General features: G+C 43.3%; 3 protein-coding genes and 1 long non-coding RNA gene across 8 annotated transcripts; 2 read left to right on the top strand and 2 right to left on the bottom strand.

Annotated features, from left to right (window-relative positions):
* The first annotated feature begins 6,870 nt into the window (after positions 1-6,870).
* Positions 6,871-19,738, top strand: SDE2 (SDE2 telomere maintenance homolog). Its single transcript, XM_039532133.1, has 7 exons — positions 6,871-7,115; positions 8,695-8,812; positions 11,259-11,370; positions 11,972-12,141; positions 13,138-13,249; positions 14,834-15,200; positions 18,851-19,738. The coding sequence occupies exons 1-7, from the start codon at positions 7,008-7,010 to the stop codon at positions 19,064-19,066; spliced, it is 1,203 nt and encodes a 400-aa protein (XP_039388067.1). The 5' UTR covers positions 6,871-7,007; the 3' UTR covers positions 19,067-19,738.
* Positions 17,528-41,365, bottom strand: LOC120401900. Of its 2 annotated transcripts, none has more exons than XR_005596822.1 (3): positions 40,887-41,365; positions 39,686-39,757; positions 17,528-19,046 (listed from the first exon to the last, which is right to left on the bottom strand). It is a non-coding gene; the product is annotated as an uncharacterized LOC120401900 (long non-coding RNA). The 2 variants fall into 2 exon arrangements; XR_005596821.1 differs by lacking the exon at positions 17,528-19,046 and adding an exon at positions 34,462-34,685.
* A 23,197-nt stretch (positions 41,366-64,562) lies between these two features.
* Positions 64,563-69,712, bottom strand: LOC120401799 (left-right determination factor 2-like). The gene is made up of 4 exons (XM_039532038.1): positions 69,283-69,712; positions 68,005-68,251; positions 66,713-66,952; positions 64,563-65,755 (listed from the first exon to the last, which is right to left on the bottom strand). The coding sequence occupies exons 1-4, from the start codon at positions 69,545-69,547 to the stop codon at positions 65,416-65,418; spliced, it is 1,092 nt and encodes a 363-aa protein (XP_039387972.1). The 5' UTR covers positions 69,548-69,712; the 3' UTR covers positions 64,563-65,415.
* An 18,465-nt stretch (positions 69,713-88,177) lies between these two features.
* Positions 88,178-132,283, top strand: TMEM63A (transmembrane protein 63A). 4 transcript variants are annotated; one of them, XM_039529278.1, is made up of 25 exons: positions 88,205-88,303; positions 90,099-90,356; positions 92,062-92,341; positions 93,549-93,743; positions 99,317-99,396; positions 100,762-100,822; positions 102,371-102,408; positions 103,748-103,890; positions 105,644-105,695; positions 107,058-107,166; positions 107,598-107,668; positions 108,932-109,012; positions 110,005-110,128; positions 110,492-110,625; positions 114,693-114,830; positions 120,225-120,378; positions 121,228-121,334; positions 123,919-124,005; positions 124,704-124,766; positions 125,708-125,870; positions 126,917-127,022; positions 128,128-128,295; positions 129,886-130,001; positions 130,419-130,481; positions 131,169-132,283. In XM_039529278.1, the coding sequence occupies exons 4-25, from the start codon at positions 93,561-93,563 to the stop codon at positions 131,319-131,321; spliced, it is 2,394 nt and encodes a 797-aa protein (XP_039385212.1). In that variant the 5' UTR covers positions 88,205-88,303; positions 90,099-90,356; positions 92,062-92,341; positions 93,549-93,560; the 3' UTR covers positions 131,322-132,283. The 4 variants fall into 4 exon arrangements, with proteins under 4 accessions (XP_039385211.1, XP_039385214.1, XP_039385212.1 ...); XM_039529277.1 differs by lacking the exon at positions 90,099-90,356 and having other exon boundaries at positions 88,178-88,303; XM_039529279.1 differs by lacking the exon at positions 90,099-90,356 and having other exon boundaries at positions 88,222-88,388.
* The last annotated feature ends 8,842 nt before the right edge of the window (positions 132,284-141,125 follow it).

Below are 141,125 nucleotides of genomic sequence, written 5' to 3'. Positions count from 1 at the left end.
CTATAAATTTTATAAAGGTAGTATAAGGCCTCTCTTTGACTAGGTTGGGTTCTTTTCTTCATTCTATATTCTGTCAAAAAAACACAAGGAAAGTCCGGAGAGTTGTTTCATCACTTGCTTTTTGCATAACTCCAGAAATGTTATCCTTTCCAGCCGCTTCTCCATTTTTGAGTTTACCGATGGCTTTTCTTTCTTCCATTGTAACATCTCCAAAATTAATATCATGCTCTAATTGTAGATCTTCATCACATATTTCTAGTAGTTTGCTTGGGCTTATCTATTTAAAACAGCCTGTAAATGTTTCTGCCCATCTTTTCCTTTGTTCTTTTTCTGCACTAAGAGTCTATCCATTGCATCTTTAATAGGGCCTCCACTACTGCTTAAGTTTCCTCTTTAGCTGTTTGATTGTTTTATACAAGGCCGTTTGGCTAGCATCTTCGGCCTCTTGACATTTTCTATCAATCTATGCCTTTTTATCTCTTCTAGCACTCTTTTTATCTCTATCTCTATATTTTTCTTGTCACTTCCTTGCCTCTTCACGTGTCAGCATTCATGAGTTTTTGCTTTCTTCCTTTTTCCACTGCTGTACAAGTAGCATCACTAATCCATTCTTTCCTTTCCGATTTCGTTGTTATTAGAACTGTCTTTGCATTTTTTTAGATAGCACTCTCTGATGTTTCCCCACAGAGTATCAGTGTCCTGATTTTCTTCAGTTAAGTCCATTAGAACACTGAACCTGGTCTTCAGTTCAAGCGGAAAAGCATTTTTTGTATTTGGGTCTTTTAATTGTGTGCTGTTGATGCACAGTCTTCTTTGAACCGCCTTCATCCTCTTTAACTTCATCATCATTTTAGCAGTACAAAAGTTATGGTCACCGCTTACATCTGCTTCCCTGTACACATGTACATCTGCCAATAAGCTGTGAAATCTTCTTGAAATGCAGAAGTATTCTATCTGGTTCTTTGTAGTACTATCTGGGGAGTTCCATGTTACTTTATGGATTTCTTTATGAGGAAATATTGTTCTACCTATCAGTAGGTACTTCACACTGCAAATTTCTACCAATTGTTCGCCATTCTGGTTCATGTTCAAACACCTGCCACACTTTGCCCATAATTTTATCCAATCCATCATTGTTACTTTCAACCTTTGCATTAAAATTGCCCATGGTCACTTTGATATTATGTTTTGGGATCTTGGTTAACATGTCCTGTAACAAATACTAAAAAGCATGTTTTTCCTCATCTGACTATTTTTTTTTTTTGGTTGGTGTATAGAATTGTATAACTCTTAATGTGAAGAATCTAGTCTGAAAGCGAGCTCTAATAATTCATTCATTGACTAATTCACACTCAGTCAGTGCCTAAATATTGCAAGTTACATTTAAACAATATTCTGGTTATGATTAAAAATACTCAGAAAAAAACAGAATTCCGAATTAAAAGTGACATTCCAAAGGTGAGTCACATGGTTGAGAAAATGTTAGCCTGAACTTTGGACCTGCTCCAACGCAAACAAACCACAGCTTACCAGGTTATGAAGACCTCAGAAGGTTTTGGATGTTAGCTCTGTAGCAGGATGGCCTATGCTTGAGCTGTATCAGCTTGCTTTTGGAAGCTAAGATGCTAAGGGCTTGTCTAGGCTCGGATAAAAAATGTATGCTTTTTTTTAACTGTGTTAGCTAACATGTTTTAAACCTCTAATGTACAATAGACAGGGAAGGTTGTATTTTAATATGTGTTAGCTGGTGGAGGTGAACCCTGGAAGGAACCTGTTGCCTTCAGTTATCATTAATTTGTATTACATTTAGAGCCTTTAAGCACTACTGTAAGTCATTTCACTTCTCTATGCCTCTGTTTCCCCTCTCATTTTTTGTCTATCTTGTCTGTTTAGATGATAAACTCTTTGGGGCAGGGTCTGTCTCTACTATGTATTCATACAGTGCTTAGCACAATCGGGCCTTGGTTTTGGTTGGGGTCTCCAGATGCTACTGTAATACAAATACTAATATTTTGCAAGCACTGTACATACAAGGTAAAACTAAGTCCCATTTTCAAAAGCAATTTAAGCTTGTAGTAGTCTAAGTCCTACTGACTCGCAGTGAGACATAGGTTACTACATGCCTGCGGGTATGTGTACAAAGCAAAAGTTGTGCATGGGCTAGCCTGCCTGAGCTAGCGCAGATAATGATAGCAGTGAAGACAGCGCAGCACAGGTGGTACAAACCCAACACAGAACCTGGATATATATGTGACTCGTTAGCCCACGCTGAAGCCTGTGCTGCCCTGTCTTCTCTGCTATTGCTACCCATGCTAGCTGGATTCAAGCTTGCTCATGTAGGCTAGCCAGGCACAGCTTTTGCTATATAGACTCCTAAGTGACTTAGGTGCACCTGACAGTTTTACCCACACCTGGTAAGAAACTGTCCCTTCCCTGAAGAGCTTATAATCTAAAATGACAAAAAGTGGAAGAAAAGTAGTAGTAGTATCCCTACTTTACAAATAGGGAAATGAGGTACAGAGATACTAAGTGACTTGTCCAAGCTACATAGGATGTCTGTGGCAGAACTAGGAAATGAATCCAGATGTCCTGAGTTTCAGCCCAGTGTGTTAATAACAAGACCGTTATTCCTCTCCCAGTGGGACAGGCATGAATAAGGGTTTTGCAGGGCTGTGTCCTAGAGCAGAGGTTCTCAAAGTGTGGTCCCCATTCAGGTGGTCCGCGGATAGTTCCCTCTAAGGTACGTGCCTGGGCGGCCGCACACAAAAGAATGAAGGGCCACCCAGCTAATTAGTGGAGCCGTGCAGGTGTGGCTGCACTAATTAGGTGCCTGGACCCTGGAGAAGATGCACATGTAAGGTGAGCTGGTGGCCTTGTGGGGAATAGGGGGTAGGTGGGAGGCAGCAGTGGGGTAAGAAGAGGGGTGGGGGAATTTGAGACATGCAGGGCTACAGTGGCCAGAGAAAGAAGCAACTTTCCCCAGCTCCAGGGTTGGGGCTGCTGGGGAGAGACCCCCCTCCTTCCCAGCCCCAGCTTGGGGGCTGCCACAGCGGGGGAGAGATCCCTCTCCTTCCCAGCCCCAGCTCAGGGGCTTCTGTGGCAGGGGAGAGCAGGCACATTCATCACATTAGAAAGGTAAGACTACTGATATTAAAATATGAATTGTGTGCTTTTATTTGTAGAACAAAAAAACCTTTATTATTAAGGAGCTTTTTATACAGCGCTTTCATCCAAAGTGCTTTACAACAGTTAGCTACAGTACAACATTTGGAAAGATCATTAAGTGCTCTGCCGAGACCCTCAGCAATTTTCAAGTGGTCAGCGGAAAAAAAAAGTTTGAGGCTCACTGCCCTAGAGGCTCTCTGCTCCTGCATTCCCTGGTATTTGGGGCCATCTGTCTCATACACTCACAAGAGTTATTGGTAGTAAAGGGTGGGTTAGGAACAAAAATAAAATAATTACTGAATGAGGGCAGTGGCATTGGAACAATTTGTATAGTGGGGTGCTGAAAGCCAGTGAACAAAACTGTAAACCCTATATATGATGGAAACCACTTCAAGCCGGGAGGGCTGCTGTGCCACACCCCCAGCACCTCTTGTTCAGGAACCCCTGATTGAAGGCTTCCCCGACTCCCTGGTAACTAGAAATCTATGATTAGGGGTCTCCCACCTCCAGTCACCAACAACTGCCTGTGCAGAGGAGCCTCCCTCCTCCCACTTGTCAAGGATTGTGAGACTGGGTGCCTGCGTCTGAGCTCTCTGTGACCACGTCTCTTCAGGCTGCAGGGGCCCTTGTTGCCTCCCCTTGAATGACCTCTGGAAAGAAGCTGCCAGAGGCTCCTGTAACCATCTCTCTGGCTGTCAATCAGCCAGTGGAAAATCTGCCTCCCCTCCATTAAAGCATAGTGAGACTGTGACGTCACTCCTAAGGCCCATTGCCATGCCATATATGGCTCTCTGGCTGGGTGGAGTCTTGTACAAATGGCTGACTAAGCTGGTGTTTGGCAGCTGCTGCAGTACTACCAAGGGCTGCAACTGTAGCTCTCAGATGGGCCAACAGCCGCTGAGGAAAATTTTGCATGGATTTGATCCTTTGGGTTTCCTGGTTTATAGGTTTGTGTCATAAATTCAACATTTGATTTCCTTTAAAAAAGAGGGGAACTGGATGTCTGAAGGGACTGACACTGGGCTGCAGATATTTTCATTTCTACAGTGGCAGTTCATTCAGATCCGTTCAAATCAGCTGTTGTGACTGCATCTGAAATCTATGCAGTAGCCTTCATAAAATGAGTTGGAGGGTCTTAGTGCCATTCCTGGTGAACACATCACAAAAGCCACCGTCTAATTTGGCACTAACTGGTCCCCTTCTTGGGCGCTGCTGCAGCAACAAAGCCAAGAATTGAAAAGGTTATGGAGACTGCACTGCACTCTGAACAATACCTCAGGTGGAAAAGAAGCCCATGGGCAGAGCAATGTGTACTGCTGTTTCCTATCCTACATCTACTTAGACTTAGAGGCCAATCCCCAGAAATATTAATTTGGAACCTTTTACTACCATTGAATTTACTTTACAAGTACTGTAAATACAGCTGTCATTACCATAATTTAGATGGGCGAGGGCTAAATGAAGATTACAAAGCAAGGCACATATCTCAGGTAAACGTTATAGAATCGTAGACTTTAAGGTCAGAAGGGACCGTTATGATCATCCAGTCTGTTATGATCTGAATGGTGTTATTGCCACGCAGTCAGTTGAGGCCTCTTCTAATGTATACATATTTAATGTGAATATTACTTATCCAGTTGGCTAAAAGAATCATTCCAGTCCACCTCAGGTAAAGACGTCATTTACAATTGTTTTTAAATGCATATCAGTTATTGAAAAGAATAAAGTATCTCCTTGAAGCCCGCCAGCCATTAATCTGGAGTGTTGTGTCAAATTAATAAAGCAAATGTGTAAACTTTAAATCACAAAAACAGTGATAGAAGCCTGACTTCTGGCTCACTCATGAATTCCTGGAGCACCCACTGAAGTTACAATCAGAATGAAGTGTGAGACTGGCCCTTTAAACATCACGGTTGGGACATTCAGAGAATGCTGGAAATGTGGTTTGATACTTTGCCAAGTTATGCTTACAAGGGAACTTCCATTAATCTTTGACTACAGTGAGCTTCCTTGCTAAATTTCCCCCTATTCTGTTCCATATAGGTTCTTATTGCTCCCATCACTACAGTATCTGAGTGCCTTTCAATATTGCGGTTAAACCACTGCACTACCGCCAGTGCAGACCCCCCATCAGTGACACAACAACAGTGGGACTACTAGTGTGGACTGGCCACCATTGCATCATGGACTAGCCAGTGGCATTTTAACTACCTTATGATCTACACCTGCTTTGAGCAGGATTAGATGACAGAGGTAAAAATGTCAGCAGCTAGCCCTTAGTAGCTCTACTACCATTGCTACCTCCAAAGGAACTGAACTGGTGCTTAAGGAAACCATGTTAAAACCATTTTTAATATTGTTTGTGCAAGAAAGGTGTTACCTTCTTTTAACACCTTAAGTGGTTTCTGAAGCCAGCATATTCCAAACCATTCTACAAATTATGCTCTGGCACCTTGTCTGATGGGGTTAGGCTTACTACCCCAGGAAGCTACATTTAACATGTTTTCATGGCTAACATGGTTTCACACCTAGTATAAATTCCTGGACTACACAAAGAATATTGGGATCTGCAATTCTTCACCAATCCAGGGGGTGGACATTTTTGCCACTCCCAACATGGTGGTTAAAAATGCCTTAGTATTGCCAATTTCAAGTGTTCAAAAATTGTGACTCAAGTGCAAAAAAAACCATGAGATTTTACAAAGTAATGATTTGGAGGTTTCTTTTTATTTGCTTTTTGATTGTTGACCCTTTAGGGTTCGTGTTTTTAAACTGTTTCTTCAACCATAAGGTGTAGCAGAAACTTACTTTTTTAGTGAAAGCTGAGAATCTTACACAATCACAATTCTAGAATCTGAGACTTCAAGTAAAATACTCAATATTGCAAGACTCATGAGGAAGATGAGTTGGCAGCAGAGTCCTCTCTTCACTCCAGCCTTCACCATGACTACAACTAATGGAGTTACACTGGTGGAGAATTACGTGGCCTAATTTTCCTAATGTAGAAGCAGTTAAAAGAGGGCCTCTGTGCTAGGTGTTCATTTTTTGATTGTGAACTCTTTAGAGCTCTTTGTTTTGGCCTAAATACTCAGGCCAAAATTTCCAACTGTGTGCCTACACTCAAGTAATTAAGGGGGACATTTTCAAAAACACCTCAGGGACCTAGGAGCACAAATCCCATTGGCATTTTTGCTCCTTAACCCCTATAGGGTCTTTTGAAAGTCTCCTCCTAAATCCATATTTAGGTGCCTACATTAGTCACTTGGGAGTTTTAAGCATGTATTTATGTTGCAAATTTCTGGTTTCAATGCCTAATTTTAGGATTCAAAGCCTGAAAAAGTTGGCCTAAGTACCTAGATAGTAAAGCAAGGACACAGTGGAGATTACAGATAGTTGCACTGAAATCCTGCTGGTGTATCGATCACTTTGTAGGTAAATATACCGTGGAGCTTCAAACCTACATCAGCCGCAAGAAGAAAAAGCTCCCAGTTCACATGATGGCCTGGGGGTGAGATTTCAGTACGACACAAGCGGCTGCTTTGTAGTTACGGGACCGCAAAGGCTACTGCAGCCTCCTCTGCAGGCCGGGCCCAGGAGGAAGCGACCCACGGGCAGCCTCTTCTGGCTGCCCCACAGCTCCGCCCCGGCAGCCCCCGCCCTTCTTTATCGGTCTTCTCCAGACCTGCCTCTCCCGCTGCCACCCACGAGCAGCGCCCTTCCAGCCACGTGACGGGTGCCCAGCTTCCGGGTTGGCTTCCCTACGTCATCAGTATGCGCCGTGCCCGCTGCCTGCCCGGCGCGCTTCCCGTCTCGCCTGGGCCGGGGCTGCTGAGCGGGGGAAGATGGTGCTGCTGGTGCGGGAGCCGGACGCTTCTCGAGCGCAGCTAGTGCCGCTGACCCCCGGGGGCGGATCGGTGCGGGACTGGCTCCGCATTCGCTGTCGGGCACAGGTAGGCGCGGGAGGGCAGCTGGGGGCGGCCCTGCTCTGGGGGCCAGTGTCACCCGGGGCATTGGGGTGGGGCGGCAGCTGGGGAACCCCCCCTCCCGGCGCTCTGGGGGGCCGGCAGGGGAGCCCCCGCGGGAGGGGGCGAGGAGGAAGGTGATGTTGATTTGGTCTCTAAGATTCCACCGTTGTCCTGCCCGGTGTCTTGGGCCTGCTCATGGATCATTCTCTTCGCTACAAGCCCTGCCCGTGTGTGTCAGTGTGGGCTAGGTTCGAGTGTCCCGCTACTGGAGCGTTTGCTTTTGTTTGACAAACTAGAAAAATCTCTTTACCAGCAAAGACGTGAGCTTGAAGACCTGTCCCTCCCCCTCTAAATCTTCAGTCGTTGCCGTGATCACTGAAATATCAGCAGTCCCCATCCTTGCAGCTTCTTGGGCTGTTGAAGCATCAGTGACATCCTGAAACTATAATAGAAGAGACTCTGGTTTGGGGTCTTGGCAAATAAATGAGGAGTTTTTAAAGAATCAGTTCTAGTAGGGTCCTGTTGATTATTATGTTTTTCTTAATATGTACAAAACAATATCTTAGTGCAGTAGCATTTAGTGGCCCCAGCAGAGATTGGTGTCCCTTTGTGCCAAATATTGTACAAATGCATAATAAGAGCAATCTTCTTTCTCTTAAGAGTGTACAGTCTAAATAGCAAGAGAGATGAGGGAAAGATGAGGAACTGAGACACAAGATATTATGTGATGTGCCTAAAGTTGCACGGGAAATCTGTGGCAGAGTAAGGAACTGAGCCCAGATCTCTTGAGTCCACATCTGGTGCCATAAATATAAGAACATTATTTCTCTCAATTTACAAATGATGGCTTGCCATAGCCAAAGACTACCTTCTTAAAAAAAAAATCCAGTTTTGTATCCTCTTCCACCTTCACAGCCTTAGGGAGAACAGCAAGGTTTGCACTCCCAACATCTGCAGGTGACAGCAGTGAAATCTTTCACTCTTTCTGGCCAGCTACATCAGACATGCTCTGCCCACTTGCCATGCAGGGAGCCAGGAATCTCTGATCTCTTCTTCCTACAATTACTGGAGGAGCTGACAATGCACTAGAAAAAATTTGACATCCTGGGGTTGTGGGTATCTTCTTTCTTTCCTCTGATTGCCCTAGATGAGTGCAAGAAGAGGAAGTGCTTATTTTATTTTTTGGCTAATACAAAGTTTAAGCACCTCTAGTAAGTGATATAAAGTGCATTTTAACAGTGGAATTCATTTGTAGGTGAATGTAAACTACTCTGTAAGCACCTTTAACCTTCATTAATAACTTGAATTGAAAATATACCCTACACTTTGTACTTTAATTTCAGTTCATCAAGTGAGTTACTCATAACTTTATTTAAAAATGTATTTGTAATTTTTAAGGTTATACATATTCAGTGAATGATTGGGGGTCTTAGAAAGCTTCTTCTTTGTTTTTAATTTCTTATATAAAAGGAGATAAAAAGCCTATTCTCCTTTTATTGTTTTAAAATGGATTACGCAGACTGATCAAAATCCGTTTTTATAGACGGAATGTTTTTGTTTCTAGGGCATTCCTGAGGACAGTTTCTATGTGAAATGTAATGGACGACTGGTTGATACTGAAGACTTACTACAGGATGGAGTTGTTTATAGTCTGGAGCCAAGACTTTGTGGTGGAAAAGGAGGTTAGTTGCTGATGCTGCATGGGGGACTGTCAGATTTTTTATGTATTAGAGTCTAGGGGTAAAATTTCAGAAGCTCCCAAGGGATTTGAGAAACTAAATTTCAATGAAAATCAACAGGCGTTAGGCTCCTCAGTCACTTGGATGTTTTTGAAAAGTTCACCCTAAACCATGACCTTTGGAGGTTCTTAGCTTATTTTATTCCACAATAAACTTGTGAGTCAGAAAAATCCTTGATAGCCAGAACCCCCTCATTCTAAGATTTCATGGCCATAAAGCTCATCACAGAATCTACCACTTGCCATCCAGTCCTGCTCCAGAATTCAGGCTTTCATTTAAAAAAAAACAACCTTTATGATCATAAACATGTGAAGTGAGTGTAACTGATGCAGTGTTGGTTTCCTGAGTCTGCAGTGCAGACAATCTGAAATTGTCAAGTTTAGGTTTCACAGGTACCATTTAAATGTCAAAATAAACTGTTTCTGCTAAAAAGTAATTATCAGTGAAAGATTCAACTATAATGTTTATCGCACAAACTCAAATTGCCTCCCAGACGGTTAAGTTTCAAAAGACCCAGCTGCCTACTGCTCAGCTGCCAGAACAACCCATTTCCCTTTCAATAACTGCATTAAATATATTGTTTATCATCAATACAAAGATATGCACTGCTCTGAAACACTGAAATGTAGGCACATTATAAAACTGAATTTAATAACAAAATTAAGCAGGTTACTGGACTAATTATATTTTCATATTTGATAGATCAATGCAGTCATAGTAAAATGTTCAGTAAAGTTCCCCAGCGTTTCCTATCTGCAGGGCACAGAAATCAAGGGGGCTTCCTTTAGAATTCTGGTCCAGCTTGCTACACCATGTTTATAGAATCAGGCAGAATGAAAGTAAATACTGCTTCTGTGACCTTTTTAATCCCCCCCGAAGACAACTGGCTGCTGACATCTGTTTATAACTTCCAAACACCTACTGTCATGCCTACCAGCTTCTACTCTACTGTGACAATCTAGCATGCGTCATTCTGTGATGTCACAGTTGCCATTGGAGCCCTGCGGGGCCTAGTCAACTAAATAGTATTTTGTCAAAATCATACTGTTGGCCTTGTCAAGTACATCTGTTTGAGTTTTAAAATGAAAATGTGGGGTAAAACAAGGCACTCAGTCTCTGAAGGCCTGCTTAATGGTCCCTTTGGGCTCAAAATCAGTCACAGAGAAACCGAAAAGTTTATGTTAGGGCTTGGGAGCATTGCCCTTGACTTCAATAGGAGCAGAATTGGGCCTAGGTTTAGAAAATAGCTCTCGCTCTCCTTTTTTTTTTTTTTTTTTTAAGAATATAAAATCCAATGAAACCTGTATATAAGCAACTTCCTCACAAGTGTCTGTTTGGAATAAAGCTTTGCAAAATTCTATTCACCTTTGGCAATAGTTTGTTTTAATAGGAGAGTGAATAGGTGACTCTCTTATTGTATGGGCCTGGTAAATTTCCGTGGCATTTTTTTCAAGGCTGCTTTAAAGGATCTTCAAGGATTCTAGTACAGTTTTGTTCAACTTGTAGTTAAAGAATAGTGTAATAAATGGCACTTACATAGTATTTTAAAGCTCTGTGCTGACATTAATCCTCACTGTGTTTCTTCACAGTAGTTAGGTAAGTATTATCCGTAACTGGTGAGCGGGTGGGATTGAGACAGAAGTTAAGTGACATGACAAGAGCAAGATGTGGCAGAGGTGTAAGTAGAACTCTAACATTACTGGGTTTCCACCAGATCACATTGCTTTATGTGACTACCTCTCTTGGGCAATTATTTTTTGTTGGCACTCTGCAAAATCCAGGCTATAGCCTACAAAAATCATTTCCCCAGCCCCTGTGCAGGTGTCATCAATATATGGGGGTCATGATAATGGTCCCAGTGGGTAGATTGGGTCTCCCCTGGATAGATGGGAGAGGAGGCTCAAGTGTTCGTGTTATGGAAAAGATTGAGAACCACTGTGCTAGAGGACTCCAGTAGCCTGTAGTATCAGGAATACATCTTATAGGGATATCAGTAGCTCAGGAATCCAGCTGGCATGACTTCAGGAGAGCTAAAATTAAAAGATAGTTTAAACTTAGTTATACCTTGAATGCCTCTCTTTGACTTGATGTTTGAGACATTCAGCTCAATAATATATTTATCGCATTGTATCTGTTAAATATTTACAGCTCATCTTTGGCCTCAGTTATTCTGAGAGAAAGCAAGTCGCTACACTTTCAGTATCTCTTTCTTCACTAATGGTGGGACTAACAAGATTTTTTTTCTCTAGTATATGATGTCTCATTACCTTGATCTCTGTTACTGGGATGTGGGGAGGAAGGGGAAGAGCTATTTTTAAAAACTGTAATGGTCCTGATCCTGTAGATCTCCCTATTACAACTTTGTAGCTGACTTCTGGTAACTTTTCAGGTTTTGGATCTATGCTCCGAGCACTTGGTGCTCAAATTGAAAAGACGACGAATCGAGAGGCTTGCCGAGATCTTAGTGGAAGGAGACTACGAGACGTTAACCACGAAAAAGCGTGAGGCATTTACTTTCTCAGAAATATCATTATAAAATACAGTAACCTATTTTTCATTGTTAGAAGAGGTCAAACGAGAGGCTGTTATAGTCAGAATAATGAAACTTTATGGATATTAGAAGGAGCTTTTAGCTCTTTGAAACCCTTAGCACAATATGGATAGAAGCCAGGAGGAGTCAACTGTCTGCTTGAAGAGTATATAGCTAGTGCAAATTAAAGGTGACCATACTGCAACTTGTTTGTGACATGCTTGTCTGCACCTCTTGTAAGTGTTTCTCAGGGGGTAGAAGAATGTTCTCAAACAAAAGAAAAATTATAGGATCCTCAAAGCACACTACCCTGTAGCTGCAGGCCAGAGAGCTGTGGAGCCCATCATAAGTCTATCTTGCATAAATAAACACTTCTCCCTCCTGTAGTGAAATTTCCATGAGTTTCTGCAGGGTGCAGCTTTTTTTATGACTAACTCACTTATTTCCTGTCCTCTTCCTTTTTCTGTCCCCATCAGTGAGTGAAAGTGTTCTGTAACTGCAGAGCAATAATCATTGTTAGATTAAAATGACTGACTGGTTCCTATTTCCTGGACCTTTTTTTTCCTCTGTAGAATGGCTGAGTGGGTGAAGCAGCAAGCAGAGCGAGAAGCAGAAAAAGAACAGAGACGCCTGGAAAGGCTGCAGCGTAAACTTGCAGAACCAAAGCACTTTTTCACTAATCCAGACTACCAGCAACAGTGTCACGAGATGGCTGAGCGCCTAGAGGATTCAGTCCTTAAAGGTACTACTGAGCACTTGGAATGACACCTTAAAATAACCATTATCAGTCAACATAGGACTGTTTTCTATCATATTTTATTAAAATATGGCCGTTTGAATTAACACTATTTGAGAAATTGTTACTGATCTTAAATATTGTGGGCTTTGTATTCTGTATTGTAATTGAAATTGATATATTTGAAAATGTAGAAAAACATCCAAAAGTATTTAATAAATGTCAATTGGTATTCTATAGTTTAATAGTGCCATTTAATCACAATTCATTTTTTTTAATCACGATGAATTTTGAGTTAATCGCGTGAGTTAAGTGTGATTGATCAACAGCCCTACTTCTGATGAAAACCATAGAACTAGGTTTTCCTCCTTTGAATAAAATTAATTGGAATATTATACAAAAGTTGCAACACAGATACAAATGATGTATCATTTTACACCAAGGTAATCTACAGGTAGGCTACATGAGTCCCAGGTTAGCAGCAGTGCCATCAAGAACTCTTTGAAGATGCTGATAGGAGCTTAGTAAGAATCATATGTAAACTTTTTTGTAGTAAAAAGATCATAGGTTAACACATTTTATGGAGAGTTTAGAAACTGAATATAATCTAATAAAATATCTGGATTACACAAGTGTCCTTTGCAGTTACTTTGTTTATCCACTGATTGTTACCCTGTTGGGAGGTTCAGCAGGGGCACAAGAAGGGCTCTCTCCAGTACAGGATTGACGCTCTACTCATGCGGGGAAGCTTTTGCTGCCCACACTATGCCTGTTCTGAGTTTATGTGGAAGACTTCACACTCCAAGGCTCTCAGTGCAGCACCTTCCATGAATACTAAGAAAGACATCTCACATATTTATGGAAAGTAACTGGAACCATAGAGTTCTCCTTGAGCAGCTATTAGGAGCTTTAAAATCTTCTTCCATGGACTTGGTAATCGCATAACAACCTAACAGTAGAATAAATCTGCAAAGGTACTAAACTTTTAACTTTGCTTTGAAGGAATGCAGGCCTCTTCCAGTAAGATGGTATCTCCAGAAACCAGTGATTGTCGGAAGCGCCCAATTGAGTCTGAAAAGAGTGAAGGAAAATTTAGGAAAAGACAGTGTTTTTGGTAAGTGTTATGGCTTAAACAAGCTTTGTAAAGAATAAGAAAAGCAATAGATAATTACCAAGGGGAAATGATCACTTTTTGTACCACTGGTACAGATTTAAAAATGAAATTAAATACTATTTTAACTAATCACCAGTAAAAGTCAGACAGCTGAGCACTCCCAGGAACAGTGCTACCGCCATTGTACAGGCACCAAGGAAATTTAATCTGAAGGGGCTTTGACCCCTCTCATCTTTCCCTCATACAGTTGCACCTCACTTAACATCATCCCGGTTAATGTTGTTTTGTCAATGATCTATTAGAGAACATACTCATTTAAAGTTGCGCTACGTTTGCTTATAGCCATTTGGCCGTGTTGGCTTGGAACCAGAGTGGGCTGGCAGCCCCCCTATCAGCTCCCCTCCAGCACCATCCAGCACCTCCCACCTGCTGTTGGCCCTGCAGATCAGCAACTCCTCCCTCCCCACGCCTCCTGCCTGCAGCAATCAGCTGTTTCCTGGCATTCAGGAGCCTCTGGGAGAGAGCGGGAAGGAGCGAGGATGCGGCACGCAGACTCCCCCCTCCCGCCTGCAGCAATCAACTGTTTCACGGCATTCAGGAGACTGGGGGGACCGGGGAAGAGCGAGGACACGGCATGCTCGGAGTAGGGAGGGGGTGGAGCAGGGGCAGGAAGAGGCGGGGCAGGGGCCTTGGGGCAAGGGATGGAGTGGGGGCAGGCCTAGAGTTACGTACCCCCAGCTCTTTGGAAAGAACAGCAAAAGGAGCAGCCAAATGATTCACCCTCTGACTCCACCACCTCAACCAAGCTTCACAATCATCATTGCTGAGTATGGTATTACATTGTTTGTTTAAAATTGTTTAAAACTTATACTATATATGTATATAATGTCTTTTGTCGGGCGAAAAAAAATTCCCTGGAACCTAGGCCACCACACCCCCCCCTTTACATTAATTCTTATGGGGAAATTGGATTTGTTTAACTTAGTTTCGCTTAACGTTTTATTTTTCAAAAACATAACTACAGTGTTAAGTGAGGAGTTACTGTACTAGTTCACGCCCTGCTGCCTCCTGTGCCCTTCCCTCATCAGTATACATCTGGATAATTAAACTGGGCTCAATCTTTTCCTACCTTATGTAACTAGAAGACTTTTTTGACCCCTTTAATCTTCTCACACTCCAGTTTATTCATCTTTCATAGAGAAAACAGTGGGAGAATCCTAAATTGTTCTGTTCTTTTAACAAAATGAGTTTTTGAATTCTATTATTTAAAATGATGATGAACTAGAATGATTAGACATAGTAAAGATGCTCATGTGGCTAAAGGTCTGCCACGTGGCAGTAGTAGATTGGGCTCATTCTTTACTAGGAGTGCTTCAGAAAGTGTATCTGGCTCCTGAGGGAGTGCTTGGAGTTATATATAGTAACAGTGACTTCTACCCTTTTGAGTGCATGAATTAAATTGGTTTGGAGACAATCCAGTCTAGTCCTCCTTTGCTAGGCTAGTACAGTGACCCCTTTTGGGCACGTGAAGGGGAAAGTAACTCTGGTTAAAAAATTGTAATTAAAAAGTGTTGTTTGTGACAGGATGGGTGTGGAGGGACTGTCAGATCCCGAGAGCTCTGGTGATGGTGATAGTGAAGATGATTCTCCTAGCATGGCAGAAGGTAGTTGGCAATCAACTGGCAGCCATGTTGAAAAGACTGAACTCACGAGTGAGTGGCCCAGTAGCTCAGAGGATTCCATCGGATGCAGTTCAACCTCCAATGCTACTGAGAAATCGCAGGAACAACTAGAAGATCTTGGAAAAGATCTACCAGAGAAGGTGCCTGCAGGTGGTCAGACTGAAACTCCAGCAGCTGATGAAAAAAATGAAGCAGCAAAGACCCTGAAGGATGGGGAGCAAGAGACTGTTTCAGCTACTCAGCAGGAAACAAGCCAGTTGCAGAGCACAGTAAGCAGTACTAAATTTGAATGTCAAGAGATGGACCTATTGCTGCTTTTTCCTCACTGCCCATCATCTATCTTTGGACCACTTTTTCTATCATCCAGTTAGTGAATCACCTACCGAACTGACATAAAGGGACCCGGCCAAAGTAGTTGAGTCTAAAAATTAACTTGCCTTGATGGTTCTCATGATAATTTGCATTTCTAAAGAATGCTCACTCTGGGCTCTAAATAGCTCCTTATAGCAGCTCAAAACAATTCCCAAGTCACTGCATGTACTCCTTGAAAACAAATTGGCTTAGATATGCTAGATCAGGGGTCTCCAACACGCGTCCGGCCCACGGAGTTATTTGCTGCGGCCTGCCAAGCTCCCTGTGTGCCCCCCCCCAAAGTTATTTCCTGCGGCCGCCATCCCCCCCTTCCGCTCCAGCGTGCGGCATCTCTGCTCCTCTGCCTACTTCCAGGCACTTCTCGCCGCCAAACAGCTGTTTGGTGGCACTTAGCACTTTCCAGGGGGGAGGAGCGGGGAGCTGCACGCTTAGGGAAGGAGGCAGGGCAGGGGTGGGGCCTCATGGAAGGGGTGTGTGTGTGGCTTTTGTACCTTTTATATGATGTGGCCCTTGAGCCAATGTGCTAGTCTTCATGTGGCCCTCGTGGTGATTTGAGTTTGAGATCCCTGTGCTAGACCCTCTTATGATCTGTATGCAAGAGTCCTGTTCTGCAGTTAGAGGCAAGGATCAAAGAGACCAGAATTCTTGAGGCAAGAATTCCAGTATGATAAATTATCAAATCAGTTTTTTGGCTTACTGCAATGTGTTCCTTAGCTCTTGGGAAATGTAGGATATTTAGAAAAGAAACTTTCCTTCTCTAAACTACTCCACATCTAAGTAAACTGCGCTCTTTTAATTGAGGAGTAAGTACACTTGACTGTCATCAGGGAAGCACAATAAACGCAAACTGAACAATGCATCTCTGTTGCTATTGTAAATTGATCTAGAAGAGATCCAAAATATATCAAACATAAAAATCCTGTTAACTTCTATCATGTTTGTTTAGAATACACTTATCTGTCAGAAGGGGTTTGTCTCTAAACATCTGATGAGTATGGAAGTGTATAGTGGGCTTTGGTTTGCCTTTTGTATGGCTATTCATTCAGTAGAAGTATTCATAAAAAACCTACTAGTGTGCCTGGGCTCCTGCAGGGGATGGTAACTAGAATACTCCCTAAGTGTCTATATTGCCTCAGTATCATGTGGTCCATATATCTATTGGTGAGGTGACATTAAGTGATCATTATACTAGTGTCTTGAGACCACTTAATTATCTTGAATACAATATTACCCTGAAGCCATCACCTTCACTCAACTGAAAAATCCCACTGGTTAGGACAGGAGGAAGGTCAATGAAAGATGCATCCTGCACTATGGACTAAATGTAGCCATGTACTAGTTCTAATGGAAACTAATACCAGAGAGGGTCCTCCACTGACATGCATCGCAAAACCCCAGTGAGTTCAGCACTGGAACCAAAGCAGTAATGCCTCAGATTGTAACTGGAGTGATAGGTCATGGGGGAATGTTAATCTCTGAGATAGCCCTAAACATGCTAGGACCTGGCTATCCATGTCTAACTGCTCTCAACTATCTGTTCTCTCTCTGTCCTGAAGGAGTTAGGCACTTCTTGTGAGTGTCTTCTCTTCTCTCCCACAAGTGTAGCCAGAGATCATCACCTTTGAGTGAAAAGTTCTTCCTCTGGGAAAATATAGTCTACTTTGTAGGATGAAAGATTTTCCGGCTCACTGTATCAGGTTTGGTCACATCATCTGTAAGTGTAGGTTGACCTTAATATTCATCCTTGAAGGTAACCTAAGTTAGAAGTTAGTCACTTGGAGCTTTTATTTAGAGCAGACAAGCCAATTGACTAGTTTATCTATCTTGGTTTTCTCTTATATAAACACTTCAGTGTGGTGCTTGGACAAACCACCTTAGATGTGGCTGCGTTTACAAATCTTGGTGGAAGAGCAGATTTAAAGGAAACAATGAATCCATTATCTCAACAGTGGAGTAACCTGCTTACTCATATTTCCTTAATAGATGGGAAGTTCAGAGTCTTATGAAAGCTCATTCAGTCACATCACTGACATGGTATATTACTTGGTTGAATTTTTGTCGGCTACGTGAGAGGCCTGGATTAGCTTTCTAGCCAATGAAAACTTGATTTTCAGCCTTAAACTCTGCAGAGTCTTTATTAGTCACAGTAATATGTTTGGATGCATTCATTCCAAAGAGTTGAATCTTGACAATTGGCAAGTAAGTGAACAAACACAATTGAATGAGGGGAAAACCCATCACAAAATGTACTTCAGTTTTTAACAGGTGTAGTTCAGTTAACTGAAACTTTGTAGTATACATTTGAGTGCACAGTAGGAACCATCTTAAACGGGATATTTGCAGCACTGCAGTGTTTTATCTTTCCCTCATTATTTGCAGCGTTCCCTCCTCTTAGAACGGGGAACTTCACCAATGGCATAGTAAATTCTTCTTGCAGTTGGCAAATATTATGATGGTGCCCACTGCATTTTGTAAAAGTAGTGACTATAGTAATAAGACCTCATAACAGCTCCACTCGATGCTAAGACACAGCCAGATGACTTTTTTTTTTTGTATGCATAGCTTGGCAGTGTGCAATACTGTACAGAATCAGACCCTGTTCTTAAGTAAACACTTAGTGCTGGGTATTGCGCCGACAAATGAGTGGTCTCATTTCAGTCACTGGGACTGTTTATTATTAAGTCCCTTTTGTTAACTCCAGCGTGATACTTCATAGACAGCACTATGCTTGTTAATAAGGGGTGTAAGAGTTGTCCCAAATTCCATATTCAGTTCAGTGGATACTAATAAATTGCATTGATTTGAATCTTCCTAGAAGTTGAAGATGCCGATTTTCTTCAGCTAAGGCATGGTTTGTGTCAGCTATGCTATGTGTCAAAATAAGATGCACTCCTAGAACTTTACTCTTCCCTAAACACCTTATAAAAAGAGAATATTTTGTCTGCAGTTCTTGTAACTTCAGGGTGGTTGCAACAGAAATGTAGGCTGTCCCACCCTCTTTCCTGCTATTCATGGTGACTATTTCATCTGGGCTGTATTCTGAATGAAGAAGGCTTATAGCTTTATGTCCTGGATAGTGGATGGCCTGTGCAACTGAAGGATAAGGCTGTTGAACTGCTAAGTGTTTAAGAATTCTCTGTTCGTGCGATTATTTATCTTTCTTCCAAAGAACAAGAAGATAAGAACAGGTCACTTGTTTTTATTTCAAGTTTGTTCAGCCCTCTCTTACAGACAGACTGTTCAAATTAGTGGTCAGAGTTTGTCTATGGTATTTTGGCAGGATAACTTAGAAATATAGTTGTCTGTAGATCACAAAAAGGAGCCTTAGATTACTGGAATTCAAGTTTAATCGTGAAAATATCCCACTTACTTACAGATGTTTAATTATATTGTCACACTTTGAAAGTGTTTGGGTGACTTCCAAATAAGCCTGGAGTAGTAGTCTTCTGTAAAATGAATTCTTGTTGGAGACCAAATGAGCATAAGCCAAGAAGAGCATATTGTTAATCTGTTAAAACAATGAATTAATTGCATCTTCTCTCTGCAGGAGCCTACACGAATAGATTTGCTGGCATTCAACTCCGCTGCTGAGATGGAAGAGCTAGGATTAGAGACACTGAAGTTCGAACTGATGGCTCTGGGTCTGAAATGTGGAGGCACTTTACAGGAAAGAGCTGCGAGGCTTTTCTCAGTGAGAGGTCTCTCTAAAGACCAGATAGATCCGGCCTTGTTTGCAAAGCCCTCTAAAGGGAAAAAAAAATAAATTATATGCTATTGTTAATCTGTTTATATCTGCACACTTTAGAAAAACAGCTTCTGTTCGGTTGTCACTCTAACTTGCCACTTGCACTTGGTGTGTAGATACTCTGATTTCCATTTTTAATGGTCTTAATAAAAGTATCAGTTGTTACCGTAACACAGAGTAAATTGCATAGTAGTAAGTGCTAAGTATTAAAGAGAGCTAAAACTATAAACGGCTACATTAAATCATATAATTAACAGCACACACAGTGTCCTGGGAGGGTAGGAGAAACTGATGCTCAGAAGAGAGTGTGCTTTCCAGAAATGGATGTTCAACACTGTCAGTACCCAATTAAATAAAAGTCAAACTAACTGAGTTAATATAGGATTACTAATCAGCTTTAATCTCCAGTTAGCCCAGCTATACCCTTCAGATAGTGAAAATTTAGTTAAAACATGATTCAGCCTTGACAACTGAAATCTGTCTTGAGGGAAGGGGAAAACTGTTGTATGGATGACTTTAGATATGGATAAATACACTCTTTGTGAATTGGCTTGGTGGTGCTGTCAAGCGTTAGTATAACAGGCTAATACAAGTGAAAACATTGCCATTTTGTATGTGATATGACTTATTGGTGTAAATATGTTTTCTTCATATGAAAAGCAGTTTAATAAAGGAATCTTTATATATGAAGGTGTAGAAGAGACTCTGAATGGGGGGAAAAGGAGAATACATCACTTATAAATACTTTTGAAGTAATATGCATGAAGGAGGCAAATTAATTGGAAGACAATGTGGAGCAATGGCTTGAAGCTTAATGAGACGTCTTCCTAATAAAAGCAGAGTATGTTCTCCAGGGAGCTGGATGAAGCACTACTGTAGGTATTCTAAAGCATGTTTTATACCACAATAGTGGAGATTGCAGGACCACTCGTGACAGCCAAGTTACAGGGGCCACGTGTGAAAATCCAAGGGCCATATGCTGCCATGGATTCATGGGTGCAACTTCCATTGTCTTCAGTAGAGGTTTGTATAAAAAGATAGCAGGATAGATCCCACAAGTGGTCTTTCTGCCTGTTGCTGCCTATGAAATATGTTCTTTACCATTTTTATTTCACTTCGGCTTAAAGAGCCAGTAGAAGCAAAGAAAAGATCCTTTATGTAATGGATTGTCAACGTGTGGAATCACTGCATGAAATCACTAAAACAGCATGCAGGTATCTAATACAGAACTGGATAATCTTGACCTCTAGCACTTACACTTTGATCACAGCTGCTGGTGATCCTGCAAGAAATCCACTTACAGCCTGAATAGGACAGTTTCTGTCCTCTGCAGGAATACACTTCTTGCATAACTACTTGCCAAGGCTGCTGTAACCTCTTTCCCAGAAAACATAACATTAGGGATCTATTATCGACCACCTGACCACGACAGTAATAGCATTTCATCATCACTAAGGGAAATTAGAGAGGCTATCAAAATTAAGAACCCAATAATAGTGGGAGATTTCAATTATCCCCATATTGACTGGGAACATTTCACTTCAGGACGAAATGCAGAGAGAAAATTTCTCGATACTTTAAATGACTGCTTCATGGAGCAGCTGGTATGGGAACCCACAAGGGAAGAGGCAACTCTAGATTTAATCCTGAGTGGAGCGCAGGAGCTGGTCCAAGAGGTAACTATAGCAGGACCACTTGGAAATAGTGACCATAATACAATAACATTCAACATCCCTGTGGTGGGAAGAACATCTCAACAGCCCAACACTGGCATTTAATTTCAAAAGGGGAACTATGCAAAAATGAGGGGGTTAGTTAAACAAAAGTTAAAAGGTACAGTGACTAAAGTGAAATCCCTGCAAGCTGCATGGGTGCTTTTTAAAGACACCATAAAAGAGGCCAAACTTCAATGTATACCCCAAATTAAGAAACACAGTAAAAGAACTAAAAAAGAGCCACGGTGGCTTAACAACCATGTAAAAGAAGCAGTGAGAGATAAAAAGACTTCCTTTAAAAAGTGAAAGTCAAATCCTAGTGAGACAAATAGAAAGGAGCATAAACACTGCCAAATTAAGTGCAAGAGTATAATAAGAAAAGCCAAAGAGGAGTTTGAAGAACGACTAGCCAAAAACTCCAAAGGTAATAACAAAATGTTTTTAAGTACATCAGAAGCAAGAAGCCTGCTAAACAACCAGTGGGGCCCCTTGATGATCAAGATACAAAAAGGAGCGCTTAAAGATGATAAAGTCATTGCGGAGAAACTAAATGGATTCTTTGCTTCAGTCTTCACAGCTGAGGATGTTAGGGAGATTCCCAAACTTGAACTGGCTTTTGTAGGTGATAAATCTGAGGAACTGTCATAGATTAAAGTGTCAATAGAGGAGGTTTGGGAATTAATTGAGAAACTCAACATTAACAAGTCACCGGGACCAGATGGCATTCACCCAAGAGTTCTGAAAGAACTCAAATGTGAAGCTGCGGAACTATTAACTAAGATTTGTAACCTGTCCTTTAAATCGGCTTTGGTACCCAATGACTGGAAGTTAGCTAATGTAACGCCAATATTTAAAAAGGGCTCTAGAGGTGATCCCGGCAATTACAGACTGGTAAGTCTAACGTCGGTACCGGGCAAATTAGTCGAAACAATAGTTAAGAATAAAATTGTTAGACACATAGAAAAACAAACTTAAGTAATAGTCAACATGGTTTCTGTAAAGGGAAATCGTGTCTTACCAATCTATTAGAGTTCTTTGAAGGGGTCAACAAACATGTGGACAAGGGGGATCCAGTGGACATAGTATACTTAGATTTCCAGAAAGCCTTTGACAAGGTCCCTCACCAAAGGCTGTTACGTAAATTAAGCTGTCATGGGATAAAAGGGAAGGTCCTTTCATGGATTGAGAACTGGTTAAAAGACAGGGAACAAAGGGTAGGAATTAATGGTAAATTCTCAGAATGGAGAGGGGTAACTAGTGGTGTTCCCCAAGGGTCAGTCCTGGGACCAATCCTATTCAATTTATTCATAAATGATCTGGAGAAAGGGGTAAACAGTGAGGTGGCAAAGTTTGCAGATGATACTAAACTACTCAAGATAGTTAAGACCAAAGCAGATTGTGAAGAACTTCAAAAAGATCTCACAAAACTAAGTGATTGGGCAACAAAATGGCAAATGAAATTTAATGTGGATAAATGTAAAGTACCGGTAATGCACATTGGAAAAAATAACCCCAACTATACATACAACATGATGGGGGCTAATTTAGCTACAACGAGTCAGGAAAAAGATCTTGGAGTTATCGTGGATAGTTCTCTGAAGAGGTCCACGCAGTGTGCAGAGGCGGTCAAAAAAGCAAACAGGATGTTAGGAATCATTAAAAAGGGGATAGAGAATAAGACTGAGAATATATTATTGCCCTTATATAAATCCATGGTACGCCCACACCTCGAATACTGTGTACAGATGTGGTCTCCTCACCTCAAAAAAGATATTCTAGCACTAGAAAAGGTTCAAAAAAGGGCAACTAAAATGATTAGGGGTTTGGAGAGGGTCCCATATGAGGAAAGATTAAAGAGGCTAGGACTCTTCAGCTTGGAAAAGAGGAGGCTAAGGGGGGATATGATAGAGGTATATAAAATCATGAGTGGTGTGGAGAAAGTGCATAAGGAAAAGTTATTTACTTATTCCCATAATAAAAGAACTAGGGGTCATCAAATGAAACTAATAGGCAGCAGGTTTAAAACAAATAAAAGGAAGTTCTTCTTCACGCAGCGCACAGTCAACTTGTGGAACTCCTTACCTGAGCATTTAAAAGAGAACTGGATAAATTCATGGTGGTTAAGTCCATAAATAGCTATTAGCCAGGATGGGTAAGGAATGATGTCCTTAGCTTCTGTTTGTCAGAGGATGGAGATGGATGGCAGGAGAGTGATCACTTGATCATCGCCTGTTAGGTTCACTCCCTCTGGGGCACCTGGCATTGGCCACTGTCGGTAGACAGATACTGGGCTAGATGGACCTTTGGTCTGACCCGGTACGGCCGTTCTTATGTTCTTAGAGTAATATGTAGGTTACAATCCAGCTTGGGAGCTCTGTTGCATTCGCTGCCACTTCCTTAATCCAAAATATAGTTGTATTGGCTAGAGGCAATACTATAGAAAATAAAATATAGAGCTGATTGTAAAGTATCAGCAAGAAACCCTGTACATGATGGACATTTGAGTGATGGGCAGACCATACAGATAGAAACGGCTCTTTGAAGATCTTCAAAAGCTCAGCATGGGAGAGGTCTCCAAGCTGAGTATGGTCCTGCTATGAAGGGCATTTCCCAGTTGATGATTGTCTTAGATATGCTATGAACACTTTCCCAGAAAGGTGAATCTTTCTAGCCCAGTAGGCAATCTCATTAAGTGCTTCCTGCTCACCTATTCTTTGCAGAACAGTGGCTTTTAATTATAAAAACATGGGGAAACTGGGTGAATAGTCCAAGATAAGTGTCACTTATAAAACAAGGGAATACTGAATGTAGAGTGAGAGCAGTTATCCTACTATGTTTTGAAGCTAGGTACTGCAACTTGGAGGGTGAAAACCTGACCATTTAGGTATATACACTGTGTATGTGTGATTGTTTTTGTTTGTTTTTCAAACACCACTTGAGTTCATCACCTAGGCCGGCTCCTGTGTGGCTGTGGCTCTGAGGTGGTATGTGCTAAGCTGGTGTTGGAGGTTTTCACTAGCATCCTGTCCCATCTTTATCCAGTGCAAATGGTTTAGATCAGGGGTCGGCAACCTCTGGCATGTGGCTTGCCAGGGTAAGCCCCCTGGCAGGCTGGGCCAGTTTGTTTACCTGCCGCATTGGCAGGTTCGTCCGATCACTGCTCCCACTGGCCGCAGTTCGCTGCTCCAGGCCAATGGAGGCTGCGGGAAGCTGTGACCAATACATCCCTCGGCCCATGCCACTTCCTGCAGCTCCCATTGGCCTGGGACGGCAAACCGCGGCCAGTGGGAGCCACGATCGGCTGAACCTGCCGAAGCGGCAGGTAAACAAACTGGCCCGGCCCACCAGGGTACTCACCCTGGCGAGCCATGTGCCAGAGATTGCTGACCCTGGGTTTGGGTTTATCTTCAAATTAAGCAAAGAAGTTGGTTTGCTTAATTTGACACACCCTGCCCTGAGACTATGGGCAGTTTATTTGTACTAGGGTTTGCTTCAGAAGAAGGTGTAGTCAGGGATTGCAGAAACTAATATGAAATAGGTATCAGGCAACTAGTTCACCTTCATTGCTTTTAACATAAACAGTTTGTGTATCAATATTCCATTTCCAGCTCCTGCCCCCTTCGCAATATTCAGTCATCAGCAACTGAATTTTCTAGTCTAGGAATAACCTTACCTCTTTCCCAGTTAGCCACAGAGCTGTACAATGTTCATGCAGCTGCTTTGGAACTAGTTGTAAGCGTGTGGCCTTACGCTCCCCGCAGTAGCATACCCTATATTGTATTTTTTGCATTTCCCAAAGAAATAGGAAAGTCAGAGTGCTCTTCCCCAGTGATTATTGGGCAGGCACTGTTGTTTCTTGTAAGGAGTAATAGTGCTCTAGTAAGTTTAATTATTTCTGTAGCAGTTAGAGCATAAGCCTAAGAATTAACTTGGGGGCTTTTCCACTGCTTCTGTGTGTGGTTTTAGCCAAGATGTATAAGCTTGCTGCGTCTTAGTTATCCATCTATCGAATGCAGGGGCGGCTCTAGGCATTTTGCTGCCCCAAGCACAGCAGGCAGGCTGCCTTCGGCGGCCTGCCTGCAGAGGGATCGCTGGTCCTGCAGCTTTGGCGGATCTCCCGCAGGTGTGCCTGCCTGCTGCCCTCGCGGCGACCGACAGAGGGTCCCCAGTGGCTTGCCGCCCCAAGCACACGCTTGGCGTATTGGTGCCTGGAGCCACCCCTGATCGAATGTGGGTAGGAGATATCTTAAGGCTGTTGTGATGCTTAGTTAATATTTGAAAAGCACTTTGAGATCAAATTCTTTGACATTTACAGAATAAATCATTTTAATTTATTTGAAATAACTTTTGGAGTTACCTTCAGTTTTGTTTGTGTTCTTTTAAGCTAAATGATCAATCTAAACAGAATGTTTAATTTGACTGGAAACAAATTTTTCTACTTTTCGGTTGGCTTGAAAAATTGTATTTTAAAGTTAACACAAACAATTGTTTGTTTGTTTTTTCAGAACTGAAAAACCAGTTATTCACACAGTTCTAGTGCTGGCAGTCTTCCAGTGCTTTCCCACACTTTTCCTTGTGTGCCCAGACAGACAAGTTCTCCCATGACTCATTGGGAAAGAATTAAAGCAGCACAGCTTACGGCATATCCCACAGTTCTGCAGTGAGAAGTCCTAGAACCTACACAAGGTAGTACAGCAGCAGTGTGGATGCACGCAAGATAGGCCAGTGCAGGTGCTCACAGCTGGATGCTGACCACCTGAGTTAATTCTACAGAAAATCTATATGCTGTGTGCTTGTTTCATGGAAAAAAATCTGCCCTAGAATAATTTATGGTGGAAACTGACCTTTTACTAGTTCCTTTCCACCTCACCTACCATGACTACAAACTTCTCCATCATTCACCAGTGCTTTGTCTGAAGATATGTTTGTAGTACGAGTTGTATCATTCAGTAGTCTCGTTTTGCTAATACCACTATATTAATGGACACATGGCCCTGCTCCCATAGTAGGAGAGCAGAGAAAAATCATTCTTCCACTAGATGTCACTGTGCACTGATAACACAAGGAAGGCTATTGCATTGCACAGCAGCTTGAAGAGGGGAAATAGGTCTGAGTTACATTTTCACATACAGAAGAGATTGTTTTTCTGGCTGGCTAATTTTTTTTTTTAATGAAAACTTGGTTAAACCCCATATTGAGTTAATAAATATTAACCTGACCCATAAACTTAGAGTTTCTGATCTCTTGCTGTAAATCCAGAGTAACTCCACTCTGAGGAGTAATTCAGTGGAACTATCTGGATTTACCTTAGTGTACCTAGAATCAAAATCTGGCCATTAGGATTCACAAGTGGCTTGTGGGCAAATATGCTCTACAACAGTGGTGCCCAACCTTATTACACAGGAGGGCCACGTAAACCTAAGCACAACCTTGTGCGGGCCAAACAGATTCTAGCTATTTTAATAAGATTTAAACTCGCCTGTACTGATTTATATTTTAAGTTCAGCTTGTTTTGTAGGCATTGAGATAGACAATACTATACCTAGAAACAACCTATTTACATGATGATTAAAATGCTAATGAATCAGCTGTTAGTATATAGTGTTGAAGCAGGCTGCAGGCCTTATGATGTGCTCTGGCGGGCTGTAGGTGGGGGCACCCGTGTTCTGTAGAAAGGAAACTATTCTTAACAGACTAGAGCTGGACTATTAGAGGTGTGACATGTACTTTTCATTAGAACTCCTGAGCTAATATTCCTAGAGTCAGTTTGGGTGTATTACAGTTCCCATGGAGTTAAAACAGGGCCCTGGGAGTCAGAAGATCAACTCCGCAACTAACTTGAGTGGTATGAGGCACGTAATTACATTTCTCTATGCCTTGGTTTCACCATCTTTATAATACATCTGAAAAACACAGAAGGCCATTGAAAAAAATGCTCTATAGAAGTGTGAAGTATTCTATAATAACACTTGGCACTCACAGGGGGCCTTTCATCTGAGGATCTTGGAGTGCTTTACAAGCATTCACTAATTAAGCTTCATGACACCCTGAGGTACAAAAGGATATACATACATTTTCACTAATGTTAATTATGCCTGCCAGATCAATGGCCTTAAAGTCTATGAGTCTATCATCACAGCTACTGCTGGGTTATAGGAAGTTGACTTGCGCATACGGTTTTCTGAAAATGTAGGGTGTAATATTTAAGTGCCCATCTATTAACACATGGAAATCTGGGTTTTTTTTTACATATGTATGTAATCTAAAGATAATGGGTGTGCCCTTGAATAGATTAGCACTAGTATAATCCCATCTGCTTTAAAGTGTAATGACTGCTCCTCATGGCAAAAACAGTACTTAGATTGAGCAGATAACTACAAAGGAAAATGGATATTTAGTGGCAAAAGAGGACAGACTTGAAATTACGCTCGAAGAGCCATTTAGTCACTCTCAAGTCTGGGGGCAGGGGAGCCCATTTGAAAACTGCATCCTGTAGGGACCATGACAGCCACTGGAGACAAGGAAGCTTGTCTTGTTTTCCAAGCATGTGTTTTACTAGTGGCCTGAAACCAATGGTGAAATCCTGGCACCATTGAGCTCAGAGACAAGGGTGTATCAGAGTTCCCCTTTTCCCCAGAAACAAACAAGTGTTTCCATTGCTGGAAGGACTGGTCTATACATGGAGTTGTTTATGATTAGCTCCATGTGTGGACACTTACTCTGGAATAAAAGTGCCTTGTCCCTATTCAGTTTAACCCATTGAGTATTCTCTGCTGTGAGACCAGAATGTTATATGCCCAGCTGACAGCCTTCAGAAGATTGTGTGATATAAAGACAAAACATAAAATGTTACATAAACATAAAAGTGACCCTTCAGTGACAAGGGGAAATGCTCTGGGCTCTCCTGAAAGTCATCCAAGGCACAGAGAATCCAGATTCAAGCAGTCACAGGAGACTATTTAACTGCCACCAGCAAAAAGAACATATTGTAAGGGGAAGTTACGCTAACATCCTCTGAATGGTTCCCTAATCTCCCAGTGTCTAGTAATGTCTGAAGTCTACTTCAGTGCCTACTGGATATAGGGCACCCTCATGGATACTTTCAGCAGAAATGAGTGTGGTCACCAAGGCCTGGTCTACATTTAACATTTAGATTGACATTGCTCAGGGGTGTGAAAATTTCACATGTGCTGTAGCTATGCAGACCTATCCCTTAGTGCAGATACATTTAGATCAATGGAAGAATGCTTCCTTCGACCTAGCTACCCTTGCTCAGGGAAGCAGATGTTTTTCCATCACTGTAGGAATCTATGGTGCTACAACAGCATAGCTACAATGCCATAGCCTTGCTGCTATAGCACCTGGATTGTAGACAAGCCCTGAACCACCCTCTCAGCAAATAGAGGTGTTCCCTTTGGTAGGGTTGAGGCACAATTTGTGAAGTAAACCTTACACTGCCATTGTTCATACTGGATCTATTCTAGGATTTTCCACAACCTTCATGAGATGATCTCTTCCCTCCATATAGCTGAACAAGAGGTATAATTATAGGCACTGATCCTGAAAATTAATATTGCAAGGTTGGGACATTAGGCCTCATCTACCCCCAAAACTTGCACTGATTTTAACTAAAAACCTGCTTTCAAATTGATTTGGTTAAACTGCTGCAAAGCCCTGTGTGAACAATTAGTTAACAATTGGCTTGTAATATTTACCTTAAGTAATAAGCCACTTGTAAACCAATTTAAGGGCCTAGCTACATAAGCAAATGGTATCAATTTGACTAAATTTGTTTAGAAACTGATTTAATTACATTGTCCATGCAATAGCTATACCACTACAACCCCTAGTGTGGATAGTTAAACCAATATAACGATGCCTATATATGGGATAAACCACCTGTATACTGATATAACTGCAGACATGCTGGAGGGCTTGTACCATTTAAAACTATATTGGTATAGTTCAAGTGGTACAACTTCTGTGTTTAAGTAACTAAAACTGATTAAGTTAAACTGATACAATGTTCATGTAGACAAGGCCTAAGTGGGTTTACACAAGGTTAACAGAACTAGTTTACAAAGCTATTGTAGTCAAACCAGTGCAAACTGTGCATGTAGACCATCTCTTCTTACATCTGTTTTTATGTATATTCATAAGGCAGCTTGCACTTTGTTGGTGCTTTACACATAATAAATCATAGCAATTAATCATTCAGGAATAAAGTTAAATGTAAAAATCTAGTAAATAGAAGCTAGAAGAAAGTTTTAGATATGAAATTAGTTAACTTATTCTGAGCAGGGCTACAGCCCATGACACTAACAAATCTTCTATCATAGAGCAGAACTCTGAAATTGCCTGCAATTTCTCCTTTTAAATTGAGTTGATTGGAAAAAAATTGATAGAACCGTTTACTGTTGGAAAATGCAGTTCCATTGAAATCAAACCACTTTGCAAAATCATGTTGATGTTGCCAAAATTTCACCATGGAGGGGGAAAAGGAGGAAAAAAGTTCCAACAATATTAAAATGCCACATTTTAACATTTCAGAAATTAAATATTTCCATTTTCCCTTTCAAAACAACTACTTCAATTTTTTATTTTCTATTATGTATAATAAAATGTTAAGTCAAAATCAAAACCAACCATTCAAAGCAAACTTTTTTCAGAGTTCTTTCATCAGGCATTTTGAAGTATTTAGATTTTGTTCCTAATCAGAATGAAAACAAAATTTTGAAATCTCAAAATCCTTTGCAAAAGGGAAATTCCATTCTTCATACAGCTCTACTTTTAAATAGAAAAGTTTCCTCTAAAGTTTTTAGCAGCTCCGGTTGTTAGAAAGAGTGCTCTGGTTAATACAGCTATGCTACAGTTCTGGTTTCAATTCTAGCTGATTAACATAGTAAATGCAGCCTGAAGATAAGGAGGCGTCAACTATTTTAAATTGCTCTGACTATTGGAGGGGTTACACCTGCAGCTTTACTTTTGCAGATCATTACAGCTTTAAGCAGGATACATACACACTGTCTAAAATGGTTGGTCTGAAATTAGACAGAGCAGCTGTGATTTCTTTTGGAGGTGCCCAAGTGGCATGAATGTCTGTGGACATTTAGTGCCCTCCCTCTGCTCTGCCTGGCACTAGGGCTTGAAACATACAAGAAGCCTGATCTTACTACAGAGGGCAATGTGCTATTTAAGCACCTTCTTGTAATGTGTGGAAAGAAACATTGTGTAATCATGAGGAACAGTCACTCTGAGACATGCTGAAAGGCTCCTGCCGCTAGTAGTAAAGCATCATGGGAGTTTCAAAAAAAAAAAAATAGAGATTTCTAACACAAAAGGTATTCTACCCAATGTGAGACCTCATTATGATGGAAAAACATTAATTGATCAAGTATCAGAGGGGTAGCATCCGACAAAGTGGGTATTCTCCCACGAAAGCTGATGCTCCAAAACATCTGTTAGTCTATAAGGTGCCACAAGACTTTGCTTTTATTAATTGATCAGTGGACTGGAAGTTGGCAGTTGCCTAGGGCGCAGTGAGCATGGCCTGATTACATTCATTACTGGCAAACAGAGGACAACCAGTAATATGGCTCCAAAAGAGTTAATTTCCAAAAGCCCAGGAAAATTATGAGCAAAATTGATAGAGGGGAAAAACAGACTGTAAAATGAAAATTAGGCTCTCTTAAACAGTTTTAGGCAGCCAAAAAGTCCCAATCCCAAAAGATGACAACCTTGGTTAAAAGCTCATCCTGGCTACAAGGGGATGTGAAGGCAGCAATTAGAAATAAATATATAATAAAAAGGAAAAAGTTAAATAGCTAACAATCGATATAAATTAGAAACAGTGTTGAAACTTGAGAAACTAAAGACATCATGGAAAAAACCAGCACAAGCAGTTTTTTTTAAGTAGCTCATGAACAAAATAAATCCTCACAATGGTAGATGACTAGATCATTCGCCCTCTGCAATGTGACTGGATGTGCAGGGACTAGAAATGGGTTATGGAATCTTTGTTCAAATACAGCCCAGGTTGGTGGTGACAAAAAAAATTTAAAATCAGTTGGCTGCTCGGTGTTTGATATTAATGAGCTGATGGGTCTCGGTCCAGTATCTAAAACATTTCCATAGGAGCCATCATCATATAAATCTATGCACTGACTGCCTAGTGGGCTGATGTCTGGGCTACAAAAAGCTTGAACAACTGATGCCCATCATTGAGGCATCAGCAATAAGTGAAGATGCTGACACCGTATGCTGACGGTAAACTGATTTTCCATTGGAGTTGGCATAAAAATACCCACCTTCACAAACAGAAGCTCTGTCAATGGGGGAAGCTCTCCCACCAACATAGCGCTGTTCATATGAGTGCTTATGTTGGTCTAACGTGTCGCTCAGAAAGGTGGTTTATTCATACCCCTGAGTGACATAAGTTATGCCAACATAGGCTGTAGTCCACACATAGCCTTGGGCCCCATCTACACTGGCAACTTTCTGCGCACTAAAGCGGCTTTGAGCACTGTAACTCCTGAGGTGTACACACTGCCAAGCCACTTAGTGCACAGAAACTGTGCAGTTACAGCACTATATAAAAAACACCCCAACAAGAGTTGCACAGCTCTCTGCGCTGGGGCTAAAGCGCTGCGATGCCAGTGTAGACACCGTGGCGATTACAGTGCTGTGATTGGCCTCCGGGAGGTGTCCCATAATGCCTGTTCTCACCTCTCTGGTCATCGGTTTGAACTCTACTGCCCTGCTCTCAGGTCACCAACTGTCAGCCCCACCCCGTACATTCCTTTGCAGATTTAAAAGTCCCCTTCCTGTTTGCTTGGTGATGTGTGCAGTGGTCTCAGTGCATCTTTCCAGGTGGCCATGCCTGCTCGACGTGCCAGGCAATCCCCGGCTTGGAGCAATGCTGAGCTGCTGGACCTCATTGGCATTTGGGGAGAGGAAGCTGTGCAGTCCCAGCTGCACTCCAGCTGTAGGAAATTATACCTACACACAAATTTCACAATGCATGATAAAAAGGGACCATGACCAGGACACATTGCTGTGTAGGGTAAAAGTGAAGAAGCTGCGGAACACCTACCACAAGGCGCAGGAGACAAACCACCGCTCCGGTGCTGCGCCCACAAGCTGCCAGTTCTACAAAGAGCTGCACGCAATACTCAGTGGCGACCCCACCTCCACTGCGAAGGCCCCTGCGGATACTTTGTTGGCTCATGTGCCAGCTGAGAGTGGACAGAACCAGGAGGAGGAAATCTTGGACAAAGAGGGGGAAGGAGACCCAGAGGCAGAGGACGACTTGGAGGCCAGGGATGCATGGTCAGGAGCTCTTTTCTATCCCAGAGGAGCCTAGCCAGAGTCAGCAGTTGGAGCTTGTCAAATCGCAAACAGGAGAGGAGGCCCCTGGTAAATTGATCTGATTTGGGTAATTGCTGAAGTGAGTTGTTGTGAGCAGGAGGATTGCAGGAAACAGGCTTGTCTTTTGCCACATGCCTAGTCTGAGCAGTGGAACAGGCTGTTGATAGACTCCCTCACTTACGGCAGCTCCTGACAAATCATTCCATCACATAAAAAAAAAAAACAATCTGCTATGTGGAAGAATCTTTTAATCTACTTAAGAGCCATTTGATGTTATCCATCATCTATGACTTTAGGTCTTCCTGTGGGAAAGCCAACCACAAGTGAATAAAAAACCACCACTAATACATTCCCACTTAAGCTCTCCCTTATCATTCCACTAACAGGCAGGAAGAAATAGTTTTCCCAGCTTTCGTCATAGAAATAGATGACCTGATGGCTTCTGCACAGAACACAAAGTCTTTCCACACAATGCACCTAAGTGTCTGCATTACTTCTCGGGCTTTGTCAGACCTCCCTTCCAGTCCCTATCAGCGTGATTCCATTACAGCCACCCTGCCCAGGCTCGAACAATGGGTGCTGGGGGTATAAAGCTTCAAGTAATAAGAGCGACCAAAAACATGGTCTCATTCACCTACTGGGTTTGCAGTTTTTTCCTTTGCTTTCAGTACCTCGCAACATCTTCCACTGGGATTTCACCCTGGTGTGGAATACAGATGCCCAACATCCCTGGAAAGTAATGGGAGAATGGGGAGAATAGCTCATGACAATCTGGGCATAGTCACCAACTTCTAATGGTGCCAGAAGGTGCTTGACCCCTTTTGCCCTGGCCCCACCCTAACTCCACCCCTTCCCTGCCACCTCCCATCCCCAACTCCACCCCATTCAACTCCTTCTCCAAATCCCCACCTCAGCCCCACCTCCTTCCCTGAGCCTGCCACATTCTCATTCCTCCCCCCTCCCTCCCAGACCTTGCTACAGCTGTTTGGCAGCGGCAAGCACTGGGAGGGAGGAGCTGGGACGCAGCATGCTCAGGGGAGGAGGCGGAGGTGAGGTGCGGGGTGGGGAGCTTGGCTGCTGGTGGGTGCAAAGCACCCACTAATTTTTCCTCATGGGTACTCCAGCCCCAGAGCATCCACAAAGTCGGTACCTATGACTCTGGGGGCTCTGGTAAGTCTGCTTTCTCTGCTTTGCAGAGTGTCTTTCAAAAATTTTAAGCTAAAAAAAAAATCACAAATCTCTTATAAAAGTGCAGGAAACCTTGGGAGACTAAAAAAATTAATATGCACAAGAAAAATTCATGGTTTCTTCATGTGATTAATTTAAGTGAAAACTCACTTTCTTGTTGAATTAAAACATTTCCCTGCCATGATGAAAACTCCAGCACAATAGTCTGTTCTAGGGTTTGAGATCCAGAAAATTAAACAAACCAGAAGAATGTCCTTGCCCAAGCCAAGAGGAAGGCCAATGTTAAAAAGAGAATGAACCAGCAAAAATGGTGAACATTGATTTTCATTTAAAAAAAATCAAATTGAATTCTTTTATCCCAGGGACACACTTGGTAAAAAAAAAAAAAATACACGTGACTTCTCTGCATAGCCTCCTTCTGACCACATTGTAAAATCATAGTCATCCATGGAGGTACCTCTCTAGAATATGTTACTATACTAATTGCTCATCCTATTTTATGAATTAGTCTCAATTTTTCACTATTGTCAGCTACTTGGAGTGGTCAACAGGCCATGATATTCACACCTTTCAACTGCATCTATTACACAGCTCCAGCATGTATATTAAGACCTGGAAATAACAATGAGTTAAGGTTTCATTTTCTCAGAACACTCTCTCATGGTTTCACAGAAAGAAGATACCGATGGTTTGTGCTGTCTAGATTTTAAATGTGCCTTCTAAGTTGGAGGAAATGGTTAAAGTTGAGATTTGCCAATATTTTTTGGGAGGCCTAACGCTTTCTTCCTGCATTTACTTCCTCCATGCCTAGCAAACTTTAAATATTCCTAAACTATTTCTGTCTCTCAAATGAAGGAGGCTATGAATGGGAAGTATACTGTGAGGAATTGGAGGTCTTTTAATACCACTTTGGAATTGTGGAGGACCTTAAATTATAGAAATTAATGTATGATAAAACTCCTGTAGGTATGTGGATGCAACATGAGTTAACAGGGTTGTGTATCGTCATGGGTGGTCACTTTCACAAACAAAAAAACCACCACACAAACATGTGTTAAAAGAACTAGAAAATAGCGAGAAAAAAACCTATGAAGCCTCCAAGGAGGAAAATCTTGTAAATAGAAAATGATCAAAGAAACATTCTCCAACCAAACAATTTCAGAGACAAAAGGAAAGACAGTCTAAATGAGACTCAAACTCCAGTGTCGAGATTCCACACAAAGAAAAGGATTGTATAGACATCATCATGACCACCAGATGTTTGCTGCATGTTTGCTTCGTACTGCTTTTCTCCACTGTAATCTCATCTCAGCTCTGTACCATGCTTCACTTCCAGCAGAACACAACAAACAGAGGGCTTGGAGCTTCTGAGGGGGAAAAAGAGCAGAAATTTCCCCTCACAATGCATAAATGAAAGGGCAGCTTTCAAGCCCACCCAGGATGTTGCTCAACTCCCAGTGTCCCAGAAGGAGAATGCCAAGGTGGCAACCCAAAAGATCCTTCAAAGTTCTTAAACATCTTTAGCAAAAACCTCACCCAGAGTGCCTGGGATTGGAACCTGACTATGGCAGTCCTAAGTGGACTTTAACCAGCAAATTCAGCAGCTGGAGGCACGTTTAAGAACCACACAGCCTGTGTGCCTGGGAGATCATTTGCATGGAAATACCCAGCTGTTTTGTACTGATTGACAAACTCACTAGAAGCCTTAGTAACTAAGGTACAGTACAAATCTTTTCCTTAGAGTTCTGTCTTAGGGCAGTGCTGTATCAGCCAATCAAATCATAACTTGGGGGCCTTCTGACCAATCAGCTGCTGCTTCATGTTACACCCCAATGCAAGGAGGGAGGTGTCGGTAAAGTTCTTTAAAGGGTCATCCAGGTGGCAGGGGCTGGGAAGGGGAGAGTTTGGATAGACCAATGGGGTGGCACCTTTCCCCTCCCACCCCTACTGATGTGAGTTGGAACCCAGGCTCCTGGGTGAGTAAAATTAAAAAGGCGCCACTTGTGCTTGGTGGGAGAATTGGCTGTTCCCTGCCCTAGCTATGCTACTGGCTGAAGTGACTATATGAACTCTGTCCCCCTGACCTGATGATGTGGTTCATGGACAAGAGGCTGAAGGACCTGAGGCATGCAGGGCTGCTGGCTGACGAGTTTATAGACAGCCGGTTGGGATATGGAATGGAATCCCAGTGGGACAGGCCCACATCAGTGTGTGGAGGGGTGGGGGGGGGTCACCCAGGGGCTTCCCTGAGGGGAGTCTCAGATAAATCCCTCCTGAAAGGCACAGCCAATACCAGAGCTGACCAACCAGCCCCAAGGGACCCACGGGACCTGAGGTGTAATTACCATGGGCAGAGCAGGGCCAACAAGGGTGGCGGGGGAAGCCGGTACAAATTACCAGGGCCTGGGGCCCAGCTTCATCGGCCCTATTTAGCCAGTCCACCCTTGCTGGGGGGCCTGAAAAAATTCTCACCAGGGCCTGAACCCACTCTCGGTGGCTCTGGGCAGAGGGGCCACAGATGGGCCCAGTGCCGAAAACTCAGGGACAGGATGAGCAAACTGAGCCCTTAAAGGGTTATCTGGGTGGGAGCCCAGCCAGGGGAGGTGCTGGGTCCCCAGGCAGGAGGGGCTGGCAGTTTAGCAATGGCTCAAGTGGGAAGAGTTTCCCAGGCCAGCTCTTTGGGGAGGCTTGATGCTCTGGATTCAAAGTTCTCAGTCTACAGGGTGGGTGTGGGGTGGCCCTGAGGAGTGAGTCCCTCATTCCCCTGGGAGGTGAATGGGAAGCAGGTCACTGGGTACTGGGACACAGACGCTGAAGTGACGCTAGCCTGGCCTGAGGTGGTGGCCCCAAACCGAGTGGTGCCCAACACCTACCTAACCCTGATGGGCATGTGTGGGCCCCAATTTAAGGTACCCATTGTAAGGGTACATCTGAAATGGGGGGCCAAAGAAGGGCCCAAAGATGCAGGGGGTGCACCATCAGTTGCCAGCCAAGGTGCTCATAGGTGGTGAGCTGGTGGAGTGGCTGGGCAGCCCCTGGAGCACCCTAGTCATCACCTGTAGCCAGAGCCAATGAAGGGCACTCTGCCCTGATACCAGGGGTGATGCCTTGCTGGGAGTGCAGGTCCCTAACCTGGTGGGAAAGGAGTCACTGGGGAAAGGATTTGGCAGGGCTGCAGCCTTGGATCCAGCCACTGAGAGCACGCGCAGGTCCCCATCCCTTCCCCAGCTGCTCAATTCCAGGCCGAGAGAAGCTAAGGGAACTTGCTGGCCAGAGCATGGCAAAACCCCTGGGGGAAGGCTGCAGGGAAAGATTCCTGTGGGAGAAGGGATTCTTGTACCAGAAATGGGCTCTCCAAGGGGAAGTGGAACCATGGGGAAAATCAGGAGACAGCTACTGGTCCCCCAGAAGTACTGCCTCAGACTATTGTACCTGGCCCATGATGTTCCTCTCTCAGGACACCAGGGGATCCAGTGCACCAGGCAGAGGCTGCTACAGAACTTTTACTGGCCCAGGATCTTTGATGCCATCCAGCAGTACTGCAGGTCCTCTGACCCCTGCCAAATGGTGGGCAAGGCCCAGGACAAGGGGAAAGCAGCTTTGAGGCCCCTGCCCATCATAGAGAAGCCTTTCCAGAAGGTGGCCATGGACATAGTGGGACCCCTCAACAAGTCAACTCAGACGGGGTAGGGTAGATTTCGCTACTTGCTAGCCTGAGGCAGCAGCCTTAGCCTGTAAGGAGGCAGAGTGGGTTTTTTCCAGCAGAGTGGGGTTCCCCAAGGAGGTCCTTACAGACCAGGGCTCCAATTTTGTGTCAACTCTGCTCCAGTGCTTGTGGGAGAAGTGTCAAGTCCGACACACTTGGGCCTCAGTGTATCACCCTCAGTCCAACGGGCTGAGAAAGAGGTTCAATAGGACCATAAAGGTGATGCTGAAAACCTTTATAAACCGGCACCCACAGGACAGGGACACATGTTTACCACCTGGGAGGTACCCCAGGAATCAACCATGTTCTCACCTTTCAAGTTGCTGTATGAGAGGATAGTGAGGGGACCCCTGGACTTGTTGAGGAATGAATGGGAGGGGAAGGCCTCCCCCAGTGGGAGGGGGGAAAAAAAAAAATCAGGAGATGGAGTATGAACTGACTTTCCAGGAAAAGCTCACTGAGCTCATGGACTTGGCCTGGGAGAATTTAGCCAGTGCCCAAGGGAAGCAAAAGGTCTGGTATAACTGCTCAGAACATGGCTGCTCTTGTGTTATCAGGGACCAGGTGATGGTTCTCATTCCTGTGAGAAAAAACAAGCTACACATGGCCTGGGATGGGCCCTTTAAGGTCATCAAGCAGCTGAATAAGGCAAACTATAATGAAACCCTTGTGGCCAGAGTTGGGCACCAGCACAATGAGAATCCATGAAAATGTTAGTTCTTCTGCAATGAAGAGATCCTCAATAGCTGTGCACATCTTTATGAAACTTATTCAACATAAGAATGGCCATACTAGGTCAGACCAAAGGTCTACCTAGCCCAGACAGTACCAGGGTCTTCCAACAGTGGACAATGCCAGGTGCTTCAGAGGGAATGAAGAGAACAGGTAACCATCACATGATCCACCTCATCGTCCATTCCCAGCTTCAGGCAAACAGAGGCTAGGGACCATCCCTCTTTCCAACAGATTTTGCAATTTCAAGCACATTCACCTAGTCCCTTAACTATCATCATATGCACATATGTTGGATATGGACATTAGGTAGAAATGTAAAAGTTTGCTTCTCTTTCTTAAACATTTGGCCCTGAGAGTCGTACAACAGACCTCCTTAAAGGCTTCCTCAGCATTTGTAGGTAGATTTATTTGCATGACAAGTTGGTCAGTTACATGTAGCTTCTGGATTTGCATAAGACTTTGTGCAAATGCCAAGGTTTGTTAGCTAGCACTCAAATGGGAAACAAACCTAATTCTAAAGCAGTTCGGTAATTTATTTACTGGCTTTGAAATATTGGCTCCGCCTCTTCAGTATCTACTGCCTGTCCATTAGTCTTCCCAGAAGGTCAGTAACAATAATATCCATTTTTATAAAGAAAATATTTGCATGCCAAGAAGGGACCTCAAAGTGAGTTGTCTTAACTCCCTACAAGAAGTTATCATGTGTATGTTAAATTGAGGGGAAAAACAATCGGTAAAGAAACAGATTTGTGTTTTATACTTCTAGGTATGCACAACAGAAGCAGGAAACAACCCCCCTGCCCATCCCAGATGAAGCCCTGGCTGCAGCAATACTTGTTTACCTTCCACTCTACTTCCTCAATCAGCCCAATCTAGATGAAGCTTCAACTGGTCCAGCATGCTGGAACAACTGACAGCATCATCTTGGCAACAGCTTATTAGGCCATGTTCAATGCACTGCAGTATCTCCCCAGTGCAGGATTTGCTTTGAGATCCTAGCCCCAATCTATAATGCCACAATAATGTGAGTTTGGTCAGGGGCTCTGTGCAATCCATCAAGAATACACTAACCACACAAGAAATATGACAGAGCTTGGAGGGGATGGATAAATAAATTTAAAAAACCCCACTCATTGCTCAAGGTACACTTCCCTCTGGAGCTGAAAGCCCTCACCTGTGGAGCATTCCTGTGCTGGCAATCAGGAAGAGCACATATATTTTATAAAATAAAATGCTGGAACATTCTTGAAGGCCTGCCCCCAATAGAGGACAATGGGGCAAACTTCAAAATGTGTCCCATTCCATAAATGCAGAATGCATCCTAAAGGGCTCATTTTCTATACAGCATTTTAATAATGGGGTTAGCCACTTATATAGAGTACTATGGTGATGGTTGTTATACTCATGGCTAGGGTGGATACTCGGCAGCAGTTGGATATGCCACAAGCTGCACAGTTACCTAGTGCTTCTATTTTGTGAATTAGACTGGGGGGGGGAGAGAAGAAGAAAGAGAAATGTGATCCTTTATTTGTGTTTATTTTCTTGTTTGGGGAAATCACAGCTTGCTATGCCAGTGAGCAAATTAGTCAGGCAATCTCAGGGGTGTGTGTGTGTGTGTGTGTGTGTGTGTGTGTGTGTGTGTGTATAGGCACATGCATGTATACAAATGAACTGATGTCTGCATGGATATGTTCTGCTTCACCCCACCACCCCCTACTTTTTTTTTTTGGGTGTCCAGCATCTTGAGAGTGACAAATACACAAGGAATCCTAAACCATGCCGCTCATGACCTCAGACAGGTAGTGAGCTGGTGAAAAAGGAGTATTTAAGAAAGCATATAATTACAGGAAAATTTAAATTACAGTTTTTGGAGGAGTAGCTAAATCAGGGCTAATGAAACTAAGTCATTTAGACATACACGTGTACCTGGTTGGATGGTCTCTACGTTATGCTGTTTAAGATCCTCTAGCAAGACTTTTCAGGGCTTGCCATTTATACCTGGGAAGAGGAAGAGTTCTGATCTTAGGTTGAAATAATCCTGGGAAACATAGTTCAGCAAACAACTACAATCATTTTAAATTAGCTGAATTGCAGCATCAAGTCTGTTCTATTATCCTGAGCTAAAGTGTCTCAGAACTACTCTACCACAAAATATCCCACATTCCTTCTGCCTTGAAGAACATAACTGGGGCACTGACAAACATTTAGCATCAGATTTTCAAAAGTCTAGAATGGTGGCAGCTGGCAGGTGTGGAGCACTTTTGAAAGTCTGGCCACTTCAGTAAAGCACCCAGATGGGAATGGAACTCTTGAAAATATGGCAAAAAGGGATAATTCTGCTATAGCACACACTTTTAGTATCTTATTTGTAAATTTTCCCACTGAAGTCAGGGGGACAACTCATGGAATAAGAGTATTGCTCAGTGAAATTAAAGGAGAGAGAGTAAGCCAGCCCTTAATGCACCTTTGCTAGTTTGGAGTTTATTTATTGTTTCAAGGCAGCACAATCTATATAGAATTTAAAAAAATAATTAAAAAAAAAAACACCATACAACATACAAACCCACACACACACCCCCAACCAAATTTGGGGCTAGGCCAGGAGCTAAGTAAATTCAAATCTTAACAGCACAATTATTTATGACTTGCCGGCAATAGTTATCCCTTCCAAAAAAAGGAAGTTCAAGTAGGCAATCTTATTTCATTTTGTATGAAATTTCTTCTAAAGGAAATATGGAAGTAAAGATTTCAAAAGCAAGTGCAAGCTGGAGTGATTCCCCCAACCCCCTTAACCTGGTATCCAATATGGACAAAGTAAATAATTTCATATTAACTTGCTGCTAAAAGAATCCCTTCTGCAGACAGGGGTCTGCCAGCACATGTGCTCACACAATATGAAAGTGGCCAACAACAGTCAGTCATTTACTGTTTGCCAAAATGTGCTATCATCAGTGAGATGGCTTTTGAAGGAAGTAGGAGCTGGATGACTGAGATACAGTGCTTGCCATGAGGTGTAGGAAAAGAGAGAGTGGACAAGGAAAACTACAAAAATATAGCTGTTTCAGACATGCTGCAGTTAAAGTAATGCAAGAAAAAAAAAAAAGGTATTGTAACAGGGTTTACTCACCAATAAGCACTTCATCATGGCCAGGCATAGCATCACAGTGTCCTTGTGCAGTAGCAGCCCTTGTCGACAGTCACCCTAGGGCTGTGGTAGTTTCTTTCAGATAATTCATCCCTCCAGCCAGGTATAGCCCATTCCTTCGAGGGTCAGTTATCTTAACAGAAATAAAAGGCTTCCACCCTCACCACAGCTCTTCTTCAGCAAGGTCACATTCAGCCTGCAGCCCTCTCACTGGACTCAGCTACCCTTGTATACCACTTCCTTGGGACTGGTAGGGGAATCCAGTCCCAACCCCAATTCTGGGTTACAGCTCAGGGCCCTGTACTAAGTCAAATGCTCTACCCATGTTACAGTTTTCCCTGTGCTATTTCCTTCCTCACCTCTTTACTTCCCTTCTGGGTCTTCCAATCTGTTCTCTGGTTATTCATGGTGCCTCCCTACTCACTCAAGGCCCTGCAAGTACCTTTTGACTCCCTGCATTCTCTTCCTTTTAGCCCTTCCTCAGCTGGGCCCACTCAGTACTTAAATCTGGAATCACCTAATTTCTGTCAGGTGGGTCCCATTCTGTAATCAGGGCTGATTTAGGGGCTCTCTATTATTATCTCAGAGCTCTGGATGATCTCTGAGTGTTGATCTCTCTCTCTCTCTATAGATAGATATTAATTTTATTATCAGGCTGTGGCTCTGACCCTCTTAAACCAATCACTGTAACTGACTTCTGCTCTGGGTTATCTGGATTCTTCTAATGATATTGGGCCAGCCAATGGTGCCATGCTGCATTCCATGAGCTGAGGATCTGGCCCATTATTCTCATGTTGGGCCAGATCCTGCCACCCTTCTGTTGGCTAGTACAATACCCCACAAGCAAGCCCCATTGAAATTGGTGTTAGGAGAGTGAGGTATTACTCAGTGTGAGTAGGGGGGGTAGAATCTTGCCTATTATGTCTAACTATTCTTTCTACGTGTAGGAATGTAAATTAAAGGCTGTTTTCTAAATACTACACTTTTTAAAGTAGATTTTCTCCCTGCCTAATGCAGCTGCCATCTTGTCCTTAAAATGCAGCATGTTACAGTCCCTGTGTTTTCTCTGTCGTGGAAAATTTCTATTTGTTCAATCTTTGGGCCCAATTCTGAGAAGTGCTGAGCACCCACTATTTCAGTGGGAGTTCAGGGTGCTCAGTACCTTGCAGGAAGCAGTTAGTGCTTCTTAGGGTTAAGCCCTTTCTTTGATGTTTTTCCTTGACCTGAAATGAAAACAAATCTAGACTGAAGAGTATATTTTACTCAGTGAGTATGAGCATGAGAACATAATTCCTGTGACTTGGAATCACCTTTGCCATAACTTGTGGAGGTTCTTCACCTTGTGTAAGATTTTGTATTTAGGTAATAACGATAGCACCTCAGTCTTGTCTATTGATATCCTTCTGCTTGTACGTCAGTCTGTGTTGTGATCCTGTGTGTCATATCAGTGCACTTACATTTTCTCATACATTATACAAAGAAGTATCTGACAGATGTTCAAGGAGCAGATTTATACCACACAGATTTATACATGGGGAGAATTGATGCATTCTGACTTGTATATTTAGTACCGGGTATATGTTTTTTAAAGTCATAAAAATTCAACATAGAAGATAGTTTAACATTTTATTACTTTGCAAATGTCAGTTGCATACATGCTGCAATTATCTGTGCATTTGACCATCAACAGCATGAGTACACAGTCAAGTGATTGAAAACAATCACCCCACTAGATATTAAATTGTTCTTTTGCAAAAGGAGTTGTGCTGAAGAGTTGCCACATTGTCAGAAGTTAGGCCAAAAAAAGGCCAAGATGAGCTTGTCTTTTAGCCAAAAAGCTCCCCAAGGTTGGAAAGCCTCTCAAGGGAAGGGAAATTAGGATTAAAGGGGTTTATTTGATGGCCCTGACTGGTTATCTAGCACAGTTTTGGTCTAACAGGGAGATGAAGCTGTACACAAAAGGAAAAGTACAGACAAGCTTGACACAGACTGAGAGGAAAAGGAGGAGAAATGATGTGGGAAATATGCCATGAATTTTGTTGTGGTGCCATAATTGTTAGATGAACAGTAGGAGTAAGGGAAATATAGAAGATAATTATTTCGATCTCATTGGAAGATCTGTTATTTTCTAAAAGGTATCTATTGCCTGGACAGCCCAACAGCATTTGGCATTTTATAAAACCTCTAGCTTTGGGAAACAGTTTTTTTGATGGTGGCAGGAAAATAAACATAACAGTGTCTAGTAGAATGGAGAAAACATCCTCCCCAAAACAAAAATGGTGGATCAGTAAACTGGGTGCCTTATATAAATATACAGGGATGAACATGAAGAAAAAAGACACTAAAAATTGTGCAAAGAAACCACCACAAAAAATATGTATCTTGCTTTCTGTGCTTTTTGACAGGTGGGATATGAATTTGCTCCAGGGTTAAGAATGAAAAACAGATCCAAAAATCAGTAGGTGAGCTTCTTCCAGGTCCAGTTATAAAGTAGCCAAAATCTCATGAATGGGTCTAAAAAGGGTTTGTTTGTTTTTTCATTAAAAGAGTCGGTGCTGGCCCTGGCCTTGCTGACTTTCTTGGTTCCTGTAGATGCCAACAGACTTGTCAACAACAGTCTATTTGGATGATCTACATCTGCTTTTTCTATCCTATGCTTTTCCCAGTTTAGTCATTACTGATGCGGAGTTTACATAAAGCCTCTGAAGATAGTATGCAAACGTGCAGAATTAAAATGTCTTGCTTGAAGAGAGGTTACAGCAAGTTGCTTCTATGCTTTGGCTGGGCCAATATTTTTCTTGCCCATTCTGTCAAAGTAAAGTGTCTACACTTTATATGCTAACCTCTAGTGTTTTCATTAGACCAATTTTCCCCCTCAGCAGGTCATCCAAGTTTGGGAAATATAGAAAAAACATGATGCTACTTCTTTGTAATATAGTGTAATATACCACCATTTTTAATTTTGTGTGGCAGGTTATTGAATGCAATAAAGTATGGGATCCTATCTGGGTTAGCCTCACTCCATATCGGTTTTACAATTTTGACATCAAACTGATTTACCTTGGTGCTTCAGAACGGATAGCGTGCACTCTGCTTGATCTTTGATTTAGAGTAAGCAAGGAAAAGTGGTCAGACAAAAGGATAAAATAAAACGGCATGGATATGGGATTGTCAATTTTGCTATTAGTCAAACAAGCATAATTTTGTTCATGGCCATGCACATACATTGTGCTTCTGTGAAGAAGACAACGACTATGTATTAGCAACTTGGAATGCACTAGCTGGTGCATAGCTTTGCCCTCTTGTTGTTGAACCACATTTCCTTGGGCAGTGTAGTAGTGCTGGGTACCTGGACTGCACCTTTGAGCATTATCTTGAGCACTAGATATATATACCCTGTACTTGGGGAAAGGATCACTACACCTTATTCTGGCCCTGTATCTGCCTAGTCCTGAGAACTCCCAAGTTACTGCTTTTTGTTAGGTGGAGCGCTTGGTTTCCATTGCTATTTGTCATTAAACTACCCTAATTATCCAAGTATCCAGGATTGTTCATTCTAATCTAATTTGTTCAAATAAATTTGAAAAATTTGGTAGAAGGTTGTAAATGAGGATTAGGAACAAATCAATACTCTGGCTTTTTTTTCTTAAGTTTGAGGACATGCTATACATTGAATACCTTAAGTTCATCTACTGCTGCTTATCTACCACATACCATCACTGCTTATGATATTAGAAACAACTTGCTATGGACATTATGAGGTCACAGAAAAGGGAAGATTATGGTATGAAAATATCCTTAGCAAGAAATACAGAACACATGGGGCCAAATGGTGCCACCTCTCAACAAAGCTCAAAAATCTGGCTTTGGGTGGAATATGTTGCCCCTTAGCCTTCTGGGTTGGCATGGAATAGCGCACTGGTGCTCTAATGATAGAGACAAATGGGGTTCCTATACACCTCATACATTGGTTGTCACCTACTACAGCACAGACCTGTCTAGTGGCTACACCCGCAGCCGTCCATTCTGTTGCAAAGAAAGGCACGAGAGAGTCCAAGGGGCATGGAGACTTCCCAGCACACACCCTGCTCTCAGCACAGTACAGCTATTCTGCTTGTATTCTGGTTTTGTATATAAACAGAGGGTAGGGCAGCATGTGGGACTTAATATAGTGGCTGATTAGTTTCTAACATGTTTGGGAGGTTTTCTACTCTAGGAGGTGCCAGCTTTCATTCTTTTACCAGCAAAACTGAAGGACATGTAATCTGATCTTATGAGGTCTTGCTCAAGAAAAAGCAAGTATGTCTTAGATCACTTCACCTATTTACATTGTAGAGACAGTCTCCCTTTGTACACCTTATAGCAGATCTAGAGTATCTTATATCCTGAGATGCGGGACTGAAGGAGAAGGCCTGGGAAATACTTCTGTAAGCGCAACACATTTTCAGTGTGTATATTTTCCTCACATAATGTGCCTGAACTGTTTTAAGCATTTTGCTCAATTTTACATAAGATGGTTACATCTTTACCAAAGGAAATATGTTCTTATAGTCCCAATGTAGCATGTACAATACAAAGTGATGCTTCATGGCCAATGCAATGTTATAACAAATACATACATGTGGGACTCAGTTATGGCTCTAAGAGTGGAGGGGGTCAGGGGAGCTGCACTGCTTGAGTGATGGAGGCTAAAGGCATTCCTAGTCTTGGGAGCATACTCTCACAGTGCCCCTCAAGTGGCAATTTCTGCATCTACAGACCAACAATAATACATGCTGTCTTTGGTGCAGGCCTACACACACTTGCCTTGAGAGTTATAGCCACCCCACCCTGACCACCACCACTGCATGTGCATATAAGGGGTGTGTCTATCGTCATGCTCTTCACCCACCAGCCACACATGACCCCTTTGTGGGACTGATGGATACCAACAGTGCCTTCCTTGCACTCAGGCCACATCTACACTATGGGTACTACAGCAGCTTAGTTATGGTGTTGTAGCTATGCCGCTGTAAGTGTGTAGTGTAGACAGACAACAGCAACAGAAGGGTTTTTTTCCCCCATTGCTGTAGGAACTCCATCTCTGAGCAATGATAGCTAGGTGGACAGATGCACTCTTCTATTGACCTAGCTGCAGCTACACTGGGGGTTAAGTTGGCCTAGCTACAGTGCTCAGGGATATAGCTCTTTCTCACCTCAGTGCCATAGCTATGTTGACCTATATTTTTAGTGAAGACCAAACCTCTGTTAGTGTATGCAGACTTATTATGGCTGCTCCCTCTACAGAAACTATGGAGAAGGGGTTGCTTTCACCCCATTTACCACTTGAAATACCCATGCTGTGTGGAACTGCTATTGTTACGTAAGGATGAGGATGTAACTGCAGACAGAGGTCATCCTGCATCTTGAGAGCTGGAACAGCAGACCATAACTGCAGGCCCTGGTTACTGTGTTCCACTATGTTTAAATATAAATAGTTTGTTAAATACTGCCTTACTGTGAAGTACCCCACAAGGAAAGAGTAGCATAATTTGGCCCTTATTATTTGGACTAATTATACTTCCATATTAGTTAAACAGCATTTCACCAATGGAGTTGTGTATGCTGTTGGGTGAAAACTTATCACAATCACGAGAGTCCATGAAAATGTTAAATTTCTTCTGGAAGGATTAGATCCTCAATAGCTGAACACATCTTTATGAAACTTGCGGCCACAGTCAGCACCGGCCGGCCCTGACCTTGCGGCCATGCAAGTCAGTACATACAGCTTTCCTCTGGGTGTCTTCTTAGGGAAGGGACCCAGAATATCCACAGCTACATGCTGAAACGGAACCTCAATTATGGGGAGTCACTGGAGAGCAGCCTTGACCTGGTCATATTGCACCTGGGAGCCATACAAAGTGGCGAGGTCTCCCAGGATCACAATGGACATTTTGACTTCCCCTATGGTGATCTTCTGATCCGGGAAGAAAGTCCTGGCTTGCCAGTGTTCCGAAACTTGTAGCGTCATGCAGGGGCGGCTTCAAGCCCCAGCACGCCAAGCGCGTGCTTGGGGCGGCATGCTGCGGGGGGCGCTCTGCCGGTCGCCGGGAGGGCAGCAGGAGACTCTGGTGGACCTCCCACAGGTCTGCCTGCAGAGGGTCCGCTGGTCCTGCGGCTTTACCGGAGCTGGAGCCGCCTGCCGCCCTCCCGGTGACCGGCAAAGCGCCCCCCGCGGCATGCCGCCCTGCTTGGGGCGGCGAAATGTCTAGAGCTGCCCCTGGTGTCATGCACCTTTCCAGACCAGCCTGCGTTAAGGTCTGTGAAATGTCCATGGTGAACCACTGAGAAATACCCCTTGCGATTAATGTACTCGGTGACTAGGTGGTCTGGTGCCAGAATTGGAATGTGCGTGCCATCTATCGCCCCTCTGCAGTTAGGAAAGCCCATTTGTGCAAAGCCACCCACAATGTCATGCACATTGCCCAGAGTCACAGTCTTTCGGATGCGATTAATGGTTCTGCACACTTCTATCAACACAACTTTCCCACTCCAAACTGGTTAGCAACTGATCGGTAGCAGTTTAGAGTAGCCATCTTCCACAGTTGAATTTCCATGCACTTCTCCAGTGACAGGAAAACTCTCACTCTCGTGTCCTTGTGCCACAGGGTTGGGGCGAGCTCATCACACAGTCCTATCAATGTGGCTTTCCTCATGAGAAAGTTCTGCAGCCACTGCTTGTCATCCCAGACATGCATCACAATGTGATCCCACCATTCAGAGCTTGTTTCCCAAGCCCAAAAGCGGCGTTACACTGTGGTCAGCACCTCCGGGAATGCCGCAAGCAATCTTGTGTTGTAGCTACTACACGTGGCGAGATCAGTGTCGCACTCCTCTTGCCTTTGTAGTTTAAAGAATAACTCCACTGCCACTCGTGACGTGTTGGTCAGAGCGAGCAGCATATTGGTCAGCAGTTCAGGATCCATTCCTGCATCCTGAAAGAGGCAGAGCGTGCAGTACACAAACCATTGAAAGATGGCACCAAATGCGGACTGAAGCACAGGGATTGCTGGGATGCGAAGCAATGCATCACGGGGCATTGGGACTGGGCCCTGGATGCCCTGCAACCCTCTCTGCCTTCCCACAAGTCCTAGTGGCAAAAGAGAAAGAGGTGCTCTGTGGGATAGCTGCCCAGAGTGCACTGCTCTGAATACCGCTGCAAGTGCTGCAAGTGTGAACACGCTATTGCACAGGCAGCTGTCAGTGTGAACACACAACAGTGGTTTTCCTTCAGTGCTCTCTGAGCAGCACTGTAACTACCAATGCTGTAAGTTTGCAAGTGTAAACATGCCCTTAGCATCTCATGAGAGCAGTCAAGGCTGATGGGATTATAAAGAGTGAACTCCTCTGTACAGGTGGTCCCTGCAGGTCACAGCTGAAGTACATTGATGTAGGGTGTGGTAGAACTTGCACAGTTGCTGCCCATCTCTGTCAATCCAGCTCTTTTCACAAGAAAGACATTCACATCAAATGTAAAATGTCATATAAAGATAATGTTAAATAGCTCTTTAAAAATATGACAGCACTGATGGAATTGCACAGTGTCCTGAAAACTGCTTACTTCCTCTTCAGTTTTTTTCCTCTCTGTATTTGTCTTGAGTTCTCCTTTCCCAGACCTTTGCCTGTTTTTTGTAGAAGCCCAGTGGAACTTCACTGATTGCCACCTTTGTTCAGATGTGGATTGGGCATTTGCCATTCTACTTAGATTACCACTTAGGACCAGCCCTGATAGGCTAAGTGTCAGACACTATTTGCAGGACTTTGTGAAATGCAATAAATAAATAAAGAGGAGAGAAAATAAGGTCCCACCAACAGATAAGGTTGTGACTTATCATAGTAATGTAGATTGAGACAGCAAATAACAGAGCAACATAACTTAAAATGATAACAGATCTAAGGATCAAAGACAGTGAGGGCAATATAATTAATCAAAAAATCATATCTAATGTGGTATGAAAACATCTGTTTTTCTGTTTTTTCCCCTCCAAAATACTGAAATAATGTAATACAAAGATACAAGTTAAGTAATCTTATCTATTCTGATAAAGTCACATACATGCATTAGGAGGAAAAAACCTTCCTACTACTTAAATGAGGGAACAGTCATAAAACAAATTTCCCTACAGAATCCCATTAGGATCCCATGCCAGCACTGCATATTTAAATATCGTCTTAGGCCTGGTCTACACTAGGACTTTAATTCGAATTTATCAGCGTTAATTCGAACTAACCGCTCAACCGTCCACACCAGGAAGCCATTTAATTCGAACTAGAGGGCTCTTTAGTTCGAATTTGGTACTCCACCCCGGCAGGTGGAGTAACGCTAAATTCGCACTTGCTAGCTCGAATTAGGCTTGGTGTGGATGCTAATCGAACTTAGCAGCTCCGGGAGCTATCCCACAGTGCACCACTCTGTTGACGCTCTGGACAGCAGTCCGAGCTTGGATTCTCTGGCCAGCCACACAGGAAATGACCCGTGAAAATTTGAATTCATTTTCCTGTCTGGGCGGTTTGAATCTGACGTTCTGGTTGCACATCGGGGCGAGCTCCGCAGCACCTGAAACGATGCAGAGCTCTCCAGCAGAGGAGTCCGGGCAATCCCAGAATAGAAAGAGGTCCCCAGCATGGACTGACCGGGAAGTCCAGGATCTGATCGCTGTGTGGGGCGAGGAGTCTGTGCTTTCGGAGCTGCGCTCCAACAAGCGGAACGCGAAGACCTTCGAGAAGGTCTCTAAAGCCATGAAAGAGAAAGGATACAGCCGGGATGCGATGCAGTGCCGCGTGAAAGTGAAGGACCTAAGACAAGGGTATCAAAAAGTCAGAGCGGCAAACGGACGCTCCGGAGCCCAGCCCCAGACATGCCGCTTCTACGAGGCACTGCATGCCATTCTAGGTGGGTCTGCCACCAGTGCCCCAGCAGTGACGGTGGACTCCGAGGACGGAATAGTGTACCGGGACAGTTCCTCCTCCCTGTTCGCCGATGGGGAAGATGAGGAAGGGTCTTTTGAGGGCGGCAGGCGACATCGAACCCACTCCCGCTTTCCCTGACAGCCAGGATCTCTTCATCACCCTCACAGAGATCCCCTACCAACCGTCCCGCCCGTTAACCGGACTCGGAATCAGGGAAGGATCAGGCGGTAAGTGCTACAAACAGGGAAACATTTATTTTTTTAAGAAACAGGGATATATATAAAAAATGGAAATACTATATAAAAATTTTTAAATATGAAACTATACAAACAGCAGGTCTACACATATAGGAATGGAGCAATAGTCCTCTGGGGATAGTTCAAAAAAGCTCTCAGAGAGCAGCTGGAAAAGCCTCAGCAAGAGGTTTCTTGGGAGAGGTGCTTTATTGGGTGCTCCGTTGAAGCACACTCTTCCGCGCCATGCCATCCTCAGGTACAGGGGGACCATCGCCTCTGAGCATGGCAGCGTAGGGTCCTGGTCTGTGCAGGGCTTCTGTTAACATCCGCTCTCTGTGTGCGCCTGACACGCCTCAGGGTGATGTCGTTGTGGAAGTGCTGCATCTAATTAGTGGAATTAGTGTACTGTTACTATTGTGCATGGTAGACTTTTACTTTGCATAAGAATGACCCTCGCTTAACAGAGTTTTACTTTGCATAAGAATGACCCTCGCTTAACAGAGTTTTACTTTGCATAAGAATGACCCTCGCTTAACAGAGTTTTACTTTGCATAAGAATGACCCTCGCTTAACAGCCACTTGTGGCAGGCCTCAGAGGAAAAGCATACAGGGTCTTTCCGTTCACTGGCGGGAGATGCCATAACGCTCATCTTTTCTGCTTTGCACATTGCCTCCAGCAGGAGAGCACAGCTAAGCACTAACTGATAAGCACTCTGTACTGTAAGGCTTACCAGGACTTTGTGCAAGAGGATGCAGCTATCTTTCCTCGCATGCGCTCTCCAGTGCAATGGCGCCGCCAATGAGAGCGTATTCCGAAATCTCGGACTAGTTCTGAGATCTCCTGAGACTTGGTTCCCTCTTTGGTCTTGTTCACTGAAACTGACTAGACTGTGTTTACTGTTGGCAAACATGTATGTGTTCAAGGAAATCACCTACTTTTCACATCACACAGCTTGGCTCCTTCCCGGACTGCCCGCCATCCCCTCGCAGAGGCTGGCTCAGATTAGGCGCCGAAAGAAAAGACAAGGGACGACATGTTCCAGGAACTGATGGCCAGCTCCAGAGCGGAGGCGGCAGAGCAGAGACAGTCGAGGAGAGCCTGTGTCAGCAGCATCGCACACACCTGGAACGGGAGGATAGGTGGCGGCAGGAAGACCAGCAGGCGACTCAAACGCTGCTTGGTCTAATGAGGAGCAAGCGGAGACGCTCCGGCGCCTTGTAGATGTTCTTCAAGACCGCAGTCAGGAGAGAGAGCCCCCTGCAGTGCATCTGCAACCGCCCTCCAACGCCAAGAAGTCCTGTCCCCCTCACCCAAAGTGACAAGACGGAGGCGGTAGGGGCCGTGAGAACTGTCCCTGCACCGCAGCACACCGATAATGTTAGAGACAACTGTCGCGCTGTAAATTTGTACAAGCTCTTTCTTTACAGCATCAACCAGTCCCAACTCCAAGTTCAAACCCCCCACTGTGTATTACATTATTAAAAGCGGTTTGGTGTTACTGACTGTTTCCGTCACGTTTCTGGTGTCAGAAGACTTTCTGTTGTTCTGTGGGGAATTGTAATGTCACTGCATAGCCCACAGTGCCATGCTACAGACTTGGCTGCAGGGTCAACTGCAGGGCACACACAGACTGCAGTCACTAGGCACCAGGGACAGTCTGTGTGGTGTATGCTGCCCCGGGTCTTTCCTTGAGGTGTATGCTTGTGCAGGGTCCTGGTGCCTGACATCCCGAATGTAAAGGCAGGCTTCCCTTCACATGCATTTGGACCGTAGTCACGATCCTCCCGGTGCCCGAGCCCCAAAAGAGACCTCATCCAGGGGCAGATACTCACCCTTCCCCACACCCCTCACCTTCCAACGCCCAAACCCACAGCCATCATGGTAACCCCTATCCAAGGACGGCACCCCTCGCCCCTTCCTGCAAACCCACCCATCAGTGCACACCTTAACCAGCACAGAATGCTTCCATGTTTCAACGAAGAAACAGAAATGCAAAGTCAACGAAAGATTTATTATTAATTACTAAAACATGTCCTTAGTTTTAAAACGTCCTTGGGAAGTGGGGAAAACTTGGTTTATGATCAGGCTCTCTTAAAATCAAGTGGACAGTCACAGGTTACCCTGCTCTGCGAGGAAACTCGCTTTCAAAGCCTCCCTGATGCATATCGCTTCCGGCTGGGATATTCTCTCAGCACGGGTGTCTGGCTGATCATAAACAGCAGCCAGGCGATTTGCCTCAACCTCCCAAGCGGCCAAAAGGTCTCGCCTTGCTCTCACAGAGATTGTGGAGCACACAGCAAGCAGCAATAACTACGGGGATATTCTTCGCTGATGTCCGAGCGAGTCAGTAAGGTCCGCCATCTCCCTTGAGGCGTCCGAAAGCACACTCCACCACCATTCTGCACTTGCTCAGCCGGTAGTTGAAGAGTTCCTTTTCAGTGTCCAAGGCGCCTGTATAGCGCTTCATGAGCCAGGGCATTAGCGGGTAGGCCGGGTCCCGAGGATCACTGTAGGCATCTGCACATCCCCAACCGTTATTTTGTGGTCCGGGAAGAAAGTGCCTGCCTGGGCGTCTAAACAGACCAGAGTTCCTGAACACACGCGTCATGAACCTTGCCCGCCCACCCGGCGTTGATGTTGGTAAAACGTCCCCTATGGTCCACCACAGCTTGCAGCACCATTGAAAAGTAGCCCTTTCGGTTAATGTACTCGCTGGCCTGGTGGGCTGGTGCCAGGATAGGGATGTGAGTCCCATCTATAGCCCCACCGCAGTTTGGGAATCCCATCGCGGCGAAGCCATCTATGATGACCTGGACATTTCCGACAGTCACTACCTTTGAGAGCAGTTGCTCAACGATTGCGTGGGCTACTTGAATGACAGCAATCCCCACGGTAGATTTGCCCACGCCAAAGTGGTTCGCTACTGACCGGTAGCTGTCTGGCGTGGCAAGTTTCCAGAGGGCTATGGCCACTCGCTTCTGCACAGTCAGGGCTGCTCGCATCCTTGTGTCCTGGCGCCTCAGGGCAGGGGACAGCAAGTCACACAGTTCAAGGAAAGTGTCCTTACGCATCCTGAAGTTTCGCAGCCACTCTGTGTCATCCCAGACCTGCAGCACTATGTGGTCCCACCAGTCTGTGCTTGTTTCCCGGGCCCAGAATCGCCATTCCACACCATGAACTTGACCCATTGCCACCATGATCTCCACTGCCCGGCGTACCCTGCTTTGTGAGAGGTCTGCGCCACTCTCCTCACCGTGCTGCCGGAGCCTCCTCGCCGGTTTCTCAGCATCTGACTGTGGAAGAGGTGGGCGATAACGTGCGAGGAGTTGACAACGCCATAAGTGCAGCGATGATCGCAGCGGGCTCCATGCTCGCAGTGCTGTGGCGTCCGCTGTAACCGACCAGAGAAGGGCGCGAACAGATTTCCGCCGGCGCTTTCAAGGAAGAGAGGAGGCGGGATTGACGGTTCAATGGCGACACATTTTCCCCCAGCATGCATTGGGGAAATCCCACAATTCAATGGGCAGCGGGAGTCACGGGAACTGTGGGATAGCTTCCCACAGTGCACCGCTTCCAAAGTCGAAGCTGGCCCCGTGAATGTGGACTCAGAAGTTCGAATTTGTGTATTTAGTATGGATACACAAATTCGACTTATTAAGGTCGAATCCACAAATTCGACTTAAGTAGATTCGAAATAGTCCTGTAGTGTAGACAAGCCCTTAGAAGTATAGATCAAGAAGCCCAAATCTTCTTATGACATTGAAGATTAGGTTTAACTCAGGTACAACAGTAATGAGTTCTAGTGGAAAACCTCATGATAGCCAGCAAGTCCTGAGCCCACAAACATTTACACCTGTGCTTTACATTAAGTAGACTAATTGATTTCAGTGGGACTACTTATGTGCTTAATGTTAAGCAATTGCAGGATTGGGGTTTAGAACAGCACCTATCAGTGAAATGCAGAAGATTTTTATAACATCTTCCTGTACTTAGGACTTGAGTCTCCTCTGTTACATCAGTTTTACCCCACTGTAACTCCTTAGGGCCAAATAGAGCTGCATTTGCTTTACATCAACTGATGCTCTGGCCCCACGTTTTTAAAGTGGAGAGTGTCTTTCTAATGTTTGAAAGATTAGGACACAGATCAAGGTTTAACTGACATTTTATGCCAAATTCGAGGTAAACTTCAGTGAAGACCAACATAATATGAGTCTGGAACAAGTGATCTAATAAGTTGGTGAAAAATCTTGTATTTGTATAGCTAGATTGTAATGTATCTATTAGTGGGACTCTGTTAAGATGAAAAACTATATTTTTAATATGCCATTGTCTTTTACACTGGTAACTAACATTGGAAGATGTTCAAAAAACTGGGCCCAGATCCTGCAATCTGATCCATATTAATAGCCCCTTACGCCCTCACGGAGCACTGCTGAAGTCAATGGGGTGCACAGATCTGCTTGTATGGATTCAACTGCAGGATCAGGTTCTACTTTCCTTATTGATATTAATTAGATTCGTTCAACTTCTGCATTTTACTCATAGAATCATAGAATCATAGAATTCAAGATCAGAAGGGACCATTATGATCATCTAGTCTGACCTCCTGCAAGATGCAGGCCACATAAGCCGATCCACCCACACCTTAGCAAGCGACCCCTGCCCCATGCTTCGGAGGAAGGCGAAAAACCTCCAGGGCCATTGCCAATCTTCCCTGGAGGAAAATTCCTTCCCGACCCCAAATATGGCGGTCAGCTGAACCCCGAGCATGCGGGCAAGACTCTCCAGCCAAACCCTCTGGAAAAGGTTATATCATACCATTGACCCATTGTACTATTTACCAGTGTGGCACTTAATTGACCTATTGACTAAGCCCGTTATCCTATCATACCATCCCCTCCATAAACTTATCTAGCTTAATCTTAAAGTCATGGAGGTCCTTCGCCCCCACTGTTTCCCTCGGTAGGCTGTTCCAGTATTGCACTCCCCTGATGATTAGAAACCTTCGTCTAATTTCAAGCCTGAATTTCCTGACTGACAGTTTATATCCGTTCGTCCTTGTGTCCACATTAGCACTGAGCTGAAATAATTCTTCTCCTTCCCTGGTATTTATCCCTCTGATATATTTAAAGAGTGTAATCATATCTCCTCTTATCCTTCTTTTGGTTAAGGAAAACAAACCGAGCTCCTCAAGTCTCCTTTCATACGAAAGGCCTTCCATTCCTCGGATCATTCTAGTGGCCCTTCTTTGTACCTGTTCTAGTTTGAATTCATCCTCAGTAAAGTCAGTTTCCCTTTCCACTCCTAGGGTTCACTTTTTCTTTTTCTCATGTACTAACCCAGTGTTTTTGTGCTTTCAACATTGCAAGAGGATGTTACATTTTAAAAACCCTGTTTTCACTTTCTAAAAAAAAAATCTTACTTTTCTGGAACCATTTCTGTTCATACTTAGTTTTGGAAGCCCCTCCCTCTGCTCCTTCCTTTCTTATAAGAGAACCTGAATGTTGAGCCTAAACTAAGATGACAGTGTGTAGCTAAAATGTTTTCATGTCTTTCCTCAGAAGGCCCATTATCACTCAAACAGAAGGAAAAATGTGACAGCTCAACAAGCTTTTTGTGTGTTACAATTTGTACAGATGTTAAAACAGCAGGCCAGTGCACAAAAAGATACCATGCAAAAGGCATTCTGGACGCAAGATGATGCGCTGGGAGATGCTGCTGTGATAATGGCTGAGGGTGAAATGGCCCCAGGCAAGGATGAGTTTCTCACCTTGTGTTTCACAAACTCCTTTCAACTCCCATCCAAAACTCTGTTCTCCTCAAACAGTCCCTGGTGTCTGTCTCTCTTTTTCACTGTGAAGCATATTGAAGTTACAGATGCAGAATGGAGTTAAAGGAGATTTGAGAAAACATCCTGGATGTCAAGAGAATTGGGCATATATCATTTTGGTGCTTTCTAATTTATCATCATGCTTGTGTCCAGTGGTTATAGAAAGGAATGGAAATCACGCCCCATGGGTTGTATTCCCAACTCTTCCACTGTCTTACAATTTATAATAATGGTATGTGTATGTGTGTGTGCGTGTGTGCATGCAAAACTTTTTATCTGAGGATCTCAAACCACTTTCAAATACTAATGAATGGAGCTCCACAACATCTTTGTGAATTGGGAAAGCATTACTATACCCACAGGGAAACTAAAGCTGCAAGAGGTTAGATGACTCAGCCAAAGTCTCAAAGGCAGGTTTGTGGCAAGGCCAAGACTAGTGGGGAGGAGGGATAGCTCAGTGGTTTGAGCAGTTGCCTGCTAAATCCAGGGCTATGAGCTCAATTCTTGAGGGAGCCACTTAGAGATCTTGGGCAAAATCAGTACTTGGTCCTGCTAGTTAAGGCAGGGGGCTGGACTCAACTCAGTGACCCAGGATCCCTTCCAGTTCTGTGAGATAGGTGTATTTCCATATATACACCCACAGGCTGGGACTCCTAGTTCTGTGCTTTAGCCACCATCTTTCCCCTCTCTTTAGCTGAACACAATGGAAATACCCACATTAGGATTTACCCAGGGCAATCAATCTTCATTCTCATGCAAGGAACCAATCCCTTCCTCCCTCAGGTAGTACTGGATGTGGCTAGTTTGTTGAGAAATTGGCTACTTTGCACTTTGTTATGCTGTCTTGGTGTTTGTCAGAGCCTTCAGGCTACTCCCTGAAATGGAATAAGAAGCTGGGCCTGAATTTTAATGACAATAAAGGCAGACTTCTACATAATCATGGGAAGAAGGTGTCCAGAGATAATAGGGCTCATCTATTTGTATTCAAATAACTCTCAGAAAGGTACCAAGTGCCACAGATCCCCTCATTGAGGACTAATGAGTCTGTTTATTTCTTTTCTTTTTCTCTCCCTAAAGTTCCTTTATTTTATTAAAGGGAATTTATGGCAGAGAAAGGTGCCAGAACACCAAACTGAGGGCCATCATTTAACCATAGAAAAGATTGCGCATGGACAGCACCAATGCAAGCTTTCCTGTGTCTCAGACCTGACCAGCCCAAAGGCATGAGAAGTGTTTCAGGCCTTAGGCTCTTCACTAAATGAGTTAAAGCTGGGGTAGGCAACCTATGGCACACGTGCTAAAGGCAGCACAAGAGCTGATTTTCAGTGGCACTCACACTGCCCGGATGCTGGCCACCAGTCCGGGGGGCTCTGCATTTTAATTTAATTTTAAATGAAGCTTCTTAAACATTTTAAAAACCTTATTTACTTTACATACAACAATAGTTTAGTTATATATTATAGACTTATAGAAAAAGACCTTCTAAAAACGTTAAAATCTATTACTGGCACGTGGAACCTTAGAGTGAATAAATGAAGACTCTGCACACCACTTCTGAAAGGTTGCTGAACCCTGAGTTAGAGAGACCAAAGACAAAGGCTCAGGGGTGGGACCGGAGCCAGCACCTTATTGTGGGGCCAGCCAGTCTTGGGAACGGGGCCAGAGCCTGCACCTTATTGTGGGGCTGGCTAGTCTTGGAGGAGGGACGAGGGTGGGCACCAGGTTGGGAGGGCCGCCAGGCTTGGGGGCAGGACCAGGGCTGGCACCAGGCTGGGGCCAGCCAGATTCAGGGGTGGGTCAGCACCAACGCCATGGTCAGGACTGCACAGAGGAGGAGGAGTGGGGCAATTTGCCCCAGGCCCCACAGGGGCCCCGCGAGCCCTGGCCCGGCGGTGGTCCAGGTCTTCAGTGGCATTTCGGCGGCGGGGGGCCCTTCAGTCGCTCCGGGTCTTTGGCAGCATTTCGGTGGCAGGGGGCCTTTCAGTGCTGCTGAAGACTTGGAACAACTGAAGGGTCCCCTGCCGCCGAAATGCCGCCAAAGGCCCAGACTGCTGCTGGGTGAGTACAAGCACTACAGCTCCCCCGCTTTGCCCGAGGCCCCCTGAATCCTCTGGGTGGCCCTGGCCACGGTGCGGGGTGGCCAGGCTCGGGGGCGGGTCCAGGGCTGGCATCTTGCTTGCTGGCCAGCCTAGCTCATAGGCAGGGCCAGCCTTATTGGGGGTCGGCCTAGCTTGGAGGTGGAGCCAGGGCTGGCACCTTGTTGAAGGGGCCGTCCAGGCTTGAGGGCAGGGCCATGGCCAGCGCCACACTGGGGGATGGCCAGGTTTGGGGATAGGGACAGGGCTGGCACCTTGCTGTGGGTCCAGCCAGACTTGGGGGCAGGTCCAGGGCCAGCGCCGTATTTGGGTCCAGGGCCGGTGCCTTGCTGGGGGGCCGGCCAGGCTCTGGGGCGGGGCCAGGGCTGGTGCCACGCTGCGGGGCCAGCCAGGCTCGCAGGGGGAGCTGGGGCCAGGGCCGGCACCCATGCCCTCTGCTGCCCCTAGTGTCTGTTGGGCCATATGGCTGACCCTGCCCACTCTCTGCCTTCTGCTTCCCCTAGGGGTTGGTAGGCAGCACATCCGCCTCTGCCTGCTCCCCGTCCTCTGCTGGGCCTAGTGTCCATTAGGCAGCATAGCTGCCCCTCTCTCTGCTGCCCCTGGTGCCCTTTTGGCAACATAGTTGCCCGTGCCCCCTGCAACTCCTTGTGGCCATTAGGGAGCATACCTTCTCCTGCCTGCTCCCTGCCCTCTGCTGCCCCTGTGATGGGATCCCTGGGTGCAGCCTGGGACTGTGGGACCACTGTGCCCCCTGATCTCTCTCCAGCCTGGGCTGTCTCTCACAATGCCTTGCTAGTGACCAGCAGCAAACCCCTCCAGGCACTGTGGTCACTCAGCACAACCACATGTGGAGCCCCACCCCCAGCTACATTGCATGAATGCTCCCAGAGCCACTCATGAATCACACAGAGAAAGGCACCAGACAGAACCTCCTAGCACTGTACTCAGGAATATACTGTCTTGCACCGCTCAAGACTAGCAATGCAGATTTATTAATTGGTTCACCACTTCATCAATGGAAAGTGGATATACACCAGCCTTTGCGAACCTGAGCAGTTTTGCCACACACTTCAAACAAACTCACTGGTAAAGATAAACAGTTAAACAAATGTATTGACTACAAAAGATAGATTTTAAGTGATATTAAGCAATAGGCAAAAAGTCAGAGTTAGTTACCAAAAGAAATAACATACAAGCACACAGTCTAAACTCTCAGTCCTGGTAGACTGGGCAACATCTAGATTAAGTAGTTTTTCTCACCCCACTGAATATTGCAGTCCATAGTATACAGATTTCACCCTTGAAATCTGGGCCAGCCCCCTCAGTTGGAGTCTTCAGAGTGTCCTTCTTGCTTACAGCATAGGTGGGTAAAGGAGAAAGGCCCAGCATGTGGCCACTGTCTGTTTTATACCGTCAGTCCATGTGCTTGGAAAACACAAGTTCAGGCATGTCTGAATGGGCATTGCTGAGTCTCCAGGCAAGGTTGAGCAATTCCACTGGGGTGGCCTCATGCTTCCCCTCATGCACTGTAGCTCCCTTGCTGGACAATGGTTGTTGATGGGTTGATAGGCACCCAGCTCGAGTGTTGGTTACTTTCCTTGCTGTTGCTTCTAGGGGGCTAATATCTGGTTGATTTCCCAATTTACAGCATATTTTAGTGACAACCATACAACATAATTTTCATAACTCCATAGGCGTTAATGAAATACATATATGGATAGAGAAATGACTTTCAGCACATCATAACCTTTCCGGATACCTTACAAGGTATGCTTTATATGCAAGATCATAACCATATACAAGTGAGGAATATGGGAGGCTCCAGGGTGTTCCCCCAAAGTACAGAATGTCACACCTCCCTCCTTAGTTTACTGAAAGAGGGTTAGTCACTGACTAACTCGAAGGCAGTTTATTTTATAGTTCTCTTGGCATCCAGCCATCAAGGCCATGAGTGGGTGTGCCTCAGTTTCCCCCTCACAGCAAACCAGGTTTATTATGGTTTCTCTGCTATGGTAAGCATCAAATCTATTTACAAGTATTAACGAGAAGTAGTATTATCATAAGGTTTAACATCAGAATCAAAATTCTCATCCCAAAACTTAAACATTAGTACCAACATTTTTATCACAGATAGGTGTTTACAAGTATCTTTATGATCCCACGCCCTCTGTTCAGACAGTCTGGTTTGAGGTTGATTTGTTCATTACCCATGGTGACATTTGACTTCCTCCCACCTAATCAGTTACTGGTTTTTCTTTCCCTCCAGTGTTCCCCTCTATGTGGCCTCTTAATTTAATCATGTTTCTGGGATTTTGGTACCTCAGGGTCTGGCAAGATAGGGGTCCAGGAGGATCCTGCATATTGATTGGCTCTTTGGGGATTTGTCTCCCAACCCCAGGATGGTACATATGCAAAATATCCAGCTCCCTTTTTGGGGTTACCCAGTGTTTCCCCCTCCCAGCACTGAGTCTTTCCTTGCCCCCTTTTCCTAGAGGGCTGTGATCTGTGCTCTCGGGCTAGGCATGTTTACCCTTTGATCAGATGCACCTTTTCCCAGCAGCTTTCTTATAACTACTCTCTGTGTCTCACCAGTGTGAGGAAAGACCTCCCTCTCTGTCAGTTGGGCCATTTGCATTCTCACATGCTAATACCATACTCAAGCACCACTCACACTTCTGGAACAGCTGGACAATACTCCTGAAAAGTTCAGCAGTGAAATAGTTAACAACTTGGCCCTCCACTGCACCCTGTCTTATAATATAGGAACAAAAATTTATTCAATGAAATTGAAATATAACCAATTTAAAACTGATAAACTTAATGTGTGGAGCTCATTACCATTAGCTAACACTGAGGTCTAGAGCCTAGAAGGATTCAAAAAAGGATTAGACCTTTATATGGATAATAAGAAAATCCACAGCTGCATTAGATAGGATAAAACACTTTAGAAGGGATATAAACCAGGAGTCTCAAACTCAAATGACCACAAGGGCCACATGAGGATGCATTGGCCTGAGGGCCGCATCACTGACATCCCCACTTGCTGCTCCTGGCCTCGCCCCCGCCCCATCTCTTCCCCACCTCTTCCCCTGAGCGCGCGGCTCCCCGCTCCTCCCACCTCCCTCCTGGAAAGTGCTAAGCACCACCAACAGCTGTTTGGTGACTTGGCGGTGGGAAGCGCCTGGAGGTAGGCAGAAAAAAAAAGAAGAGTAATATAATAGTATAGTATTAAAATATAGCATGCTATTAAAAGTCAATTTATTAATTTTTTCAACAACTTCTTTAACTGTAATGTGAAAAGTCAGAGCTAATTTTGAGTCATTTCATTTTTGGCCACTTAGCTGGCAGCATTTTGCATCAACCAGAGCATCAATGTTAGGTTTGATATCCTGAGACAAAACCAATCTCAGTGTTGCTTTCAATGTTCATCAGTGAGCCTTGACCTTAACACAGATTTGTTAATCTTCATGGAAGAGAAAAACTGTTCACATATATATGTACTTCCAAACATTGCCATTATCCTTGCGGAAGCAGAGAATAACATGGGAAATCTTTCTTGTGACAGAAACCTGTAGAATTCTGGAATTCCAACATCTGTAGACTTCTGCTTCAAAATGGTGTCACACTGGAGCGCCACTAACTCCATCTGCATTTCCTCTGCAACATAGTCAATTTCAACAGCAAATAGTGTGGAAAAAAAGTTGAAAATGTAATTCAAGTGCCTTGAAATCTTTAAACCGCACATCAAACTGTTTGTGTAAGTTAGAAATGATCTCTGCATATTCTTTCAAGGATTTGGGTTCAACTTTTCCTAAGGAATTCAGTCAAGAAATGAACCAAATTGCCAGCAGTCCGCTGTGTCCCCCACAAAGTAAGCTTAACTTTGAATGACTTAATACTCTCATATATCTGTGTTATCACCTGTTTTCTACCCTGAAGTTTCAAGTTCAGTGCATTCAGGTGATCAGTTACATCTGTTAGAAAAGCAAGGTTGCAGGTAAAAGTGAAATCAGCAAGCTGTGGAACCTCCTTGTTTTTCATTTTCATGAAGGAATCAATCTCCTCTCTAAGTGCAAAAAAACGCTTCAAAACATTTCCACAACTCAGCCATCTAACTTGAGTTTGATACAGAAGTTCCCCATATTTGCTGTCCATACTTGCTAGAAAAGAAGTGAACTGTCTGTGACTCAGCCCTCGTGCACGTATAAAATTAACAGTTTTAACAACTACATCCATAACTTCCTTCATTTGTAGACTTTTACTACACAGGGCTTGGTGCAAAATACAATGTATACTGGTGAAGCTAATTCCTGGTCTATTGAGGCTGTTCAGTTTGGCCTTCAATAATCCAACCACACCAACGTTTTCAGAGCACATTGATGGCGCACGGTCCGTAGCCAAAGATACGAGTTTGTTCCATGGCAGCGCAGCTTTTTCAATGCACTCTTCCACTCCTTGAAATATGTCACGTCCCGTTGTGGTACCCTTCAGTGGCATTAAGTCTAGCAATTCTTCAGTTATATTCAAATTGCTATCCACACCTCTAATGAACACTGCATATTGTGCGGTATCTGATACATCTGTACTCTCATCAAGAGCAATAGAAAATGCTTCGAAGTCTTTTGCCATTTGAATCAATTGTTTTTGCACATTATCAGCTAAATTTGTTATCCTGCAGGCAACTGTACTGGCAGACAAGCTTATGCCTTCAAAAACTTTCTTCCTATCAGGACATAAAATTTCGCTGGCCTTCATAAGACATTCTTTTATGAATAAGGCCTTCTGTAAAAGGTTGCGATGATTTAGCTATCATTTTGCTTATCACAAAACTTGCTCTTACTGAATCTTCCCTAGACTTGTTAATCCCCAAAAAGAAATTTCCTCGCTTGGCAAATGCTGCTTTAAGTTGCAGAACTTTTTCCTCTCAGATTTTTCCAGTGAATGCATCATATTTGTCATGGTGCATCGTGTCGTAGTGCCGACGCACGTTATACTCCTTGGGAACAGCAATCATTTGCTGACAAATAAGGCATTGAATTTTATCTTTTACCTCTGTGAAAAAATATAAATTCTCCCATTTGTCTTGAAAAACTCTCTTTTCTTCCATGAGTGTTCTTTTTTTCAACTACGTCATTTCCAAGCAGTTTTAATAAAATATATACACTCAGTAAAGCCGCCCCACTGCACTGGGCTGCACCACCACTCCACTCCTGCTCTGCCTCTTCCAAGGGTGGCAGGTTTGTAGAAATTTTGGTGGTGCCCAGAACCTGCCCTCCCCCAAACTCCACCCCCACCTGCCTAAGGCTCTGGGAGGGAGTTTGGATGGGGGAGGGGGTCTGGTGTGCAGACTCTGGGATGGAGTTTGGGTGCTGGGTGCAGGGGGTGGAGGTGCAGGCTCTCGGATGGAGTTTGGGGATAGGAGGGGGTGCAGGGGTGAAGGCTGTGGGGCTGGGGATGAGGGGTTTAGGGCATTGGAGAGGCTTGGGGCATTGGAGAGGCTCAGGACTAGAGCAGGGGAAGGGCCAGCCCTAGTGAAGGGGGGCGCTAGGACCCTGCGCCAGCAGGTGATGCCAGAAGCAGCAGAGTCAGCATGAGCTGCAGGCTCCCGGGTGGTGAGGGAACAGCAAGTGAGGCTGGGGGGACACTTGGGGGAGGTGTGAGGGGGCGGGGCTAGGGGAGAGACCCGGCCTCAAACATTGGGGAGCAGCGCGCGGGGAGCTTAGCTGCCATATAAAATAACTCGGGGGGGGCGAGGGTGAGGGGATTTAGGGGGGGACAGGAAGTATCTTGGGGGGGGCAGGGAGCTTGGCGGGCAGCAGGCGTGTTTGAGACCCCTGCAATAGACAGATCACTGGTCTGATTCAGTGTGCCCATCCCTGTGTTCCTATTATTTAAAAGTGTCTCAATTAATCTTCAGAGTCAACAGCCTTAACCATGGGGCAGTTCACAGCTTTCAGAGTTGTTATTTCAGGCTTATTGGCTGCAGGGGCAGCATTAGCAATGCATTGGTTCATGTTCAGAAGATTTTGCCTTTCACAAGGGTGTAAAGTTTCTTTTTTAAAAGAAAATATAAGCTCAAATTCTGCAGAAACTGATGGAGTCAGGAGAGAAGCACTTGTGCTGTGCGTGTTGCCACTTAATGGCTCAACCCAACCGCTGTGTGCATAGAAAGATAGATAGACATATAAAAAGTCATCATATATATACTTAGGTCCAGATTCTGATCTCATTCAGACTGAGATCAATCTGGAATAATTCCATTAAATTCAATGGAGTTACTCCAGATTTGTAACAGAGAACAGAATTTGACTTATAGAGAAATATAGGATATATGCATATTCATTTACCAGATGTACATTTTGTCTCGTCATTACAGGTATATCTTACATGAATGTGGATTTGTCAGTAATCTTTCACACAATAAAGCACCTTCCCAGCTAGTAATAGTTACCAACAAAAGACATCAACATTTTAATTATACACTTTTATTGTTTTCCTAGTGTTTCAAAATATACAAGACGGAAGGGAAAAAAATCTACTCTGGAATGATTGTGACATACAACTTGAAAAAATAAGGGCCTGATCCTGCAAACCCTTACTCATCATGAGAGCAGTCTTTACCCCCCAGAATCCCCTTGACTTCAGGATTGAAGGATCAGACCCTAAAGTTATGGCATAAAGATGAGAAATAGACAGCTTTGAGTTGTAAAGTATTTACATCTAAGTGCTTCTGGTCTGTGATTCACGGTAAGTATGTTTTTATGGTCAGGACTGACACACAGACAACATTACTGGGCATGAGATTTCAACACATGGTTAAGAATGATTGGTTCAACAGTTCTTCAGCTGGAAATCATCACTGCTAGTTCTGCTTTCCTCTGCAGGCGTTCGCTATGAGTCTGATTCTGAAATCAATGGTGTTACACCGGTGTAAGAAGAGAGCCAGGCTTCATATTTATCAAGTACATAGGGCAGCAAAATACCTGTGTATATACGGACTGTCTTTATAGGCCATTGCTGCATTAGTGGTGGGCACCACACTGGGTGCAATGACCAGAGTCACACGGCCAGCAGAGGACACAGGCAGGCACAATTCCTCAACGGGGGCAAATGCAGTTCCAAGCAGCTGCCAAACCCTTTTTCAGGGTGCAATATGCAAAGTCCTTTGCGCCAGCCCCGACAACCAGCTGGCATGAAGGGGCGGGGAGGGGAGCTGAGCCATGTCTAAGACCCCTTTTGCAGCATCTAGGGTTGATGACAGCACTTGCCTGCACCTTGCACACAGGGAGTGCAAGCTCTGGGACTGTGCCTATCTCTGTGGAATGTAAGGGAGGAAAGGACTCCTGAAGGTCCCCTCCCCCTTGAAGAGCAGCCAGGCCCCGCACCATGTGTCCTTATTTTACACCACTGCTATGTTGTCCATAATGCAGCCACATTTTTCTACGATCATGTTAGGAAATTCAGCCACTTCAATTTCCGTGTAGTTTCCCTTCTTGACAAGGTACATCATGGGAAGTGGGGAGCTCTCCACCACGGCACAGGTTCTTTCTCCATAGCCAAAGCGGCGCAAGTGGCTCTTGGCCTGCACACAGCCCCCCATGCAGAGGTAGGCCTGGTACCCCGCAGGCTCAATAATCCAGTACTGAGTCCAGGTCAGTTCTCGGAAGTTGATGTAGTGTTCCTGCCGGCAGCAGATGGGTTTCTTCGTCGTGCTTTCCTCCTTGCAGTCTCCAGGCCCCCTATCAAAAAGCAAAGCCAAGAAAGAATGTCTCTGTGACTGAAAATCAGGACTCATGCTGAAATATTGGGGTGGGGATGAACAGTCCTTGTCATTAACATCAGAGAAGGGCCTGAGCTGTAAAGCTTGGCTCTGGATTAGCACCCCACCTGCCCCCAGAATTCAGGGATGTTCAGATCCAAGGTGAGGGTTCAGACCCATTCTTAGTTCAAGTATTTAAGTACAGAAATGAGCTCAGTAAATCTGGAGAGAGGAGAGACTTTAAAGTAAAGAAACTTCCTAGCTATTCCATTTGCAGCGATTTATTACTAACTGGGAAAGCTGCGTCCTTTGGGCCCGAGTCTCCATTGCTACGCACCTTGTGCAGTCCTTTACACAGTGCAAAGTGTAAAATGCTATCATATCAGAACAGGAGTGTTTTACAAACTCTTGCACTTACTTTTCCTCTGTGTAAATGACTACACAAGATGCAAGGCCATGGACAATCAGTCCTTCTGTTCTCTGGCTCTAAAAATTCAATACTATCCCAGCCCGGATATGTTTGTCTCCTCTACTCTCTCTGTGTTTCCGTGATCTGAATGATTATTTGTAAAATATATTACAACTAGAGACCCTAATCAAAACCCTTTGTGATAGTTTGGATCTAACTCTGAATTTCACAGCTGGTTCCTAGCTCTAGAATGGGCCTAACTAAAACCCCATGTCCAAATAGTCCAAATTTTGGGGAAGTTTGGAATCAGATCTTTATCCAAACTTTGTGGCTCATTTCATTTCTAATTGTGAAACATTATTTACCTCACTATGCAACTTTAAGACCACTTTGCATTTTCGCTTACCGTACCCACTCTAGGAGTTTTGCAACTAAATCAGGCTTATCCAAACCTGGCCTGAAATGTTATCTTCAGTATGAATTAGCAACCAAATACCAAGGCAGCATAGACTTGGATTTAACACATACCCATATTCTTCCAGGTTGAGAGTATAAAGCACCAGCTCAGGTTTGCCCAGGGCTTTATCCAAAGGATCCTGAGAGGTAAACCTCACGACTTTGGCCATTTCCGAGGCATAGCTGCCTAGCCTTTCTCCTTCAATCCAAATCTCCAGGAGCATTGGTCCCGGCTTCTTAGCTTTTAGCCAGTAATGTACAGCCTGGGTCACATCAAAATTCCTCCAACCAGATTCCATTATTGGAACCAACCTGTATGACAAGGTGGGGACAAAAAAAAAAGTCAATTTCAGGGAATTGAAGCCATAGGACCTGCAACTCATAGCTGTCTTCAGCCAGATAATGCCTGGTGAAGCTCTGTTTACAACAACGGCATTACACCGGAGATTAATTTAGTCCCTCTAGTTTGCCATGTGCCCTGACTGTACAATAATTCTTAACGGATAGCTATTATTAAACTTTAATCAAAAATAATAACACTTATTTTAAGAGATATACTCATGTAGCAGATGTTGAGGTACTAACTAAAGAACTGCTATATCCATTCACATCAAAGAATACCTTAGGATTTGACAGAGTTTTGACAATGCAGGACCATATTCAGCCTTGGCATAAACAAGTGCAAGCCCTTTAAAAACAATGTCGTTTACATCTGTTTTTGCCAGAGCTGATTTGGGTCTATAAATTACTATGCAGAAATGAGTTTAATAGCTTTTGTGTCTGATCTTGCCCTCAATGAAGTCTACTGCAAAGCTTTCATAGACTTCAGTGGTGCAGAATCACAGCCACTGTACAGAATTTGTATAGTCAATGACCAATGAAAGAAATCTTCAGAAGAAGAAAAGCCAGCAAACCATCAGCATTTTCAAAATGGGAAACAGAGAGAGAGAGAGAGAGAGAGAAGGCTATGCCAGAGCAAGAGACTAGAACTAATTATTAAGATTGCGATTTTTAAACTGTATTATAATGTATAGCTTTCAGACAAATTACAGAAATTCAGCCACTTCAAGATGAATATTGCAATCTTTGTAAGAAATAAAGATGCCCTTGCTCTTACAAACTCATTATGGAATTAAAAGAGGATACAAAGCCAGAGCCTGCAGTCTTTACTTAGGTGGGAATTGTGCCAGAGCAAGGGCTGTGGGCCTGATTCTGATCTCACACCAGTTGTTTATAGGTGTAGCTCTACTGGGTTCATTAGAGTGTCTCCTGATTTACGCAAGTGTAGGTGACATCAGAATCAGGCTCAGTAAAACCAAGTCCCTAAAATGCAGCTATATCCACATTAAAGGATAATTTCTTACCTGGAATCAATCAGGGAAGTCCTGTTGGTGCCATCGGCTTGGATCTGCACCCAGTACACGCTGACTCTGGCGTTAGTGACTGGCCTGTGAGGTTGCTTGGTTGTAGGCATGTTCGTTCTGTTCAGGGGCTTTTTGAAAAGTTTTAGTTCAGCCATGGTCACTTCACTGTTTTCAGGTATTCTCCCTTCCATGTCAAAGACCAGATTCTGGCGTGTGGTATCAGAATAGAGAACTTCTCCTGCAATATCTGTGTACATTGGGAACAACAAGGAGAGCCTGGCTCAGCATCATTTCCATCCCACACAAGCAAAGCCCTAACACTTCCCTTTCATTCCTAATTATCACAACACACTCATCTCATACTCCAAAGAGCGGGCCTATTAGTCCCTACACAGATACTAAACATGTCTTTTCTAATGCACATTGGAATCAATGCCTTGTAAATGCCCTCATCATCTCCCTCTGCATGGCTCTCTGTAACCTGCTGGATAATGGGAAGGAATAAGTATTTTATTTCCCCCAGAACTCAAAAACACCAATGGCTAGGCATATTTATTTTACAGATCTCTGTATGAAAACAGGCTGTTGGACTGTTTTAAACAGACAACTGGCTTTTGGTAACTGCCCCGGAAAACAATGTAAATCTTTTGAATGCTGAGCATGCTGAGATTTTGGGTATAAAGAGCACTAATATAACATGTAAGGCTAATCAGAACTTTCCTGCTGAAATTTTTTCTGACTGAAAATTGACTTTTGACTAAACAAAACTTTGTGTGGAAAGTACCTGCTTTCCTCACAACGTTTTGATTTTTTTGTCAAAAAAAATGAAAACTGACATTTTTGCAGTTTTTAGCTAGAAACTGGTGGGGGAGAGGAGAGGAGGAGGTTTTGATTTTAAAATATTTTTTAAATTTTTGTCAACATTTTCTATAGGAATAAACCCACTTTTCAACCCGCTCCAATATCAGTTGTAATGACCATGCAATCCTTCTTGTTATGCTTTAGTCTTTAAACCACCATTACTTTATGCACATCTATTTTATCCACATAATAATAAACAGAGAAGGGTCCTAAGCTGTAACGTTCAGCTCCAGAAACAGATCCAAACTGAAATTCCCCCAAGTTTTGCAGTTGGCACTATGGTTTTTGTTCAGCCCATTATATATTTGGAATCCAGAAAGTCTGGAAGCATATCTGGATCTGAACTTCCCTCAAATTCAGTGGGTGTTTGGATCTGGGGCTTTGCTAAACTAATTGTAATAATATTAGCATTTTTACCTGCATTGCCCGGGATTCCTCTCAGGATGCCAGCCAAACTTGGCAAGGCTCTTCTCTTCACTCTGTGGCGCCTCAACATGGAGATGTATTTGTTCCTTATGTGATCTGGGATAACTAGATTCACTAGGTCTCTCTTCTGAAGTTTTGGAACCTCAGAAAGCCCCAGTTTCTCCAGCAAAGCCTCCTTCAGCTTTTTCTGGGTTAATCCACTGGCAGTGGTGGCTAGGCAGAGTACACAGACCATCCAGCCAAGCCTCACACTCATCCTCTGTCAGTCACCAAGCAGCTTATCAGAATGGATGAACTGATCACTCTCCCTGGAGGCTGCTCTTGGCAGAGATGCCTCTTCAAGCTCCCAAGCTGCCTGAATGGGAAAGGGACCTAATGTGCTGGATTTTTATAGCAAGTCCGGTCCCACTGGCACAACAAATTCCACAAGTGGAGGTGAAGCAGAGGACTTGAAAGGGATACTCTCACATTGGTAGTAACAAGACATATTAACACCTTCATGTGCTGTGAAGTTAATATAAGAAATATTTAGGAGAGTCTCCAGTTATTTTAGGTTGGAACAGGGTTTCCATTCTTTTTAGCTCCTTTTTCACTTTTGCCCTCCAAAACTCTTAATAGCCTGAAATGCCTCATGCACAGTCTGGGTCAAAGGGAACATTTCTGCAGAGTATGAAATTATCATTTATGTACACCACCACAGTATACAACTCCCCGGAAGACACAGTTCCTACCGTAAGGAGCTCACAACTACAATTGGGCAGACAATATCTTTAAGATGCATAATTAATCAGTGGGACAGGTGAAAGTTCAGTCTCAAAATGATACAGATATTAAGAATATTTAATTCTAAATCATAAGGTCTTTGGGGCAGGGACTGCTTTTATCTTTGTGGACTGTGCCAAGCCCATGCTCAGTGATAAATAATCACAAATCCTACCATTTTGATGGCTTATTGCCTTGTAAACCAAGCAAGATATTTCTGAATTACAGAACTCTGAAAATGTACTGTTTCTACATTTTAGAAAAGTGTCCTCAATTTTATCTCTTGTAGATTTAAACATAGCTTGTGTTTTAAAAAAGGCTGCACTATACAAACAAAGATTATCTTTTGGCAACTGTCAGAAACCAAACTCTGCTTTTGGGGGATACTATCTGCCCAACAGTTCCCCTCGCCCATCTCATTGCTTCAGCAATATAAATTATCACAGCAGATGGCTGTCAGTGGGAAATAAAGCTAACCTGGTAAATCAGGTTGTTGTTTTTTAAGTTACCTTTTCAACTTTGAAACGTCTACATCATTTGCTTCTCTGGAGTTTGCACGCATAACAACTGGAAGTCTAATTCCTCACAAGCCCCACGAGGAAGGAATTGAAAAATAGCATCTTGATCAATGAAATGTTAGAGCAACTTGATATTTTTTGTAAGTTCTAAGGTTTCATCCTTTCCAGACAGGGAGGTCACATGACATTGACATTTCTTCTAATTGTAAATGGGCCTGAAGTTGAGCCCACCTTCAGATGTCACCAGCCTCCATTGTTTTTCCTTGTTTCACCAGAGATAAGGCAAACTTGAAAAAATGTAACCCAACCCCTTTGATTCTTTCTGAATAGGGCCTGGTTTGAGGACCCAACTACTAAGGTTCTGTCAAGCCAAAATAAAACCACCCTCTTTTGGCCCATCTGTAGTTTACATAAACCTGATCCTGCTGCTGTAAATGGGTGAAGGAAGGGAATAGAACCTTTTGAAAAAAGTTATTTTACTAACTAAAGGTTAAGGTTAATAAAGTTACTTTACTTTAGTAACTGCCCAAATTGTCTCAAAAGGCTTTTCATAAGCAGCTTTCTTTATAGACTTACATTCTCCATTATGTTGTCATGGATAGGATAACCCATAAAATTCAGATCTATGGCCAGATTCCCAACCAAAATGTGGGGATGTTTAGATTCTATTTATTAAGTATGATATTATACACTAATTAATTAGTTTATTTAAGCACCATCAGTGTGCTCAGTGGTTTACAAAATATAGATTAAGACAATCCTGATCCTCCTGACTTCAATGGGATTACTTACATGAGTTATGTTGCAAGTGAGTGTAAGTGTAAGGTGTGTTTGTAGGAATTGGGCCCCTTCCTGCATTCCTTCTGGCATTCCACACTGCATCACAATTTAAATGTAATGCTGTTTTGAACACTGATACATCAAGATGCAACCTTTTTTGTTACATCAGTGGTTCTCAACCAGGGGTATGTATACCCTTGGGGGTATGCAGAGGTCTTCCAGGGGGTACATCAACTCATGTAGCTATTTGTCTAGTTTAACAGGCTACATAAAAAGCATTAGCAAAGTCAGTACAAACTAAAATTTCATACAGACAATGACTTGTTTATACTGCTCTATATACTATACACTGAAATGTAAGGGCAATATTTATATTTCAATTGATTTATTTCATAATTATTTGGTCAAAATGAGAAAGTAGGCAATGTTTCAGTAATAGTGCGCTGTGACGCTTTTGTATTTTCATTTCTGATTTTGTAAGCAAGTTGGTTTTAAGTGAGGTGAAACTTGGCAGTATGCAAGACAAATGAGATTCTTTAAAGGGGTACAGTAGTCTGGGAAGGTTGAGAACCACTGAGTTACATAATGCTAGCATGGACAGATATAGCATTAGCAATGAGTTGCCTCGGAATGAAGGACAGTGGCAAGACTGTAGTTGACAAAATCTTCCCTAAGACACAGATTTCCCAACAAATCATTTCCAGTGATGAACTCATAACCTTGAATTTGGAGAAGTTTGGGGAGTGAGAAGAGTCACCAGTTGTAAAATAGTTATAGTCCATGCATTCTGATTTTCTTTGAACCAGTCAGAGGGCCTGATCCTGGAACCCTTGTCTACCCACACAGTCCTTGTTCATGTCAGTAGTCACTAGTAAGAACTATTCAAAAAAGTACTATTATGGAAAGTGAAAGCTACTGGTAGATCCTTCAGCAGCAAAAATCATCTCATCAGAAAGTGATTTGTCTCATGGCTGGTGTCCAGCCTATTAGGTTGAAGACTCTTCATTGTCAAATGTGTATTGGAAGTAGATTTATAGGCTCCACATGTAACATAAAATTATTGAGCAAACACAGTTGAAGCCCAGCTTTAAAAAAAAAGGATGTGGATTGCAGGCTTTTCACAGGATAGTGATTATCTGCTCCAATTGCAGGATTTGCCATTCTCTCTTTGTCATGCAAACAAGAAAAGTCAGGAATTTTATAATAGCTCTTTCTGTGAAATGTGTATTGGAACCTATGTGGTGCATTTAAAATGTCAGACAGGGGATTTAAGGTGGCTGCAAGGAATGAAATATGAGGGACTGACAGTTTCAATACAAGTCAATAGTTGGTGGGAGAGGGGTCAATAAGTGCAAGATTTTTGTTTCATTCCAAAGCAGCTCTCAGCCATGGCTGCTTTGTTGGCTGGGCATATCTGCACAATGTTTACAAGCCTTTTGTAAATAAATCTAATGGGTTAAAAGAGAAAGTGTGAAAGACTTAGACTTAATTGTACAGATTTAACCTAAGCAACAAGGACATTTCAAACAGATTTGTTGTGCCCAGCAGGAAAGTCTATTTGCTGAGTGTGGGTGAAGATTTATGTCCTTAACTTTTTGAGATTTATATTTCCATCTACACAACTATTTTGTGTCATAACCAGAGCCATGTTTGAACAGCTCCTGTTTGAGAAAATGTTAATATGACAGTTTCTGCATGTTAGGAAAAATGCCAAGTGTGGTTTGTGCATCATGTGTATTGAACAGAAGTGGGGCCAGGCTGCAGCTGTGCAGCATTATATCTGGATATGGTGTTTGGATCTATGGATCTGGAGCTGTGATGTTCAAGCCCATATACAAACTTCCCCACATTTCAGAAGGGCTCAGTTTGGGGCCTCAGGTTTGATCCCCATCTCTAATATTTTCTTATTCATCTCTGTTTAACTTAAAGCACATTGAGTGTTACACATTTACCAAGTAAACCCACAGAATGTAATGTTCATGGTAAGTGCTGGGCCTACACCTTTGAAAACAGACTTTTTTAATGCACAGAGTAGGTACAGTACATGTAGCAGCTGTGTAAACTGCCCCCTTCCCCCCACTTCATCAAGGTATTTCATCCCTGACCTGTGGGGGGGGGGGGGGAAGATGGGGCAATTCAGTATTTTACCCCTAATTTTTAGTAAAGATAGCCCCTCACATTCTGACTCAGAGTTGTATTTGCATTCAGTCTTTGGCATCTCTCTTGTGACTGCCAACTAGAATTAGTTCTGGGAATGCTGTCTGTGACACTTTTCCACTAAGAAAAAGTACCATGCAAGTCAATGGGAATTTGGACATTTAATTCAATGGGCCCAGGATCGGCTCCTAAGAACTGAAGGGAAGCGATCAAGCTTATTTCACAAAGACCACCTAACAGAAACTTTAGGTCATTATGGATTTGGGCCAAATTCAAAATGGTGACCAAGAAAAGAAAAGCTCTGTATCCTTTGCTAACAACTGGATCAAAATCATCTCATCTAGGCCACCAAGAGCCATTAGAGAACAACAGCCTTTACTTACTATCAGCCTGGGCTGGATTGGAACCAGCACTCTACATCAGAGAAAGTCTTGTAGCCCAGGCCAGCCTCATAACCCATCAAGTCCTCCTTATAGACAAAACACCATATTCAGTTAGTGAAGCCCCTGAAATCAATGGAAGTTGTGCTCACTTATGCCAGAGACCAGGGCTGCATCTGTCCCACAAAGTAAAAAAAAAAAGTATATTTAACTAATGTAACAAGAGCCACATTTCAGTGTAAAAAAGGCTCTACAGCTCATCTGACCTTGAACTCCAGGATATCATAAGCACTCCCATGAAGGCAGTCTCCCTTTAACTTTGCTGTCCAGATCACTCTGACATTCAGACTCTCTGAATTCACCGCTTCTATACTCTGAGTTCTGCTTTTCCTTATGGACTTGCTCCAGTCAAATAACTCAGACAAGAGGCTGACTGTTATGGTGGGAATGGATAGAAATGTTTGGCCTCTTACTGTGCCACAGATCAGGTGATGCCAGCCAGGTCAGATAGCTTGCTCACATTATTTGTGTTATCAGCATTTGCAAAGTGCCACAGTCCTGGCACAAAAGTCTCTCTCTGTTATTTTTACAGCAATAACAAACACAACTGTTTAAATATACAGCTTTTTCTCTTACTTCAGTGTCCTCCTCTCCAGCCATTCCCCGCAGTTGGTAGCTGGAGAAGTTGTGTTTGTTACTGTGCTAGGACAAAATACTGGTGAATGATGTCAAATCAAATACATATAATGTCTCAGTCAAATAACCTTTAAACAGTCTGTGGCATACCACAGCCTGTTTATTACACATTGTTTTATGTCACTAACTGCTCTATGACTCAGAAACTCTTTCTCAGGATTCAGTTTTGCAGTTCTTAAGACGATGGGAGTTTTGCTGAGCAGAAAGGCTGTGTAAGAACTGCAATACTGGCCCTAATTGGTACCTGTGTAGAGGGACTGGTTTGCAGGTGCCACTTACTTGTCTACTAAGCACACACTTAATTGCCTATATCTTAACAATGGGGATCCACTTTGTTTTTTCAAAACAACATAAGGCTGGTCTACACTTTAAAAGTTTCAGGGCAGGCCTTCACTAGCAACGTTAAGCAGTGCTGCTGCGGCAGTGCTTTAACGTGGCTGTGTAGTCGCGGCACCAACGCTTGGTTTAAAAAAACCCACCTCCACGAGGGGAGTAGCTCCCAGCACTGGTGCACTGTCTACAATGGCACTTTACAGCGCTGAAACTTGCAGCGCTCAGGAGGGTGTTTTTTCACACCCCGAGCGAGAAAGCTGCAGCACTGTAAAGTGGCAGTGTAGACAAGGCCTTACAGTATAACTGTCAATTAGGGATGTGATTTTTTTTTTTGCTGGCATAGTTATGCCAGTAAAAACTCTAGCATAGATGCAGTTGAACTAAAACAAAGGTGCTTTCTACTGGTTTAACTTACTTTGGTTCCCAAACTGGGGCCTGGTCTACACTAGAAAGTTTTACCAGCATAGCTATGTTGGTTAGGAGTGTGAAAAAACACACCCTTAACAGACACACTAGCAAAAGCCCTAGTATAGACATAGTTATGCCATTAAAAAAGTCCTTTTGCCAGAATAGCTTATTCCATTTGGGGAACTAGTTTAAGCTATACCAGCTAAAAAAACCTTTTGCCAATATAAGCTGCAACTCCTAGAGGAGTTTGCTGGTATAGTTCTTCCAGTATATCTCTATTGGGAAACCCTTTTAAGAGTAGAAAAGGCCTGGAATATAAACACTTCTATACTGGTATAACACATGACTCTCTGCTAGATGTCATTTAGTTCTATTAATACAGAGCTTGCAATGGCAGAACTGTTACAAAGCACGTGCTAATGAACAGCAAATAATTTATATTACCAAATTTACTAGGAGGTGTCTTCTCAGTAAGCAAAAAATACATATTAAAGGCCAAAGAAGGAAATTTTAAGTGAGTGTCTTCTGCTAAACATCCATGAGTATTCATGTGCAAATAACTTGCATTCTTTGGTAGAGTGTAAAGAAAGAAAGAAGCAGTTCTTTGTGGTGATAACTGCAAAAGTCAGATCAAGATAAATTGCAGAGGATGATGTTAGACTGTAATATATACATAGAAAAGAAGAACTGAGACATACATGTGGCTATACATTACTAATGGTAACATCTGTTAGACCAGGCATACGCAACCTATGGCACATGTGCCGAAGGCGGCACACAAGCTGATTTTCAGTGGCACTCACACTGCCCGAGTCCTGGCCACTAGTCTGGGGGGGCTCTGCATTTTAATTTAATTTTAAATGAAGCTTCTTAAACATTTTAAAAACTTTATTTACTTTACATACAACAATAGTTTAGTTATATATTATAGACTTATAGAAAGAGACCTTCTAAAAATGTTAAAATGCATTACTGGTACGTGAAACCTTAAATTAGAGTGAATAAATGAAGACTCGGCACACCACTTCTGAAAGATTGCCGACCCCTGTAGACCATGGATTAGTTGGCGAAGGGAAATAATGGAAGAAGTCCCACTACTTGAGATATTTAAGACATTCTGGGCAAGGCACTAGAAAGTATACTGGAGAAAACAAACCTACATTGGCAGGAAGGTGAGCTAAATTATGCTTATACATCTTATCTCTGACATATGTGGCTATAGTAACGTATGTGACTATGTGTCAATAGGTTTTACATTGTGGGACCCAGATTTATTCAATACCAAAATAATTACTTGTGCATGGCTTCTTTTCCTGTTCTCAACAGCACATTAGCTCCATAATCAAAAGAATGATGACATGGAGTTCTGACTGGATCCAACAATAGTGCCAAACCTAACATGTCTGAGCCCTGGACAGACCCGAGTAATAGAGGACGAATGCTTGAAAGGCTTCAGAATGGATAGGGTTAAAGAAATGTGAAATAGTCCTCTTATTTTTCTTATTTTAGAGACAGCTTTTCTTTGCCATGAACTTGAAAGGATATTGTCTGGTTAAAAAGTCTGTATTTTTAAAAAATACCTTAATTCTGTTGATAACATGTCAAATCATTAAAACTAAACCAATGTGTAAAAATCTAATGTACTTTTTACTATTTATGCTGATTGTTTCCATTATACTTTTTACTCATCTTGGACAATGACAACTGTTTGGCCTGTTTCCCTTTTGTCTATATCTAGTTTCTTTTTCCTTTGTTCTGTAAAGTACCTACTTTGGGGCCTGGTACAAAAATAAGTAATAAAATGAAATCCTAATATGAAGTTTTATTGTCTGGTTCTCATGTCCTAGAACAATGCTGCAATGTTTAGGTTGCAGAAGTTTCAGCAGAGTGTTTATATCCAACAAATAACAACAATTGAAACTGTTTTCATTGAAATCACAATAAAATTCTTTATGTGTTTGATTCTAAACCAGAACACAAAAGAATATTTTATTTCAGGACATAGGTTAAATTGTGCAATTTCCTGCCATGTGCTTACATCAGTGAAAACAAAGGGCCTAAACCTCTGGATTTAACATGGTCCTTGCAAGGCCAAAAAATAAAGCTGTGCAACCCACTCTAGAATTAATCCATTTAACATCCATACTATAAAGCCCAGGGAGATGCATCTTGCTCAATTGATTTTTAAAGGAAGAGCTAACCAGGCTTTGTCAGGTCCTTTGATGTGTGAAACACAAACATGCAAGCACGGCTGCTAATATTTTCTTACCTGACCATCTGCTTATACAAATGTATTAAATCAGCAGTGGCCAAAGTGCAGCCTGCAAGCTGAGAGTTCTACAGTGAAGCCGGCTGCGTTCCTGATGCTTAATTTGATGTTCAGCCCGTGGAAACCATAGGTCCCTGCTAGGGTGACCAGACAGCAGGTGTGAAAAATCGGGACGAGGGTGGGGGGCAATAGGGACCCATATTTAAAAAAGCCCCAAATATCAGGACTGTCCCTATAAAATTGGGACATCTGGTCACCCTAGTCCCTGCAGACAATATCATCCATCCAACGCTGGAACCTGCGGGCTTCCCATGCAGCACCTCTCTAATAAAGATACTGTGGCTGTAATCTACTCCCTTTTGTGGAAACTTGTTGTAGCCCTCAGGTTTCTGGATAACTGCCAATCCAGTCTTGAGTAAAGGTGCTCCTGTAGCAAGTCATATGTATGGGGGAGATTTTCAGAGGCACAAAGGGGAGTTAGGAGCCCAATTCCCACCGACTGTCAATGAGAGTTGGGTACCTAACTCCCCTTTGCGCTTTTTAAATCTTCCCCTAAAATTGCAAAACAAGTAGGAATAGCTCACTGCTCCCAAAGACCAGAACGGCTCTGTCAGAGCTGGAAATTCATTTGAGCCACTTATCCATTTTTTTGCTGTGACCTATAGTTACACCGGTGAGACAGGCTATCAGGAGATAGTGACTTCAATAAGATCCAGATCCGGCAAATCCAATACATATAGGATTTCAATTGACTTCAGCAGGAATTCCACATGCATTAGCTTTGCGAGATTAGGCCCCAAAAGTCTTCCTCAATCTTTTCACAGCTTGATTCACTCTCAGCCCTTCACGACAGTGCCAGCTCAGCTGTGGATCTCATTATGGGCCTGGGTCAAAGGAAGGCACTTTAGCACATGCTGGTATATTGCACATAGGGACAATTTCTTGCATCAGGACTCACAGTCATCATATTAGATTATTAAATTCTCTACTTCTTGGGCTTCTCTTGAAATTGATCCAGAAACTGCAGTAGTTGCAGAATGCAGTTACCTGCTTACTCCTTAATATAAGTGTCTGGGTGTGGCAACTGCCCTCTATGAAATGCACTGGTTGCCACAAGCTTATTATTGATATATAAAACCCAAATCTAGGAGAAAGATTTTGTGAACCCATCTATCACCCTAAGATACCCCCAAAGCAATTCAGATTGACTGGTTTATCCTTTCTTGCCATTCCCAAGTATAATGGACAACTAGTTAACTAGTTAGAGACAATGTCTTCTCACTGTTAGGGCCTATCTCACTCAGGAAACTCTCTCCCCCAGGATGGCTATCAGAATCACACTGTGGGTGTCTTCACAATTTGCTTGAAGTCTTCCTGATTAGGTAAATTTAATTATAACCAGTTAGCATCCCCTAGTACCATCTGCTCTTCTGAAGCAGTGTTGTGTAGCATTGGGAATGGGGAGTCTAGAAGACTTGGTCACTTTTCCCAGCTCTGTCAGGAAAAAACCTTGAGCAAATCATACAGGCCAAAATTAAGTCCATATTTAGACACCTAAATGAGCAACCTGATTTTCAGAGTTGCTGAACAAACTCAGCTTTTGTTGACAAAGCTCTTTTAAGCAATGAACTCTAACAAGGTACAGCACACAAAGCATCCTGGTAAGATAAACAATATGCACCTTGCAAGCTGCTATTGCTTATTTATGAAAAAGATATTATTCTCTTCCATGAATTCACAGATGACAAGTGAGATGCTTGAGCTCAGCTTGCAATTACTGCATTCCATTTTCTTCCCCTTTATACAGAGCAGACCATACTACTGCTCCCAAGCCAGACATGGCTCACAATCTGGTGAAATAGGCTGCTTATGGCTGGAGGAGATGCATCAAACACGTATGCACCCTTCCTTTATCTTCAGATGTGGGAGAAGGGAACAGAAAAGAGAGAGAGAGCCAGAGAAATAAGGATCACAGTAAAAGGAAAGAGCAGGCATGAGAAAGGAAGAATGAAACAGAAGGAGAGAATACTATAAAAATGAGGGAACAGAAGGGAAGTAACAAAAAAGAGGAAAAAGGAGAGAACATTGGAAACAGAGAAGGAAAAGATATGTACAAAAAGAAAAGTGGGGAGAGAGAAAGAGGAGGTACTGAAAGAAAGCAGAACACTACAGAGAAAAAAAAATCTATTGAAAAACAATTCAATCTATGCTAGGTAATGACATGTATTTTTGAAAGCTGTATGTGGGTGTGAGAATCATTGGACAGTCTTTGTTGTCTTTCCTTCTTTCTTCATTCCATGTTTGTCGTCCTCCTTTCCAAGGAAGTGAAGGTGTTAGTGAGTGCCCACCAGGGGCCTGAGCATCCTGTCAGTTGGCTTCAGTGGGAGCGGTCTATGCAATTGGTGGCTTGATGCCTGGGCCCCAGACATTTTGCAAATGCTTTAATAAAACCAGATCTCCTGTTTGGGGGGTGGGGAACATTCTGCTCCCGATGAAGGCACAATGCTCTCGCTCAGAGCTGTCCGCTTTTACAACTACACTATATGTTTTCATATGTAAGGCATTCTTCATCCTGTCACCAGGAAGCCTGCTGCCAGTCTGCCTGTGACACTCCTGGCGTGTGTTCCTGCCACTCAGCTCCCTGGGTATGCTCAGTAGGATCATCCTGCTGTCATTAGTGGAGACCTCATACCACCTTCCTGAAGTAATGCATATGCGCAAAGCAGCAAAGAGTTCCTGTTGCTGTGGGAACCATAACACTGAATTTCCTGACTTTTGTACAATCGAAATCAGAATGTTAGAGTTCAAGCCTATTTCTAATGGCCACATGGTAGGACTCTAAGTTAAATGAAACCTCACAGATACTATCTTTTACAAATCCATAAGCAATGCACAGAATTTAATGAAATGTAGCAGTTTCATTTTGAGTTTTGCCTTTTCTCCTTTGGTTTATATTAAGTTGAAATTCAAATCAAGTTCTGTGAAATCCACACAGTCTGAACCCAGCAAGTTTCTTCCCGCTCCATAACCAAGGAAGAGTAGCAAAATCACTTTCAATTTTGTCTAGGTAACTTTTTAGGTTTTTTGTTTTTTTTTGTTACATATAACTGTTTGGGTCTTTAAATGGAAGAATACATAGCTAAGCTGGCATAGGAAGTGTAGTGTAGACATAGCCATCGTGGCTATATCAAATCCTTTAGTGTATTGAGAGGCTTGTAAAACAGATTGCTAGATGAAAGCAAGGATTAAGAGGTAGCAATGGGCCATCAGGCTAGAAACCTGAATTACATCCATTAAGATAGACTTAAATAGGCAGATGTGTAAGTAACAGCAGTCCAGGCATATAGATCTCTTCAGTCAGAGAGCAGCAGTAATGAAAACTCCAGAACCACAGGGAGAGCTGCCATGCATGGTAAAGCCTCAGACCACCTGCTGCCCAAGGTCCTGAGCATATCTATGTCCATGTTGGGAGTTCACCCATCAAGGAAAGTCCTGCCGTGAAGGATAAAGCCACAAGTGAGAGGATGAAGTTGGGCCAGAAGGCAGTTGCATAGAGAGTGGCCTTGATCAAGGATAGAAGCCACATAGGAAGAGAGTCACACATGTAAATGTAAATACTCACACACTTGTTGAACTGGGTGCTAAAAAGCTGTCAAAGTGGATGGAGAACATCCAAAATAAAGTTAATGTGGAAGGATTTCAAATTTTGTTGACCTGCTCCCCAGGTCCTACACTGGGTTTCCATATGTCCCCAGCAGTGAAATTTAATGTTTGTTAACTAGTGGAAGGATGTGGCTTTTGTCACCAGAAGAACAGACAGTGTCAAACAAAAAACTGTTTACAAGAACCCCCCTTCTTGTGAAATGTGGTGCTGCTGTTGAAATCAGAGATAAACAAAATCACACTACTTAGCTAAAACGCCTGTCTAGACAGGGAAAGAAAGAAGCAAATGCAAAGGCTGTAAGTTACCAACCATTGTGAAAGAGAAAAAAAGCTATGTTACACATACGCAAAAGGCACTAACAACAAGATCCAGTTCAATGTCAAGATAACTGAACATCACCTGTATTACACCACAAAAGCAGATGTTCTAGCCAAAGGGAGGTTATGGGGGTCAAATCTTCTTAATCCTAAAAAAGACAAGAAAGAAGAGCACAAATAGCTTATGAAATCAGTAAAACAACCAACCAAATGGGTCTTGGTTTTGAGACTATGTAAAATACATACACTAAGGCCTTGCCTACTTGGATATAATTTCCTAGAATAGTATAGAGGAATATCTATCTTGCTATAGCTAGTCCAATATAATTTATCTATTTCAGAATAATTCCTTCATATGGATACTCTTTTCTGGAACAATATTATTTCAGAATAATTACTCCTTTTTGAAAGCAGAGTGATTATTCCAGAATAAATTCATTTTTATTTTGAAATAGAGTGTCCATACAGGGGATTAGTCCAGAATAGTTATTCCACTGTAGCTCTGCCAGTCAATTTCCCCGTGTAGCCAAGACCTTTGATACCATGGCTATGGTTAAGGTGTGGGAACCTAATTAGAGGAGAATACATACATTCAGGTAAATTCCACCATTGGCATTACCAGTTTAGAATAAATTGCACCTGTTTACTTGAGCAGTGAATTTGACCCACTTGTCTTGGTGCTAAGTTTTAAATTTGTATAAATGTTTATGGCCAATTTCTAAATCCCCTAGAACAACCTTTACAATGGAGACCCTGGTTGACTTAATGCTGAAGCTCTATTTCAAAATTTCCCTGTCTTGTTACTGCTGTTGATTTGGTGCTTTTTGTGGAGGAAGGGAGAAGGAGATCCGGGGAGGGGTGGAACCATAGAACTTTAGGTGAACTCAGAGAACATATGCACTACGCCTCTGGCCTATTGTCTGGCAAGAATTTATTTTCAAAAGAGAGAGGATGTTCTTTTGGATAAAACAGATGACTGGGAGTCTAGAGTTCTGGGTTCTATACCCAGTTCTGTCACAGACAGCCTAAGTAATTTTGTGCAAGACAGTTAAACTCTTTACGCCTCGTTTTCCCCATTTGCAAAATAGGAATGATACTTCTCTACCCTAGAGCTGTGTGGTGAAACTAAATTCATTAACATGTGCAAAGTGCTTTGAGAGCCTTGGACATAACGGTGCTATAAGTCATGTAACTTATTAATATAAGTTTAATTAATTACTATCAATATCTAACTTATTTTTGATTGATCTATCTTAGAGTTTTGCACTGCTGACCACCACCATAATATCTGAGCAGTTTCCACTTAATTAGATTGGAAATTGTGAAGTCTTTAGTGGCCTTCATGGACTCTCTGCCCTTTTCTGCCATCTCAGTAGTGGAAAGCTCTTCTGGGGGCATTTTTCTGAGGGGGAGAGAGGAGAAAGGTAGGTTGTTATTGTGAATTATGGAAGCACAAAACAGTAAAATAGCTAGTAAATGTTGAGTTACACTATTATAATGCTATAATTTATAAATGGCCAAGTGGTTAGAAAAACTTCCATTCCTTTTCATTCCTTGTCTGAGATCTTGTAACCAAGATTCAGCACAGTGTAAAGTTTTTACAGCTAAGCTATAAATGCTTAAAACAAAGAGACCTAAGCCATTACTGGTGTAATGCTATTGACTTCACTGATGCTATACAAGAGGTAAATTTGTAATGCTGGCAGACTCCCAACTCCCATACAAAGTGTTTTGCTGCCCAAGACAAATTGGAAAAATACAACTCCTTACCCAGCCCGTGGTTACTCAAAGAATAAAACCACTTAGCATTCTGCTGCTGTAAGATGACAGTCTCCTAGCTGCCATGATAGCAGTGCTAATGGGCACCATTATGAAAAAGGAAGATGTAGTGAAGGACAAATAATAGCAACATGTCCCAAAGGTACTATTATATAGGACTTTCCTCACAAGTAATCATGATCACCCCAATGTTACTAATGGAAAAACAAGAACATATAAGTTGTGGAGAGTGATGACCCATTATAGAGGTAATGGACAGTTTGGAGCCATGCTGCCCCAAAATTAAGGGGTGTCTGGATCCAAGCTTTGACTTGGGACCATCTCTAATTAAGAGATTTATGCAGATTACATATGCAGAGTATGCAGTCAGTAAAGAACCAAGTCTCCTGACTCCCAGTATTTTGCTTTAAATATATCTTAATCTACAGATATCAGTGTACAGTGCAATGATTACACAACTGCACCTTTATTTACTTAACTTTATTTTAGCTCACGTACAGTGATTAAACTTACGTGGAAGGTATGTGGCAAGCACATACGTATATCCAGCAATTATCATAAGAGTTAGAAGTCGGGGAACAGCCCTCTTTCCTCTACTAAAAGTGGAGTGTAGCCCTCCCTCTTCACCCTGACTTGAGAAGAGGTCCCCCACAACTCCTCCTCCTTGGCTGGAGCAAAGAAAGCTCCCCGTCTTGTTTCAATCTATTTTAACCACTGAGTAGCTGGGAGCAGACTTAATCCCTATGTACACTGCAGTGGTGGTTAAGGAGATCCAGCCTCTGGGTATGTCTACACTACCCGCGATCGATCTATCGGGGATCGATTTATCGTGTGTAGTGTCATTCATTCATTCATTCATTTTCATCATTCCCCCCCCACCCGGGGTATGGGGGGCACCCACCTGATCTCTATAGTCTTCTATTCCTGGGCCATTCGCTCTAGCTGGTTCCAGGTATAGCCCCATTTTTGCTATGTCTGGTTTTGTTTGTTGGCTAGTGTAGTGTCCTGCCCCTATCCCCCCCTTCTTCTCCTTTCTTCTTTCTCTGTCTGCTGGGAGTTGATGGTCCTGGAAAGGGTGGATATTGATGATGTCTGGCTGCCCATGGGATCTGGATCCTTCTGAGGCAGCTATTAATGAAGGTCTGGATCTTCTCCTGGGTGGTGGTTGTTGTCTGTCCTCCCAGTTCCCCCACAGTAGGACTGATTTTCACGTTGGAGTTGAACAGTGAATCTTTATTTGCCAAAGACAGCTCTCTGGAGCTCCAGATGTCTTGAGCTGTAAGAAGGCTGCTCTTGCCTTACGATGGAATTGATCCTAAGGTAGATGTGATAAATTGATCCCCGATCGCTCTCCTGTCGACTGCTGAACTCCAGCAGTGCGAGAGGCGGAAGCAAAGTTGACGAGGGAGCCGTGGCCATTGATCCAGCACCGCAAGGACGCGAAGTAAGTAATTTTAATTCGATCTAAGATACGTCGACTTCAGCTACGCTATTCTCGTAGCTGAAGTTGTGTATCTTAGATCGATTCTCCCCTCCTCCCCCCAGTGTAGACCAGGCCTTAGTTCCACACTCACTCCCCTGTGCTTCCCAGTTTTGTCTCCACATCTCTCTTCCTTTCCACTTTGGTTTATCCTCCTCCTGGTTAGCCCTTAGTTTGTCTTCTCCCAAGCCAGACTGACAGTGTCCCATTGTGCTCTAACAACTGAGGGCTGCTCCTGCTGCACCTGTGATCAACATTCTCCATTCCTGAAGTATGTGGTAAAGTAGGGCTCAGAGCTCTGACCTGGAGAGCTATCCCCACTATCTGGCTCCTAACTATGCCCACGTGGGCAGAACCAGGGTGCTGGTCAGAGACACTGTAGGAGAGCTGGGGATTCAGAAAGCAGTGCTTTCATACCATGGGACAACTTGTTTAATTGTGGACTGCCCCCAGACAATTAGGAACATGTTCCCCTTCCACACAAAATTACACAGAAAAGAATAAAACTCATCAACTCCCTCCCAATATAGATATATTACTATGTGTGTACCACTCTAAGCCATTTTTAACTAATATGGCCATCTTCCAGATGAAAAATTCATGTGGGAAAAGCTGCTACTGTGTTCACTAGGAAGCTTCAAAGCAGGAGCAGGACTTCAGAGAGGCCACTCACAAACGGCCCAGCAAAAGGCTGAGGGGCATTTGTTAAAATGCCCTTCTTCGATGAGAAGTACAGCTAAGCAGGGGCACAATGATACACATCAGAGGCAAACCTCAAGCTGACACCCATAAGCAAAATGTAACATCCTGAATTAGAAACTGGCCAGCACACGTGTCATGGAATCCTAATAACAAGAACCATGCGGGGTCCGTAAGGGCTGCCAGTTATCTGAACTTAGATTTTCTGCCTCAGTCTGGAAAATGCAGCCCCTCAAGCAGCACCGCATCCCTTGACAGCATAGCATGACATTCACAACACAGCCTCAGAGGGAAGAGTGCCCCCTACTGACTCGCAAGCACCCCTGCTTAGAGCATGGCTGGTTTTCTTTGGTCCCATGACTGTTGGGAGATGCCAAAATGGCATAATTGGAGCAGGCCCCAGGCTGTGCTTTATAGTGAGAGCTCCAGCTCTCGGCCACAGCAGGTTTGCCTGTGGCATCAGAATCCTGAGCACTCTCAGTGGCAGAGAGAGGTGGCTTTGAAGTAAGCTCTCAGGAAGCAAATGCCTTATGAATCTGGTTCCTAAGAGCTGTGTCTGCAGATGTGATAATCCTGGTGGGGAAATCTTAATAAATTTGGAGGGAGATTGCAACTGTCTCATAGACTAATACATTCCAAGGCCAGAAAGGATTATTGTGATCATTTAGTCTGACCTCCTGTGTAACATAGGCCATAGAACTTCTCCAAAATAATTCCTGTTTGAACTTCACCATATCTTTTAGAAAAACATTCACTATTGATTTAAAAACTGCCAGTGATGGATGAACCACAACACTTGGTAAATTGTTCAAATGGTTAATTACTCTGTTAAAAATTTACACTTTATTTCCAGTGTGAATTTATCTTGCTTCAACTTCTGGATATTGGATTGTATTACTGTATACATTTGTCTGTTAGACGGAAGAGCCCATTATCAAATGTTTGTTCTTCATGTAAGTACTTACAAAATATGATCAAGTCATCCCTTAACCTTCTGTTTGTTAAGCTAAATAGATTGTGCTCCTTGCATTTTTCATATAAGGCATGTTTTCTAGTCCCATAATAATTTTTGTGGCTCTTGTCTGAACCTGCTTCATTGTATTAACATCCTTCCTGAATTGGGGACACCAGCACTGGACACAATATTCCAGTTGCAGTCACACCAGTGCCAAATACAGAGGTAGATTCCCCTGTTTATGTACCCACGGATAATATTAGTCCTTTTGGCCAGCACGTGGCATTGGGAGCTCATGTTCAGCTGATTATCCACTATGACCCCCAAATCTTTTTCAGATTCACTGCTTCCAGCATAGAATCCCCCATCCAGAAAGTGTGGCCTGCATTCTTTGTTCCTACATCGTGTATGATTTCACATTTGGTACTATTAAAATGCATGTTATTTGCTTATGTCCATTTTACCAAACAAATTAGATTATTCATTATCATGACCTTTCAGCTTACTTACACACAACCCTAGTCTTTGTGTCATCTGCAAACTTTATCAGTGATGATTTTATATTTTTTTCAGCATACAGCCAAGAACTAATCCTTGCAGGATCCCACTAGAAACACACACCATTGATGGCTCAGAGCTGTCTGCTTTTACAACTACACTATATGTTTTCATATGTAAGGCATTCTTCATCCTGTCTTCTGGCTTCTGGCTTTGATCAGCCACCGCCACCACGCGCCAGCCTGCACGGACATCCTGTCACCAGGTCAAATGCATTACAGATGAATAAGAGTATTATATCAACATTATTACTTTTATGATTTTTATCGATCAAAATTCTAATCTTGTAAAAAATGATACCTAGTTTGGGAAGATGTATTTTCCATAAACCCATGTTGACTGGCTTTACTTATATTACCATCCTTTAATTCTTTATTAATCTAGTCCCATTATCAGCCACTCCATTATTTTGTCAAGGACTGATGTCAGGCTGACAGACCTATAAATTACCCAGATTATCCCATTTATCCTTTTAAAATACTGGCATAACATTAGTTTTCTTTCATTCTTCTCAAACCTCCCCAGTGTTCCAAGAGTTATTGAAAATTAACATTATTGGTCCAGGGCCTGCTTCAGTCAGCTCTTCTAAAACTCAGGATGTAAGTTATCTGCTGATTGAAGTATATCTAACTTTAATAGCCGCTACTGTTGAACATCCTCTTGAGTCACTGTTGGAGTGGAAAGTGCTTAATCACCACGGTAAAACTGGGCATCCTCTTTTTCTCCTTAATACGAACAGAAATATTTACTGAACTCTTTTACCTCTTCCAAATATTCTCGACACTGCTACCATTTCAGCGTTGTGAAAACAAGGAGTAACAAGAAATGCATGAGGGGGAGAGGGAGTCACAAGGGGAAGACACAGGAGGAGTGGCAGGGGGACACAGGGAGTGTGTGCGGGGGAAGGGGGACAGAGAGGGCAGCACAGACTCGGGGGCGCAAGGGGGCGCAGGGGGAGCGAGCGGCCCGTGGGGAGGGCACTGAGAAGTGGGCCGCGGGGAGCGCTCAGATGAAGGGGGCGGTGCAGGCGCACAGAGGGGCTCCAAGCGGGGCGGGCAGGCACCGGCTCTGACACGCGGGCGGGCAATGGCCAAGCTCGGCCCAGACGCGGAGCCGCTGCTGTGGGCTGGGGCGCATGCGCGGCTCCAAGTACTTGTTGCTTTGACTTTGTTACTTTTGGGCTCCGGACGCTGCCCCGACCCTGGGCAGGAGGAACTCGCCGGAGCGGCCGGAGGCAGCGCACAGACGCCGCTGCAGGTAATGGGGCTGCGGCTGGGAAGCTCCCGGGGCTGCCACGTCCTGTGCTGGGAGCTGCCAGCTGGAGCCCAGCTCCAGCCTCCAGGTAGGGGGCGGTCCCGTCTCGTCCTGTCGAGGGGCGGCTTCCGACCTTGAGAGCCGCGGGAGGCGCCCCCCAAGCTTACGGGCAGGAGACCCACTGAGCGCCCTCCAGGCCCCTAAGCACCCGCGGACCTGGCCGCGGTGCGGTGTCCGTGCAGGCTGGTGCGTGGGGGCGGTGGCTGAGCAAAGCCAGAAGAGTTTTTCTGCAGTTCCTGCTTGAGACCCAGGGCCCAGGCCCTGTTCCTAGTTGTTACCAGCCGCCCAGTACGTGTGCTGAGAGCCCACCATGCCTTGCTTGGACCCTCTTCCCGGCCCAGGGGGAGCCGCTGGGGGACGGTGGCCCTCTCTCTCCACTGTATTGTGCAGATCGGGAGCAAAGGAGCCAGTGGACAGAGTATGGGGTTAGGAGCTAGGAATCCCTGAGCACTAATCTGGCTCTGCCATTGACCTGCTTTGTGATCTTGAGCAAGACCTTTCACCTCTCTGTAGTCTCTGTTTTCCTATCTGTAAAATGGGGACAGTAATACTTCCCTACCTCCTGGGAGTGTTGTGTAGATTAACTGGTCAACATATAGCACTTCGGAGAAGCTCTTGTATGGCTCTTCAGTATTATCAGTGTACAATGTGTGTGTGTGCATACCATTTTAACAAGCTTTTTTGGTGAAATTCTGTGGCTCTCAAGTTGTGTATGTACAATGAGCCATTTTTGTTGAAGTCAGTCTGTGGGTATATTCCTATTCCCTATATGGGAAATAAAGCCCCTGAAAACTACAAATACTTCTAGCTAGGCAGATACCAAATTTGCTATTCTTCTTCCGCTGCTTCTGGGCATGCACTAGGGAGTTTGTTTTTTTCCATTGCTGCTGAATTCCACCAACAACCAGCTCCAGGTCACCTGCCAAGGCAGGTAAAGGTAGCTGTATTAGTCACAGGATGTTAGAGACACTAGGTGAGTAAGGTAATATCTTTTATTGGGCCAACTTCTCTTGGTGAAAGAGACAAATTTTCAAGCCACACAAAGCTCTTCTTCAGGTCAGCGCTGTGTGTCTCACCAACAGAAGTTGGTCCAATATTACCTCACCCACTTTGTCTCCCTTGGGCAGGTAAAAGCTTAAGGAAATATTAGCAATGTGTTTTTGTTTTTTTTTGATGCACAGAAAAATGTATGCAAATATACATACTTTTGGTTGCTTATGCAGCCACTGTCATGGCAGAAAACTTGGGCTCTCCTGGTAAAAACACAGCATATTGGACTTGGCTGATTGGCTACAAATCTGGCTCCCTACTGCCCTCTGCAGGAGATAGTCTCAGTGGGCTTGTCTTCATTGCTAAGTTGATTGGAGTTGCATTGGCCCCAGCTCGAGGCCCAGCCACACACAAACCTTTACCTTGAATATAGCGGTGCTTTTGACTCAAGTTGACTGGCCTAGCAGAAAGCATAGGCTAATGTTCAAGTTAGTGCAATTTGTCAGCTGCTAACATGACCACTCTGTAGTGTGGACCCAGGCTAGCTCCCCTTGAGTGTTAGTAGTTCCCCAGTGCCTCCCCACAATACACCCTGTGCCCAGAAAGGACAGACAAGTTCTCCCACAACTCACTGGGGCTTAAGTGCTTAGGCTTACTTGCAGCTTGGGGCAGAGCCAGTCCTGTCAGTCACCAGCTGCAAGGGAATGCCCCGCCCCCTGCAGTTCCCTCCAGTTTTCTGTCTCCACAGAGGTTGGCAGGAGGCCTCTCCAGCCCTCCCTGCTCCGGCTTTTCAGAGGAAGCCTCCACCCTTCTGTTTCTAATTGCTGGCGAGCCATTCGGATCCGGAACTGTCCATCAAATCCCCAGCCACGACCGGGGCTGTGTTTGCCTTGTGGGGAGATTGTCCCCTCGGCTTCGCTTTCCCTGCTGAGGCGTTGGAGTAGCTGGTGCCCCGACAGGCTTCGGGCAGAGAGCTAGGCCGAGAAAGCCAGAGGCAAAAATAAAGGTCTGTGTCTCGTGTCTCCTGCTGCCTGCCCCTTAGAGAGTGTCTCCTTTGGAGCTCACCCAGCTCCATGGTCAGAGGGCAGTTTTCCCCTCACTGTGCAGGTTGTGTGGGGTTGTCTCAGCCCCTGCTTCCTGGGGTAGGAAAGGAGAGGCTGATTTTGCTGGGCAAGGTGCAGGCACCATCTCAGTAGCCCTTTCCTGACGGGATTGTCTTGCCTGGGCAGAAAAGGAGGCAGGCAGGACTGGAGAAGCTAGCAAAAGGTGCAAAAACCCTGCAGCTCTCCAGAGAAGTGCTTCAGAGCCGCTGCTGCCAGCCCTCTCTCTCTAGAACCCAGTGGACTCAGGCTCTGACAGATCAGCGGACCCAGCAGAGATTCCCAGTGAAAATATGGCGCAGCTGTACCCCAATGGAATCCCTGTGGGCAATGCCACTATATTTGCCATCTCCATTGGTCTTTCTGCTAGCTACTGTTTCCAAACAGGCAAGTTTTCCAGTGTGGTTGCCATCTGTGACGAGACCTAGTATCGTATTTTAATTTAGACAGGTAGTCTTCACAGTTGCCGTAGCACTCATTCCCAAAATAAATTTAAAAAATGTCCTAACTTCCTTCTGTCTAGCAGCAAATCCCAATTTGTAGGAGCATGGACAATCTCATGGCAGAAAACTCATGTTTCCTGTGATGAGACCAGCTAGATGGCTACCTTACAATTTTTTAACATAATTTCAAATGTAAAATAATGTACAAATTAAAAATCTAAATAAATGCATTAAGCTATATAGCTGCTTAAATAAATGTTTATAGATATAGTGTATCTTCCTGGTTAGTAAAAAAAAGTGGTATGTAATGTGGAGTAAAGGCTATATTTAGTTGCCTTGATTTAACATGATTTAATGGTTACCAGCCAATTAAAATCAGCCTTTCTTTAGAAAAATAACTAAACACTACAAATGCAAAACTGTTAAAACTGATTATTTAAGGTTTCTGGCTTGCTTATTTAAATCATGATTAAAATTAGTGATGTAAATCACTTGAATCACTTAAATCAATCCAGCCTGTTTCCTATGCCATGACAATGTTACACTCTGACTTGAATTTTTAAGGCTACTCAAGGCAACATTTATGTATTTGATGATTTGTAACAGAGGTAATCACGTCTCTCTCTGTTGAAAATGTCACTGCACTGTGATGGACTGAGGGCCTACAAACTCCAATAGAGAATTACTAGAAATAGGGCCTAAAAGTCACTTGTTCTTGAAATGCTGTACATTTTACTGTCTGCATGACAGTATCTTGCAGACCATCTGTAGCTCATGGGTCAGGCGGTAGTACTGATGTTTAACGTTATAAGGGGGTACTGGGAGGCTCTGGGTATTGATAATGTGCTATAGAGCCTTTCACCTTTTGGCCACCAGTATAAATTCAGACCAGTTTGTAGTGACCTAAAAATCATTACAAGTTGAAGGTTATGAAAGGGACTATATGCAATGAATTTGGAGGTCCCCATCGAGGACCCTAGTGGACACAGTTGCACATTTAAAAAAAAACAGATGGGAGGAAGCTTGCATTGCCTCTGCTCATGCTGTATTTGCTCTATAGAGAACACTGAAGTCTTCTCCAAGATTGTTAAGCCAGGACCTTTCACCAGCACTAAACAAAGAAAAGGAAGAGGGGGGGGAAAGAATAATTTCTGTTTGTTTCTTTCAGGATCCAGAGCAGTGTTTCCTTTGTCAAATCTGGGAAATACTTTTGTGAGAAGTATATGCTTGCAATCGGATGTACTGGATGTCACCGTCCTCAGCACGGGTTCAGAGACTTGCAATCTTTGCTCCCAAGAAATTGAGCTCTCTAGGGTGTATTCTCCCTATTAATTTGTCATTTACAGACACCTTCCATATGATATTCTTTTATTCCAAGTAATTGAGAGCTACTGGGAATCAAGTTTAGAAGATTTGAAAAGAAACTTTTAAAAACAGCAAACCCAGAAGTAAGTGAGCAATTTCTTCCACTTGTAAAGACAGCTTTGTATGACTGGAATAATTTTGCCGTTTTCGAGATGTTGCTTAGTTAACTGAGCAGTTTAATAATTCTACAAAAGTAGAGAACTCGGAAACATGCACAGTTCTGTCTTGTTAGATATCGCATATCTAACACTTTACCCTGTCAGCCAACAATCTCTAACTTCTTTAAAAACACTGATTAAACCTCACATGTCTGTTGTAGGTTTGTTTTGTGGCTTTTTGTGGAATTTATAGTCAGTTTTATTAAGTTCCAAGGCCTTTACATTTGATAAGTCTAAAATTCACAATTTCATATGTCCACGAGCCCTCAACAGGAGGCAAAGTCCTTCAAACCATCATAGATCATTGGAATAGCTAACTTCTTATATCATTCCAAGAACCAGGAATCAAAGCTCAAATACTTAGTAGTTTTAATATTCTAGATGGGAGAATAGCAGAATTTACACATTGGTCTCATGCAACCTTCCTTAGACTGCACATGTATTTTAAGCATTTGAGCTTTGATGCCTTGTCTCTAGGAGGCCTATGTTTTTGTTAGATGTTTAGAGTACATGGATAGAAATCCTGCACCAAAGAATATTTTGGTAACATGCTGCTCAGTGGAGTTATTGCGAAATCTTTTCTCAGTGGTCATTGGGGATAATAGTAAAATATTCATTCTGTATGAGCGGCAAAGACTTCTGTGGCACCTTATAGACTAACAAACGTATTGGAGCATGAGCTTTCGTGGGTGAATACCCACTTTGTTGGATGCATGTAGTGGAAATTTCCAAAGGCAGATATAAATATGCAAGCAAGAATCAGGCTAGAGATAACGAGGTTAGTTCAATCAGGGAGGATGAGGCCCTTTTCTAGCAGTTGAGGTGTGAACACCAAGAGAGGAGAAACTGCTTTTGTAGTTGGCAAGCCATTCACAGTTTTTGTTTAATCCTGAGCTGATGGTGTCAAATTTGCAGATGAACTGAAGCTCAACAGTTTCTCTTTGCCGCTTTTACAGCTCCAGACTAACTTGGCTACCCCTCTGATATTTGACATTCTGTATGAGGACACTTTTTGAAACAGGAACTGGGATGTTCCTTATTTGGACGCTTGTTCTGTTTGCACATTTCGCAAATATGGGTCTCCTGACCCATTAGGCAGGCTGTTAATGTGGCTGCTCACTTCCTTTTTCAGGGAAGACACGAGATGATTCCTTTCCTGTTTCTGGATGTTGGACATTCCCGTCAGGTTTACTTCAGGAATAGCAATAGCTCTCACCAGGCAGATAAGACTTACTGCTACAGCACTGCACAGGGCAGTACTGTGCTCCAAGGAGTAACTTTTGGTGGAATCCCTACTGTCCTGCTGCTTGATGTTACTTGCTTTTTGGTAAGCTTTCTTTTCAACTCTTGCAGCTGTAATACTTCTGGCCTGTCCAGAAGCTTAGTGTTGTGTAGAAAGCAACAGAGAGTCCTGTGGCACCTTTAAGACTAGCAGATGTATTGAAGCATAAGCTTTCGCGGGTGAATACCCACTTCGTCAGACGCATGTAATGGACATTTCCAGAGGCAGGTATAAATATGCAGGCAAGAATCAGTCTTGTATTGTGTAGAATACTCTCGCTGTCTGATGGGGATTTAGGAAAGAGGGATTTGTTTCCCAGAATCTTTAGAACAGAAATATTTTAGGAGGTTGCTAGAGAGACAGAACTGCAAGCTAGCCTCATAAGTTTCATTTGTCCTGCTTTTTGCTCTTCTGAACCACCTTTCATCAGGGAACTCCAAAACACTTCACAAGTATTAATGAATTAAGCTTCACCATATCCATGTGATGGGATTCTGATGGATAGGCACAGAGGAGCTAAGGGACTTGCCACTGTTTATGTACTTAGTCAATGGTAGTACCAGGAATAACACCGTAAGCTACTGGTTCTGTGCCTTAGCCACAAGAACATCCTTCCTCCCTATTTGTCATTCTTATGGGATGTGAGGGTCAGGTGGCATTTGAAAATTTCTCAAGAAATGAAAGCTAATGCTGAATACTGTTACTGTATTGAGGAAAAACTTCCTAATGGTGAGAAATACTAGATGGTGAAATAGTCTCCTAAAGGAAGCAGAAGGTGGAAATTCAATCACTTTAAACCCTTCAAATTGGAGTGTACAAAGCAGTGGAGAAAAAAATGTACAGAACAATCTGGACTAGAAGAAGGAGGAACAAGATGACAAGGCATGGTGCTAGAATTTCAAAGAGAGGCCTAAAATACAATTGGGAAGAAATTTCCTTGAACATCTACATACGATTTAATTTAAATCATAGTTTATTTACTGATTGCTAGTTCTTTTCTTTACTTCTTATTTTATAGCTTTTAAATTGCTAAAGTGGATATTTTATCCCTGTTTAATTAGTTTCCTAATTGTTAGCAGAATTTCAGATTTTACCTAAAGTTTTTTTTTTCCTGTTAAGAAATATACTTAAAATGCTCATCTGTGCTGAAAAAGTGACACCCAGGGCCTCATTGGCATCCTTACTATGAGAACAGCACAAAATTGAAACACACAGTTGACTGCAATACCCTGTAGGCTAGTGGTCACCAACTGGTCGATCGCGATCCACTAGGAGATCCTCTAGGATCAACCAGTCGACTGCCATCTCTGGTGGTGCAGCGTGGCTCCCGCTAAGGGAGGCTCCCTGCCTGCTTCGGCCTGACACCACTCCTGGAAGCGGCCAGTGTGGCCCTGGAGCTGGGGTCTCCCTCTGCACGCTGCTCCTGCCTGCAAGCACTGCCCCTGCAGCTCCTATTGGCTGGGAACGGGGAGCTGTGGCCAATGGGAGCGGCAAGGGTGGTGCTCGCAGAGGGGCAGCCTGCGGAGCCATGTGTCGTCCCCGTCCCCCACCCCGCACCCCTCCACAGGGGCGTGTTGCTCCCTTCTGGGAGCGGCGTGGGGCTGGGGGCAGGCAGGGATCCTGCTTTAGCTTTGCTGTGCCACCAACTGGGAGCCACCCCAGGTAAGTGCTGCCAGGCAGGAGGCCGCACCTCAACCCCCAGCACCCTCCTGGAGCCAGCACCCCAAGCCCAATACTGCATCCCAACCCCTTGCCCCAGCCCTGAGCCCCCTCCCAGAGCCAGCACCCTGAACCCCCTCCTACACCCTGACTCTTTGCTGCAGCCCGGAGCCCTCTCTTGCACTCAAACTCCCTCCCAGAGCTTGCACCCCTCACCCCCTTCTGCACCCCAACCCTCTGCTCCAGGCTCAGCCCAGAGCCCCCTCCCACACTGCAAACCCCTCGGCGCCAGCCTAGAGCCCGCACCCCCTCCCGAACCCTAACCCCCTACCTCAGCCCAGTGAAAGTGAGTGAGGGTGGGGGAGTGCAAGCAACGGGGAGGGGGAATGATGGAGTGAGTGGGGTGGGGTTTTGGGGAAGGGGTGTGGCCTTGGGAAAGAGGTGGAGTAGATCCTGGGTTGCCCTTAAATTCAAAAAGTGATCTTGGGTGTAAAAAGGTTGGAGACCACTGCTGTAGGCTATTTGCTAACCAGCACCATCTTCCAATCTGTTGAACTTCCTCTATTCAAGAAAGCTTAAATACTTCAATTGGGCTGCGCTTCTCCATTAGGGTTTGCAGTGTGAAGTCAATGGGACTTGTGCTCCTAAGTCACTGGGGTGCTTTTGAAAATGTCGCCCATAGGTGCCAAAGTACTCTTGAAAATGTTGATGTATTTTTCACAATAACATTTTGAATGTATTAGAAGTCTAAATAACTTTTTATTGTTAACACTGAAGGAGTTTTGAAGTGCCTGATGTTATGCCACTAAAAAGTTTTAATAAAAATAAAATGTTAGCCCCTTATGCCACAGACACTTATGTACATGCTTAAGCACACGAATAATTCCACTGGAAATCAGTGAGACTAATTCATATGAGTAAAATTATGTTCCTGCTTAAATATTTGCAAAATCTGGGCCTTAACTTTCAATATTTTGTTTTTTGTTTATAGCATTTTTGTAGAACTCAAATATGATACCCTACCAGCAGTAGCATTTTAAAAACAAACCAACCAATGTTACAATTCAATTTATTATGCATTTTAATCTAAAATTGCAATGGCAAAAATTTCTAAATTTAGTCTTATAAAACCTCACCCTGATTTAAATAAGTGGATTAAAAATAATAAAGTGATTTATATCACTCCACACTGGCTGTAATTTCTTTCATTTGTAATTGCATGTCTAATATTTATAAATATTTCCCAGATGATGACTGTTGGAAGTAGAGGAGGATGGGCTGAGGCAGAAACTTGTGGGTGCAAGTTCCACACTCTAGCATCCGTGTCCCCTGACCAAAAGCTGCTACCTACTTTGTCCTCACCATATTTCTGTTGGGCTAATCTGGTCAAGGATGAGGGGGGGTCAGTGACTACAGTTCTTAATGCTTGAGCTGCATCACTTTGTGGCAGGCTGCACTTCCCCACTCCTAAGCTAAGATCATTGCCGCTTGAAAAGACACAACAGCAGCCTGTTCCCAGCCAAGGAGGAGAGCTCCAGATCCCCTTTGGAACGTGGCAAAGTAGATTAGAACATCAATGAAGAGCTCTTTAGGATTGAAATAAAATACTGTTGTCCTTTCACCTCCTCCAAAGCAGGAGCATAACTTATGCTGACTGCATGCTGAGTTTCATTTAAGAGCCTCTGATAAGAAATAAGCAGCATTATAAGGGATTGTTTGGGAACAAGTTTTCCAGTGAAAGTTAATAGGAAGTGTGTTGAACACAGAGGATCAAATCCATCCCTGATGAAACTCCAGTGAAGGCTAAGGATATACACCAGGGATGAATTTGGCTACAATATCTTAAATAAACATAGTTTTAAGCCACCAGGAAAAGAAATTTAAAACCAGCAAACAGACTTGGTAATTGAGGTTCCTAGTAGTAAAGTGAGAATCAAGGAATCATCCAATTACTGAGTTTAGGAAACTGTACTGAAGAGTAGTCCAAACTGTGCTCATCTGAAGGCCGTGCTGGCAATTCTCTAGGAACCCAGAGGACACCCCTAACTTGTTTAAAATAAAATAAAATAAAATAAAACACAGTGGAACAGCTAGTGGCTATCTTCATTTTCAGTATGGAGGCACAGTCCAATGTGCAATGCTGTACCTGCAGGGCCGGTGCAACCTATGAGGCGACCTAGGCGGTCGCCTAGGGCGCTAGGATTTGGGGGGCGGCATTTTCTTCAGCAGTGACCACGGCGGCTGGATCTTTGGCCGCCCCGGTCACCGCCGACATTTAGGCGGAGGGAGTTGGGGCAAGGGGGCGCAGGGAGGGCCACCTGCAGCAGGTAAGGGGTGGGGGCGGCACGCAGGGGAACTCCCCCCTGCCCCAGCTCACCCCTGCTCCACCTCCTCCCTGAGCATGCCGTTGCTGCTTCACTTCTCCCGCCTCCCAGGCTTGCAGTGCCAATCAGCTTAGGCCCCGCAAGCCTGGGAGGCGGGAGAAGTGAAGCAGCGACGGCGTGCTCGGGGAGGAGACGGAGCAAGGGTGAGCTGGGGCGGGGAGCTGCTGCATGGCTCCCAGGCCGGGGGTGGGGAGCTGCCACGGGAGGGGTGCCTCAGGGTGGAGGGGAGCTGCCGTGGGGGAGGTGCCTCGGGGGGGGGAGCTGCCACAGGGCTTGGGGAGGGGGTGGAGCAGAAGTGAGCTGGGCTGGGGAGCTGCTGCAGGGGGGGCGTCTCAGGGCGGAGGGGGGTAGGACTCAGGGCGGGGTGGGGCAGGGAGCTGCTGCAGGGCTCGAGGACAGGGGAGGGTGCAAGGTGGAAGTTTCGCATAGGGCGCAAAACATCCTTGCACCGGCCCTGTGTGCATGGGTGCCAGTTTGGATCTGAAGTACTTAATCCTGGACTTGTAGTCCTTATTAAATAGGAAGGTGACTGTGAGCCACCCTGTAGAATTCTGTGCTGGCCATTGTTTGGGTACAGTTGACTGACACTTGACTTTTAAAACGCTGAGCCTTTGCTTTTGGGCTGCTTTCCATAGAGGACAGGGAGGTATCTTCTCCCTCCATGAACAACATTGCACAGTGAGCCAGGCACATTGTGGAGCATTTTTGCCTTTCTCCAGCTATCACTTATTTGCCTCTTGATGCCAGACTTGAAGGTCCAATGACCTGAACTCATCTGACAACTCCTGTGTTCCTCTGTTTGTGACAAAGACATTTGCAGACCTCTTTTAATAAGGACTCCATCTCTCATCTGATTGCTTCTCAGAGTTGTTTTTTTTTTAAAAAGGTCTCTGTAAATCTATGAAATATGGCTTGTTTTCTAACTTGCATGGTCCTAATTGTTTGTCTTGCTACAAAGCAGTTAATTTAAGGGCAGGATTTAAAAAAGGCCTTGGTGATGGCTTTTATAGCCATAATAATGATTGTTATTATCTACACTGAAGGGGATGTAAGCAGATTTCAAGCTTTACCTGCACAAGGTCTTGCTCCCACCACAACTATCTGCATCACTGTAAAACTTGCCATTATGAAGCATTCATCGTACATTTGGGCACTGTTAAATAATAGTAATGGTCCATTATGAAAGTTTTAGCTTCTTCTGAAATATTTAGTTGTAACATACTGATTGTGTATGTATGCTACTGCCTGCCACTGGATTGTGTCAGAACTGTTCCTAGTCTGACATAAGCATTAATACAAGTCTAGTTGAGAAATTTGTCTTTAGCTAAAACTTCAGGCCTGTGTTATGAGAGCAGGAGGACTGGAGTTCTAGGCCTGCTGACTCTGTAGTCCCAAACAAACTGGTTTGTGGCATTGTGGCCACTGGATCTCTTACACAGTATGGGTTAGTCCCAGAGATGGGATACCAGCTTTGATGGACCACTGGCTTAATCCGATACAGTAAAGTCTGTGTTTCTAAGAAAGGTATTTTCAGCTTCAAAATTGAAATAAATGATTTTTATTTTTATTTTCTAGATTTTAATATTAGCGTTTTCCATTATAAGGAAGCAATTCTGGGACTATGGTCGCCTTGCCTTGATATCGGAAACTGAAAGGTAAAATGATGCACAGCCAAGTCCCTTTGTTGAAACCAGTTGGTGGGTATAGAATTAAGTAAGATAAATGGGATTTTAGGTAACTGAACTTTGCGTAAATAAGGTGTTATTGTAATCATGTATTTTTCTTTACTTACTTTCCTGTTTAAAATTCTCTCCTGACTTCACTGTGTGAAACACACCTCTCCTTCCAACAGTCTCTCACTGTGGGACATTGTCAGTAAATAAAGCTGTGTGTTTACAGTTGTCATTAAGACTTTCTCAGTTCTCATGGGTGAAGGAAGTGTCAGGAAGAAGAAAAAGCAATAGTCTGCTCAAGTCTGTTAACATGTCATCTGCACACTTACTAGTGCTTCTGCTACAGAAATACATTGTAAGAATGTGAGCTAGTATATTTAGCTGGGTGCAAACCCAAGATTTTCCCATGCTGATATAGAGGATGCAGCTCTCCACACAGCTTGTCATGGCTCAATCTACTGTTTACAGTCAAAGGACCTGATTCTGCTTTTGTTGAAGTCAATGAGAGTTTTGGCATTGATTTTAATGGAAGCTAGGTTGAGCCTATGATTTTAAATTTCTTGGTGTCTTCTTAGGACACTTAGAAGCTAGTGATCTAACTATTCTTGGAAAATGGGGTTAAACTTGAGCACTGTTGCATTTGTCCTTGAAAGCAGGGGTAGCATAATGTAACATACCCCCAAATGAATCTGAAGGAAGGGCATGTGCGTTTTATGTGTTTGTTAGTTATGAAATAATTTTGTTTTTCAAGAACAAACTGAAAACAGTAACTTCCCATTTCATCAAAGACACCAGACTCTCTAATGGCTCTTTGCAATACTACAGAACAGAAGTGAGCTGGGTGGTAGAGCCCTGGGAGAGAGGTGAATCATAGGAATTATTGCAATGCTGCAGGGGGAGTCTGAGCTAAGAGGCTGAAACTGTTGTGGGGTAAAGGAGAGGAGATGGGGAGAAAAGATTAGCTTTTGTAACGTTGCAGTACAGGTCTGAGCTGAGGAGCAGAGCAGCTGAGGAACTCTGGTAAAGCTGTAACCTGCAGGGATGAAGCCTGCAGAATTGGTCCTACCAGGTTCCAAACTACCTGTTTTTTAAATTGTACTAACATTAGTGTCCCGTGAAGTATTCTATCCTTTTTTTTGTTCAGTTACATGCTCTTTTATTTACGCTGAATAAAGGGACAAGCTTTTGTAATTAAGTATAATTCTGTATACTACAATATTGGAAGAAAATACAAACTTTGTATTCAAGTTGCTTCACATGGTGACTTGAGAATTGTAAAAGCTGGGTTAAGAGCTAGTGAGTAACTGCAGTATTTCCATAGTCACTTAAATGTATTTTTTTTTTTAGTGAATCAAGATATCGCCCATTGTCTTTTTCATCGTCGATACATGATCCTGAATATGACAGTGTCAGTATTTGAATTAGACACATGAAGCATTTTGGTGTGTGTATGTATGTAAAAATATGCAGGTACAATGGAATCTGCCATAATTCAGTCTTGCACCTAGCATAGATTGCCTCTGAGCAGAGTTGGGTTATCTCTACAACTCCAACTTAGGACGCGGTAACACATTATGAAAGGTGTGCTTATACTGGAACCTTTTGATGGCTTTATGTCATCTTGTGTCCAGCCCTCAATAAACACTGTTATAAACCAACATCCTGTTATCACTTAAATATTTTTTTATTTTTGAGAGAGATATATTAATATTTTGAAGAAATAAAATGCTAATTTACACTTACACAGTATTTTTTATGTTCAAAGCACTTGGCAAATATTGTTTACTAATCATCTCAACGTACCTGGTGGTGTTATCCACGTTTTACAGAACGGGAAATTGGGGCACATATGGGAAAATCATGTAATAAGGACATATATAATTGGTGGAGAAGCTGGACAGAGAAGGAAAACAACTCTTAGGCCAAATTTTCAGTTGGCCTCATCCACGGCCATTGATTTTGAGGGACTCTTTAAACGGCTATGATTCAAAGTGCCTTAGTTATCCTATGTTTGGCTACAGAATCAAACTATGGAAGTGCTGTCCAAGCAATGCTACTGTTTTAATGTTGTTTGAAAGATCCATCTGCTTAATTAAAAAAAAAAAAAAAAATCCCTGAAACTAAATCACTGTCTGAGCATCTTGCTATTACCTGAAGATTGCTCTTTAATATGTATTATTTTAAATCTTTCTTCAGCTCTGGAGGAACTTTATCATTTAAATTGTTAAATAAAGACATATTTATTTAGCTTGGGAGTATTCTATTATGGAAAAGGCCTAGGGAACTTAATAAAAATAACTTCTTTTTTCTGTAGCTTTTTGAACTGTAATATAGAATTTAATAGAGAATTATATCTCTGCTATAAAATTCTAAAGGATGGTTCAAAATCTTATATGAAAGATGTAATTTTCTATTACCTTCTTCATAGATGGTTAAAATTGAAGTCGTCAAAAGATTGGCTTTATCCCTATTAAATTATATAGGACTCATCCATGTGGATTTTATTTAAAATTGTGAAGGACCTTTGAAAGGTCTTTAAATATCTTTTCTTTTTTTTTGTTTTGTTTTGTTCTGAAACTTTTAGTTAAATCCAGTTCTACTTATGGGGCTTGATCCTGAATTGAAGTTAATGGAACAGGATTGGAACTAAAACCTATATATATCACATCTAAGATTTTGCACTTGTTTAATTACTCAAATATTCATCCCTTGGACTTTCTAATGTTTTGCTAATTGTAAATTGATTATTGGGATGAGTTTAAAGCATATGTTCTCTGTGTTTATAGACTATACATTTTATAGACTGAAATTATCAAGACCAATTTAGCAGCTCTTTTTTTAACCTAGTAAGAGATTAGTTTATATTAAACACTCCTATTAATTGTAAAGATTACAGACACTGTTGTCTCTTGGAAGCAATCAACATTTAGAAGCTAACATACTTCTTTTTTTCTAGGGGTTTTGTTCCTGGATGACATCTGCCTTTCGAATGCAGTAAGTATATGGAGCAGAAACACTGAGCCATGGTTTACTTTTTCTGATGTGTATATATTTTTACAATAGGGAGGCAGTTTCAAAGATGGAAAGTGATAGACTGTATCGAGGCATAATGCGTGGGGATAGAACTGACAGTATATGAGCCCAAACTGGCTCCCTTTGAAGTCTGGGAGCATGAGGTGGGTCTAAGATTGTAAGCTCCCATTCTTCAAAGAGAACCATGTAAGCAGACCCCCAGGAAAGCCAGTGGGGCTCTAAGCAGGCACAGAGGTCTGCCCACAGGGTTCTCCTTGCAGAATTGGTGCTTCAGTAAAGAGGGAATGAGTCTGTCCCCAGAACAGTTTCTCAGTAGTTGAATATTTCAGATTTGATATTGATTCTTAGTACCTATCTGCCTAGGAAATCATTAATTTTTTTGTCCTATTTGAGTAAACAGATCTTTTTAAAGGAAATTGTTGAGGGTAGGTAATAGGGAATTCTCTGGGACTCCTTTTCCATGCTGTCCTCCATTTTTCCCATTTATTCTCCCCCTCCCAAGAACCCATGTTGGACTGATTTTTTGTCCTCCTGACAATAGATGTGGTTTCTTGCAAAGCCCTTCAGTGCCTTTCCTTAATTGGTTGGGAGTGGGTCTAAGACTAACATGTAGTCACCTTCCTCCTCAGTCTTCCCTGGGACGGAGTGTACTTCTGCTATAGGAGCCCCATCCCACAGATTAAGGTCTGAGTTTAATTCAGTCTTGCAAAACTGCCATGGAAAAGCAACACAGGTGCAAAATATATTTACTCCTCTTTTTCCAGGCTGGTAATGAGAATTTTACTTGTCAAAAATATTGCCAGCCCAAAGGAATAGAATTTTGCTGACCTGGTTTAATTCTTTATGTATTTCATACCCCAGATGGGTCAGTAGAAGGCAGTCAAAATAAAACCCCTTCTTCCCCTTTGGTGGCACAAAGCATTTTTCTAGTACTCTGTGTCTTTTGCTGTGTATTCAGTTGATGAAGATGTACATGTGAATGTTGCTGTAAGTGCCTATTTGGATTTCAGAATAACCTCTCATTAGTGATGGTCTCATGATATGAGACAGACAAGGTAGGTGAGGTAATATCTTGTATTGGACCAACTTTTATTGGTGGAAGGTATGTGCTGTAAGATATTACCTCACCTACCTTGTTTCTCACATTTATTTTAATAAACCATCCCACGTAGGTCTTTCATTTCTCAGAGTTTAGTAGAAGGTAGAAGTTAGAGGGCTTATTTAGAAGTCAGTATTTATAAGCACAGTCCAACTGGTAAAGCATCCAGACTGACCTGCTGCCTTTTTGTCTATGGTGCAGCGATGAAGAGATCCGTGACAAATGTGGTGATGATGCCATGCACTACCTCGCCTTTCAGCGCCACATCATTTGCCTGCTGGTTGCTGTCAGCGTTTTGTCTGTTTGTGTCATATTGCCTGTCAATCTTTCAGGTGACTTACTTGGTAAGAAAATCTTTTCATCTCCTGAAGACAGGGGTGTACTCTGTGTTACTGTCAGAGCTCTCAGGATACCTCCTATTGTGATAAACTTGATAAACGTAGTCCCCCAGTCTGTAGTGTAATACTGTGCAGCTAGATACATCTGACAAAGGCCACTGTTAGAAATAGGATGACAGACTACATGGTTTATTTTCCTGTTCTGGTGTAGCAATTCTATGTTTGTATGCCTCAATAAACATATTGTAATATGCTGGCTGGGGTGTGTGTGCGCGCTACTGCCCTCCTTTGGGTGGAATTGGAACTGCTCAACTGTGTCATAGGCCCTCTACTGCTGACAGAGATTCTCTTTCAGCTCAAGTGGCAGGGGGCCTGTTGTTTCTGGAATAGGAGGATCAAGTTCTGGTCATGCTGCTGCATTAAGTTCTGAGTAGCCACAATGTGTCGCATACTAGGTGGACAAAAATTTGTCACTTTTGTATGTTCATGGTGCTTTTTGCTCTGGTGGTTTAGAGAGTAGCCAACCTTTGATGTGATTAAGTATGTTATCCAATCTGTAGTGGAAGGTCATGGGTTAGGCTATGTTTTAGTCATGGGTATTTTTAGTAAAAGTCATGGACAGGTCACAGGCAGTAAACAAAAATTCACGGCCTGTGACCTGTCCATGACTTTTAATATATACTCCTCACTAAAACTTGGAGGCGGGGAGCAGCTCGGGGAGGGTTGGTGGCCCTGAGGGCACTGCGGGTGCTCCGGGGGGGAGGAAACGAAGATGCGGCCCGGGGGGGGAGGGTGCCATGGGTGCGGGCTGATGGGGCTGAGGCAGGATCCATACCCAGCTCCTGGGAAGCAGTGACCCTAGCTCCACATGCTGTTTCCACTCTGCCCCAAACCCCAGTTCTGCGGCTCCCATTGGTTGGGAACCGCGGCCAATGGGAGCTGCGGGGGCAGTGCCTGCAGGTGGAGGCAGCACGTAGAGCTAGGGGGAGGGGAGTTCCTGTTGTCCTTCCAGGGAGCTTCCCTAAGATAAGCACCGCCCCGCACCTCAATCCCCAGCCCTGAGCCCCCCCGCCCCCCAAACTCCTGCTGCTGGAGGGCTGGGGGGCCAGAGACTGCCCCAGCAGCAGCCAGTGGGACTGGCCCAGGGGCAGCCCAAGCTGCTCAGGCAGCTCCTGAGCCAGCCACAGCAGGCTGCTGCAGAAGGCATGGAACGTCATGGAATCCATGAGTTCTGTGACAAACACGGAGCTTTAGTTATGGGGTTGTATTTTTGTTTTTCCAGAATTACTATTACTCTTTTTTCTCTTTTCCCTGACAAACCAGTGTTTCTTTGGATTGTCTGCTTCCTTGTTATCATGATTAGCGATGCTGTCAGTACAGTTGTGGAAATAATAGTTCTGTAATTTGAACAAATATTTGAGATAAAACATCATTAAAGATGGGAAATTGGACTAGTCCCCTAACAGATTTTTTTTGCAAACCTGTAGATAGCCAGTGTCCAAATGTTAAAAAATCAGCTGCTGTTTTCCTTTGCAGTCTGAATGCAATATCTTCTTCTTTTACTCAATTTTAAAATAAAACCATGGTTAGGTCAGCATTAAGTATCTGTCTTATTTTGAATATTTATTAACATTTAATGTGATGAACATTAACAATAAACATAAATTTATTTTTGAAGTGTTTTATTTTTTATTTCCTTACACTTTTCATATGAATGGTGCACCAGATAAATATACCATATATTTTGTCCTTTTTTTAGATAAAGATCCTTATAGTTTTGGGAGAACAACTATAGCAAATTTACAAACTGGGTAAGTAAATATTGGAAAGTATTAGATGATATTTTATATTTGCTGGAAATATTATGCCTTTCTGAGGCTTACCTTAGTCTTAAAAACATAAAATTTTACAACATGCTTGGTGATGGTATTATTTATTGCTATTTTATGGGCGTGTAAACTGAAACAGAAGTTATGCGACTCACTCGAGGCTACATAGCAAGACAGTTATGGTGCGGGGAAGAGAAATCTGGAGTCCTGGTTTCTACAATCTGCTTTTACTAAACCGCATGCTTCCCTTGAATAATAGATGTTGATGTAGCAATGTTGCTGGCAGAAATTTCCACACTAGAAGAAACTATACTTGTCAGTATTGTTTTGATCTCACAGTTTTAATACAATGTATGGTTTAATTGATTAAAATTCTTTCTTACACCAGACCTATGTGCCTGTCTCTCTTGAGAAGACTATTAAAATCAGTCATGCATTTGAAGAAATGCCATAAAAATAGTTGGATCATTAAATACAAACATAATTATTTTATGTATTGATCTCATCTTAAAAAAAATCCCATTCCTAAAAAGCCCAGCTAGGGTAATTGACAACTTGTTATATTTGTTTAGTAACATAATACTTAGTAAATGGGTATTTTAAAAGGTTTAAAATATAAAAATCTGTCTTATCCTTTTTCAAATAGAGGCTTTGAAACCATATTTTAATTACTGATCCTATTACAGATAAGCAGATTGTTGACAATACACATTTTGTTATACAAGTTTTGAAAGAGAGGCTGACAAACACAGAAGGTAATGGAGTTCAGTAGAGTTAAGGTTGCATAGGCTGTCACATTAGATATGTATATTAATATGTATATTTTTTCAGTTCATTCCATTTCACTCATCTTTCCTCAAATGGTCAGTTGTTAACCTAATACAGACCATAAGTCATTCTGTTTCTCTTAATTCTTCTGGTCAACCAAAATCATGTTTTAGATTTGGGTAAGGATTGGGCCCACGGAGAATTCAGCTAATTACTTAGTGCAGTGAATTGTAATATCTACAGAAAAATTGTCTGTAAATCAACTGTGTGGCAAAGTGTGCCTATACACAGCTGGACAAGAAGGCATATGTTCAAAGGCTACCCAAAAAATGTGTCGCTCCTAGAATAGTTGCATTCCTTGGAGAGCTACTATTTTTATATGATGGGCTGTTAAGTCACATGGTTAGACCAGATACCTGCATTGGCAAAACCACCCATCAACCAATCAGAGACCAATTTTCCTACCCTAATGCCTGATGAACTGTTGTATTCTTAATAGCATTTTAATAGTTACCCATGCAGATGTGGCTCTAAATTCCATTCACTTCTAATATTCTTAAATGTTTTGTTCCACAGCAACAATCTTCTGTGGTTGCACACTGTTTTTGCTGTTATTTACCTGATTTTGACTGTTCTCTTCATGAGACATCACACCACATACATCAAGTATAAAGAGGAAAACACAGTAAGTTCATTTACTCGAAGAAATATGCAGCACGTTTGAAAGGGGAAAATGCTGAAAAATAAAATACAAAAATACTTTCCCACCCCGCCAAAATGTCAATAGATGTGAAGGACTCCATAAAAGGTAAACACTCTAATATAATAGGTTCTAATCACAGCCAGAAAGACCAAGTAGAGTAAATCACAAGAGGAGTAAAAACAAACCTGAGATTTTGTTTTGGCCTGTTGCCAGTATAGGGCCAAATTCAGTGCTGTTGTAAGTGGATGCAACACCCACTGAAGTCGGAAGGTGGTCTTCTGTTTTCTATTCTGTTTGTTTATTTAATAAAGATATTTTGATGTGCTGTGTCATAGTTTCCGCCCCCCTGCCCCATGTTCCTTTGGGCTCTCTTCCTTTTTGTTGTGAGAAACTGAGATGTTTTTCTTCTACAGGTCAGGCGCACACTGTTTATAACTGGCCTTCCCAAAAATGCAAAGAAAGAGGCTATAGAAAACCACTTCATGTGAGTCAAGAACTAGCGTTTGTAGGGAAAGGGGTTTAAAGCAATGTCATGGCAGTTTTAACAATCCAAACTAGATGTGTCCTTGTTTTTAAACTGTTTAAAACCTGTATTCTAATTGCCATATCTGGAAAAATCTTATTAATCTGGTTTTGTCAGACTAAGAGGATAGAATGCAAATTATCAGCTTTTCAAAGGAAAAACAAAGTTAGTTGTTTTTAATTTTAATGCCAAAGAAGTGGCTGGATATTCACACTAATTTTTTTCATGCTCTCACCTGGCCTTTGCTTGAAAGCAGAGCAGCTTGTGTCCTGTTTAATCATAATCTCTGTAAATTAAATTACAGCAGCTGTTTCCAGTTCTCCAATATCTGTTTGTCAGGACTTCGTGTTGGGAGCTAAATGATTGATTCTGATGTTAATTAGAAATCAGTGATAACTGTTACCTCTGTTCCCCTAAAAACCAACCCAGGGTCACACTTGTATTAGTTTTATTACAATGCAGCTGTTAGGTCAGATAGAAAAGAGATGGAGCTTATTCATACATGCACACATTCACTGCATTCATACCCTCATGCACCAACACACTTACACAGACAGAGAGTTACCAGAGACAGCATGGAGGCCGAGAAGCCGAAGCGTGGTAGATCTGGTGTGTCCGCTTGCGGTCCTGAATCCAGGCTGCTGAGCAGGTCAAGGAGCAACAGCTGCTTGTGTGCATGGCTGCTTCCTTTTGCTGGAACTGGGCGGCTCCTGTCACGTACACTGAGTTTTCCTTCTGTGTCCATCACCGAGAAGCATTCCCCGACCAGTTCCTTTCATGCATACCAGGTTCTTCTTTTCTTTACTGCACTCCGTGATTGCTTTCTCAGGGCAGATTATATTAGACACACGTGTCTCCAGGCTCCTTTCTCCTTACAGTTCCTCTCCGCCCAGTCCCACATACACTCCCTTGTTCACTCTCCTTTATCTTCCCCACACACTCCCTTGTTCACACACTTGCTGATTGTGAGATGGGATATTACACAGCTTGGAAGTTCATACAAGTGGTAACTTGAAAAGGTTACAGAGCTTGCAAAGGTCACAAAACTTAAGACTATGCTAACAATAACTGAAGTTACAAAGTCTGCAAAAAGGTTGCAGAACTTAATGATACAAGTTACAGATCTTACAATTGCATTTGAGCAGAGGCTTTACATCATAATAACCTTATGAGACATTCTCCATATTGTCCACTCTCTTCTAACATGTCTCTTTTCCTTTCCAGTGCTGCATATCCGACCTGTAATGTGCTAGAGGTCCAGCTGTGTTATGATGTAGCTAGGCTTCTCTGTTTGCACAAGGAAAGGTACCCAGCTACGTTTATTATAGTGCTATAGAAACAATGCCAAGCTTTATTGAAAACATGGCAAAAGCAGAAAGCTTGTAGATACCAGAGATGAACCTGACCGGGCCATCTCCAGTAGGTGCTACATGCTTCACATGAATGAGTTGCCCTGACTTGATGATTTGACAAGGCAGTATAGTGATTGTCAAGGTATGAAACCTTAGTTTTGAATTATTAACTTTGGGACTCTGGTTCCCAGCACAGTGAAGCTGGGTGCACACGGAGGGGGTTACACTCAGTAACAAAAGCCAGATTGTCCTCCAGACACCTTGGTTTTGTGGAAAGGTTCGCTGAGGTGGTCCTGGTCTGGTAGAGAAGTAACTTTATTTAAACTTGTGTATACTGAAAACTCTTGAGTAAGCGGTGCTGGATCCACTGAAACTTGTAGCTGGATGGGAAAACTAGAACAGAACTCATACTGGTGTTTTTTAAAAAAGAAAAAGGAAAAAAAGCCACGTCCTGGAAGTATCTTTCCAAAATTTGGCACATAGTTTTGCACCACAAAATAATAATCCTTGGTACTTCTTAGTATTTTAGGAAGGAATTTGTTAAATACAGTGAACCCAGGGTAATCTATAGTGAATGTCCAGAGTGCAGTTTAGGCAGTTCTAGGTTAGATCTGGGCTGGCATTCTAAATTAACCGTAATTCTGAAAATAAGCACTAGTATTACTGAAGAAGCTCTTATTTTAGTGAAAAAAAGCACTGAAGAGAACCCTGTTATGTGTAAAAGCAGCAGCCAGAATGTTTTATGTGGAGATTTTATTTATTTATTTTTGGGGGGTGGGAAAAGGGAGTGTAGGTTTATTCCTTGTCTCATCTATTCAGACGATGTTTCTTTATCAATCCTTAGGCGAACTTTGTTTCTCCCAGGATTATACTTTCCTTAGGTTTGTTGTTATAAATCTACTGTTTCATTGCAAAATCTTATATATGTATTTTTTTTTAATCCAGAAAAAAGGCAGAAAAAAGTCTGCTATACTTTATGCACTTGCATGAGAAGAATGGCAGGCGGGTCCGAATCAACCCAAAGCCATGTGGTCAATTCTGCTGCTGTGAAATCAGAGGATGTGAAAGGGTAAGGGATAGTTTCTATCACTGAGTTATTAGCCAGAACAATGGAAAACTGCAACAAAAAATTGCAAAGCTTAACGGAATCTTCCTGATTTGTGCAAAGAATTTAGCATCCTCTTTGTTGCATGTTTCAATTTCTGCAACATCCTTCCTGGCAAGTGGCAACTCGAATTGCCAAGAACATTTGAAGTGTGGTTTTGCTGGTACCTTACTATAGTTCAAGAAAAACTTCCTGTTTTTATTCCACACCACAATGTGATTTGTAATCCATGGAATGGGAGGAGGGATTGTAGTTTGTGGAGCTTGTGTTTGATGAATGTATGAGCCATTTGGTATTGATATGTAACAGGAATCCATTTTCCAACAGGTAGATGCTATAGATTACTATACCCAAGTAACAAATAGGCTGCAGGATGAGTACTTGAAAGAGGAACAAACTGTTCATGACAGCCCACTGGGAATGGCTTTCGTAACATTCCAGGAGAAATCCATGGCAACATAGTAAGTTTTGTGTAGTGTCTTTTTGTTTTGTGAACACCATAGTTATGATTGAGCAAGCCCCTACTTGTGTAACTTATACACTTAGGTCAGTTTCTCTTCATCCACTTTCTCAATTTGGTTTATTTTGCTCACTTGTATGCTTTCCCAGAGATGCACATAGTCCCCAGACTTTGCTACGCTGATTTCTAATTCAAGGAACTGGATGGGTCTGGGACTTCATGGGATAAAGAGCCTTTCAGTTCCAGTCTGGATTCCAATCTAAGTGAATCTTGGACTAGGTGAATAGGTGGCTTATTGGAAATGAGTTACTGATCTCCATTCGTTTTCTAGTGAGCAGATGACCCAATCGCCAACCCACCATCACAGTGGTGCAAACTAGCAGCCTTGTTAGTAGTTTCAACAAAGGAGAAGTCAGCAATTGAATTGGCCATAGATGCCAAACTATTCTGTCTTTTGTAGGTACACCGTCCATGCTAGGGGGGTGGAACATTGGCAGGGTAGCATGGAGATTTTTGTGCTGGCTGTCTTACATCTGTTCTGTGGATAAACAGGACTTCAGTGAACTTTGCACCGATGCGGGGTGCTAAAGTATATATTTGTGTGTGTCCAAATTTACATACATAGCAACTTTGCTTTCTTTTTAGTTATTAATATCCAGATTACTGCGATGATGAATAAACTCGATTCAGAGAGCCCTAAAGATACAGAAATGTACAATGGCCAGTGTTAGGCAAAAGGCTGAATATGATACTGTTTAGTAATGATGTTACTATTCATTGTGATGAAAGGATAGACGGTTACTTGACACAACTTCATGTTCTTTCAAAATCCCTTCTGTTTGCAGCACACTGCTCAGCCCTCACAGTTCAGCTCTGCAACTTACATTTTCTCACTCAATATATGCTTGACATTTACTATAGCTATAGATACTTATCAGCCTGATCCTGGAAGTTGCTAAGCACCCTCAACTCCCATTGAGTTCAGTGGGACAGAGCTGTAACTAGGTATTTTTGCGCCCAAGGCAAGAATATAAAATTGCGCCCTCCCCCAGGGCCGGCTCTTCAGCGGGAATTCGGCGGCGGGTCCCTCAGTCCCTCTCGGAGGGAAGGGCCTGCCGCTGAAGAATGAATGAAGGGACTGGGGTGGTGGTAGAGCCTATGATTTTTGGGGGGGCAACTCATGATTTTTGACTGCTTGGGCTGGTAATGTTGCTTCCAAGATGGTCTTTGGTTCCAGTCTAGTTCCAATCCAGAGAGGGGCTCCCAGGTTAAGAGAGGAGGGAGGTGCTGGATATCAGCATGGCCACTGGGGATCATCATGTGTCCTGAGAATGCTGGGAGTTCAGGTTTGCAGGGCAAGATCAGAGGTGGCAGGTTTGTAGAAATTTTAGCAGTGCTCAGAACCCGTCCCCGCCCAAACTCCACCCTCTGACCCGCCCAAGGCTCTGGGAGGGAGTTTGGGTGAGGGAGGCGGTCTGGGGTGCAGGCCCTAGGCTGGGGCAGGTGATTGGGGTGCAGGCTCTGGGAAGGAGTTTGGGGCTGGGATGGGTGCAGAGGGAGGGGGTGCAGGGGTGAGGGCTGTGAGTTGTGGCTGCAGATGAGGGGTTTGGAGTGTGGGGGGGCTCAGGGCAAGAGTCGGGGTGAGGGCTCCATCTGGGGCTGGGAATGGGAGGTTTGTGGTGCTGGAGGGGCTCAGGCTTGGGCAGAGGGTTGAGGATGCGGTGGGCGGTGAAAGCTCTGACTGGGGGTGTGGGCTCTGGAGTGGGGCAGGGCTGGGAATGAGTTTGGGGTGCAGGCAGGCTGCTCTGGGACAGGGGCCAGAGAGGATTCTCTTCCCCCTCCCCCAGCCCTTTCCCTGCTGGCAGCAGTGAGCTCTGGGGGAGGAGCCCCCCCTTTCTGACCCCCCAGCAGCACACCCCCCCACACACCACGGTCATCACTGCATGTGTTCCTAGGGCCCCTCTCAGGTCCAGGAATCTCCCTCACTTCCCCCGTGGTGGGTGCCAGGGGGTGCAGCGTGTGCCTCCTCCCCTGCTGTTGCCCCTGACTGTAGCCTCACTGGGGGTGAGGAATGGGGCTGCCTCCTTGCCCAGCATGGGGCAGGAGCAGTGACTGCAGGTGGGGAGCCCCCTGTGCTGCTGGAGGGTCCCATTGGAAAATGAAAGGGTCTGAGGGGGAAGGGCAGGCTCACGGTCAGTCTGCCCTGGCAGTGAGACGCGGGGGCACTAGGACCCTGTGGCAGCAGTTGCTACAGGGAGGCAACATGGAGCCATTCTGCTCTGGGGCCGGGAAGGGGCTGGGGGAGGCAAGTCGGGGTCGGGGGACACTCGGGGGAGGTGCGGGGGGGCGGCAGGTGGGGGTGGAGGGAGATCACCCGGTTATAAATATCTCTGTGCCAGCCAGTGGCTTTTTTTCCCTCCATCACTTTCTGCGCCCCTCGACTTTTTGCGCCTGAGGCAAGTGCCTCACTCGCCTCGCCCTTGTTACGGCACTGCAGTGGGAGTGATTGTGCTCAGCATTGCTGAATTGGGTCATTGGTAGGGATAAGTAACTTAGTCCCATTGTTCTTAGTGGGCTGTTAGCTGTCTGCCTATCTCTTATTAACAGGCTCACAAAGATGATTAAGGAAGGAGATCAAGGTCTTTATTTTATAAAAATGTGGTTCCTATAGGACAACAGATCATTCTCTGTGGGCCCCTCAGCTTTGCCATACATGCCCCCTTTTGTAAAAATATCCATAACCTCTTGACTTTCGGGGCATGCTGTAAAGCCGGTCGTGAATGTGGGTGTGAAGAGGTGTAGGATGTGGGGTTTCTTGTGGGAATTTGAGAGGTCAAGGGGGTTGTACTTGAATTTCTGATTAGCCCTATCAAGAGGAACTGAAAAAGACGTTGCAGTCTGTTTGGTGGTTTCATTTAGTTTTGGGTCGATGCAATGGACTTTTTCTTCTGGAACCTGGGTTATATTATACGTGAATAAAAGTTCCACATCAAATGACCAGGCAGTTGAGTACCAATGGCAGTCACTGCTCCAGAGAAAACAGTAGTGGAATAGCAAAGGTGTTGCAAGCCAGGATTAAGATGCTTTGATTCATTTTAATGTGGAAGCTTCATCGTGATGCTTGGGCATCACATACTGAGGATACTAAATTTTCCTTCAGATGTTGCTTGCATTGTTTAAAACAAGTACAAGAGCAGTCACTACTTAAGTATCTTCTGCTGCAGGATGTGGAAGTTTTATGGTAATACTATTACTGCAGTAAGGAAAAAAAATCCCTCTTTCCCTGGTTGATATTTGTATATGTGTTGCCCTGTATCCTTTTATGTAAATGAAGAATAGTCATGATTACATTCACTAACTTCAGAGTGGCACGCAGTTTAAATATAATGCATACCCCTGCCATGCTTACATATCATAACTCATCTGAGATGGGTTTTTTAACAATTAAACGAACAGTCATACCATTTGAAATTTGTGCCTAAGACTATTGCATTTGGGAAGGTTATAAGCACTCTGCTTGTGGCCATAATTGGATTGGGTGTGAATCAAATCATAACTCTAGACGATATAATCAAGTCTTAAGTTTACACTTTGGGAAGGGGAAGAAGGGGTTTCAGGCAGTGAGAATAATCAGCATAGTAAAAACATGCTCAAAAGTGCTATTCTAAACTGGTGGCTGATGTTGGTTTCAGTATCATCAGTAAGAATGCAGACACATTCCCTGCTTTGTAATTACTGGCCTGTAGAGCTTTTTACTAAGGCATATAGAACACAGAGAAGAGGGTTTTTTAAAATATATTTATTATATTAATCATCATCACAAACTCTACTTTCATGATAGTGCTGTGCAGCTCAAAGCAAGACTGGTTAGGTGTCCATAAGCTCTGATCGAGCCAGACTTAGGTAATTGTTTAAATGATGACTATTATATGCATGTGTGACATTATGGTGAAGTCCAAAATACTGTCTCGAGGATGTGATAAAAGCCTTTCCCTTTACTGGCAATCTCCCTGCTTCAACATGTGACATTTCCAGCTGCAAAACTACATTGTTTTTTCTTTATTGCAGTATTCTGAAAGACTTCAATGCCTGCAAATGCCAGAGTTTTAAATGTAAAGGGGAACCTCAGCCATCAGCCTACAGCAAAGAACTCTGCATTTCAAACTGGAATGTTACATATGCCACCTATCCAGAGAATATTTGTTGGTAAATTCTTGATCACTTTACATCAATTTATAATCTAGAATATAAATTTGGAGTTGGAGGGGTTGGGTTATTTTTCTCCTCCAGAAGAAAATTATTTTTTGCCCAGATACTGAGAGTTTGAACCATTGTCACATTGAACACTTGTGGTCTAGTGGATTGAACACAAGACTGGGAGTCGGGATATCTGGGTCCTGTTGCCACCTCTACTACTGAAATGCTTAGCTGACGTTGGGCAAGTCACTCATGGCCTGATATTTTTCAGAGGTTGTGGGTACCCGTATCTCCTATGGACTTCAGGGACAATTGAAATCAATGGGAGCTGTGGTTGCTCAGCACCTCTGAAAATCATCCCCTTAATACCTGTTCCTCAGCTTTTTTATCTACAAAATGGGGATAATGCATACCTATTTTTGTGAGATGTATGGATGAAAAAGCCCTATATTAGTGCTAAGTATTATAAAAGTATCTGACTTCTAGTATTAGCTGCCACATTATAGCAATAGCTGAACCCACTGTATACTGAAACAGTCTTTTAAATTTTATTGCTGTCACAGTAAATTTCCCAGCCATTATGTGCCACAGGGGGAAAGTTTTTGAAAATAAGCAAATGTTGTTGAATTGCTTTTTTTCTCCCTTCCTGTCTCATTCAAAAGCTAGAGGGGTACACCAAAGATCACTGAACTCTTTCCAGTTACCTTGCAAGTGGCTTGTATGTGATGTAGCCTTACTCATAATGCCGGTTACAGATTTTTTCACAGAGGTCATGGAATCCGTGACTTCCAGTGACCTCTGTGAATTCAGCCCCAGCTCCTGGCCGCCATGGGTGGCATGGGGGTACCCCCGAACTCCTGACCAGCACAGACGGCGGGGCTGCAGTTCAGAGGCGGCAGTGGGAGTCCCCCTGGAGCTCCTGGCCGCTTCAGGCGGCAGGAGAACCTCAGAGCTGCCCAGCCTCTGCAGGCGATGTGTGGACCCCGCAGCTGAACTCCTCATTTTGTCATGGATATTTTTAGTAAAAGTCACAGACCAGACACTGGCAATAAAGAAAAATTCGGAGAAGCCCGTGGCCAGTCTGTGACTTTTACTAAAAATATCCATGACAAAATCTTAGCCTTAATCATGAGACACTGATGATTTTTTGTGTAACTTCCTCCCTGTCCACCACAAAATCACAGGGAATTTTTGATAACACATTTATTCATAATACTGTAGAAGTGTTGAGCCATGATTTATTGCAAATATCCTTATTAAATACCAGTAGTCTGCTCCCTTTTAACTTGTGTGATTCTTTTTGATGTTTGAATCCTCTCTAATATTGGAGCATCTATTTAAAAAATGCAGTGTTGTTCCATCTGATTCTGGTGCTCCAGAGGTTTATTTTCTCCATAACTGCAATTCTACCATCAGGATAAAATACAGAATCTAGCGTCTTATAATTTAACAGTGTGGTTTGTACCTTCATTTTTGCAACCATGGTACCTTGAGATGTGAATTATGCAGTTCTGGTAAGCTGCAATGAGTGGGGTTAGGGTTAGTCAGTACTTGGATTGGAGACCCCCAAGGAATACCTCAGTACTGCAGATAGTCACACTAATGACTAAGTAGGTGACATTCTTCCCTCTGAGTCGGCAGTGGTGATGTTGGTGGGGAAGCACTCACATAGCTAGGGCCCTACAAAATTCACAGCCATGAAAAACACGCCACGGACTGTGAAATCTGGTCTCTCCCCCACCCCAAAATCTGTGTGTGTGTGTGTGTGCACGCGCGTGCTTTTACCCCATATTATACAGACTTCATGGGAGAGACCAGCGTTTCTCAAATTGGGGATCCTGGCCCAAAAGGGAGTTGCAGGGGGGTTGCAAGGTTATTTTATGAGGGTTGCGGTATTGTCACCTTTACTTCTGTGCTGCCTTCAGGGCTGGATGGCTGGAGAGCAGCAGCTGTTGGCCTGGTGCCCAGCCCTGAAGGCGGCACCCCGCCAGCAGCAGCCCAGAAGTAAGGATGTCTGTACCATACCATGCCACCCTTATTTCTGCGCTGCTGCCTTCAGAGCTGGGCGGCCGGAGAGAGGCAGCTGCTGACTGAGGGCCCGGCTCCACAGGCAGCAGCGCAGAAGTAAGGGTGGCAATACCATGCCAAGCCATCCTTACTTCTGCGCTGCTGCTGGCGGTGGCTCTGCCTTCATTGCTGGGCTCCCAGCCAGCAGCCACCATTCTCCAGTGCCCAGTGTGGCCACCAGCAACAGTGCAGAAGTACGGGTAGCAGTACCGCGACCTCCCCACAACTCCTTTTTGGGTCAGGACCCCATCGATTACAACACCGTGAAATTTCAGATTTAAATAGCAGAAATCATGAAATTTACTTTTTTTTTTTTTTTAAATCCTTTGACTATGAAATTGACCAAAATGGACCCTGAATTTGGTAGGGGCCCTACACCAGAGGTGAAAGTAAGCCAGTCCAGTCTGGTCCAGCGTACCGGCAAGAGCCAGTATGCCGTGCCGGACTGGACCGGCATCTCCAGCGGTGATTTAAAGGGCCCAGAGCTCCAGCCATGGCGGGGAGCCCTGGGCCCTTTAAATTACCACCAGAGCTCCATCAGCTGGGCTCAGGCGGGGATTTAAAGGGCCCGGAAGTCCGCAGCGGCTGGAGCCCTGGGCTCTTTAATTTGCCCATGAGCCCTGGGGCTCCCAGCTGCCTCTGCAGCTGGTAGCTCCAGAGTGATTTAAAGGCCCTGGGGCTCCCAGCTGGAGCCCCAGGGCCTTTAAGTCTTGAAAGACCTCGCCTCTTCCAGTTGAGGCCACCCCCCCACTCAGGACTCTGGCGTACCGGTAAGTCCTTTAAGTTACTTTCACCCCTGCCCTACACATAGGAGTATTCTTTCTGAAATGCTAACACCATTGTGAGGTAGGGAAGTATTTTCCTAGAAGGACAGGGTGAGGTGCAGAGGTTAAGTACTTACTCGTGTCTGTACAGTGAGTCATTGTTGGAACTGAGACTAGAACTCGGGTGTTCCTGTCTCCCAGACCTCTGTTCTAACTACTAGACAATGCTACTGTGACTGACTTCAGACATGGGGGTGTTGCATGTGCCATGTTAGTCAGATAACACATAAAACTAAGCTCTTGACTTTTATAGTCATTAAAGATCCCATAATTCATTTCATAAGATTTCTGACCACAATTTCTAGATTCCAGAATTATTCTGCCTACTCAAATTCCTCCTGGAGTTAGTCACTTCCTGTGTTAAACTCCTGTGTATTGTAGCTGTGTTCTGGTAAACAGCAATACCATTTCATCCCAGAGGTGGCTGCGTTTTAGTGGTGGGCTAAGTGATTCTCAAGTGCTGAAAGGCTTTCTAATTCTGTTTTATTTTGGTGAAAGTGCACTTTACTTCATTCAAGGAAAGGGCTACTGTTTTTCCTTCCCACCTCCATTCCTCCTCCACATTACCAATTATGTTTCTTTAACACTTTAGACTTTCCTGAGCTGATGCCATGTCTGCTTTTGCATTTTACTCTTAGCTGGTGTTCTACGTTTTTCTGTTTTATAGCACGGACATTTAAGACCTTACCAATTATCTACTTAGTTGCTTATATGGCCCCCATCACCATAGCAGCTGAGCACCTTAAAGACCCTTAGGGTATGTCTACACTACGAAATTTGGTCAATATTTATAGAAGTCAATTTTGTAGAATTTGATTTTATACAGTTTATTGCGTATGTCCACACTAAGCGCATTAAGTCGGTGGAGTGCATCCTCACTACCATGGCTAGCGTCGACTTACAGAGCGGTGTACTGTGTGTAGCTATCCCAGAGTTCCCGCAGTCTCCGCTGCCCATTGGAATTCTGGGTTAAGCTCCCAATGCCTGATGGGGCAAAAACTTTGTCACTGGTGGTTTTGGGTACATGTCAGGCCCCCCTCCCTCCCTCCTTTCGTGAAAGCAACGGCAGACAATCATTTTGCGCTTTTTTTCCAGGGTCCCATCTGCCGGACCTGCTCAGCCCACTGCCTGCCTGGATGATCGGAGCCCCAGGCAGGCAGCGGGCTGAGTGGGGCCGACGGACGGAGCCTCAGGCAGGCAGCAGGCTGAGAGCTCAGACCGCTGCCGATCTGGGGCTCCATCCGCCGGCTCCTGCCAGCCGGGGTCCCGCTCAGCTGGCAGACCTCGGTGAGGTCGATCAGGGGTGCCTGGACAGACATGGCCATCCTCCTCTTAGAGCACCGAATGGGAGTGACTCCAGGTCATTCTCTTCTTTAAATTTTGTCTCATGGAGATTCAGTCTCGCCTGGAATATCATGCGAGCTGGAGCTCTCCCAGCCGGCAGCACTGCGCGGTCGCACCTACCTCAGCCTGCCCCTTGTTTCCATGGCTCATGAAGCCTGGACAGTCATAAGGAGCAGTTCAACTTGTGGAATGACAAATCCAGAACGAAGGATTGCACTCTATGGGCCACGTTAAGATTATTTCAGAGTCCTAGATAGCATTTAGTCCCTATAACAGGCTTCATGAAAATTTTCCCCCGCCCCTAACAAAAATGTTAATTTATCAGCGCAGCTGAAAGGGTAAGGAACCCGGGACAATAACTTAGAGAGAGCTTCCATATTATTTAACTCATAATTGATATAATTCAAAGTAAAATTTCGCAGCGCAGTCTGTTCTAAGACTAAAAATGTAGGTGGGGAGTCAGAAAAAGGAACAGTGACCTGTTTCTACCCGGTTTTGAACTGGGGACGTTTTGTGTGTTAGGTGAACATGATCACCACTACACTACAGGGCTTCTCTTTTTTTGCCATAGACTTTGCCGAATGCACAGGAATGTTTTCTCTAGCTACAGAAGCTACCTAATGCAATGTCTATATCTGTGGCCTTCCTCCTCACAAAGCATCCAAGGCTGACACAGTGCGGAGTGCACGTGACAGCAGCCTGGCCATTGAAAGCTCAGCAATACTTCAAACATGAATATCTCATTTATTGTCTTCAGCTAGATATTCTGTTGCAAATTGCTGTAAGGAACTGATCCTTCAGTGATATCAATTTGGTTAAATAAAACTTGGAGAAAATTCAATCTATTAACCCCCCCCCCCCAACAAAGCCCAAACTGGAAAAGGTTTTTAATTTGGGTTCATTGTATTGATTACATAGGGGTAAAAAGTGACCCTCCAGCAGTCCAGCCCATGCAATTATGCTAATTTTTCATTTACTAATTAATAACTAATGGCAATTTGGGCTTGGTTAGTGAATTTGGTTTTTTTTGTATTATGATTTCTAGTTATATGAAAAACCCAGTTTATTTAAAAAAGAAAAAAAATCACCTGTCACTTGACAGTTAGTATATCTGTGTACCAGAAAAAGACTTACTGATTGTTTTCTGTTCTGTCCTTTTGCTTAACAGGAACAATTTTTCAGTGCGTGGGCTAAGGTGGTGGTTTAGATGGTTTTGCATTAATTTGCTCCTTTTTATTGTGCTGTTTTTTCTGACAACTCCTTCCATAATCATCTCCACCATGGACAAGTTCAATGTCACCAAACCTATTCGTTACCTTAATGTGAGTATCACTTGTTTTTGAATTTAGTAATACACCAATATCAAAATGTTATAGAAAGTGAACAAGGAAGTGAGCTGGCCAAGATGATATGTCTTCACACTAAGACACTATGGACAACATTATCAGCTGGTGTAAAGCTGAAGCCAGTGGAGCTGCACCAATTTACACCAGCTGAGGATCATCCATGCCTGTGTGTTAGTCAATCTCAACCAGTTCAAATCCCCAGAAAGGGCTGAAACTGATGCAAATTTTTAAAAAATAAGTTCAAAATGATGTCCTCATAATTTGTGGGTTTTTTTAATGTTTTTTTATAAGGATTAGCCTGAAATCAGTTCATCTGAGACTTTCTGTGATCAGACATTTTTATTTTACAAGAACAATTAAAATATATCTTAAACTGTATAATTTTAAATATAGTAACTTGGAGAAAAAAACAGAACCTCCAATCCAAACTCCTTTTAAAGTTTAGAATTATGTGTGTGTGGGGATGACAACTCAGATCTGAAATTCTAAAATAAAACTTCATTCTTACATTTTGGTTCAAGTTGGATCCCAAACCAGGAAGATACTGAACTGGAACCAGATGTAGGTTCCAGCTGAAATTTCACACAAACTGAGATTTCAGTGTCTTGGAATCTAACCTCAAGCCCTAGCTCTGGGTTTTCCTTGTACCAAAAACTCTGATTGCTAACTGAACCCTAATCTGTATCAGGACATAGTCTCCTCTGTCCAACTCTAATATAAATGGGTTGCTTACCTATAAAAGCTAATTTCTGCAGCATCTATTCTTCAGCCACAATGGTATTAGAATATTTGCACCAGTCTTTACTTTTTATTTATTTATTTTAGACTCCTATCATTAGTCAGTTCTTCCCAACGCTCCTCCTGTGGTCCTTTTCAGCTCTGTTACCAACAATTGTGTACTACTCAACACTACTGGAATCCCACTGGACAAAGTAAGCAATCGATTTTCCTCTCTTTTTAACCTCGTCCCATAAACTGGGTCACTGGGTAAACTTCATAAAAATTATAGGTGGAAAAGACCTATTAAGGCCCATCTAGTCCATTCCTTGCCCAGTACAGGGTAGTCTATCCTCTGTCAAGAGCTTTATCCATTGGCAGATTATTTCACAACCTAATAGGTCTTCTTGATAAACAGTCAAGGAATTTTCCCTGTTTCGTAGTAGATCCAATGAATAGCATCCAGCCTTGTCTTGTTTTTTGGTTGGTTTTTTTTTTTTTTTGGTCCCCTGTGTGTCTCTTCTCTCCCCCCACCCCACACCTTTTTTTTTTTCAGGGGGGGGGGCAAGTCCTCTATTTAACAGAGAAACTTTGTGCTTGACTGACAGAATCTCTGTCATTCAGAAGCAGACTCTCCATACAGCTCGTTTGGACCTCTGACTACAGACACTGGTGATCTGTCACAGACTAATCTGAATTACAAAATTACTGCCTTCCCCTATGTCTGTATGTGAAAAATCATCCTTACTGAGTGTCACGTACATTTGTCTTAAATGAGTGTTCTTGAGGACACTGACGTAGAACACTAATGGGCTGCAGTGGTGCTAAGGGAAATGCATGGTTCTTGCGTTTGGTAGATGGAGCTCTAATGGACATACCTGGGGTTTGGCCCACCAGATTTCTTGATGTACTTCCACCTGAGGCTTGTCAGGGATAGGAGACAAATTAACAATCTCTTTTTCTGCCTTTGCCCATAACATTTGTAACTGATGTTTCTTAGATAAAAAACATTTTGTCTCAGAAGAGATGACACTAACCGTCTTAGTCAAGCAGCCCACCTGAATCTGTGTGTGTTTTTTTTGGCACACTGCTCTAGTGAAACTGGCACAATGCTGTCTGAAAGACAAGACTGAATACGAGCAATCAAGAGGCTCTGAGCATCACATGTGTTTGGAGACTAACCTTGAATATCCAGATGACAGGTGTCTCAAGTCTACATGCCTGTGGTATCACTAATCCAGCTATGATCTGGATTAATGATCAGAAACAACTTCCATGTCTCCATAAAGAGAGACATGGGCCTGCTTGGCTCAGGTTTATAGATACGCTGGTGGCCCTTGGACACTCTTGTCTCCAGGGTGGATAAAAATCAATGATTTTAATAAATAAATAAATAAATAAATCTGATTTTTTTTTTTTAAAATTTAAATTGGATAAAATGTTTTTTGAGGAAAAAACCTATCTAAAGATAGTTTTACTTAAGATACATTATAGCTCAAAGATATCTCATCATGGAATAGGGATTATAAATTCTAATTCTGTAGTATGAGACAGTATATTCATGTAATTTTTAAGAAAAGTTTTGTAAACGAGTTCCAATAGTACATGGATTAGGGTCCCAATTTTATGGGGTTCCCCAGGCTTCGTATAGATTATTTAGGTCAATCTTTCTATATCTACCCAATGGGACTCGGTGCTCAGTCTAGAAGATACCATCAGAGATGCTTAGTTTTGCAGTTCTCAAACTGGATTTGTGTCTCCAGAGATAACATGCTTGTTAACAGCAAAAATGTTTTAAAATAAATAAATTATAGAGGTGAGAAATAAGACTTCTCAACCCTATTGTCCCTCTGCAAATTTGTGTACACACAATCAATCCCTTACCTCTCTAAAAGTGCAAAGTTTCAAAAAGTTCAATGAATAGAAGATTGTTGGGGGCAGAATAGATCTGACAAGGAGGAGAAGTCTGGAGGTAAATGAGAAGCGAGGAACATGCGCTTGTTTTGTTAAAATATTATATGTTTGCTGTTGAAGAAAAAAATCCAGACTACTTAACGTCGTTGTTTTAGTTAAATAAAATAATTAAATGTCTGTCTGGTGATGTTCTAATACAGCATGGCAAGAAAATCCTCCAAATACTAATGATTAACCTGTTGAATTGGAGATAGTTCACCTCCCAATGACTTCATAAATATCTGCTTCAATCATCTTCGGTAAATGAAATAACCAAACAATCACCAATTTTCTGATATAGCTGTAAAACGAATCTGAAAAGTTTTCAAAATAAATCACGGTTTAAAAATGTCTAGTGTGTACCTTCTAAAAATGAAACCTACATCTATCTCTGAGTTGTGAAGAATATGTATTAAGGTTATAACAGCTAACAAGAATGCACTTTTATGTAGAAAACCATGATTAAATTGAGTCTTCCTGACTAGTGATTTTAAATCATGATTTAAATCAAATTGATTTAAATTAAATCCACCCTGCTTCTCTCAGTGAAGGGCACTCAGACTTCTCACAGCAGCTAACGTTTTACAGCCAAGGTCCTTCAGGAGTAGTAGTATATTCCATGTAAAGATGTATTTATTCGAGGTGGGGAGGGGAGAATACTTGGAGATCTCACTTAGCTGAACTAAAAGTTGGGGGGAAATTCAAAAATAACTAAACTAGTTTGTGTTCAGAAAACATTATCGATTCCTCCACTTCTGGCAGAAGAACTAGTGGAGTTGGAAGAGGATGAAAGCTTGTGTTTAGCAATAACAGTCTCTTACTCAATAACCTTTTCCTCTTTGGTAGGTCTGGAGAAAACAGAATAATGATGCACAAAGTGTACATTTTTTTGATCTTCATGGTGTTGATTTTGCCTTCCCTTGGTCTGACCAGGTATTCACCTTGTTCTTGTATCTTAAAGTTTGAATATTTTATAATTGGAGTTGGTCTGCTTTGTTTCTGTAACCAGCCCTCCTAGAGATGTATAGCTGTTCTTGTTGTTTGTTTAATCTGTGTTTTGTAGTCATAATACCCTAAATTGCCTTTCATCTGAGGATCTCAAAGCACTGACATGCACGTAAGGAATTAGGCCTCACAAATCCCCTGTGAGATTGGGAAGTATTTCCAGCTGCTTTCTGTAGCTAAGCAATATTAGGCATTGAGAGATTAAATGGCTAAGGCACTGAGGGTCACATAGAAAGTCAGTGGCATAGCCAGGAACCCAGACCTCCTGACTCTCTCTCTTGTGCTTTAGCCACAACATTATCTCTTTCGTTGCCCACCTTCTTTGCTCCTGTAACTCCCATCTGGCTGTCTCCCTGGGCACTGTGAATGTCTGCCTCCGGCACACTGTCTGCTGAAAATAAAACAGAAACATGAGCATTAAATGAAACACTTCCGTTTTATTGGATTCCAAGTCTCCCTTCCCACCTTTGACCAAACAATGTTCAGTCATTACAGTAGGCTAGAGCAAACTGCAGTTTATACAGTTACAACTCTCTCCATTTTAGAAGACCTTGGTTGGTTCATTTTGTTTGTTACCACTGTGTTGAACTATGGAGAGTGAATGATCTTAACTATCTTTCTTCTAGTCTTGATTTTTTCTTCCGCTGGCTGTTTGACAGAGAGTCGGCTGAATCTGCAGTCAGGTTGGAGTAAGTATTAGCTACCCTCTGATATTTCACTGTAGTCTTTTTGCTGACTAACCTTTTTTAGTGCATAATGAATGTGCATCATTATGGATGCCCTATACTATAACGTGGGGATTCAGAATGAATGGTGGGATGTGAGCTCCTTCTAGGTTATTAGGAAGAAGAGTCATGGATCAGAGTCCCTTTGTGCTGGGCACTGTAGAGAAACACCTAACAAAGAGATGGTCCCTGCCACGAGAAGCTTACAGTTGAAATATAAGACAGAAGATGGATGCAACAAACAGATGGGGGCAAGGAGAGAGCACAGTAAGACAGTATGTTGAAGGCTGTGCCATATCATTGGAACAGGAATCTTCCCTAGAACCGCACTACTATCTTGTTGTTACAGAAATTGATTTAGAAGAGGAGAAGAAATCTTCATGTTGTTGGTTGGCATAGTGGTATCGAAGATCAACATTTGCAGATGTTGGGCAGCGGCTGTTTTTTGTTCTGTTTTTGTACAGCACCTAGCACAGTGGGAGCCTGGTCAATGACCAGGGCTCCTAGGCATGATCGCAAAACAAATATTTAAGGCGTCTCTGCTGAAAGAAACCACTAGTTCAGTATCTTGCCGCCAACAGTGACTTGAAGTATCAAATGACTCCCTCATCCAACATAAGCCACCTAGCAGATTGTACTGTATATTCTTTTAAAATTAGTGTAACTTCAGATGCTGTTTATATTCTTATAGAGCCATGTTTGATGGCATCCTACAAAATATGCCCTTACAACTGCATGTAGAGAATTCAGCAGTAGTTGTAATTAAACCACTGCATCAAAGATTTTGCAACCCATCTTTTGTAAAGCTTTGCAGTGTTTGTTCTGAAGAGGAGCTATTTTCCAAATGTAACCTGTCCCCATTGCAAACCCTTTGCCTTCTAGTCACTGACTCTGTTTCCTTGCAGATGTGTCTTCTTGCCTGACCAGGGAGCCTTCTTTGTGAACTATGTGATTGCCTCAGCTTTCATTGGCAACGGGATGGAGCTACTGCGCTTGCCTGGCCTCATCCTCTACACCATACGCATGATAATGGCCAAGTCCCCGGCTGAGAGGAAAAACATTAAACAGGTATAAGAGCTCCTCTCAGTAGCATACGGGCAATAAAATCCTAAGCAGCCTATAAGAAACTACAATCCTTACACAAGAACAGTATGTGCCCTCTTCCCTCACAGCTGCTAACTATCCGCTGTGGTCATTCCTTGTGGCCTTTCTTTTGCTCAAACTAACAGGTACATGTCCCCTCCCTGAGCAACACAGTGTGGATATGTAGGAGACTGTACAGTTTGAGCCCATGTCTGATTAAAACAAGCCATTTAGGGCCCATTTGTCCTTACCTGGGGCCTAAAAACCAGGTCCTCAGTCTCCACACCACCTCAAAATAAGAACTTTAATTAGGGAGTTGGCAAACAGGCTTAGTTTAAGCCCACCCATAGCCACCCTTTCTTCCCCTCTTTCCTTAAAACTTCATATGAAATTGATCTCTTTGTAGGTTTGAAAAAAGTTGGCTCATTAGCTTTCACTTCTGTTTCTCTCTGCTGTGCTCTGAGGGTGTGCGAGAGGCTTTCTGTACTAGGATTCCAGCCTGAGAGGATCAGCTGACCACTCAAACACGTGGGATATTTACCTAACCAAACTGCAACCTCTGAACCTCTAGAGCTCTGTCTGCTCTGAAAGCCAATGCGCACAGCACCACGGAGGTTAAACTATAATTGCTGTAGAGATCAAAATGCTGACAGCACAGGCACAATAACTTTTTTCCTTTTGGTTGGACATAGCATTTCCCCATAGCTGAATTTAAGGAGGAGACTGAAAACAGGCTCCTTGGGGAATTCTCTTGACAAAAATATCAGTTTGCTGCAAGCGTGCTCTGTGTAAGCTTTCAACTTCTTTGGTCCCAGGATATGAGAGAATGTGGCTACAACACTGCATACAACAATGTTGAAAGCACGTAATTAATATACTTGTGCATCTGTAACTAGTTTGCCTGGGTGTCTCAAAAAACCATGTCCCTCTGTCGTGAGGCGAGACTAAAGAAGGGGCAAACTGAATTGTTCCCTTTTCTGAATCTAGTTTACTCCTTGGAAAGCTAACATTTGTGTTTGTTTTTTCCCTAGCATCAAGCGTTTGAGTTTGAGTTTGGAGCAATGTATGCCTGGATGTTGTGTGTATTCACTGTCATCATGGCCTACAGCATTACATGCCCCATTATTGTCCCATTTGGTAAGTTTGCCAATGAGTTGTGTGCCCAGGGCAGGGAAGGGGGGAGAGGTTTGGTCTGAGCACATGACCAAGAGACAGGAATTCCTGAGTTCTTATCTCAGCTCTGATAGTGACTTTCTGTGTCCTTGGACCAAAACACACATCTGCCCTGTTGTGAAAAATAGGGCAATACGCAACCTCACAATGTGGTGTTGGGGTGAATTAATGTCTGTACAGTGTTTGGAAGCTGAAAAGCACTACGCATATGATGATGATTCTATTTCTACAGCTTGAGGAATATATTAACTCTGACTTCTGTACAGCTTTAACCATTAAGGATGGACTTTTCAGTTGAAAAGGTTTAGTACCATGCTTTTCAACCATATTAGCTTTTCATTTCTGCTTTCCTCTGTGCTCTCAGAGAGGATGTCTACATGTGACTTTCAGCCAAAGAGGTTCGGCAAAGTAGCCAAACTTTCAAGGGGACTTTTGCTGCTAAATCCCTTAGGCACTTATGAAAATCTCACCCCCGAGTTCCATCAAAACAGATAAAATACAACATAAAAATAAACACAGTGCAAACCAGATCGCAGTTGCGCGTTCTGGTCCTGGTATCTATGAATGTTTTTATGTCCCAGGTGAATAATAAAAGAAGAAAAGGCTAGTCGGAATCCTGAACGCTGATAGGAACAGAACAAATATACAGCTGCACAAACGTGGCATTACTCTAGCTCACAAATTAACATAAAAGTAAAACTATTTTCTGGGGGGAAGTTAGTGAAATAACCTTTGTATCTATTAAATGGCAGTGGGAAACATGTAAGATCTGGCCTAAACCCACACAAATAGATTTAAGACAATTTTGTCTCTCTCAATTCTCTGTGCTCCATATTGGAAAGATTTGAGGGTACTACTGCATACAGTGCTGCAATTCCTAGCTGCCACTGGAACTCGGAACATTTTGGCTTTTTTAGGGACCCAGTTGACTTGAAATAGTCATTTACAAAAATTAAAAGTAGTTTTAGGAATCACATATGTCTGGGTTGCCCTACCAATTTGTGATTATTATATTTTTTTTTTTAAATATTCACAGTTTTCAGTAACCTGTCTCTATCCTCTTCTTCAGGTTTAATATATATACTGCTGAAGCATATGGTTGATCGCCACAATCTTTACTATGCATTTCTCCCTGCTAAACTGGAGAAGAAGATCCACTTTGCAGCTGTGAATCAGGCCCTTACAGCTCCGATCCTCTGTCTGTTTTGGCTCTATTTTTTTTCATTTTTGCGACTAGGTAAGGGTTCTCCGTCAGTGATAAGCTTGAAATATTGCTCGATGATCTTGTGGTTAAAGCAGAGGGACCAGGATTCTGCTCCCAGCTCTGTCACTAAGTTGTCTAGAGTCATGTGGGAAGTTTCTTAACTTCTCTGAGCCTCAAGTTGTGCATTTTTAAGACAGGGATAATAATCCTTACCTGCCTCATGGGGCTATTGCAAGGCTTAACATCTTCACAGTACTTGCAGATCATCTAACAGGAGCTAATAGGAGAGGGCAGAGGAGACAAACACCTGCCTGGATAATACTTAGTCCTGAGTGCGGGGGGACTGGACTAGGTGACCTCTCGAGGTCCCTTCCAGTCCTATGATTCTATTACATTTAACTTTTAAGCTGTTAGTTGACACATTCTCTCACTGATCCCCACTCACATTGGCCTCAAATTATAAACGTTCATTGTGCCACAAACTTGCTGTATTAACAGAGTTGCTGGGGGAAGTTGGTGGCTTGACCTTTGGGCACCCAGAACAGTAGGGGAGATTGTTCGGGGGTTTTGTTTTACGAATGATGCACTTGAGGCTTTTGATGCTGTGAAGGAGATTCAGCATCTTTTTTTTTTTTCTTCCCCCAGCTTCTCCCTTTAGGTTGGGGATGGAGGTGACTTTTTAAATCTAGAGCCTGATTAATAATTTGTTTGTACTGTTCATTAAAGATGTGTTCAGGATAGTCCATAAATGCCTCAGTCTAGCTGGAAAATATTGAGATTCCATTCCCTTGACATAACCACTTGTGACACTGTAATTACTGTTAAAGTATTGTATGATCTAGCAGGGCCAGTATCCTGCTTCTAGCAAAGGCCTATTCCTGATGTTTCAGAGGAAGGCAAATGCCCACAATATGCACTGGCTAATAGTTACAGATATGAGATTGTCTTGTTTTGCAGCTAGGAAGCTAAATGCTGATTAATCAAATTGTCTGTCGGTGTGACAATCTGCCCTGCAGTGCTGGATACCTCTGTTTGATCCTGTTCGTTGACTTAGGGTAGCACCCACTGTGAGCGAAGCACTTTCTTAGAAGGATGGTCCCTGCTCCAGTTAGCTCACGTTCTTAGTCTTGGAGTTTTGGTCTCTAGTGCAGCAGTAACTGAGAGTGCAATGACAGCAGCTCACATGGCTCAAGAGAGTGGTTTGTATCACTCCACAACGGTTGCTGTGAATTCTCAGGTGGTATTGACTGGCACTGAAAGTAGCGTTGTCTAGTACCCTAAGGATGATGCCTGAAGGATGGGGGAGAGAGAACTGGGGAAAGTCTTATAGGTTAAGATGTGGACTTGGAGAGCTCCTCTACATAAAGGTCAGGAAAATATCCTTCTATTGTGCTGTATGTAATGAGCAGGTCATTAAATCAGTGTGTCCCGCATGGTGCTTTGTTAGCTATTTTTTTTCCCTCTGTAGGGTTTTTCTTCTATTTTGTTCCATTCTCCAGAAAGTGAGCGCTCTTTTCAGATAAGCTATTTTGTGATCAGTGTGATTTTTTTATTATTTGTTTGCTTTTACCTACTTGAACCAGTGATGGATACATTCAATGTTGCATTCTGTTTGTTTTTAAGGTTTTAAAGCTCCCACGACCCTCTTTACGTTCCTAGTTGTCAGCATCACAATTCTCGTCTGTTTAGCTTATACTTGTTTTGTCTGCTTCAAGTACCTGAGCCCACTGAATTACAAGGTAAACTCCTATTGAATGTATTGGGGAAATAACCACCAGCATTAGCACTGTGCTTGGTACTGCACAAACTAGTCCCAGGGAAACAAATGGCAAAATTCATGTTTACTTCAGTAGGAGCAGGATCTAGCCACAAGGGTTCAGTCCTCTGAGACAGTGAAAACATGCTGCTGAATACAGAGGCAGGTTGTTTTGCGCACAAGGGGAAGGAGGGAGGGAAGGAGGCGTGGAGAGCGGTATGGGAGGCAGGTACGAAGTGGGAGGCTTTGGAGGAGCACAGGCAGCAGCTGAGGTTTCAGTGTAATGTATAATGGGGACATTGTACTAAATCTGCTTACTAATAACCTGATGTTTATGATCAATTCCATGTAACTAGTTGATTTACCAGTTTAATACTTCGTCCTTGCTGTCTTTATATAGATAGAAGAATTGCCAAGTGGAAGAGGAAGTGACAGTGATGCAGAAACAGCTCCAAGATCTGCTGTAAGCTCTTAGCAAAAAGTATTTTTTTACCCTTTCCAGGAAAACAAACTCCTGACCTTTCCCAGAAAAGGGATTGTGTAGGAGATTGCTAGTCTGAATGGTGTCAGGGTAGGTATTAACGGACTTGAGGGTCAGATGATCAGAACACTGCGCGTACCTATTTGAAAGCATTGCTCTAAAAATACCTTTTGATTTAAGTGTGATAGGAATAACAGAGAGAGATTTTAAATACCCTTTATTTCCAATAACTACATGTGCTGTGTTTTGATTAGCTGGGTCTCACACCAAACACTAGAAGATTAGTTGCACTGGAATGCTGACTATGCAATCACACTGCTTGGAGACTATGCGAGGTGTGATATTCACAGCAGAGCGTCAATGTCATGTCACCAAAAAATGACCACAAGACTTTGATATTTGCACTAGGTTTTGAAATACTGTTTGGGTGAATACAGATACCTCGGTGTGCAAGAGCCCATGTGATATGCAGGCACACTTGAGTTTTGCACTAGGGAATTTATTTTGAGGGACAAAGGGCAATGTTAAGATGAAGGGGACAGAGTGGGGGTAACATAAAAGTAAAAAGGAGGAATTTTGGGGGGGAAGATTTTAAATAATAAATTATCCCAATATTTTAAAATTATACTAGAGACTAAATAATAAAACTCCGAATGTTTGCAATTTCAGATGTATGTCCCACGGGTCTTGCTTAGTTATCCTACGGAAAAGACAGCACTGGCTCAGAAGGAGCAGCAATCATATGGCACCATGGGTGCTGATGCACAGGCAGAAGACAGCATAGCCTACTTTGGGGGACTTGCGGCAATTGAAGAGGCATAGAAGTATTTCTGCTGATCTCCAGGACTAACACAAGGTGGTGCACTTGGTCCAGCTTTAATAGAACTGATCCCTCAAGCATTCTGATTTATTTACCCTGTCTGCCAAAGAGGCACAGAAATAATTCAGCGTGTGATCTGCAGCTCTATTTGGAGATTAAAAAGCAGCCACCTTGGGACCGATTGTTTTACAGGCCATCTACACACATTGTGAAACAAGTGTGCTGAATGGTATGAAGGAGACAATCCTGAGGGACTACTACTTTGCGTTTACTATTTAATCACTTGCCTTATGGAGAGATTTCACTCTTCACAGAGATAAAAGGTCACTGAAGCAAAGCAGCCCCACAATTGCAGGTGTCAATTTATTTGAAATGACTCCCCTTGAATTTTAACCAGCGCCAAGGATTTATTAACCACTTGGGATTGATAAATCCCGAAATTGTCAGTTTTGATGAAAACTTGAAAGCAAATACTACCCCTATTGGTGAGAACCAGGAAAAAGGCTTGTGGTGTAGTGGTGTCTCCTCTCCCACCACCCCAAAATACCCAGTCCACACAACGTTACTTTTCTGAAAGAGATGAGGGCTTTATTGTGCACTTTGATTGTGAATGTACCAAACCCAGAGGACTTTTGTGAATAAGGGATTGATCTGCTATAACTTTTATATATTTTTGCAGGGGATGCATTAGTTACTTTCTGGTGACTATGTTAGGGGCCTTGCACAAGAAACATTCACCTGCCAGCAATAAAGGATGTAAACATTTTATCTTTTTCTTTTTTTAATCTCTCTGGTTACAGTGAAAAATTTCTGCACTTCCCTGGTAAGTGCCAATCGTATGAACTGTAAGATGTTACACCAGTTTTAAATTATGTAGTAGGAGCCAATTTATCCTAAAGCTACATTGTGTCAAAACGTAACTAAGCAATAATCACATAACAATAAAACACTGAGTTCAGCGAAATTCGAGAGCTGTCATTATTGACTATCTTTCTTTGCATATTTAAACACTCATGTGCCACCTCAGAGACCTACCACTGTTGGGACACTAAGGCCTGGTCTACACTGGGGGGGGGGGGGGTCGAACTAAGGTACGCGACTTCAGCTACGCGAATAGCGTAGCTGAAGTCGAACTACCTTAGTTCGAACTGCCTACCTGTCCAGACGCCGTGGGATCGAAGTCCGCGGCTCCCCCGTCGACTCCGCCACCGCCGTTCGCGGTGGTGGAGTTCCGGAGTCGACGGGAGCGTGTCCGGAGTTCGAACTATCGCGTCTAGATTAGATGCGATAGTTCAAACTCCGAGAAGTCGAACTCTACGCGTCGACCCGGCGGGTAAGTATGGACCTACCCTCAGTGAGTGGACCTCTAGGTCCCAATCCTGCAACATGCTAAGTGGCTGCTGAGAAAGTGAGGACCATTGACACTTTGAGAATGAATCTTGATGATTTGTATAGAAAATCCTTTTGTTCTTGTTCTGAGTTTTCTACTTGTCTCTCTTTAAACTGTGAACTCCTCAGGCCAGGACTGTTGTTTCTTCAGTGTCTGAAAAATGACTGACGAACCATTCTCTGTCTTGAGTGGTACCACAAATAAAGGTGTTCAGTGTCTTGCCGGATTAGCTCTATATTCCCAAAGATCTGTTTCCTGCTCTCTTGCTGGACTAATGCTGAGAATGTCAGAGGAGATGATGGAAGGAACAAATTGGCAGTTTTGGAGAAGAGTCCTATCCTGTGAGTTGGAAGATACTTCTGTAGAACTAGGTGTTTTTATGTAAGTGAAGGGACCCTCCTATTAAAAAGGGCTGCATTTGTGCCAGACTCTTCTCCCTTAAGTCACTATATGTTGACCCTTTCCTTTTTAAAACGGATAGAATTGCCAGAAGTGAAATGTGCATTGGATGCAAACCCCTACTTTAAGGTTTGGACTGAAACCAAGTAAAAAAGGATATTCTGAGTTACAGCTTCTACTCCACATTCTGACTTGTGCAGGTAAGACATGTGGTACCAAATTCACATTTTGGTCCATTTCATGGTCATAGGATTTTAAAAATTGTAAATTTCATGATTTCAGCTATTTAAATCTGAAATTTCATGGTGGTGTAATTGAGGGGTCCTGACCCAAAAAGGAGGTGAGGAGGGTCACAACGTTATTGTAGCAGGGGTTATGGTACTGCTACCCTTACTTCTGTGCTGCTGGTGGCGGCGCTGCCTTCACAGCTGGGCACCTGGCTAACAGCCACCGCTCTCCAGCTGCCCCGCACTGAAGGTCGCGCAGAACTAAGGATGGCAATACCGTGACCCCCTTAAAAAATCTTGACACCCTCACTCCACATCTCCCTTTTGGGTTAGGACCCCCAGTTTGAGAAATGCTGGTCTCCCCTGTGAAATCTGTATAGTATAAGGTAAAAGTACACAAAAGACCAGATTTCACGCCCTATGGTGTGTTTTTCATGGCTTTGAATTTGGTAGGGCCCTAGTTTTGGGAATCCTGCTATTCATGGCCATGTTAGAGGCAATACCAGAAGGAAGCCTGGTAATTTCTGCCATCCCACTGACTTTTCAATTGTCTGGTTCAAGTTAAACTTTAACATCCTCTTCACATGCATCTGTGTAAGCAGTTCTCACCTCTTTTGTAGGCACCTTCACTGGTGTCCTGTTAGCTGTGGCTGGACACCAGTCAGGAATCCTTGTCTTCCACAGTAGAACTCAGTTCTTTCACATTTGTTGCCACTGATCTACTGAGGTCCTGGGTCTGATATCTAGGACAAGCATTAGCTTAGTATTTAATTTCCTTTGGTGTCTGTCTTCTCTGCACTCATGAAAGGCGGGAGGCTGACAGTCCTTGACAATGAAGCTTCTGATCTTCAGGACAGATTCATCATGGACAGTAGCAATAATAGCACCAGCTTCCACGCGCAGCCCTGTCAATGTGCTTCAGACCTGCTCTAGATTCTAGACCAAAAACAAGAGTTGAAGCGGGGAGGAATTTCCATCTCACTGAGTAGTCATTATGTGGCCTCTGCTGAGTGCTATCAAGGGCTCTGCTGCAGAGGCTTATTTTACCTATGCCACCAAACCACCATGTAGCAACCACTCTTGGTCACCACCAACCTATGATAATGCCAAGTCACAAACTGTACCTGTGAGAGGCTCTGTATCCATTACCAGTTCCCTAGCCATCCAGTCCCTTTCCATTTTTGTATCCACTGTAGCATGACCTAGTGCACTCACTTTCTCCGTTTGGCTGGGGGATGGAAGCATCCACTAGTAAATTACAAGATCCCTGCCTAGCAGCACAGAATAAAGGCTGCTCTGACATAACTAAGTTTGCTATGTTGTCCTTTGGGTCTATTTCAGAGCTGGAAGAAATTCACAAACTGCACTCATTGTAGTTCATTCTTTTGTGCTGGTGAAAGTTTCCAAGAGGAGAAAATTAGATCAGTAATAGGCACTCCCCACATTCCTTGATGAGCCTTAGAGAAAAAGCATTTCACAGTAAGGGATGGAGACTTCAGCAAATATGGATATTGGATGTGAAATCCATTTTTAAAGGCATTGCACATTCTTTACTGAGCCTCTTATAAATCCTTTGGCAAGCAATGACCTAGCTGGAGTTGCTGATCCTAACTCTCAGAAGCTGTATTTCCTGAGATTCAAGGCCTGCAAACCTGCCTGGTATAGCTCAGAAAGAACTGCCTCACCCTCTAACTTCTTGCTAAGTCATTACTTGCTTTCTGAGCAGCAGCTGTGTCCTGGAACTTGATGTTTCTATGGAACTTGAATTTTGGGGAAGCCTGACATTCAAATGTGACTAAAAGCTAGAAAGCGTGAGATGCTACATACTGTACACACAGCAAAAACCACATTCTCCTAGACTGAAGCTAGAGTGGAAGTATGGAGCCTGTGGAACTGGGTGCAGTTCTGTTCTCCTTCATGCAGTTGTGCAAGGACTGAATTCCGTTTAGAAAGAAGAAAAAAGTGAAGTGCAAGCACTGACAACTGAACGTATTGTGAAAAGATGGAGTCATTCTTGGAGAAGCAGAGACATGGAGGGGGGAGTTTTCTCAGCCAGTGTGGTGGGTAGGATCTATGTGAAAGATTTTTCTCTTGCCTACATTTCATCAGTAACCTGATCACACCACAGGCTATGAAATACGGTCTGTGCAGTGTGGAAGCAGGGCCTCTGCCTAATCTTGGATGGAACAATACTTGGAAACATACAGATTTTTATCTCTACTGGATGGATTGCCTCTGCTAGAGAGAATATTTTTCTTTTAATGATCTATAACCCTCTCTATTAACACAATGTCCATTTTCCTATTGTGCCCTGATTCTGCTAGATCCCGAAGTGACTTAAGAGGCAGCTGTGCTCATACTCTGCCCCTAACAGCTGCAAGTGTGTGCTTCAGATAGTTTAAAGCTAGCAAAGCTTGGGTATTTTGTATCCTGAGGGCAGCTGTTCCCCAGGTCATAACAATGAACAAACCACTAATGGCAGATGCACTGAAAATTGACCTATTAGGTCAAGTCTCTGGCTTGCTGATATGTCTCCTGACTCTTGCTAACATCAAATTGGTCAGGTCTGTGTGCAGAGCTCTCGGAGCTCAGCGGCAGCACGTGTGACTTCCCAATTTTGTTCTCGCAAGTAGAGAATTTCTGGATGATCTCGAATTGGTCTTTGTTAGTACAGTCTATAAGTAGTTGCCCTTTGGGAAGGGCATGAATCAGGGCCAGCTGTCTTTCTGCTGTCTGCACCAGGCATTAACTTCTAATCCTTTGACAGAACATAGAGAATGGGGCTCTGTGAATAAGCTGGCCCAGTACTTGAAACTACCCTTCCACATTTAATGTGTCTCCATTACTAATCTCTTCCAATGTGGAGCTTGCAATCCTCAGTTAAATGCATCTGGATTCCTGGCTGACGCAATAAGCTATCCCCTCTCCTGGAGGGCTAGAATTAGTTTTCTTCTGTGGTTGCTTATTCCCTTCTTTCCTGAAGCTCTGCTACAGCATAACATTGATCTTCACAGACCTGAATGCACTGAAATCCCCTCCTGGAGACCAGGTTTATGACTACAGGGTAATATGTTGCTTTTTTGTAGTATGAAATATGGCTTTCACAGCCTTAAAGAAGCTAAATATACATTTGCAAAGTACTGTTTAGAAATGGCAAAAGCAGCAGTGCAATTTAGCCTCAATTCTGGCAATTAGATGAATTTAGAATTTCCTTCTTTAAGTATATTTTTATACGTGTATTTTTAAACTTCAGGCCCACTACTAGTTTTATGCAGCATGTAGGTATTTACCTACGTGTATTTATTAGACTAAAAAATGGTAAGAGGCAGCATGGTCCAGTGGATAGAGCATGATAGCGGGAGGCTGAAGAACTGGTTTAACAGCAGCATAACAAAGAATTTTGGCCTGCTCCTGTTTGTTATAGCAAGCAAGTAACAGGACTGGTCATAATACTTCCCTACCCGTATCTCACTGGCTGTCTAATCCCTCTCTCCTAAGCGTGGGTGGATGTTGTGTATCTACATTTGAAAGCTGTACCGAGAACTGCAGCTTAATAGTGGCCACTCTCACTTTAGCTGCCGTCACTTTTCCCTGAGGCGCGAGGGGGGTTACTGAGTCAACACGGTTTCTAAGTGAAGATCTAGAGCACTATGTTCTCCCCCATACACATGTACAGCAGCTACCCTCACCCAAAAAGAGTTGCTGGGGGAGAAAATATGGCCCTGTCTCTGGGGTTGGTCAGACCGTACTGGAACAGCGTGTTAACACTTAAAAAAGGATGGTGAAAAATGGAAAAAACAGTTCAGAGAAGAGCCCTGAGAATGAAGTAAGGAAGCAACAATTGACTGTTCTGGATGGCTAAAGTTGGGCTTCAGTGGCAGCCCCAGCTATTGAGTTTTCAAAGGGGTTGAATACCTGCAGGTCCCGTTTAACTTCAATTGGATTTTTCAGCTGCTCAGGCCTGACTGTCAGAGGCGCTCACTTTAGTTAAACATTTTGTGAAATTTGATCTGAACTCCAGAATCTCAAGTCAGCGGCAGAGCTGTAATAAGAACCTAGGTCTCCTGACAAACTGTCCCCTTGTTCTAACCAACAGACAAGCTCCCCCTCCACAGGTGCTGGAAAAGGAATCCCTTTCTGATCTATTCTGCAGTGGTGGTGGTGGTGGTGGGAAATGGTAAGTCACAGAAACGTCACCAAATGTGTGTGTTGATGAAGCAAAAATGACAAGAGTAGAGCGGCAAGGCTGGGGTGCAGAGCGAACTCACCGTACAGCAGCAGCTCCTCTCCCCGAGGGCTGAGCCGGACTCCCCACTCTGGGCCTTGCAACCTGGGGCATGCCTGTCTGGCCTTCTATCCCCAAGAGCTGCTGATGGGCTAACCCTGAGCAGCACTGCAATCCGCTGCAATGCCACTCAGGGGGCTACATCAGATGTGTTTTTACAGTTCTTTCCAAGATTTCATGGACTTTATTCAAGATTACCAGGACCTCTGTGACAAAATCATAGCCCTAAGCATGAGGGTGTGCTAGGGTATCAAGGTTTGATCACAGAGAGTTTAGGATGGCTGCCTCATTTATAGTGAAGCCATGACTGAGTTATACCAATCACCCTAAATAAGTGCCATACCACACCATCCTCTGCTCTGTATATTTTACTGCATAATACTCAAGATTTTTGAAAATGTATTGGTACTATTTCATTTGTCTGACTGTAAAACCAGGCTTCTGTGCGTGTCTTGGAGCAAAATCTTTTCTATGAAGCCATAAGGCATTGGTTTTAAGATCTGGTGTCTCTCAACCTGCCTGTGGCAGCGCTAGAGGAGTTTTCTGTTGGAGGTAGTTTAAGCTTTAGTCAGACTTTTCTCATTCTTTTGCTTCTGTGTAGTGTCCCGGGTGTGTCAGGTGGCTCTGACGTGCACATCCCTACCCCCAAACAGCATACAATCAAAATCTGATTCTCTAGAGAAATGGTCAAGAATTCTGAGAAATAAAATGAGCTGTGTGTTGGGGACGAATAGGAGTCATTAAGCAACACCTTCCACTTCCCAATTAAAAAAAAAAAAAGGTGAGAAGACAGTGTTGTCTAGGGGTTAGCGCAGGGGCCAGCATTATATCTGGGTTCCAGGAAGTTAGTGAGAAAGATCAGGCAAGTTGCTTAATTTTTCGTTACCCAAGTTTCCCCATCTGAAAAATGGGGTAAGAACCTTTCCCCACATTTGTTCAACCTTCTAGGTTAATATCAAAGTATTACTGTTACAGTACAAGAGAGTGCAGGGACAGATTTCCTTTCAGCCCCTACGTTCAGGCAAGAGCAATGCTAGAGCACAATAGGCACAAATACATTTGTAGAGGAAAAAAACCCAGCAATGTCAGTTTATTTCTAAAACAGGTTTCCATCTGCTCAGCAGAGAGACGCTGATAGAGGTGTCACTCAGACCCCTGATAGATGAAAGGTTACTGCATGCTGTCAGAGTACAGTCTGCAACTGCTGTTGCAGAGACTGCCCTAGACCAGGACGGAAATGTGACCGGGCTCAGCTGGAAGGGAATTAGTACAGTCCAAAGGACTGGAAGCAGGGTGAACCATCACAGACTTACTGGCATATTTTTCAGCTTCACAGATGTAGTGGTAAGTGATGAGCTTAAAAAAAAGTTTTTAAAAAATTGAACTAAAGGATGTTGCATAGTGCAGGGGCAAGTGCCCAGGAGACGGAAGCAGGTGCCCAAGGCCAAGATTTTCCAAAGTGACCAGTGATTTGGGGTGCCTCACTTTTTGACATACAACTTGACACTTTAACCAGGTGGGTGCTCAGCACTCTCTGAAAGTCACGCCCCTTTACGGTGTTACAAGTTGGGCCATGATTAGTTATCACTTTTGATAAGCATGGAGGTGTTCTTTTTCCATACCTTCCATTCACCTGCTGGGAGAGTCACTGCCTCCACTTACGCCTCAGTTTGCAACTCTGTAAAATGGAAATAATGAGGCCCTTCTGTGACCATCACCTAGGGCAGTTTGAAACAGCGGCTGTAGAAGTGGACCTGTTGACATATTGAACTAGCCAGGAATAATACATTCTGATTTGCTGTCTTCAAAGCTCTAATTAAAACCCAGGAGAGAGAGAACCTTTTCCTTGATGGGACTATGCTTCATGCAGTCAGCTTTGGGAAGAAAGGCAGGGTTACCTGAAATGGTGCTTCCTTAAGATGGGGTGGTTTGCACAAATATCATCCCTGTTCATGAGGGGCCAAGGCCCAGCTGGAGCCTGGCAAGCTCTGTAGTGCACTTTGCTGCTGTAGCTGTTCTCCCCTTCCTGATTCCAATTTAAGGAGGAGTAATTGAAAAGCTCATGCTGGGCACTGTGACTCAGCTCAGGGTAAAACGGGATCATTCAGCACTTGTCCATGTATAAATATAACTAGCTGGAAAACAACTGACAAAGCCTAAATGGGCCTAATTCTGCTATATGCACCAGCAGAAACTCCATCAATGCTACTGACATTACATATTCGCTGTGAGTGGAAAATGTGCCATAAGGGAGGGGTTTTAGACTTCAGTTATAAGATTCATGTCCTAGCAAGTGAAATGAAGGCATCATTTTCAGTGTTTAAAGCAACTGGCCTGAAGTCAATATGGATTTATGCCTGGTCTCCTTTGACTGTACCATCAGAGCCTTTCCTGTCCAAACTCTTCCAAGCAAAGATTTATCTTCATGTAATGCATTTTGTATATTGCACCTGCTGTAAGTAACAGCTACTTTTTAAAAGTCTAGGGTTGTCGTTGCTTCAGAACTGGCTGACCAGAATAGTATCTTCACCAAACAGCCTTGTAAGACTTTGTTTTACAGAAAATGACGTGGAGGGAAAGGAACCATGCTAATGAAACTGGTCAGCAGCTAAAGAGCGAAGCAGTTTGTGAAAGCCACAGCTACTGCTTTGAGGATCCTTTTTGGAACAGCTTAGGATAGAAATTATTCAACCAGGTGCTGAGTGGAGCTCTTTTACTGGTTGAAATGTTTCACAAAGAACAGAATCTCCAGCAAATCAGCTGCTACTTTGATGAATGCCAAGATGCCCAGCTGGCTTAGGAACAAATCCCATTCTTTGTGGAAGGAGCTATTAGTCATTCTTATTAGCATTATTTATTATCACTGCATCACAGTCATTAGCTAACGGAGAACATGAAAATTAAAAAAGATGTTGACTGGCTCTTCTTCTGAACCCTTTAGAATATGACCAATTACCATATGCTCCCAATACTGAGCCCTCCATCCAACGCTAGGGTATAGTAGAGGCAAGGGTTGTGTATTTCTAATTCGCTCAAAACTGTGATAGCCAGATATCAAATCCAGCTATTAGGGTCACACCAGAATTTTGTCCATAAAAGAGGCAAAGTAAACAGATCTCCATCACCACGGGTGGATAATGTCAAAACCTGCAATTTAGACACTGGAGTTGCTTCAAGTTTGCTAAATTAGGTTTTGTTATAAATAAAGCAAGAAGTGGACAGCAGGGGGCTTTGTTTTGTTTTTTTGGGTATGCAAGTGATAAGGACAGTGACGGGACAGAGGTTAAACTTTTAGACATAGTACTTGAAATGTGTTATTAGCAGGTGCGATTGATTAAAAATGTAACTTTAAAAAAAAATGTAGTTTTCCCCATCTAGGTTGGTAAGGTTTGCATTTCACTCTTCCTAGATGACGAAAAGAGAGTAGTAGCCCCTGCTGCAATTGGATTTCTGTATTTTAGAAACTTGAATAAGAGACAACAGGGGAACATTTGAGTCAAAGTCA

The sequence above is a fragment of the Mauremys reevesii genome, linkage group 3, assembly GCF_016161935.1.
Source record: "Mauremys reevesii isolate NIE-2019 linkage group 3, ASM1616193v1, whole genome shotgun sequence".
Lineage (NCBI taxonomy): Eukaryota > Metazoa > Chordata > Testudines > Geoemydidae > Mauremys > Mauremys reevesii.
The sequence above is the reverse complement of the archived record's forward strand: the minus strand, read 5'-3'. Positions and strand labels throughout refer to the sequence as shown.

Bases quoted from the DNA above. Each gene is read 5' to 3' on its own strand.
- SDE2 (XM_039532133.1), top strand. From the start codon at position 7,008: ATGGTGCTGCTGGTGCGGGAGCCGGACGCTTCTCGAGCGCAGCTAGTG. The intron at 11,371-11,971 runs GTGAGGCATTTA...TTTCCTCTGTAG, and splicing joins GACGTTAACCACGAAAAAGC to AATGGCTGAGTGGGTGAAGC. The intron at 12,142-13,137 runs GTACTACTGAGC...TTTGCTTTGAAG, and splicing joins AGAGGATTCAGTCCTTAAAG to GAATGCAGGCCTCTTCCAGT.
- LOC120401799 (XM_039532038.1), bottom strand. From the start codon at position 69,547: ATGAGTGTGAGGCTTGGCTGGATGGTCTGTGTACTCTGCCTAGCCACC. The intron at 68,252-69,282 runs GTAAAAATGCTA...CAATGTACACAG, and splicing joins AGGAATCCCGGGCAATGCAG to ATATTGCAGGAGAAGTTCTC. The intron at 66,953-68,004 runs GTAAGAAATTAT...CTTGTCATACAG, and splicing joins ACTTCCCTGATTGATTCCAG to GTTGGTTCCAATAATGGAAT.
- TMEM63A (XM_039529277.1), top strand. From the start codon at position 93,561: ATGATTCCTTTCCTGTTTCTGGATGTTGGACATTCCCGTCAGGTTTAC. The intron at 102,409-103,747 runs GTAAGTATATGG...TCTATGGTGCAG, and splicing joins ACATCTGCCTTTCGAATGCA to CGATGAAGAGATCCGTGACA. The intron at 103,891-105,643 runs GTAAGAAAATCT...TCCTTTTTTTAG, and splicing joins TCTTTCAGGTGACTTACTTG to ATAAAGATCCTTATAGTTTT.